The 144,179-nt window shown below is 37.0% G+C and overlaps 2 protein-coding genes and 1 long non-coding RNA gene across 3 annotated transcripts in view; 2 read left to right on the top strand and 1 right to left on the bottom strand.

Annotated features, from left to right (window-relative positions):
- The first annotated feature begins 38,119 nt into the window (after positions 1-38,119).
- LOC140140858 (runt-related transcription factor 1-like) lies at positions 38,120-80,380 on the top strand. The gene is made up of 4 exons (XM_072162603.1): positions 38,120-38,983; positions 43,613-43,717; positions 52,133-52,330; positions 75,393-80,380. Exons 1-4 carry the CDS (start codon positions 38,533-38,535, stop codon positions 76,271-76,273), a joined length of 1,635 nt encoding a protein of 544 aa, XP_072018704.1. The 5' UTR covers positions 38,120-38,532; the 3' UTR covers positions 76,274-80,380.
- Positions 80,381-91,460: 11,080 nt separating this feature from the next.
- LOC140140856 (arginyl-tRNA--protein transferase 1-like) lies at positions 91,461-131,770 on the bottom strand. Its single transcript, XM_072162600.1, is given in 11 exon segments — positions 91,461-99,978; positions 100,843-100,960; positions 105,491-105,590; positions 108,764-108,810; positions 108,812-108,979; positions 120,153-120,281; positions 121,933-122,141; positions 124,168-124,363; positions 125,882-126,110; positions 126,918-126,981; positions 131,656-131,770. Coding segments are annotated over 11 exon segments (1,527 nt in total). The 5' UTR covers positions 131,747-131,770; the 3' UTR covers positions 91,461-99,802.
- A 5,166-nt stretch (positions 131,771-136,936) lies between these two features.
- The window catches only part of LOC140140258 (uncharacterized), a 7,845-nt gene continuing 602 nt past the window's right edge, over positions 136,937-144,179 (top strand). The window contains exons 1-3 of the long non-coding RNA XR_011857231.1: positions 136,937-137,037; positions 137,701-137,798; positions 139,314-139,531. This is a non-coding gene — a long non-coding RNA (uncharacterized lncRNA). The remainder of the gene's footprint in view (positions 137,038-137,700; positions 137,799-139,313; positions 139,532-144,179) is intronic.

Here is a 144,179-nt window from a genome sequence, read left to right as displayed (position 1 = left end):
GGATTCGCTTCTTGCAATAAAGTTGTAGAGGTAAAATTTAATGCTGCTTTATTTTCAATTCTTAATAGGTCACTACATGGTTACGATTTCTTAAATGTTTAGGAGAATCTGGCTTTTTCTTAATTCACACTAGCAGTGTGAAAAGTACAACATGGATGCTATTGAACAATCTAAGAAATTCTAAAATATGCTTCAGCTGAACAGGTGTGCAAATCTTAGCTTTCTAAGAACCTCTGGCCCATACAAGGGGAATGTAGCATTGACCTTAAAAGCTGTTTATTACATGTATGTAATGACATTCTTTTAAGTGTTGCAAGGTGTCATCATCTCATTCAAGCCTTGTAATAAGCAGGTGCAGGGAGCAAATTTGCTCTTGTAAAGCCACCAATTGCTCCTGGTCCTTGTAAATTCAAAGGAACCAGGAGCACTTTTCTAAAACAAATTGCTCCTGGTTCCAGTTTTGAATTTGATGCAGTAGTGCTGGTATGCTGTATTGTATATGCAGTATAAGGATTTACTATTTGAAAATTGCCATTGTTTCTTCAGAAATTACTCCTGGTTCTTGTAAAATCCAAGCCTAACCAGGAGTAATGTTCAAAGGCAAATATTGCTCCTGGTTCGAGTCCACTTATTTCAATGCACGAATTCTCATTATATCATTAATGAATTCAAATGACACTTTCAAAATGTCTTATTTGAATGAGAAAAATATTCAATTAGGATAGAAATTGTCACAAAGATTCTCAGTATCACAATATGAAATGAATAGCAGCAATACCCATTGCTACACAAGTGTTAGAAACGCTTGGAAGCGACATCTCACATTTCCTGGAAAGCCTTACCTGGCATAAACACACAAATTGCTCTATATTTAGAATGGTATTTTGCATTGATGAGAAGTAGCATTTCATCTTATTCATGTCCTACTTTGAACTTTCATTAAATGGGATGTGCATGATCACTACTGATTTTGGCAGAACTTTGCAAGTTAAATCAGGGAGTGCATTACTATAGATCTGTAAGTGGTTAAAGTCATTGCCCTTTAGCTTGGTCAAGAATTACAAGTGCCTGACACAGTCTTCCTTTATTGTGCACAAAATTTAAGTTAATCGGGCTGACAAGTGCAGACTGCAGATCCAGGTGACCAGTGCCCACCCCACCCAAAAAAAGGGGTGGAAGACAAGAGTAATTGCTTTGGTAAAATGGGCATTTTGTTATTTTTCTGACTCCAATAAGGCCTCTTTCAAAAACCTGGATCGGCACCTGTCTGCCGACAAGGGGGCATTAGCGGAGGAGGGATATTTTTACCCAAATACCTCCTATACCTGTGCCACATCCACTTTGGTCTTCTTTGTGTCAATAACCATGATTTGAAGTAGTATTGCCCCAATTGTTAATCATTTATTGTTTTTACTCTTGTACGCAAATGCATTGCACATACAAATAGTACAGCCATGTTCCATGGTCGTTGGGCATGTACACATGTCTTTCAACAATTAGTCAGTGGTTGCGCATAATATGCCTATGTGCTCCACCATGAATGTCTGCAACAAAATCAACCAAAATCAAAATCTAAATTACTTTAGACCAACACCAATATCCAGAATCAAGTTCATTGAGTAACAACATTTGAAAGTGTTGTTTCAAGTGCCACCAAGCAAGACAACTATGGAATTCAGCCTGATACACTCTGCTTGTATATGTTCAACCATAAATACATGAACTTGGTGCAAGTTGGACATTCTTTGTAATTGAGTGTTGCCTTTGGTATTTCAAAAACTTTCTCCCTTGTTTATTGGCATTAATTAACAATTACAAACTTCGCAATGTATTTGAGGGGGGGGGGGGCTTAGATTATGAATGTAATTTTACAAACATAAAGTCTAAGGCCAGGGTAACACATGATTTTCCTCATCATCTGTGAAGTAAATCATGAATACATTTATATTAAGAGTACTACACCCTGGCCAATTTTGTGCCTATTTTTGCATTTTTCTCAAAAATTATAGCGCATTGGTGACAAGTAAGATATGTATATTATAGTACAAGGACTACAACTACTGCACAGGAAATTTTATTTCAGCACAGACAACAGTTGTGGAGTTACAGTCAAAAATGAGGGAAAACCAGTATTTGATCAATAAATCAATAACTACTTACCTTGAGTTGCTGAATTTTCAGTGCAGTAGTTGTAGTCCTTGCCCCTATAATATACATATCTTACTTGTCATCAATGCGCAATGGTTTGTGAGAAAAATGCAAAAATAGGCACAAAATTGGCCAGGGGTGTAGTACCCCCTTAAGGTATCAATTAATGTAATGTTTAGTTTAATTAAGAGTCAAGTTTACACAATAATTATAATGATATCTAACTGGGGGAAGTACTAACAATAATTTTGGTGGGGCTCCCAAGTACCCCAGTAATTTATAATTTTAAGGTAAAATTCACACTTTTATGGTAGAATTCATAATTTACAGGTACAATTTATGTAAAATGCATGCATTCCAAAAGCTTCTGCGCTTATTGCAGACACCCCCTCCTGCACCCACACCCCTCAGCATTTCACGCCTCGTCGGAGGTCTCACATTGATGCCCCCCCCCCCATATTCAAAATCTTCTGGAGATCATGAGAATCACCAAACATTCCTCCATGTGGCAATATAAATGTGACAAAAATACTGTGTGACCACAGCCTAAGTGAGTGAATGGAATTCCATGTATGAAATCAGTGAAAGTCCACACAGTCATTTATAAAGATATCACAGGAAGTTCACAACATTCTTCACGAGTATCCTGCACACTAGAGCATGAAACTTGAACAAATACCTTAAATTCAACTGTAACAATGTGCGCAATGAACATGAAAAATGTCTTTCATGTTCATTCACAAAAAATATTGTCATGTCTTGCATATCCTGTGCACATGAAACAAAAACAAAATTAATTCAGCTATAATGATTTTTTTGCTGCATTTTATTAGTCAGGCTAGCAGTTAAGATTTACATTCATGACACATCTAAGGAAAATGCTTGAACAGTATTTTGCGAATAAATAACTAACAAGAGCAAACTGGAAAGTTCAGTTGCAGAAAAGTTATGAACAAACTTTTTGCAAACTCGTTCGCTATCAGCCCTCGAATTAACCCACTGCACCCATGGCATTTTGCTGTGGGTGCCCAACCCCACTGCCGCAATGCCCTCAAAATATGACCTTTACCCAAGGCAGTCACTTGCCGTGCCCTCTTATGAAGTTGCCGTCGGTGCCCCAGCCCTGCCCTTCATTATAAAATCATCTATCTATGTTTGTGTGTGTTTTCTTCACTTTTGAGAAATTGCCTTGGTGCCCTTCTCAAATTTTCAACAGTTGCCATGATGCCCTCTTGAAATATTACAACCTGCTGTGCTGCCTTGCCTTTTCAGTGAAAATCCAAGGCAATTATCAACTTGCCCTAAAAAAGTTGCCGTGCCCCTTCAGATCCTTAATTCGAGGGCTGCTCGCTATGTTGCATCAACTGACCCACTGGATTGGTCATGTGAGTTGGAGTACACTATGAGATTTAATTCTCCTATTCATAAGAAAAGTTGCATTCACAACCTCCAAACTTAAGGGGGTACTACACCCCTGTCCAATTGTGTGCCTATTTTTGCATTTTTCTCAAAAATTATACAGCATTGATGACAAGTAAGATATGTATATTATAGGGGCAAGGACTACAACTACTGCACTGGAAATTTTATTTCAGCACAGACAACAGTTGTGGAGTTACAGTAAAAAATGAGGGAAAACCAATATTTGATCAATAAATCAATAACTACTTGCCCTGAGTTGCTGAATTTTCAGTGCAGTAGTTGTAGTCCTTGCCCCTATAATATACATATCTTACTTGTCTCCAATGGGCTATAATTTTTGAGAAAAATGCAAAAATAGGCACAAAATTGGACAAGGGTGTAGTAACCCCTTAACTAAAGTTTTACTAAAAAGCCACCCTTAAATTTTCCATCCAATAGAAAGAAAGGAAAAAAGAAACTGATATGAAAAAAATACAAAACATGACAATGACATATCCCTCAGATACTAGTCTGAAGGAGCTCAGATAGTGGACTTTCGCAGTTTGTGGGCTTTGTAGAACAGTGGTCTTTACTTCTAAATCTGCCTTTTGCTTCACAAATTTAGACACTAGATAAAATTTCTGTAACAATTGGAGAGATTTACTACCAACTCCTATAAAATAAACAGGAAATCCCAACATGACTTTTATACAAATTTTCTTCACATCCGCACAAACACAACACAATATTAGGCCGTAAACTGCATGCAAAAAAGTGCACAAAACCTTGAATGAAGTCAAGTAAATAGTTAGGACAATTGCCGTATTATGCATGACTGAAAGACACACATATAACGGTGGGCGTTTATTAATATCATCAAAAATATGACAAATTGAGTAAAATTTATGATAGATTGTGGGTAGCTTGTACTTCCTACAGATAGTGCCACAAAGCCTATTCCTCCTTTTTCATTACTTTGCTTTTTATTATTTCTTTTATTATTATTTTTATTAACGGCATCTTTATAGAGAATTTATTAAGCTTAAAAGACAGGAAATCAAATAATGAATAAGTTTGATGCATTTTTTTTTCAGTTCAATTACACCCATTGATGGCATGTTAACACTCTACAATCAACAACTCTACTCCTCCCAGTATTGTCACAGGCTTCGGAACCAGGGGGGCTTGGGGGCTCAGCCCCCTCAATAATTTTGGTGCGGGGGCTGGAATACTTTTCAGCCCCCCCACCCCAATAATCCTAGGTGAAGTTAACAAAATAATTGTGATAAAATAAGAGGGGAATTGGGTGTTTGTGACCTATGTTTTGCAAAATTTTCTGACTCCGCCCCCTCTGGCACCCCCATGATGACCCACCAAAATTTTTCAGCCCCCCAATGTTGAAAATCTTTCTAAGCCAATGATTGTCATCAAATTATCTTTTCACCGTTACTTTTGGCTTCAGCAAAAACTTTTAACTCACACAATTTCTCAAACATTTGGTATAGTGCAGTCAGTGCGTATTTCATTGATCGCAGCTTCGAAGGCGAAGGTTCACTATAACTGAGCACTGGCGTACACACACACACATTTTACGAAGCTGCATACATGCCTGTGCATAACAGCTGAGCCTCAACGCATTGACGTCACTAACTGTCCCTATTCTTTGGTTGTGACAATGCTTTTTCGCAATTGCGCTGTAAGCGTGTCAACAAACCTCACGTATATATGTGGGGGTGTGTGTGTACATAAGCTCCGCGCAATTAACTTTACGCACATGATTCGATACGGCGACCAGCAGAAATACGCACCTACAACATCAATACCAAATGTGACATGATCAAGGGGAATGAGTCACATGTCGGCCCTGGTCGAAAATGAGTTTTACACATGTTTTTAAAGAGGACATTTAGAGCTTTCAGAAACTGAAAACCCCATGTTGATACGACTTTTCTTTCTGAAGTTACGCCAATTTATCAATCGCTGAAAACAATATAAAACAAAAGAATTTTAACACTTTCTTTGCCAATATCTCAAAATCAATATTAGGCAAAAAAAAAAAAATTGTTGTGTTGCCCTCAACCGTCCGGTCCTAAATCCTGAAAAATCAGGGTTACAATTTTTTTTTTTTTTTTTTTTTTTTTTTTGAATGATGATTTTTACAGATTTGTTCAAAAAATCAATGTTTTTCACTTAAAATTAATATTATATTGAAAGACTAGTCTTTAATTGATGTCTAACAGGTATCCAGAAGTCAAAATTGACAAATGTCCCTAATTGAAGAAGCATTATTTAATATTTGAGGGGATTTTTTAAAATCTGAAGGTTAAAAAAAAAAAAAAAAGAAAAAGAAATCCGACCGCCCGACCCAACTTTCCCATTTTTCCACTTGAGGGCAACACAACAATATTTTTTTTGGCCTTAGCGACATCCGACTCATTTCCCTTGATCGTGTCACAAATGTGAGGTGAACCAAAGAATAGGCTGAAAGTACCAAAGGTACCAGGTACTGTAAAAGTGAACATTTTTGTCATTTTGTGTGATTAATTTTTCACCCTTTGACAATTTTGAACAATTTTCCTTGTTTTTAAATTTGTGTCTCTTAGTTTCCTTAATACATTGACCTAAACACAAAATGGATATATTCGCAAATTGTTATTTTTGCACTAGCAGCTTGGAACGTGAAAAGCGCGCAAATAAATGTAGCGCAAAAATTTCCACTTTTACAGTGCATGTATGATGATGCATAGCTTCATACAAGCCTAAATGCTTGTATACCAACAATGACAGATGAAACTGATGACAAATGTTGCCATGTTAGGCTGCCAAATTTTGCTACTTGAAGATCCCTTGACAAAGCGTTTTTGCCTCAACTTGCCTAAAAACTGTCGGGCCATGACACAATTTTGATGTATTCTCCCGTCATCTGTATCTGGCGAATTGTAAGAGTTTTGAGTTACTGAACTGACGTTCCGAGACTGTTGAAATTGAAAAATCATTCGTACATTTTGTTTACCTTTCACAATTTACTTTCTACTGAAAACAGTAAAACACAATTTAATTTTAGAAGGGTTAAAAAAGGAGCATTTTCAGTGAAAACAAAATTTGTTTTGCTAAGTCCAGTATTTGAACTGTAAATGAACCCAACCACACTCAAATTGACACTTGCTAGTATTCCCCATTTATTTATTTAAACAATATCTGCATTACTGACTCACTGATTCCTAAATTACACTCACAAGTTTTACTACAAGAAGTAAGCAACACTACCACTACAGTCACATTTTTACACAATGAGTCAAGTACTCTGACCCTTCCAATAGACTACAAAACAAGCCATTCATAAAATCATCAAAAAATACAGTCACTGGATGCAAAACAAAATAGTATTTTTACCCTTAAGGCAAGTCGGAAGACAGGAGCCATATTTGTCCACTTTCAGCCATTCAGCTAAACAAGAATAGGCTTTAAAAAGACAATTGTCGCTAAGGCAGTTGTAATCATGGTAATGTGAAGTGGAGTGGGTAGTCATGAATGTCGTCATAAGTTTGACAAGAATGAATCAATGGAGAATGAAAAACTGCAGTACACTTCTAATATCAGTCAATGCATTAATTGATAGAAAATGAGTCAAGGAAAGCTAATAATCGCATAGGTATTGCTGTTCTTGAGATGAAGTCATTAACATTACTGGGATATTTGGGGGCATTTCCCCCTTCAAAAAAATCATGCACATGGGGTGGAAATGACAACCCTTACACATCAAGCCTTTGAGACAGGACTGTCTTTTGAATATGAGGTTAAGAGCAGTTCTGGTCTCTTCAAGAAAAGCTTTAGAAGAGCTGTTTGCACCTGTGGCCATTAAAGCATGAACAATTTATCGAGTCATCAGAGGAGATATATATGTAATGTAGTCGAGATATCTTAAGAACCCATTCCTTAGGTGTATCAGCTAGTTATCTGTCTCAATATTTGAGTGCAAACACCACTTTCACTCCCAACCCACCTTAATGATTAGGACTAATGAGACAAAAAGCAGAACCACAAATATCTGGGGATAATTCCTTGGTTCATATGTATATGTCTAGTATGGGCAATAGGCCTATTAATCAATCAATCGACCAAAACAACCACTTTTCCTTCAATGCAGATACAATAAATATGCTATTGTGTCAGGAAGCCATTGATCTTTGATATTGCTAATAGTGTTTTTAACATCTTAGGGACGCACTTTCATTAGATTCTCAGGGGGCATGGGAGTTTGGGTCAGGCAGATAATTTTTTTTTTTTTCGCACCAAGGCAGCGGAATTTTTTTTTTTTTCACCTCCAAGGGCACCAAATTTTTTTTTTTTCGCCGCCTTCGGCGGCAAACTTATTTTTTTTCAATTTTAATGTACATTTTTATACAAAGTTGGGTGGGGGAAATTTTTTTTTTTACTCATCAGTGAGGCAAAATTTTTTTTTTTTTTCACTAGTGGGCAAAGTTTTTTTTTTCTCACTAGTGGGCAAAGTTTTTTTTTTCAAAAACTCCCATGCCCCCCCTGGAAATCTAATGGTGCGCCCCTTACTCATGCTTTACACACTTTGATTTTTTTTTCATTTTTAAATATTACTATTATGTAAACAAACCATGAATACACCTTATTTCTAGATCTGAAAGGAAATAACAAGCAAGCCCCCATGTTTTCATTTTTATTATGACGTTTCAATCTTCTTAGTCAGGCCTCATATATCTATTTTTGATTCATAAATATTTTTTTGTTTTTTATTTCATCTTCGCATGATTAGTTACAATATGTATTGGAGCACGCTATTTACAGCCCGCCTCCATACAAATCAACCACAAATCTATACAGATTACCAATTATCATGTACACTGGATTTCAGATTAGATAATATTGTGATTCATGAATCAATAAGGGTCAAATTGTGGGCAAATCTAAATAACCTGGTGATTAACACCTGAAAAATTGTCAAAATAAAATACTTGCAATTCCATGTTTTTCACAATTTGAATAATTTGACTACAATATCACCGAAAACAATGCCAGGTGTGACAATACAATCTTGCTGCCTCTTCAAGTTCAACTTGCAACTTACTCATTAAAGTGACAATATTAATCATTTTAAAGTGACAATATTATTATAATTCATATTTTGATCATATTTGCATTAACAAAGCAAGAGCAGTTCCAGTTCAAATATAGGTCATTATACTGAAAATGTAAGCTTTATACAGGAAAACATGCGATCATTGCTTTTTGTTGTTTGTTTGTTATCTGTTATCAGTGGTATATCCAGGGGGTAGTTGCCCCCCCCCCTTCAAGATGCTGGCTACACTGACATTTAAGATTTGTAGGGATTTATGTACTTTTTAGCCCAGTTTTGAGCATTTTCTTTAAACTTTTCCCCTTGAAACTTTTTATTGATAAGTTTTTGCAAACTTCATGAAAATTGCATGTATGGATGCACAATCTATGATTGCAAAATATGTGAATACATAACATGATGTCATAGGCAAGTGGAAAGGTTTGACCTCTCACCTCTGCTTGACCCTACATTAGGAAGGGTACCTAAATTGATTTTTAACTACAGGGTAATATAATGGAAAAGTTAACTTGCTTGTTTCCTGAAAATGTGTGAGGGAGAAACTCAGAATCAAGTGTGCAAGTGTGCAAGTGTGCAAGGCAGTGGCGTAGGGGAGGGGGCAGGGGAACTTTAAAGGGGGGAAACTTTCATGAAAATGGTCAATAATGGGCTAAAAAGTACAAAAAAGGCCTAAAATCTTAAATATCAGGGTGGCCAGCATCCCAAGGGGGGGCAAGACTTCTCACAGGGGGCAGCTTCCCCCTCCCCTCCTTGTCTATGCCACTGACTCAGGGCCTTACAGCTAAGGGACGCACCATTAGATTCTCAGGGGGAGCATGGGAGTTTGGGTAAGGCAGATTTCTTTTTTCAGAAGTTTTTTTTCAATTTTAATGTACCGTATTCATTCCAATAAGCGCCCAGGGCACTTAACAAAGTCATTTTGGGTGGGCGCCTATTTTATACCTGGTTTACCTAATTTTTTCGTAAGGGGCGTTTATTAGAGACAAATGTATGTATGTTATAAAAGGGCCCGGAGATGTTATAGTAGCTTTTCTGATGCAGAAAATGTGTTGAAAGTTTACACAGGACTTGTAGTCATCCAGCTATTTTCCAGTATCGATGTCTATCCGTCACTTCAACATTAATGGTACCCTTTGCCTTTAGTAAATTGAAAATACCCTTGGTGGGCGCTTATTGGGGCATGGGCACTTTTTGGAATGAATACGGTATACCTTTAGAAATACAGAGTTGGGTGGGGGAAAATTTTTTTTTTTACTCATCAGTGAGGCAAATTTTTTTGTCTCACTTGTGGGCAAAGTTTTTTTTTTAGCTCCCATCCCCCCTTGGAAATCAAATGGTGTGCCCCTAATAGCTATGCTATTTAAATTGCCAATAGGATGACCTGCATCTCCTGCAATTTGGGTGCATATTGCCAACACAGGGTGAAGATAAGTTCACCTTGAGATTTACATGACAGTGTGGAAATTGATGCCAATTTATATCAGCTTCTATTATTATCTGATAATCTATATCAGTGTCAATATCAACCAGGTGAGATGGTATCTGGATGTCACCAACGCATCATTTTTGATCATTTATTACAGGTATGGAGCGCCCCTTCCATCTGCTTCATTTTACTTGAAATATCTAAAACCTGCTTTTACAAGCCGTCATAATAAATTTTGTGAATTTCCAAGTCAAGCAAGATTCTGTTCCAATGGACTTTTCTAGTTGAAATCCCCAACAAATGTAATTGGTCAGAGTTAATCATTTTGAAACGCATACTCCCCCTGTATAATGGCTTTACCTTTATCTTCCACAACTGGAATGAGTAGTTACCTACAATTCAAAACTTATACTCCATCTGTGGAAAACTTTAGCTAAATGTTTCACAGGGGTAGTGTGGATTTCAACTGGAATAGCCCAATCTGTGTTCAAATGCATCCAAATGAATCGCTGTATGTTTCTTGTTTGTTTGATCAAGTGGTTTCATGGTGGATCTAGAACCGTCTCAGTTCCTTCTGATCTTGATGTCCCAATTAGTTGCGAAGTGCGATAGGTCACAGCAGCTAAAGGGAGTATCCCATCATGCATTGCAGTCGATCTGCTTGCTCCATAACAAATGTATACAAAATATAAACAAGAGCCGCTTAGATATTGAGAGCTATGGATAGTTTCACAATACTTTAGAGATCATATTTATTCAAGCAAAAGTCTAAGCTCCCCTGATATAAACAAATAATTGAAAGTTGAAGTGAGGGATTTTGTGTACACTTTCTATGGCATGTGCAGTTCTACTATGGTACTGCAGAGCATGATGGGATACACCTATCAGCTGCTGTGGCGATAGGTTGAGTTGAGCTGGAGTGTCATATGGCATTGGTAACATACTGGGCACGAGGTTAGTGCTAGGTGGGTCTTGAAAATTAAGTGTCACCCATCAATGGACTAGTAGCCGAAAAGAAACATGTAAACTGACATTGGACTTACGTTGTTTTGACATAAATTGCTAAAAAGTTACCTTTTTCAGAGTTCAAAAAAATTACAGCATAATAAAATTGGGATTAAAAAAAGTTGCATATAATCCTGTTTTAGTCAAATAAAACAGCTCATCAATGCTAATCCTATTCCTATAGTTGGAACATGAACATGATGAAGAATGGTTGGAAAATGGAACTAACTGGTGATAAAAGCAACATTTAATATTGATTAGATTGGGCTATGTTTCAAAGCAAAACAAGGTAAACCTTTTCTTTTATTTTGAATCTCAAAAATATTGTCGCTGTATTTTTCTGGGATCCGGAGTAGAACATACAAATGGGTGGAGGGAGGATCAACAACAAATCACTAATTCCTCTGGATTTACTCCAATCATGCAACCCCTCTCCATCCAATTTACTTGGATTAACCAAGGATTAACCATGATCTACACAAGCAGATGGATTAATTAGGCATTACCCAACATTTACAATAACCAGTGATGTTAAGCAATGTTAATCTGTAATCTAAGATGGCACTTGAAATCTGACAGATGCGACGTATGCACAGGTGGTTTGTATCATACGAGCTGTGAGGTAAACGCCTGTTAACAGAACCAATAAGAGACACGTCCAGTCCTATTTAATAATGTTGGAGTGCAACTAATGAAGTAATTACACAGGGGGAAGCACATCATTAGGCTACTTTGCTTGCTTGCTTCATCGTATATCCTCTTTATCTATTTGTGAGATCCTTTCAGAAAAGGTGAAATAGGGTATCACTGAGTGCAGATATATGTTAATCTCTTGTTTGTTTTATGACAAACAGCTTCAGTCTGAAATGAAAATTATGGAGTAAACCAACAGATCGATATTAAAAGCCTTTTGAACAAATGTGTTGTCTTTAGGGGGAGGTAAGCTGCTGCAGTGGTGAAAAAAACATTAACCAATGAATGACATCCATTTTTTTTACATAGAGTGGTAAGAATGGAACATTATGCAGTGTCCACTTTCTTCTGTAAATATTTAGCTCTTTTATGAAGGAAAAAAATCACAAATGGTCCACATTTTTCAGAAAAAACATTGAAATTAGCCCTTTAGAAGGAATTCACAAAAGGTCTAATTTTACCCTCCCCCCTCACAATAAATTCTGGCTATGGGCCTGCGTATGTCATTGTCAAGACCCATGCAAGTACAATCCAAGTAGCTTCCTGAATCTGTCTCACATGTCCAGGTTTCATGTGCTGGACTGGTCTCAGATATCATCAATAGTACCATACTTGGTGATTTTACAGCCTAGTACCACTCCTGGAGAGTGGAGTCAAAACCCATGTACCACTCCCATGTCCCACTCCAGACATAACTAGTCACATGGGAGATTACTTGTCCCACCCTCTAGTATATACTTCAAAAAGTAAACAGACCCACCCAAAGAGATGACCTGCTCCAGACATAACACATGACATGGTAGACTACTTGTACCATCCTCATAACAGGTGTGCCAGAGAGTGGTCCTTTTTTTCAATTAAAATTTTCCAGACAACATTATGTAACCTCACAACAAGGGTTCCATGTCAGTGTATACTTTTAGGACATAACCATGACCTCAGCATGTTTGTAAACATAGATTGTCAACATACAGCATTTTGTGTAATAAATAACATGTGTTGGCCAGACAGTGGTCTCTTTTGCCATGTATCACTCTGGGCTGGTACAAGTTACTTATTCCACTTGTGGCCTGAAGGCCACTCGTGGAATAACTATTACTAGTACAGGATCTGTGCTGGACTCTGAGACCCTGCAATGATGATATAAGCATGCTAAGATAGTGCAACAATGTGCTGGACTCTGAAACTCGCTATTTGATGGGTGGTCAGATTTGCCCCAGTCTCACGGAAAGGCCCCCTTTTTCGGGACCTTCTCACTGAAATACACCCCTTTTCGGTGTCTGGCTCTCATCGAAATAACCCTAGTTTCGAACTGCTCTCCGCACATCTCTGTCACTTCCAAAGTCGAACCCCCCAGGCTAGTTCTAGGTTTCATCAGAAGGTGAAAAGAACTACAGAGCCCAAATATTTTGGTCTTCACACCTGTAAAACTGCATGTTTTCAATCACACTCATGTTAAAAGTATACTCTCAATACCAGGGTAGTAGGAAATATTATACATCAACCCACAGACCACAAAATAACAACAGTACTAGATACAATGTAATTGTTTATTGTGTCTTCATATCCTGCCTTTAGCTTTGACTGGATGTGGTGCTACTGATTACAAACAAATTCCACGAAAATTATTTAAAGGATTATCAACTATTTCACAGTGACAATTTTTCAATAGTGAACAACTTATAAAATGTGCACCCCAAAAGCAGACCTGTAGGGCCTACTTTCTCACATTAGGGCAGGGCAGTATGATAATATCATACAGGTCTTCTAAGTGAGGAACAACCGTATTTCAGATATAAATGAGATATGATCAACATGCTTTATGTTCTTGCAGAGTTGTTTGCTCACTTTTGTATGGAAATAATACATTAAATAAACCTAGCACTAACTCAGCGCCCTCTAATTATAGTAATACCATCTAGGCTCTTCTAGCCCAATTCAGTGCCACCTCTTGCGGTGGTTGCTAGCGTGGCATGGCTCGCTTCGCTTGCACTATTTAATATGTGTAGCTATAGATCTGCATACTATTAAACAAGGCCCTCACAGCGTAAAACCAGATCCACCCCAAACACCGCCCCTTCCTCATCCTCACTCAATTAACTGCAGTGTCCTGCAATTGCCCACACCAATCCACACAAACCCATAGGTCACTCGGTGGTCATTTTCAAGGCCAGACCAGAACAATAACACTACTTTAAGCTCCTCACACTAAGTAGGTCAGCCACATCTGATGTCACCCTAACCCCAGGGGATCGCCATAGTGTCCAGCCCCTTCACCCTACAGCTATAAACTTCCCCCTAGCTGCCCACATTGGAACACCTGTCGTTAATTAGCTCATGATTAGCTTGCTGCATGAAGAATAATGGGTCAGGCAATTATGTCTGAAGCTTTTGGTCATGGACTTGACCAAATCAATGCATTGGCTGTTATCAATTTAACATTGCTGGCATCAATTTTCGTTTTTCAATTTTCATTTGGACTTACAAATGCACCAGCCACATTCCAGCAACTTATGGAGCGCTACATGCCACTTGGACTCACAAATGCGCCAGCCACCTTCCAGTGACTTAAGCGTTATGCCATTTGGACTCACAAATGCGCCAGCCACCTTCCAGCGACTTATTGCTACATGCCATTTGGACTCACAAATGCAGGCACAAATGCGCCAGCCACCTTCCAGCAACTTATGTAGCGCTACATACATGCCATTTGGGCTCACAAATGCGCCAGCCACCTTCTAGCAACTTATGGAGCGATACATGCCATTTGGACTCACAAATGCGCCAGCCACGTTCCAGCGACTTATGGAGCACTATGTACACATGCCATTTGGACTCACAAATGCACCAGCCATATTCCAGCGCTACATTCCATTTGGACTCACAAATGTGCCAGCCACCTTCCAGCGACTTCAATGGAGCTCAATTTCAGTCTTTTTTTCCTGATTTTTAATATCGGCAACTCAGTTTTCTTCAGAAAGTGATATTGGTACTATTGCATATTCGTTTTATTGATTATTATTGATATATTGAGGGTCCTTATTAAGAGGACAAACTGTCGGGGAGCTAAGTATCACCAGTATAATAGTCAAGTCATTTTAGGGTCTATTGGAATTAGGCCCGTATGCAGGATTTTTTTGGGGTGGTGCTGATTTTGAAAAAGTGGACTTTTTTCAAGAGGGGGGGTGATTTTGTGAAAAGTGGACAAATTTGGACCTTTTCTGACCAAAAAAGTGTAAAAAGGCTGATTTTTTTGCTCGTTACGCTCGCAAATTGTGACATTTTGGGACTTTTTTTATACTTTTGCAAATTTGGATTTTGCACCCCCCCCCTCCCTGCCTACAGGCCTGATTGGAAGACAGAGAAAGTGGAGAAATGTCTGCTCGTCATGGACTACTGATGTCTAGGTCACTATTGGCACTTCCCTGCTCACACTGCATGCATTGTAGACTACCACCATCTGTGTTCACAAACATACTGCAAGGTACTACTCATCCCCCATGGGCAGTCCAAGATATTTTTACCTGCCTACTTACTTGGAAATTGATGGAATTTGATCCCAAAACTCTCAACACTTCCTACATAATACAGTCACTTCAGATCAATGTCTAAATACTGAATTGATTGATGGGTGGATGAATGAATGGGGTAGAAACTAAACTTAAACTTGATAACTAGTAATTGGTTGTAGGTTACACTTGTAAAAAGTGACCTAATTCATAATTGGAAATACAGATATTTCATTTATTACCCAATTTTATTATTATGATTATTGGTTGCATGACCTTAGGTGACCTGATTCTGAATATTTAGGAAATTGATGTTGAAGATCTAGGTAAACTAAATTACCTTTTCAAATTGGAATAGTACTGATACCGGAGAATAGAGTTGACTTATTTTGCCAAAGGTAATTTGAAGTCATTCACAAAATCACTTGCCGGGAGTGATCAGAAAAAACTTAACTGTATTGAATTGCATTTGAAATAATGATGATAAATACATGCCCCAAACAAATTACTTGCCCTTTCATGCTCAAATTACAAACTTCCATTTTACTAATTTTGGGTATTAAATCCTGAATATTTCACCCTGTTGAACAAACAAACAAACAAATCAACAGACAACAAAGTGAATAAAAAAAGATAGCCCTAAATGTGAGGTGATCAGGGTGTTGTATCATCCAAATTTTCTATGAGAATTCTGCCAGGCTCAATAAGCATGATGTGGTTGCAAAGGCTACATGTAGATGGGATATACATGTAGTACATGTTGAAGCACTAATACTGGACACTCTTTCTTTCCAGAATCTATGTTGTAAGGGATGGCTCCAAAACCAGACTGCCAGTTGACACCAGTATCCTAGCAGTACTGCCGTTTTAACCACATTAGGGATGGGTTTATTCCGTTTATTTTCTCCCATGTTTAATTAATGTGTCGCTTTGGGCTAAAACGGTGATCGATATATCGGTTTGCCACTGGTCACCGCTTGCATTTCTGTGCGACTGCGCAGTCAAGCAAAACTGTCATTAGAGTGGCAAAGCGGCAAGTGGCAGTAAAGTATGAAACCAACATTAGCCTTGCCCCCTACCCATATCTTGCAGTAAAGCTAGCAACATGTAGAATCCCAGTACTCTCAATTGAGTTTATGAGGTCAATGACCTACAGAGCATGAATGCCCAGCCAGAGTGCACCAAGATCCTAAATATTGAAAGGAAGTGATGTGGAATAATACATAGAGTATGCCTAATAAAAGATGACATTCACATCCCAACCATGGAGAATGTTGGCCTGCAACCATGATGTTAACATGATCTTAAGTTATCCATACAGTAGCCAAATATATGGAATATATCTTAAAATGAGAAGGTGAAGACCCTTTTATAATATAGTTGTTTCAACACAGAAAGTTATGTGAGAAGTATCATTGTGGGTTTATAATTTTTTTTTACTCATTTTTTACTTTGATCAGGCTGAAAACTGTCATTTTTTTCTTTGACCAGGCAAATGTTTCTTGTAAATCATCTGTCATTACAAATCAAATTACCCATAACCCAATCATCCGAAATAAGATGATCAGCCCATTGTCACCGACTCTTCCAAAATGACCCAATTGCTGATCCCATCATTTTATCAATTGTTATCACAAAAGACAACATTTTGCTTTGAAGTTGTAATAACTGCCACACACTTTGATATAAGTAATGCACAGAGAAGATATCTTACCCTTCCCAGAATCCTTTGCAACATGACACATCACCTCATTGCAACAAATGACATTCATATATACTTTGTACAGGTTTCCTTTGTTTTCATGTTGAGAATAGACTGGCAAAACATGAGTCGATAGTCAAGAAATAAACATATTTTGAGAGATCTGGATGTGCTCTGTTCATTGAGGTACTTTTTGACACTATGGACCCATGTTGCACTAGATAGCAAATCAGTACAGAAAATTGTTATATGAAAGAAATGCATTATGGGAAGTGTACGTTATCTTCTCTGCTGACCACCTGATCAACTCAGAAAACTTCTACAGCTGATTGAATCAATCATTGAAATAGAGATTATTGGTATTATTGGAAAAAAGTATTGATCCTTAGACGGCATGATTATCAATATATCAAATTAAGAACACTTCCTTTTCTAAACATTATTAGCTGAAAAGAAAGCCATTTCCTCTCCTTTATCTCCTAATTTCTCAACTTTTGTTCAATGAAAGGGCTTTAAAACTTACAAAAAAGATGACACAAACTTAACAAGTAACTGTCCAATATGAAACTTAATGATGTGGATTATGATGTTAATAACTATGAGTAATCATTTTAAATATTTAATGTGACCCATGTTACAGAATGAGGACAATGTCCACTGCTGAACTTTTCAGGGAGTTAGACCTTTAGGTCCTTTTTTAAGCACAAAACCAGTTAGACCAGGTCAAACAGACCTTTACACTTTTTAAACATAACATAACAACAGCAAAATACATTAGAAAATATATGTTTTAAACCCCATTCAGACTCCACATTACAAAAATGTGTGATACTTTTTTACACGAAGCATCGCACTATATAATTTATTTGAGCTGCAATGGTATATTGTGATATCGCGGCTGCGTTGCGGAGTCTTCAGCTCCTTTTATGGTCATTCTGCTGACCTTGATTTTCCAGCAGCCAATCAGAAGCTTACATAGCCACAATGTTACAAGAGAGAGCTAAGAAAGTTGAACAAAGTTAACTCTCATCGCTGATAAAAATTCCAATGTGCGATGAGAATTTCCACCGAAAAAACCGGGCTCAGATTTCATTGTGGCCGCGATGTGAAGTCTGTATCGGACTTCAAAATGAATGCAGGTAAAGCCTTTGGTGCCCATCCATTTTCTTTCCAAAACTGGTCAATTTTTGCTTTGAATTGGTTTGTTGTTATCACATTTACTTCATTTTCAAGAAGGTTGTTCAAAACATCTACCTGCCACTTGCTGGGAGAGAAGAACTTGGATTTGATGTAAATTACAGTCAAGGTTCACCTAATGGCGCTATGTGCTACTTTAAAAAGTAAAATTCCCAACAGCAAATAAGGGTATGGAATTAAATGGTACCTTAATTCTTGTTAGGTTTTCAGAGGAGGGAGCTCTCTATTTAAACATGAAATTTACCCCAAGGCAAATGAGCTAATGTATGCCATTAGGCTTAATCTTTACAGAATTTGTTTTAATATCCACCATGCATCTTAAAAGAAAGAATTTTACTGGACAATTACTCCCTTGGCATATGCACTTGGGCATCAATTCTGGAGGGACGGGGGATGTGTTTGATTCCCCCCCCCCAACATTTCAAGACGGATTCTTCTTCCTATATACGTGCATACCTCAATTTGAGTATTGTCGCACTGGCTTTACGTGAACAGTTTTTTTACCTAGGCTGTGCACGATCCTGGAACCTAGGATTGATTGCAGATATCAGAATCGGGGATGGTCCCCCTTCTCTTTTCGAATAGCTCTGACACTTAACATGCACAGGGTTTGACTCTTCCTGTACACGGGACCAACGGCTTTACGTGACTTCCGAATCACGGACGAAGCACATACACTACCTATATCTGCATGTGATAAGCAGTGTATGGGGGCGAGAAGAAATTCTTCAATTAAATTCTGAAATAACTGAACTGAATTGAAGGATTCCTGACCATATAGGGAGGGAAGAGAATTTTCACCTAAGGCAAGCCCAAGGCTCAAACCCTCGTCGATCACATCTCCCACCTGGCAGTTGAACGATAACATTAGTACCGTATTTAAAACCATTTTCGACATTGAAGCATTATACATCTCAAACTTGCCACCACACTCAAAACATACACTTAAGGTAAACATTGTGATGTATTGATTTTTTAAATCAATAGTATCCAGAATTACAGTAATCAATTACAAATCACAATCCTATACAATACCTGCGCAGCAAATATCACATTTCATCCATTCTCGGTCAATGACCTCCCTCTCAAATACTCCACACATGCCAGCTCTGCACACACAAAGTCCCTGAATGATGTAATTCCACATAACTGGGCAACTATGTCATTCCAATAAACATTATTCTAACATCAGAAACAAAACGGCATAGCTAAGAATACCCCCAATAGCGCCATTATTAACAAAACATAAATCCCAGCTTTTAGGCTTTTTGGCTTATTTTCAAACACAATAGGTAGACTGGGATTGTTTCCCATTCTATGAATACACTGCTGGAAGTGAAATAACTTGTGCTGGTCTCTCCGGGAACCTTGGGTACATAATACATGTAGTAACATTATTTTACTTTCTCTATTTCCAAGACAATGGAGAACTATCCAAATATTGGTTCAGATTTTAAGAGAGTAATCATGTGTATTATCGATGCTGACATATTTGTCAAAAAATGAAAACAATTCATGCATCTTGCTGACATTATTCATTTACATCCCATTTTCTAGTCTTTAATTATAAAATGGACGGTTGTTCTATCTTCATCGATTTAGGATAGCTCATCTCCGAGTTCATCTAGGTATTTAAACAGTTTATAAGTTCAGTATACCTCATACCCAATGCAGGAGTCAATTAAAACTGGGACCATGTGTCACTTCTTGAGGTTTGCCACTAAATAAGAGGCTAATTTGGGGGTTTCCTCCTTCAAGGTCATCTTCAACATTTAAACTGGAGGTGAGGAGCATCTGATAAAGGGGTGTGGCTTTGAGGTCATTGACCTCTCTGACATTGGGGATGATGAACAGCTCTATAAAATCTTTGTTCTAATTTTACCCAGTTTCCTGAATTCTAGGAAGTTAAAAACAATAGGCAGCAAAGATTTATGAATCCAAATTCCTCACCATGCTAAAAATCAAACAAACAATTTAAATCTGTTTTTGTTTAGTTTTCATGGAGTGATATTGGATAATGTATGCCATATGATATATTTTAAGATATTGGATTATTATATGAAAACTTCTTTCAGTAAATATATGATTTTCAAGTCTCCATTATTCTACATATTAGTTATTGCTCTAACAACAACAACTTGAGTTTGCTTCTTGAATGCTTAATAATGCTCTGCATGCTAGCCATAGGCTTCAACATAAAAGGTCCAAGTTTTGAGATATTTTTTTCAAAATATTAACTCACAAACGCAAAATCGCAATCAACTGAAATTTTGGGAATAAGCTTTTTTTGTGGATATCTACTGAAAAATGTTATAAAAAGATGCTAGGATCACGAAATACTCCTTTAATCCATTTTCCATGCTACTTCCAAATATGGTCATGAAAATTTGCAATTCTGAATTTTTTTGAATTAAAAAAAATGAAACTTTTTGTCAGCAGTCAATTCGCTAAAAAATATGATCATTGCTAGGTTTTTGTTACGAACCACTGATCGAAATGATCACAACACAAGCCTATGGCATATCATAATTTGGAGCAGGTTTATGCGCAAATTTCTGTGTTTTTTGCGCATCACACATTTTCACTCCTCTTAGTGTTAGGATTAGGCTTAGGCAACATAAAATTATAACAACTTACATCATGCTCTGAATCTCAACGATGAAGTTGACCCTTGTCGCTGACTTGATGGGGGCGCTCGCTTGTTGGCTTCCTCCAGTAGATACATCAGGACTAGCAGTGGCTGGGGTACCCTGAAAAACAAGTATTGTAATTGTATGAAATTTATTATGGTGACACTCCAAATATGAAAATTAGCTCATTAGCATAATATATAAATTAGACACCCCAAATGGAACCCCAGATCAACTTGTTGGCCTTGGTGCCCTTTTTGTTTTTCCCCAGTGGCCTTGAAAATGGGTGCCCCAAACAATTTGAGGCCTGGACCCCACCCAAAGTGGACACCAGTGTTTCTGACCATGGCCCACCTATCCTGAAAACCTGAAGGCAATCCGCCTATCCATTCACAAGACACAGCATCCAGAGGTACGTATGATAGTACGGTGGACTGGCGGAGGCATAAAAAATCAATAACCATTGCTTTACCACAGTTGAAGTTTATACCATATTACATTTCGACAAGTTCAGCCATCTAAAGTGTCCTTCGAAAAAATGATGAAAATGCTGCAAAACTTTTCTCATGCCTGACAGGCTGTCACACATAACTGTGGAAACGTGTGTGGATTGTGGAAAGGCCTGTCCATGCACTGTTCTGAATTTATGTGTACATGTACTGTTTCTATGAACTAGGTGAGCTCCAGAGGTATTCATGGCCGGGATTGGCCGCAATTGCATTTTTTGTGTGCAATTGCATTCTTTTAGTTGCAGTATTTCTCCAGTTTCTAACCTTGAATAACAAGTAACTTCTTTTTTTTTTTTTTCTTTAAAAAAACACATTTGTGGACAACTGGGTCACCCGGGTTTGCAGGAAATTGCAGCCCAGGTTTGTACTCACACCCCATTCAGTCTGATTTCCACTCTCCGCACGGAAGACCGAGGCGCAGGGTTCACAGTTTGTCGCGTTTTCGCATCCAGGACACTGATAGAACTCACTGGACCCGGAAAAAGTAAGATTATGTAACCTGAATGGGTCCAGCAGGCTGTGCTTGGACCCGGAAAAAATCCCATCCAAGAAATAGAAAATATCATCATAGATCGTCATTGTGCGATAACCCAGCTCAATCGGCTCACAGCACATTTTTAACAACTTTTCATTCATAAATTATATACAGTTACAAAAATCGCTGCAACATAATATACACCCCATCGCTATTTCATGCACATATATTTGATCAGCGATACGAGGGGAACTATGGAAGAGGTTGACTTGCGATATTTTTTTGGATCATGCAAATATTATGTTATAATAATAATGTCAACAAAACACGGTCAATTCCTGGTGACATCCCGAAAACATGTTTTCACGGTAGTTGTATTTTCAACCGAGCAAATATAACAAAATAACCAAATAATTAGATGACTAAAGTAGTGCATGTTATTAGGTAGTAACTGTACTTCTTTATGAGAAAGTCGGCCAATCGTCGCAAGTCGTCTTTTATCCAGTAATTTGACTCGACTTTGGTAAGTTTTGGGTGCCAAATTTGGCATACTTCAATATTTATCGTTTGCTACCTTACTGGAAATACATTTCCGGGTGTTTCGGAAGTTTTGTACATATAAGTGCAATTTCGGACCCACAAAAATCAATTTGGGTCCCGCAAATTTCAACTAAATGGGATCTGAATGGGTCCAGCATAAAACAAATGGACCCGGTTATTTGAGAGCAAACTGTGAACCCTGAGGCGTGCAGCATGGATTAGTTCCAGTACAGTAACTGAAACTCAGTGATATGGCAGATAACCCAAGTTCCCATACCTTTAAGCCCTCTAATATGCAATACTCCTGGCTGATGTCAAACATTCAAACAGTAGCGGTCCCAGCATCGTACCCTGAGGGACGCCTGAGAGTACTAAATTAAGAGAGGTGCTACAACGATTGCTCAAGTGAGGAGTGAGGACAGCGTGAGCTCGATACCTGTATAAGAGTCTGTTCGTCACGCCACAAATCCTGAAAGGTGATTATGAATATGTAATGATATGAATGAGCTAAATGTGGCGTAGCTACTGAAAAGGCGATGTTATTGGATGAATGTGGTTCATTTTCCTATGAGTTATTGTTGTTGTTGTTTTAAATGGGTTTTTTTTGTCTTTTATATGAGCGCACCGCCAATTAAGGCGTGTGCCACTGATTTAAAAGCGTCCGTTCAAATAAATAAATAAATAAAATTAAATAAAATATGCCCATATTGTTGTTGTTGGGCAGACTTCACGCTCTGCGAACAGTACAAAAAGGTGACTAACAGATATATATTATTTTACGGCTCCTGGCAGCAGACAGATTGCGCTGTTCTCTGACCCTGAGTGTTTGTCACGTAGACATACCGTGACCTGGGAAACATATACAAAGCAGGGGATGCGACTGTGCCACAGGTTTTGTCTTCGGAATCGGTATAGGCAATTTGTACAGAGTGCCGCTAGCCTGGGGAGACGCCAGAAAGAATGTTTGACCAGGCCGATTTTTCGGGCGCTGACAACAACTTTCTGGGTATGATGAAATAAAGCTACTGATCCAGGCTATTGTTGTATTTCTTGTGCAGTATGTAATTTGGAAATGTGGGACGACGTCAAAGGCTTTGGAGAAATCCATCAGGGCAATTCCACGGTAACTCCTAAATTCCACATTATCAACTCGCAAAGACTGCTACAAATATTCATATACCGTACCAAAGTCAATAACTGACTGTAATTCATTACGGTACCAGAAAAAAAATACGACAATCGTCACATGTCGAAACTCGTAATGAGATTTAAAAATGCTGAAAAAAGTCAATATATAAGCTTCAAATCATGCAGATATGAGTTACGATTGCCGACTTCCAGTGTAAACATACTTCCTTACAAGTTTAAGTTTGTTCTACTTCCAGGTCGGGTCAACTTCGGAAGGTAATTTTCAACTTTCCGACGAATACATGATCGTACGGTAAGCTTTTATGGACAAATTAGCATGGAAATTCATTTTTTTTCATTTTTTATGTGTCGTAAAGTCAGTGTCGCAAAAGGACAATTTATTTTGACATGTCAGATTTGGGGTCATATCGACGATAATACGACACATACGACAGTCGATAACAGGCCTACTATGCTACATTGTACGGAAAAACAAGAAATAAAGCAAGCAAGCAAGCAAGCAAGACCTATAGAGCAAAACTACATGCGCAAACACTACACTGAACGTTTGACACCAGCCAGGAGTGTTGGCAACAACAAAAAAACAGCAAAAACTACCAAGGACCGTATCAAGGTTTGCCTCTTGTACCTATAATATAGCATGTTTAATCTCCGGGTTTAGTCATAGTACTACCGTATAATTTCAGATCTAGTATTTCGAGCTAGCTAAATACAATCAGACAATGAATCAAAGCTCAGTTCAGTCCATTTTTAAAAGTTTCTTCTTCTTCTTCCTATATACGTGCATACCTCAAATTGAGTATTGTCGCTTTGGGGCTTAACGTGCACAGTTTTTTACCTATGCACGATCCTGGAACCTAGGATTGATTGCAGATATCAGAACTGGGGATGGTCCGACACTTAACGTGCACAGGGTTTGACTCTTCCTGTACACGGGACCAACGGCTTTACGTGACTTCCGAATCACGAACGAAGCACATACACTACCTATATCTGCACGTGATAAGCAGTGTATGGGGGCGAGAAGAAATTCTTCAATTAAATTCTTCAATTAAATTTCTGAACTGAATTGAAGGATTCCTGACCATATAGGAACTTTTTGGGAGGGAAGAGAATTTTCACCTAAGGCAAGCCCAAGGCTCGAACCCTCATCGATCGTATCTCCCGGCCGGCAGCGCAACGCCTTAACCACTCGGCCATCTTGCCCTCTTTTCACTGATAACTTGAACCTGTGCACGTAACGCAGTAATACTCAGCACAAATATGGGAATAAGTAGTTTCTCTAGCCTTCTCCACTCCGTACGAAGGCTAGATACATTGAAAAATCAGGGGTTTTACCAGTCTATGAAAGTCATACTGGTACCCTACTCATCTTGATTGAGATAATTACTGTGTGGATAGAAGATAGAGTGTGGAACTAGGTAACTACTTCAGTCATTCAATTGTTGCCAATTTTCAAACGCAGGGGCGGCGCCAGGGTTTTTTGATAGGGGAGGCAATCAGGCAATACAATTTTTTAACAGGTTTTAAGATAGCTCCTGCATGTTCTATTCTCATATCCATCATCGGTGAGGATAGCAGGGTCAGATTTTCAGCAAGAATCCAAGAAACGATTCTTGCAAGATTCTTGTGAACAGTCCATGTCCAACAGATTTGCGTAATTGAATCAAAGTTCAGTGTTCGATTTTCATCTATTTTTTTGAGTAGCAAAAATTGCTACTCACTTACATGTACAACTTTGAGTAGCAATTCCAAAATTGTTAGTAGCAGTTTGTTTTCACCATATTTTGTGGATGTTTTTGTATATACCTTTTACCATCGCTGGTAGTCTGAGGTAGTATGTGTTTATGGTAAAATGAAGTTGTGGTGTACAATATGCATCCTTCATGTTTTTCAGACAACAAAATCGTGTTATATCCTGAAAATAAATTTTGTCATTTATGTTACATGAATGGAACTGTCATGCTATGTGAAATTGTTATTTCTTCATATTCTATTGTGCATAATGAGATGATGTTATATTTCTCATGTTATATTGTCAATCTCCTATCATACAGTTTGACAATCAAATACACACTGTATATTTGATAGTACCCTTCTTCATAGGATATGTAATCTATTATATTTAAATAAAATTGTTTACTGAAATTGGTAAAGTTGAAATACTCTGGTGGTATCAGGTGTGATTAAAAATGGTGGTTGTTTTGATGAATGTGACACATGAAAGGGGTAAATAGCCCATACATCCATAAAAGCTCAAATTGTCACTGGTAATCTGAAGTAGAAAGTTTATATTATTACTGATATGTGATGTGTGCAATGCATTCATAATATTTGGATATAATACTTGTTATATTTTGATGGTTGAAACTGAAAGTTAAATTACCCTGAATGATTGAAAGTATTATTGAAATCTTCATTCATTTGATAATCGGTTATACATGTGACATGTAATGATGGTCTTGGATATGAAATGATGTATTTCCATTCTCTTGTATATATTTTTGTCATTATTGATATAATATGATATTATATGCTGGTCAGTGGTCATGATCCCAAGTTTAACTTTTTATATATTTCCACTTAACATGGTGCTTGTCAAACAGACACACATTATGAGTGATGTTACAATTATGATTCTTATGAAAAATATAATATGGGCCTATATGACGCATGATGTATGATTGTGTAAAATATATTGCCATTATTAATATTTGCTGTTTGTTGGTCATGTTGACACGTGTATATGATGCAAAATTTCTTGGTATTACTCTAGATCATAACCTCACATGGAGGTCGCATATAAATAGTATTTGTAAAACATGCTGTAAGAATATTGGTGTACTAAACAAACTCAAACATTTCTTACCAAAACCCAACATGTACCAGTTGTTCTGTACCCTTATCTTACCATTCTTAACTTATGGTATAATATTGTGGGGCAATGCCAATAAAAATATTTTGGATAGAATTGTAAAGCTTCAAAAAAGAGCTGTAAGGGTCATCTCTAACAGCTCCTATTTGTGTCATACAAAGCCATTGTTTGAAAAATTTAATATTCTTGATGTGTATCAACTTTATAATAAGGAATTGGGTCTATTTATGTACAAATACCACATGTGTCTATTACCAAGATCTTTTGATAATACTTTCATCAATATGAAGTCTATCCACAATTATGATACAAGAGGTAAAAATGATTATCGGGCCGAAGTCCATCGACTTAATAATGTTTTGTCACTTGGCCCTAGGCTGTGGAATAGCTTACCAAAGGAAGTCAAAGAAGCAAATTGCATCTCCAAATTCAAAACTGGTATTATTAGAATCGTTAAAGGTGATCACTAACTCTTGATTATCGCATTCATGTAATAATTCTGTTTTTACTCTATTGTACAAGTTACTGAAGTTGTTACATATAAACACTTTTTAAAAAAAATTGCATTAATTTGCCTGGTTAATGTATATAAGTGATATTCAAGATGGGTTCCTTGCTGTCTCTTTTTTTTTCTGTTTTTTATACTGATTTTTTTTCTTTCTTGTGTAAATATCTTAACTTATATATTATATAATGTAAAGGTGATGCATTGTCTTTCAGGCCTTTGGCTTTGTAATGCATCTACCTCATCACATCATTATTTTCAACATTGTTTATATCTGTTATGCTGATTATGTATGTATTGATGATGATGAAAAAAATAAAATGAATGAATGAATGAATGAATGAATCGCATTCCTATAACTGTATCTATCGTCTTTTTTCTCCCTTCTTGCAAGTTTGTAGATAAAGGCAGTGGCCAGTGATCGGTTTTCGTATATTTTTTTCTACTCACTTTCAGATTTGAGTAACAATTCCAAAATTGTGAGTAGCATTTTGCTATGCTCTAGCTAAAATAATAGTTTCTCGGTCATGAGAGTATGAATGTTCTTCGTGCACTGCGTAATGTCGCAAGTTTAGTGGAATGACACGATAGCGCAATCGATTGTGCACGCACACAGGAAATGCAGCGCTACCCAAAGCGTGTGTCGTAGGCGTTGTACCGGTACGCCGACGCAATTGTCATTGCGTGCCTACTGAGCTCTCATGATCGAGAACCTATTATTTCAGCTATAATCCAGGTAAATCAAACACACAGTCAAATTGATTCTCGCAAACTTTTGTAGTGTACACTACACAGAAGTTGATTTGCAAGAATCAAATGATTCCCACAAATTTATTCTGCAAGAATCAAGATTGATTCTCTGACCCTGACTCTGGATAGACTTTTCGATCAATACTTATCATTCATGCATGTGCTTCTCTGCTCAATACAGTCATCAATATTCATTCATTCATAGTAGACATAGACTCATACTAGTACTAGTCATACTCGCGCTCGTACTCTGTCTCAGACTCAGACTCAGACTAGTCCGAATAATCAGACCCAGAACAAAATATTAATTTCTGACATGATGCGTGTACTGGGTCTGAACTGTTTACAATCCATATGAAATCGTGATGGCAAATTGGACAATAGAAGCACATGGTTCTACGTGACAGCTTTTTAATCCCTATTCAGGTTACGTGAATCACGCTATTGTGGACCATCCTTCTGATACTTGAGTGTTTGGACAAGCTGAATGGTTTTTTGTCTACCTCTCTGTTTGTAAACAAACCAGGAGGTCGAAATCGTCCTCCTCGCCGAATACGAAAGTCAGCGTAATAGTACGGCACTGGACTCAGACGTGTATGTATAGAAAACATTAAAGTGCTGTAGTGTGGGCTCAAAAAAACCGCATGTATATACTCTCAGACCTAATAAATTTTCCAATATATTGTAGAATGTCAGTCTGAGCAATCTCGGACTAGGGAAGAAGAAGATCATAATTTTTAAAGAATGAATGAAACAGGGACAAGGTTTCCAAATTCTGCACCACCCACGCAAAACTGATAATAAACAACTTTTAAAAATCAGTATTTCGGTACAAAAATGACACTCACCTTCATATCTGTTGAAGAACCTGGAGCTGAAGAGTCCTTAGATTTATCAGCTTTCTTCGGTTTCACTTTAGGTTTCGTCATTTTTTTATAAGTCGATAAAAATTCCCTTCGAATCTGTCGTAAAATCTGTCTACAAGGCCGAAAGGAGCACTGAGCATGCGCGCATAAAAAAATTATTCAGAATCTTTAATCGCCTCTCCATCCAGCTCCAGTGCGAATGCACAGTGATTCGTAATAACGTTTGGTGTATGAACTTTGGCTATAAAATGAGCGTATTGGTTGACAGTGGCGCCGCAATGCATCACCAAAAAATCACCCATGATTTTGTGAACAAAATTCCGGACAAAATTAAAGTTTTATTTAGAACCCAAACACAGATATCAAGGTTTTTTGGTTTTTTTTGGGGTTTTTTCGTGCCCCTTTGAAAATCGGCCCATTCAGTGATTTGCTCATCCGGACGATCGTAAAAATCATCAAAATTCTTTTTGATTTTGGTACCTTTGTCATTGTCATAGATGTGCTAACATACCCTGCTAGTCAGTCATGGTACATGTAGTACAGCCGAAAGCCGTGTATGAGAGACAAAATAAGACATTTTACATGAATCTGTAATTTATATACTGACAGTAGGCCTATATCCAATGCTCTTATTTAATATTCCCCACTTTGATTATGGCAGCATGGTCTGGTCAAATTTTAGTGTAGAGTACCATAATAGGCTTCAGGTACTTCATAATAATTTAGCTAGAATAATTCTCTCAGCAGATATAAGGACACCAACTAATGATTTAATGAATACTTTGCAGTGGGTTAAACTTGATCAAAGATGGCATAATACTCTATTAATGACTGTTTTCAAATGTTTAAAGAATGAATATCCATCATACTTATCTTCTCAATTTGATTTTGTTCATGATAACCATAATCATATAACTAGAAATCATACTTCTAATACATTGATTGTTCCAAAATTTAAATCAAATTCAGGTCAACGTACTTTTCACGTCAGGGCAGCCTATGCATGGAATTCTTTGCCACCGACAGTAAGAGCGCAGATGGAAAATATGACTTAAGGCCAATTTCAGTCAAAAATTAAAGAAATTTAGGCCTGTCTTTATCTACATTTTGTTCATTTGCTTGCTTATATTTTGTATAAATATAATTATTGTATTTCTGTATTTTGAATCATGGTATTTATAATTTTCTTGTATTTGATGATACCATTATACTTATTTGTAATACTAGTATATTATGTATGCTATTTTTGTAAATATTGTGTATCGTAATATATTTTGTTGCTATAACATGTATACAATGAGGGCCTGCTTGAAAAGCAGTGCTTGTCACTGAAGCAGTATTACCCTCAATAAAGAAAGAATAAATAAATAAATAAATAAATATAAATTTATAGCTAGGCTACGTGTATTTCAATGGGGTTTCAACATTGTCAATATGACAATTTTAATGACTTATAATACACAATTTTAATTTGTTTATACATGTAATTTCGCTGGGATCACTGAATGGGACTTTAAAAGTTGCCTTGTCCTGCCCCTCTGATAGCCCTGTTTTTATTTTGAATCCAAAAGAATCTAAATCATGTACAACCTCTCTCCTGAGAAAGAAATAAATAAATAAATAAATAAATAAATAAAGAAAGAAAGAAAGAAAGAAAGAAAGAAAGAAAGAAAGAAAGAAAGAAAGAAAGAAAGAAAGAAAGCAAGAAAGAAAGAAAGAAAGAAAGAAAGAAAGAAAGAAAGAAAGAAAGAACGAAAGAAAGAAAGAAAAAACGAACGAACGAACGAAAGAACGAAAGAAAGAAAGAAAGAAAGAAAGAAAGAAAGAACGAACGAACGAACGAAAGAAAGAAAAGAAAAGAAAAGAAAAGAAAAGAAAAGAAAAGAAAAGAAAAGAAAAGAAAAGAAAAGAAAAGAAAAGAAAAGAAAGGAAAGGAAAGGAAAGGAAAGGAAAGGAAAGAAAGGAAAGGAAGAAAGAAGGGCTTGTGTGACTTTGTGTATTTGTTATAAATATGCAGTGCGACGAACACCATTTGAACCTTTTATACCTAATTGATTACCTATAGCTTTACTGTGGCTATTGGAAGGAAGGAAGGAAGGAAGAAAGGAAGGAGGAGGAAGGATGAAAGGAAAGAAAGAAGGAAGGAAGAAAGGAAGGAAGGAAGGAAGGAAGGAAGGAAGCCTAGGCATAGATCGGGGGGATGGGGGATAAATCCCCCCAATATTTTGTCAGGGGGTGGTCCATACAATCATCCCCCCTCCCCATGTTCACGCCGCGCCTGTATGTGGATTTCTGACCAAATTAACCTCATATTTGGCCATTTTAGCCCCAAAAGTGCAAAATTATTCCGCTTTTGCACCATATTTCATCAGTTTAGCTTCAATATGGCTATTTTTTTCGAGCACTTCACGCGCATTTGTACCATAAACTTATTTTGTCGCCAAAAGGTGCTGGCTTCACTATACTTCAATATTTTTTACAACCCCCCCCATGTCAAAAAAGAAATCTATGCTACTGGAAGGAATAAAGGAAGGAAGGAAATAAAGAAGGAAAGAAAGGAAGAAAGAATTAATGAAAGAGAGCAGTCGGTAATTCTGGGGAGTCGGACAAATTCATTTTCGAATAAATGATGTCAATTTTTATACCGTAAAGATTCGATAATAAGCATGTGCCTATTAACGAGTTGCTCGGACAAGAACAAAATTAATGTTTAGGGAAGTTTGTCTAACTTTCTCATTATTTAATTTTTAATTTCAAATATCTGTGTTATACTTATTTGTAAATTAAAAGAAAATAAACTGAAAAAGTTTAACGAGCTACCCTAAAAATTCGTTCTATGGTCGGAGCAACTCGTTACTAATACTAGGCACATTGCTTATTATCGATTTTTACGGTTTTTATTATTAGTGAAAGAATCATCATTAGTAATTGTCATAATTTCATCATTATTCTCTTTTTCTGTTACGTATACGTGGGTGTGAATAAAGGGTTACGATAAATCTAGGTTATAGACATTGAACTTGGGCCTTACTAACCTATTCAATTCCAAGTTCATTTGCCGTGCAAGCCTCAGTAGGAAACTTGTGCGTCGCAATGGGCGAGACATCCACCGCCATATCCTGGGGTCTGTCATCAGATCACTTCTAACCCCAAGAGTCGGCTATTTTAAGCATTTTATGATGATATTTTCTCGGATTTATGAATTTGTAGGGGATCTTTTTAATTTGAGTGATATGGGACATGGACGCCAGTGTAATAAATATGTAATGGTAAATAATTGTTGAAATCTTGGGAGATATGCCATGAATTTTTAAAAATAGAAACAAAGTACAGGGTATTTAAATATAATATTAGTCTGGATACCTGTGATGACAATATTGCATTGGACTGTTTTAATGACATCATAATCAGGTAAAATCGCTCATCTAACTGGGAGGTATATTTTTTGATCGCCAACAATATGACACGAATAAACATGTTATGAGAGTAAATGTCATATTTTGTCTGACAAAGACATTTGTTTGTCGTTAAAAAGTTGTTAATTCTATTTTTAAAATGATATTTAATCCATTATAACTTCACATCGTATCAATACATTCTGTTTGGTCACGCAATACATGATTCAGTAATTAAACACTTTCTTATATTTTTCGATACTAACATAAAGGGTAGACTAGGTATTGTTGGTCGAAGCAGCCGAAAAAAATAATATACTTTAAAAACTTGCTTGATTTATTGTTGCTAATGCTTTATGTACGTTTTACAAAAGTGTTGTTTTTACAGCCCTCTTACAACATAACTCAAGAACCACAGGACCTACAAAAGTAATATCTGTGAACTGCATGAATTCTACACACTCGCTATGAAATGATCAATGAATTTTTTGCCAAAGCTCATTTTCTTTCGCAAGATGCTGAGAACTACCAAATCGCAACAGTTTAAATTAGTTATTAACCTTAACAGTTAGGGCCTATGTCAACTGTTAAGGGTTTGATGGCGAATGTTTATTTCTAACATATAGTGTTGTGTTAAGGAATTCAACACATAGCTATTAAGTTTCAGACATAATGTTTACAAAATAATACCAAAATGTAGCCTATAGGCCTATGAAGGTGTTTTTAAATAGGCCTACTGGTTTCATACTGCATACATTGTGATCATAGTTCTGCTCCAGTGCTCTGTTTTAATATTCACCAGGCCTCATCTGTGCAGTGTGCAGACACATACTATTTTCTTGCTAAACCAGATATTTACCAAATTAGTACATGCATTAAAACACCAATATAATAATTAATGTGTATCAAGTTTAAATATTAGTAATAATCATATTGTAGCATAGGCTTAGGAACCGGGCGCTTGGGGGGGGGGGGTGTGCTCAGCCGGCATCAATAATTTTGGTGCGGGGTCTGAAATACCTTTCAGCCCTCCCCCCTAATCCTAGGTGAAGTTAAAAAATTGTGATAAAATAGAGGGAAAATGGGTGTTATTTTGCAAAACTTTCTGACTCGTGACTCCGAGGGGGAACCCCCCCCCTGGCACCCCAGCATGGCCCACCAAAATGTTTCAACTTTCAGCCCCCTCCCCCCTTCCATGTTGGAAATCTTCCTAAGCCAACAACATTTTCAGGCCGAGACTATAGACTGTTTTTCAAACTCAGGATTTGGGCGAGTGTCCTTATCAAACCTTTATACTGCACTATTTCCCTGTACTATAGTAATGTACTGGCAAATACCAAATAATTATTTATAACCAACTTGTTAACACTCTTTATTCAATCAAATTATATATCCATCAAAACTTGTAGAATCATTTACTTCATAAACACGAAGGGTAAACCAGGGACAACTGATCCACGTGTTGCGGTATACCAAGAATTGTCCATCACACTACACCCACTGATCCATGTATCGACTTATTTGAACTCAATATCAATTCTGATATTTGTATTTATTCGAGGTAAATATTCCTAAATAACAACAAAATATATTCAGTTTAATTTATTAGATTTTCTACAAACAGCTTTCCATTCCAGCAACCATTGCCAATCAAGTGACTTGCGCCCTGTAATTATCAGTAATCGTTCGCAAATAAACAGATAAACAGTAAACACTGTGCGTAGCAATATGGAACAGCTGATTGATTTTATGAATGAACTGACGCCCCGCCCACGATATTAATATTAATGAGAAAATGCACTACGTAATTTCCGCTTAATGCCAATTCCATTTAATGTGTGCTGTTCGTTGTATCGTATTTGTACAGTGATTTTAAAGCGGAATTACGATAAACAGTCTGATTATTTATATCACATTTAATTCTCTTATATAATTAACTAATTGATTCACCATTTATCATGTTTATTATGACCAGATATTATGCCTTTGATTATTAATTTTATCTTGTTGGCCAATTGGTGGGCAGATATTGGTGTTTTCAAAGCTTCATTTTCACCGTGACATTTGAATGAACGTTAATGATTTTTTTTAAATTGCAATTTGCATAAATTACGAGTTTGATAGCTAAATTTTTTCATTGCTATACTTTCATTATAGTCGACTAATATGATATATTTAAATCTAACTGAATAATAATATTTTGAAAAATTGTATACCTGTACCTGCAGGACGATGACTTCAATTAGTCCATCAGTTGAATATTTTATTAAATGGATCATTATTTAGTAAGCAAATTAAAATAAATCGGTCATCATAATGAGGCTCCTAATCTGTCAAATTCTGAGAATAGGCCAAAAGTGAAATTTTAAGTAGCTCAAGTACAAAGGTAACATTAACATGATTAACATGAATTTTCAATATACCACGCATAATTCGGTGAAAATTTTACTCTCTTTTTGCATCGCGTGACGCGACGCGACTGGCCGGTAATATATTTCCGGTAAATAAAAGTTATTATTCAGACTGACTGGTATAAATTAATGACACGATCTGTCCATTATTTTGTGACGTGAATCATTATGAGTTTAGTGTGCCACGGTGACTTAATGTCAATGACCCAGGCTGGCTAAATTACGTGCAACATGCCATATGTGTCCATCTGGAACATTTTTTAATGTAAAAAAATATATATAATCAGGACCTTCGAGTTCCACACCAGTCCAAAAGATCCCAAAATCAATCTATACTAAAAATGGCACCGATGATCACCTGTCCGTTACCATGGTCATGCATAGATTGGAACTATGGACCAGTTGCTATTGGTGTACTTTCCCGTCAACATTTTCATTGGCCAAGATATTTAAAAAAAAAAAATATGAATGTGCGACCATGATACGCATTTTAGTGAGAATATAGGGCCTAAACATTCGAGGCTCTGTTTTTCAACTTAGCCTACACAAGATAGAGTCATATGTACACTACTCTTAGAAAAAATGATTCTCAAGTAGAAAAAAAAGGTTCTTGGGCTGTCATATATGAAATAACTGAAAAGTTCTGAATACGGAAGGCTATAAAGAACCGTTACAAAAAAATTATAAGACCTTAAAAAGATTCTGAAACTAAAGGTTATAACATGATGTTCGTTGGTCTTTCAGTTTCAAGAACCCTTTTTCTTTTGAGGTTCTACAACACAACCAAGTGTGAACTTACGCGATGATATGATGATTTGGAGTTGACCATGGGCACGTGCCAAAAATCGAGTTAAATCGAAATAGCTCCATGAGCGATGCGTTTTTTGTATAGTGCTCATGGTGCATGCATGGTTCAATTTCCAATAGAAATAGCAAAACTATACGGTAATTAATGATAAAAAAAAGCTGCATCTCATAAAAGTATAAAACTCTATGATGATAATGATATATATATAGGTAAATTATTACGTATTTTTCTGCTTAAGGGGGTACTACACCCCTGCCCAATTTTGTGCCTATTTTTGCATTTTTCTCAAAAATTATAGCGCATTGGTGACAAGTAGGCCTAAGATATGTATATTATAGGGGCAAGGACTACAACTACTGCACTGGAAATTTTATTTCAGCACAGACAACAGATGTGGAGTTACAGTCAAAAATGAGGGAAAACCAATATTTGATCAATAAATCAATAACTAGGCACAAAATTGGCCATGGGTGTTACAGTAGTACCCCCTTAAGTGTAACTGATGGATATACAAAGAGATGTTTCACTACAAACACACGCACAAACACATTGCTAAAGCTATAGTGGGAGGGGTAAAGGAAGCCTGAAGAATATTATGTTTCCCTTAATAACTGGACTATTAAGCCTAATGCGTCATATATTTTGGTTTGGGGGAACGTGAAACACATTTGCACACAAGCAACACATGTCTTTTGACGTAAAGTATGACTTAAAGGTGCGAGTGTACGCAAAGACGGACTTTTATTTGTAACGAATTGAATAACAACTTATTATCTTTAACCACCAGATCTGATCACATGTGTATCGGTTAATTTTATTAAGTCCTGTTTATTTCAATAAAAAGTATGGCACAGAACTAGATTTTTTTGACGTATATCAACTCGGGATTCGGAACACAGACTTTAAATCGCCTATAGGTCATGCGTCATTTCAAAACCAGTTGTAGTATTTTTGTTATTGTAAATAAATATGATAATGGGAAAAACAAATTAGTCGATATTTGTTCAATTTAGATTTGATCAACGATGATAATATTGAATTATGTTTTGGTGGAGCGCGCGTATGTTCATGAGCTGATTATCTGATGCCCAAAGTCCGAGATTTGTTTATAGGCGCCAAATACAAACTATTTTTGTTTATTACTTATTTTATATACCGGTACGCACGAATTCAGAAGCGCATGGAGTAAGCAGTACATTATTCCACGGGCAAAAATATTATCATATGTATGTTAATAAAAGTTCTTTTGTAAAACATGATGATAAAAATTTAACAAAAAGAACTAAAAGTTTACAGAACTGCGATTTCCGGGAGGTGCTGGAGGGCACATACAGCAGTCAAAGGAGGTGTCAATGTCTTCCCATGTGGCATTGCGCTAATTTATTCTGTAACTGAAGCTGAAGAAACTTACTCTTTCAAACGTACTTTTTCAAATCAAATTAACTTAACTCAGTCAAAAGTCAGTACAAACAAAAACGAAAGAAAACAAAATGAAAGCAAGAAAAACAAAATAAAATAAAACCAATCAAAGCAAAGCTAAGTGGCAAAGCAAACTTAAACGAAATAAAGCAAAGTAAAGCAAAAAAGCAAAGCAAGGTAAAGCAAAGTAATACGAAATAAAGCAAAGCAAAGCAAAGCAAAGCAAAGCAAAGCAAAGCAAAACAAAACAATAACAATAACAACAACAACAAGCAGCAATAAAAAACAAACGACACATGGGCAAACCCGGGGGCAAACAAAACAAATTTAGCTTGTATCCAATTTTCGAAAGGAATTATGGGAGAAAAACATCTTACTCCACACAGGTCTTGCCGGTTAATAATAATTGTTGCATAGATAAACTAATTTCTTTATTTTAGTGATCATATAAGCGGAACGTAATAGCGTCCTGAATTTGGTCAGCTTTCGCGTGCGAGTAAATCGGCGCCAAACAATTCAAGGGTTTTAATTGTGCAATTCGCGACACCCTAAAGGCCAAGTTTAAAAACCACACATACAGGGTGCTTGAAGCCGTCAAGTTCAAAGTTAAATAGAAAAGCTTGTAAGGATTAAAATTCATTATTACACCAGTTTTTAATGAATGGATTAAAACAATGGCCAACACGCGCGTGGATGCACTGAAGCATGCAGTATAACTCAAATCTCCATCTAAGTACCCTATAATACTTTTAACATGCAGACTCGACTTTAGCAAATCATAACAGTATAAGGCACAAGAAAAATGTATAGACATCTTGGAGTCACACAAACGCACATACAAACACACAAACAAACGGGTTCACTAATAAAATGGGAAATGTTTCGACACAAAAATCAAACCTTCAGGAACGCCAAATTTGGCAACGGGGGTTTTTGGTGCTGCTTCATTTTCCCTGTGCATGTGGTTCTGGATTTTTTCATGATCATTTTTGTTTCCCTTTTCATAAAATATTTGGGAAACCCCGAAATAAAACACAATCTGCAATACTGACATAACAAATACATTTGTATGCAAAAGTTTTAGTAGTAGGCCTAGGCTATCATGATAATAATTTTATATGCTATTGCAGCTTTTTGCATTTATGTGGATATCAGCTTGCAATTTCTTCTGGTCTTTATTTTTCAATTTATTATTATTATTATTATCATTATTATACATTTTGATTCTAGAATATAACACATTTGCAATTCCCTGCCACAATTTGCCATATAACGGTATACCGTTAAAATATTATGATCACTCTTCTTTATTTCTAAGTATGAACTGCCTCAGGACTTGTATTACGTACCGGAAGCTTATTAGGATATTCATGAGTAGGCGTGACAGTGTATTATGACGGACGGCAATGGGGGCGGTACAAGCTCCTAATCGGTGGTCGAGTTTGTGTACATTGCGTATTGCTGATACACGGTTACAATTACCTACGTGTAGTCATATAGCTTGAGCGCGAGAAGGACGGGTACCATTATTTGTATCAAAGGGTTGCCGAGTTCAATGACACGTGAGTCACCATTCATTCCAAAAGAGATGCGTGGCGGTGTATTTGCTTCATTTTAAAGCAAGCTTTCACTGAAGAAGCAGTGGTATATAACTACTAGATGCTCTTAGTTAAATACATAACTTCATTTATAAAACCACAGACCAGTCACGGTTTGTCGCATTTTTTAGATATATGAGTGAATTATCGAAAAACATTTTGTGATCGCACATGCATTGGACTTGGTGATACTACGCTACTACGAGATCGTATACAGTACATTATCATAACACACTGCCGAATTCCACGCGGGTGTGTTTCATGTGGTTTAGAGTAAGTGGTTTTGATACTAGATCCAAGACTGACATAGTTTCCGGACAGCATTTAGAGGTTTTATGTGAATGATCTGGGCCGCAGCCGAATTATTTTGACGACCTCAGCCGAGCGAGTGAGTTACTCGTTGTGTCGACTGAAATGCATATCACGCAAGAAGAACCGCGCCACCATCATCATCATCACATCCCCGCTCTGGGTAACCCTTTAGTCGCTAAGGAAAATCATCATCAGCTACACAGAAACAACCACAAAATGTCCGAGACGGGCGAAAACCGTCTGGGGTGTTCAAAGGGGATTCGTGGGGAGCGATCCCTGGTGGAAGCATTGGCCGAATACCCTGGTGAACTTGTCCGGACGGAATCCCCAAACTTTGTGTGCTCAGTTTTACCATCTCATTGGCGGTGTAATAAAAGTCTGCCTGTTGCGTTCAAAGTTGTGGCTCTTGGAGATGTCAAAGATGGAACTTTAGTGACAATTGCAGCGGGAAATGATGAGAATTATTGTGCTGAATTGAGAAATCAAACGGCTGTAATGAAGAATCAAGTTGCACGATTTAATGATTTGAGATTCGTTGGTAGATCTGGCAGAGGTGAGTAAAAACCAGGGTGACTTTTTGGGTACTTTGTATCTACTGGCGGGAATTGCTAGAATTGTTTGTAATTGTATATTTGATTGTTTTACATGTTCTTTTCTTTCAGGTCAAGTTTTAATGTGATCTTGTGTTCTTTGGATTGTACTTTTATAACATTTCAACTGGTATTATGGTATTTATACAGTTTAATATTCCGAAGTGCAGAGTTTCAAATTGCCATTGAAGTTCATGGCAATTTGAAACTCTGAACTTCAATTTGAACTAGTATTTATCCAAAAATGAAGTGTTCGACTTATATACATGTATTTATTTAAATAAAATAAAAGATCACTGTAATTTGTTTATTTATTGGTCTTCATATCAATAATATTATAAATATACACAGTGTGATTTGTGGTTGGTGTGGTTGCCTTTTATCATGTTTATAGCGGCATGTGTGGTCAGCCACTTAGTGGTTTGAATTGACTGGTCATTTATATATAGTGGTCACTTTATTATTTCATATTCACACTGAACTGTTGAAAATGCAAAGGAACTAAACTTGTATACATTTGCTTTGGAGCTCTTTGGTTTGGTACACATTGTACTTGAACTAGATGTATCCAGACTTAGCTATAAAGAATTATCATAAAAGTTCCATATTGAGAAACGCACGTGTGGCGCTGCACCAATATATTCATTGGTGTCCACAGGAACTGCCGTGTCTTTCTCATGTGTGTAAATATTTGCGACCCAATATATTATTGCTCCTTTTGTTACACTTTTAAAAATCGCTTTGGAATGTGGGCTTGTAATATAATATTTTATCGCTGGCTCACGCCGCTCATACTCTTACTACTACTAGTTTTGAAAAGGAATAAACAGAGGAAAATCAAATGCTCTATCAACATACAGTCATCACTCAGTCATTTGTGCCTGTGTTGTAATCAGTCTTTCGTGGAATGCGTAACGCGAGCAAGGTCGAGGGAGGTCCCATTGATAGATTACTAGCCGTACAGTGTATGCACACATGTGTGGGTGAACTCGCTGAACTTGAGCGGAATCCCATGCCTGTTTGTACCCGTTGCGTTTGGCTAATCATTTTGGTGGCAGGAGTGGGATGTAGTATTAAGATTATGTAATGTTTGGATAAGAAGCAACAGATAGCGATTGATTTATCAGAAAAGGGGAGTCAATTATTGATAATAATAATAATAGAATCCGGAAACATTGGCCTACTTAAAAATTCTATGCCGTGCATTTGCATGATCATAAACTGATGAACATGCACGTATTTCACGCTCATCATTTTCATGGAAATGTTGGTAGATGGATTATCTTTCTAACGTAAATTCCGGTTGTTTCTTGCCATGCTTACGTAAAACTGGGGCGTACGAAGTGTCAAATGCTAATGAAATTGTCAGAAATATTAAGACAATCCATTACTCATTTTCTAAGTGATGATGTGGCAGTGAAACGCAGGCCTAAAATATATAAATATGTAGTATAAATGTCTAGCAGATAGTTACAAACATACAAGAATCTGTAAAGATAAGTTTTCAAGTTAACAAACACAATGTATAATAACACCAGGAAATACAATTTGATTTCTCAATTATAATCAACCCGTTTAAAACAGTTTCAAATGATTAGAAAGTAAAATAAGATAAACCCACCCAATTCCTTGAAAGAAGTCAAAATCCTCAAATTCAATCAACTTTTATTTCCTATGTACAAGAAGTATTTGATTGGCCTTAAAACATGTGCAGCACATTTTCTTGACGAATTGCCAAGATAAAGGCAAGAACCGCTTTGGAACAGATCTATAGGGCAAAATTTGTCTTTGATCGGGAGGGCACTGACCCAAGTCTGTTGTACATGAGGATTTGAGCTTATGTGCTATTGGATAATGATCAGTAATCATTGTATTGATTAGGAAGTTGCTGATCAAACATTGGGAGTTGTAATTGTGTGTTATAATGTAAATGGTATGTTAAGAATGATAAATATTGATGAAGAAGTTATTTCATGGAAAGGTGCTTTTGTAATGAGTTTGCCAATAATCAAAAGTAGAATAAAGTCTTGAAAGCTATTTAGTAAGAACTAAGATGCTTAGTAGAATTAGAAATTTAAGGATAATGTAGTTTATGTATTCATAACATTCTATTTGAAATTCCATTTTTATAAATGTGTAAAGGATTAGTATCAAGAATATGGAAATACATGTACAGAAATATGAAAAATGTGTTGGCAAATTCATCTTCAGTAGATAACTGTGTGACTTCTTTTTCATCAAATTTGAAAAATATGCGGTTGTGATATTTTAAAGATGATCCCTAAATGATTCAGATTCATGAGCAAAATGTAAGAATGATTTGATGTGATCCCTGCATCAATTTTCTCATCCCACCTCTGACACTTGACAGGGTAGTTAAGTTAGCTTGCCTCAACCTACCCTAGATGGCTAAACCACAAACCACAAACCATGTTTGGTGAAGCTAAAACTGTTATCCTGACCAAGTCAAGATGTAAACCTTAGGTTGAATTTACTCAGCCAAAGCAAAGATATTTGAATGTATTCTTCATTCATTGCTGCGACTTTGGCATGGTTTATTATGTAATGTGTTAGTTACTAAGGTGTCATCTGTGTCTCGCCGTCTCTGTCTTCACTTTGCCTGTCCGTCTCTTTTTCTTTCTCTCTCAGTCTTTCTCTTTTCATTAATTTCATTGTTTCCTTCTTTTACTCTCCTGTCTGTCACAGTTCTCCCTTCATAAGCATTATCTTGATTCACAAATTTTAAGGTTCGGTTTTAGGGTTTATTTAGGGTTAGGGTTAGGGATAGACATTTTGTGATACTTATGTGCAGTAAAACCTGTCTCTGCTCTCTGTCTGTCTCTCTTTTTTTCATCTTATTTGTCTGTCTCATGTCTGTCTCTCCGTCACTTTCTGTACGACAGCAGATATACATACCCGGTAATTCAAAGTGCATGGAAGGTTGTTATCAAAGGTCTTTTGTTTTAAATGCCAGCTCATTTCTTGTATTATACTCCGGCTACTCCCACAAAGTCCATAAAGGTTTGATGATTTTCTATCATCATATTTCCAGACTGTGACGTAGGCTAATAATGTCTGGAATTGATTTTTCCACAAACCACCTGTAGATAAAAATAATGTTGCACTTTGCTAAGAAAAACTGATACATTTTGTGTCTGGAAATAGAGTTTAGACGTCACTCAACCAGAACTGCCAACAGACCTCTTATTATAAAAGATAATTTTTGTGGATTTTGTGATAATATTTTCATTGGAAAGGCTCAAGATATTATGAACAATTTCTAATTATGGAAGTTTGGATAAATACATTCTAGACAGTGGGAGTAAATTGCCTCAGCAGGCTGAAGAAACAGAAAAATATGAAACTTGAGAGTTATTTCATTTTACGAACTTCTGATGTGAAAAAGTAGCGATAAAATGAAACTTGAGAGGAAATGATGTAACTTTAGGTAAAATATTAAACTTCATCAAGGGAAAAGAGACATCCAATTTTCGGGATTGTCAAATTTAATTATTCAATAATATTGTGAATTAATGGTCTTTATAGAAAGCCTCATTTGAAAATTTTTACGATGTACAAATTTAAACAATTTTATAGACCCTATATCAATTTTTATGAATATATTTACTTTTTCCTATAATAGTCAATTAGTCATGTATATTTGCCAAAGTCACACTTGAATTTTTGCCACCTAATTGAGTAATTGGGCTCCTTCTGGCACTTTTTTGCCACTTTTGGGCTCCTTTAAATAATGATTTTTACCATCCCTTTAAAAATGATATGTACAGTAGCTAAAATAGGTTCTGCTGCTCAATAAGTTTGTTCCTGACAATTTGTCAGATACGGTATTAAAGAAGTTCATTAAAATTCATAACATTCAAGTTTCATCTTTCCCTGTTTGGCTGTTTTGAAGGGGAAACAATGAAAGAAGGGTCATTTAAATCGGAAGTAAATTTATAAGACTGTGGGAGTCAAGTGGTATTTAATTCATGTTCTTGTCAACTAGAAAGTGTTGGAAACAAATATTGAAAACTCTCATGACATTTATATGAGTGAGTGAGTGGGAAGACGATTACTGTCAAATACAGTTTTGTTATTTTACAATTTTGTTAATTTATCTTTTTTTATTATTATTATTTGTGTTTGTGTCTGGGGGTGGGGGTGATATTGTGTGTGTGTGGATGCGCATTTTGTTTGCGAAAATTCAAGGTATTGATATTATATGTTTATTTCAAAGATATTACAAGATCATTGAAAACACTTTGATACAATTACCGAATAGGGTGCAACTTGCTAGACTTGAGTCCAGTCCTCGTTTACGGAGTTCAGGGTTAGAGTTTAGGTTTGGGTAGGCAGTCTGAGACTTGTAATAAGTCTAGTAGAGTTGTACCCTATCCAGCAATCGCTCCAAAACTTTACATGTATGTTAGAAAAATGTAAATTTCATGGTCTTGAAATACTTCATTATGCTGTTTTGCATTTCAATAAATACCGGTAGGGGCCTACCTAATATTATATATTATATTATATAACTAGTTATTGCACAATTAATAATAGTAATATTAATTTGTTTGATTCTTTTGTTTTTCCAGGCAAAAGTTTGACATTATCCATCATCGTAGCAACCAGTCCTCCTCAGGTAGCCACCTACAACCGTGCAATCAAAGTAACCGTAGATGGACCCAGAGAGCCAAGAAGTAAGTCACGTTTTTACCTTGCTATTTTATTTTAAAATAACTCTTCCAAGGCTGTGTTCTAGGGGAATAGACCATGGGTCCAACCTTGTTGGCTCTGAAAGTGATGTCATTGCACATTTCATTGGGCGCAGCTTCAAACCACGAAGCGCTGGCGTACACACACGTTTACATACACCATACATGTGTAGATGTGTGAGCTATTGAGCGAAACGGCGGTCTCTGCGCATTGACGCCACTGCCACATAGACAGTACAACTGTACTAATATTATTAGACCCCTTTCAAACAGGGAACACTCACAAATCTGTGAAAGTCATTACTGGTTTTAATAAATTTATACCACAAAAATTGTAGGCCATAGGGCCTAAAAATGCTGTAATGTTTGAGATGATAGTTCAGTCATAAGGCAATGCATATTACACACATCAATGGATAAAATGACAAATTCAAATTGCTTCCTTCCCTTTTCTATCTGGCAAATGTCCAATAGTTTTGTTTCAATGTTGTCTTTGTTCCTATATCTGTGTTCTTTGTTTGAAACAGAGTTGCCAAACCCACAATTTGGTAGCCCAATTGGGCAACTTTAAAAGGCATTCCAGCATCTTTAATCATTTTGTGTCCCATAGAAAGCAATGGTTAAAAAAACAATTGGGCGACTTTCAAACTTTGAGTATATTGGTTTCCGCGATGTCCGGTAGTTTCCTGCCCCATAGAAACCGACAGTTACGAGTAAAATCTGTGACTTTTCGATTATTTGACTAGCGATTGAGCTGACAATTTCTGGCAACACTGGGTTGAAACACCCTCCAAAGTAAAGATGCAGTTAACAAATGTTATAGATATTGCCTTTCTGCTTGGGAAGTTGACTCTTTTGGTCTACTCCTATAGCAAAACACAGTTTCTATTGGTTATCCTCAAATCAGATACAGCACTCTTACTTGAGTGAGGACAGATCAGCATTCTTATTTTCTTTCTGTAAATGGAGAACCCCAAACAAATCTAAGGGAGGAATTAAGCAGTTGGTGCTATTCAAATCCAGTTGGACTGGAAAGAGAAAGAGTTTCACTTTCATTTTTGGATACCCCCAGCCTGACTCATCCCCAGCTGGGTGATACTGAGTGGAGAATCCTTTCTTTTTTTGCTGCCAAATTCTTCTTTCTATTCTATTTCCGTCTTTTCCTGCATGCATGCACTGCAGTGCACTCCTTAATTTATAAAGTTCTAAATATGTACATCATACCCGGGTATATTGATGAATTTGGTTGTTTTGTAATTAATTATAAACAACATTGAAGACTTCTTCACCTTTTTACGCACTGTCATCAAGAAGTCAACCGGTTTCTATCTCCAATTCAGATTAATTGAAAACAATGCCACGTATGAAAATATCGTCCGTTCAGTTGTACACAACCTGTCTCAGTCATTTATGTTATTAGATCTATTATTTCCATCTTCTAAAAATAGATTGTCTTCACCACGTGAAAAATAACCTGAAATACCATTCATAAAAAGAATGAAACCAGGTCATTCAATTATGAATGATTATGGAACATATCATGAATGGATGGTAGACACCCATGTTATTCCGTTGGAATTCAAAACGTTTGGGGCATTCCCTCCCCATGCACTTTTCAAACACTAGTCTACTATCAAGTCTTAACCTGAACATACTATCTTCATAAGATATCATTGAACGCAGGATTAAGACTTGATTCGAAGACTAGGTGCGTTTTCCTTGAAATTCTGCCCCATATAAAGCATTCTTTGACCAATGTGGTCAACCACAGAAGACACTGCCTGGATGTAATGTAGGTTAGCTTGAGGAGTAAGCGGTCACTGCCCCACTGCATGATCTGCTTTATAACTACATATAGCAGCAACAAATTTTGGGGAAAATAGTGTTTGAAGAAAAAGAGCCTAAAATGGTCAGATAAGTACATAAAAAAATATTTAATTTCTTGTCCGTAAATTGATCAAGTGGGTAACTTGCAATTTTAATCATGATTTTCAGACAAACATTGACAGCCCACTAAATTACATGCATTTACAATTTACATAAAAATTCATATTTTCATATTTCCTGTCCAATCTAGTATTATTATTAGATCTCTCAAGATTGAATTGGAAAAATATGAAAATCATCAACAGGACTTGGTTTTGATTAACCCAATAATATCACTTCTGTGGTCACTCCCTATCAAACAAACAATAATGAATTTGCACTTTCGGCTTTGCAAATAGTTACAATGTTGCTATCTTCAGCTGATAGCAGATTGTTACAAAATTATTATTTATGATGTATAATGAACTAGTGCATAACAAGTGCATACATTTTGAAAAGGGAATTCCTCTTTAGGTATGACTCATGTCTGCCCTGATAAATACTTCACCAAATGAGGTCATTCCTTTTCTCTCTACATTTGTAGCCCAGTGCCTTTCTTTCAACCTGAAGTGCCTTAAAACAAGATTTTATGAAGGAGTGAAAATGATCATTTCAAGTTAATTTTCATAGCATGTACTCAAAAGTGCTCCTTGAAAATGGCTCAAATTGTGTGAATCATTCTAATTTGACTAAATTGTAGTTCAAGACTTTTTAGGTTCCCTTCATTTTGCAAAATAGCTGTTTTGCTTTGTGGTGAGCAAAGGTTGACCTGAGGGTATTGATTAGTAATACATAATGACATCATGATATTGATCAGTGATCAATGTATTGATTACTGTAGTACTCAGTATTGGTCATTATTGGATCAATATGATGATAAGTCATTGATAATTTGTGTGTCTAATGTGTGTGTGGCTTGAGGATTTATTCATTGTATTTATTACAGGTGGGCTTGACAATCCTGAAGTGGAAGTTATAAAAAATGCTTTTACAGTATCATACCAGAAATATCAATTCATTTTATGACAAAGGACAATTTTTTTTGCAGTACTAGTTCCGTCTATAACAAATATCAATACAGTAACATGATGACTAAGGAAGACTTCATAATCATACATAAATATGCACATTCACAGGGTGTACAGACATACACATAAACCTGCATAAGGTCTAAAAAAATTGTTTGATTGGCGTAACCCGACCGACCCTAAAAGTAGGCCCGACCCCGAATTTTTTCTTCTTTTTTTTCTTGGGAAAAAAAAGATAAGATCCCGAGCAACCTACATTAATTTATTTTTTATGTTACTCTAATCAAACAATTTTTTTAGGCCTAAACAAACACACATATGCATGCACACATATATTTAACAACATATTGGTGTGAATGTTTATACATTGTAGGCCTAAAATCCAATCCCAATACAGCTAGGCTTATTACTCAATACTGGTACCAATTATGTCACTTTATATCAGCTGCTTGGCTTGTCCTTAAATGGGTAGCAATTGCCAAGTCCATGGTCAGGGCCGTACAATGAATCAGCTAGCTGTTATCAATCTGCTAAGACTGCTATACACCAGTGATCACATCATTTCATCATATGACATCATGCTGTAGTAACCCAATGAGAAAATATTTTCACCCAGAATAAAATTCACAGGGTTGTAATTTCCGTCAGGTTGCCCATAGACAAAAAGAAGAAAAGGAATGACATCAATCAGCTGGCTATAAATGACACATACTTAACATTCCCCAAAAAATTGGAATTCAAGTTATTTTATTGAATAGGAGTGCGATTTTATGTTTTCTATAATCCAATTGATACTTTGTCCATTGAGTGCATCAGGTGAATAGACCAACAATTTTCTTTTTTATATCAACCCCAAGTTTAGATATGGTATTGGTATGATGGTATCATAGATTAGAGTAAACATTTTAATGCATAAAAAATCCAACTTCAAGAAGTGAAAACTCAAATTAGTAAATTGATGATGCCCAGTTCATCATCAAAATCTAATCTAGGAGATATGAGCATTGGATGATTGAAATAATAGACGATTAAAACAAGTAAAAGTGATTCATAATTGGCTGCACCATCTTCACTGCACAGGTGCATAAAGAATCAGTACACCTTTGCTAATTACTCATCAAATCATGTACACAAGTAGTTTGATTTCCATGGGCATAGTTCAGTGTGCTCCATTCAAACAATCATAATTCAAACGTGAACCTTAAGTTGTGGGGATGAGGTTGTGTATACATTTAGATCGAGGTCTTTTTATAGGTGTACAAGTATATAAATTGAAGAACTTTGTCATGAGAGTTGATGTTGTTTGAGATCCTGGTATGTTGATGACACATTTGTCTTTTGGAACACACCTACCTCTCTTTGTTTTGACATTGTTATTATTCAATTGTGCATGGCGAGATAGGAGGTTCCATTCTGTTGGTCATTTGACATTACATACATTAGTACCTGCTTTAATAATATTTTTGGTATGTTGAAAAATTTCAAAAATTTAGGAGTAAATGCTGTTATTCCATTCCAAAATATCATTCATGCATGACATTAACAAGTATGTGAATTCCTTTGATAATAATTAGTGCAATAAATGATTTCATAAACATGTTTACAATATAGGCCTTATTTTTAACAGGTTTTGAAATGTAATGTTCATGTACACACCTGGAACCTTCTTTGTTTTAAAACAACACAGATCCTATTTTATTAAAGTAATACTTTTATTAATTGCAGTATCATTTGAAATGAGTTAATTTAGGTCCAAACTAATGAGTTAAGCTTGAATTGAAAGACATAATTAAAATTCAATCAAAATGCCATGATTTTGTTTTGTTGATATTTTTCATGGTTAAGACAGGAAATGTTCTGCATAAAAGATATTTAGATAGAAAAAAAAGTATAATGAACTATTTTTTGTCAATGAATTGGTAGTTTACCATCTGCCTGATTCAGAGAAAATGTAGATGGGAAAGTCCATGTGTCATCAACATGTAATTTTACTCTCAAATTTTCTTCCTTCTTTTTTGTGAATATTTTTAAACCGGATATTCGCTGACATTTCACGATTCTCTGACATTTGACGTAGCCACTACGCAATAGAGAATTATTTTGATTGAAAAAGTACTAAAATTTGAAGTTGACTTCAGGGATGTTTTTGTAAGGGTCAAATATGATATCACCTTCAAATATTGATAATGAAAAAGTACTTTCACTTTACCCCTTGATGAACTTCCAAAATGGGGGAAGTTTAAAAGTTCAGATGTTGAAAATGACGGAACTTGTATGTATCCTGGGGATGTATTTTATGAAAATCACTTTTTTTTTTGGCCCGGTGGGGGAACTTAACTCATCCAAAGTAGCACACTTCCTGTCTTGTGAGTGAATGTAATTCAATTATTCAAGCCAGTTTTGGATTAAAATGTTGTAAAAATAGAATTCATGTTATTTGATGAAATATGTAGTAAGCTTCTCATTAAAAATTACTGCGTACAAAATGCTGAAAAACACGAATGCATGATCAATTACGTTGTTCAAAATTAAGTTAAGACGTATTAGCTTTATTATCTTCTTTAAGTTTGACAAACAATTTTGTACTCTAGAAATTGGCTAGTTAAATTGCATCTGAACAACATTATTAAAAGATCGCTATAAACCTATACAAATTCAGACCCGTAGCCAGGATTTATTTGGGGGGGGCTGATTTTGATTAAGTGGACCTTTTTTTTCAAAATTTGGACCTTTTTGGACTAGGGGGCGGATTTTAAAATATTGGACTTTTTTTTCCAAAATTTGTAACTTTTTTGACCAAAAAGGCATAAAAAACACCTATTTTTTCACACTCGCTATGCTCACAAATTGGACTTTTTGGGCATTTGTAGTTACAGGCCTGTACAAATTTGACAATTTTGCATATTTTTCTTGGACATACATTGTATATATAAGAAGTTTCTTTTTGTCTGTTTTCCCAATTCAATTTCTTTGCTATAATAGCCTATAACTTCACTTATAAATATCCTTAAAAAGGCAACATTTCACCATATAATGACCACAACTATGCCCTCTTTTCATTAGGGGTTGATTTCAACTAATCTTGTGACCCTATTTTAACTACCAGTGTGGGGGGAATTTGATGCCTTAAGGGGGAAGGAAGGGGGCAATGGACAGATTACAATCAACTCCTCCTTTCTTCATGTTTAAAATCGTTGGAATTTACTTTTATGAACTGAAAATTATTTTTTGTTTGAATGATTATCATAATTGGTGTTATTCACCCACTTTTTGGCTTTGATATATTTCGGCACATAAAAGGAGTTTTTCGTTTGAGAGATTGACTCGCTCAAAATGGAGGAGGGGTGAGTAAAAGGGTCAGTAACACAGATGTGTGCCTTTGTTATGTTAGTCATAATTTGAGATTCTGGATTTGAAATGTGCACAAAGGATATCGATCAGCATTGGGCTATTCCATTGAATACATTACAATGATTACATACACCCCCTCTGGAAGACAGAGCTTTACTTTCCACACACATAGAAAAAAGAGTGTGAATTTCAAAGAGGGTAACCTGAATGGGTGATTACATTTGAAATCAACATCCCCTTTGTGGAAGATTAAGGTCATGTCTAATAAGGGGTGTAAGGATTCCAAAAGGAATAGCCCTTTACCAATAATTGATAAAAAAAGCCTTGTGCTAGATAAAATTGGCAATATCTTTATTAATTTTAAATTTGGTTGGGTGAAACTGATTTTAAAATGCATGAAATCATCTGTACAGAACTAAAAGTTGATAAAATTATGGCCTAAATTGATACAAAATTGAAATAAAATATCAGATTGAGTGCACTGGAACAAACAAGTGCATATCAATTACATGAGTGTGCAGACAGACATAGACAGCAACATTAAAAGTCACATGAGTGGTTTCACACGTAGGCTACATCTCACGGCTCTTTCCAGGTAGAACAGGTTATACAGAACCGTGCTCGTAGGCAGCATTTTATTTGCTAAAAAATAATAACTTCCTCCGTGCACCTCCCTGATTTTGTTTGAATGTAAATCCTGACATGTTTAATTACATTAATGAGGTTATTTAATTCAGTTTATCGAATATTGAAACAGTTAAATGAAAGCATCCAGCGTCATACTATTAAATGCAGGTCTATCTCATCTCCCACAGACTTAGTATTGTTTATAATGTAGGAACCTACATTGAACTTTGTACTAGGGGTGTCAAACATCATAGACACACAAGTCAACTCAAAGTACACTAAACTACTCAAGGTCAATGAACTTTGACTGTTGCCAAAATCATTTTAAACACTGGCAAATGTACACAGGAACTAAGCTTGACTTGTGTTAAGTTCACAACTTTTTATTTTAAAGCAAGTAAGGTCAGAGCATATTGTTTGACAAAGGTAAAGCAATCGGAAACCATCCTTTATATGGTCAATGGCGCTTGAAGTATAGCGTATAGACAAGTTCTATTGATAATCGGCTGAATGGAACCGACATGTTGGAGACTGTCCAGAAAGGTGTTAACAAAAATTTCTTTTAACAAGTTCTGCATTTCCTGAATGAGATACACTGGTGCTGTGTTGTGTGATATTTTGTTTTGATCTTAGTTTAAATGACCAAATTACATGTATTCTAATATTTTTAAAACGTAATTTGTGCATACCCTGAAAGAGCTCATAGATCATTAAATAAGATTTCATAAGTTACCCAGTGTGTCTTTAAAAATATTTCAAAATTTCAAAAATTAATGTTTCTTAGTAGAAAATAGTAATTTATACCCCCAAATATTGTATACCTGGTAAAGGTGATTATTTACTCCCAAGGCGTGTATTTTATACCATCTGCAGCAACTTATTTTGATGTTGACATATTTTGATCGCTTTCTTGGAAACCTAAGTTCAAAAAGGGTAACATAAAATCATCATTCATCATGTGGATTTGAATGGTCTTGTCATTGTCAATGTTATATTTATCAAAAACCCCATTATAGCATTATGGTGACTGACAAAAATAGTTTAAGTGATATACGCCATGTTTTTACAAAGTACTTGGCACCAACACCAAGGGATATAAATCTTCCAGAATTTCTGGAAATTGTGGCATAAAAAATCTGTAAATGTACAAATAAATGTATATTTTATACATGCCTAGAATTGGATGATGGTATTACAAATAAAAGAGCAACCCCTTTAACCCCTACAGTAGCCCCCCCTGACAAACCTCCATAATTGTTCAATGCCACACTACCACATGCAAGCTCCTGGCAAACTAGCCAAGAGCCAGATAGTGTGTGAAGTATTCATCGCCATCATGCACCAGGATATCCCATCATGCACCAGGATATCCCATCGTGCATCAGGATATCCCATCATGCACCAGGATATCCCATCATGCACCAGGATATCCCATCGTGCATCAGGATATCCCATCGTGCATCAGGATACAAACATTTGTAGAACTAACTCTCAATATTTTCTTTCTACTGTTTTCTCTGCATTTTAGGACATAGACCAAAGCTTGAAGACCCAAGAGGCATCGCTCCCCCTCTGGGCAGTTCGGGAATGTTTCACCAGAGACTCCCCCTCAATGACTTTCATACCAATTTCATGCCCAAACCCCTGCACCAAGTATCGTCGTGTGCAATGAGGACAGATCGCAACAATATGGCGTGTACGACAGCAAGCTACATGCCACCACATGGTAAGATTTGTGTTTGTTTGTCATAAATATCTGTATGTTTGTTTGTCATGTTTAATGTCAGCCTACTTGTTTGTTATATTTTTTGTTATGAATGTCCAGCAGGATGTTTTTTGTTGTTTGTGTGGACAAGGTTGTCTAAAAACACCTGTGTAACCACAGATCCTGGAAAGAACCAGGGGTCCATTTCACTAAACTTTCCGTAGCTTCGTAAGCCTCAAAATCATTCGTAACTTACGACTAGTCGTAAGTTTCATTTCACTAAACATACTTACGAATGGTACCCTTAAGTAAGTAATAGGGATTTACTACAGGGACCCTTCAGTAAAGTTACGTCTAGTGTTGGGTATTCGTAACTTTACGAACGGTTACTTGAGTTACGAAGGGTTAAAAGTTTAGTGAAATGGACCCCTGGTGATTCTGTATCAACTCATACTATAATATTGCAGAAGATAGAAGGCCCCCCCCCCCCTCCCTGTACGATGCTACATCAAAAACTTCGTTCATATTTGTACTTTTAGGCAGCGTTTTATTTGCAGAAAAATTTGAATTGGACAAATATGTTTGGTACATGCATGTTTATAAATATCTGTCAATCATTCAATATGGGTTCAACCAAATGACTGGGGGTTTCTTACACCTATTCAACCTGCAGCCCCCTCATCACTGGACAAGCCACACGATGGTCGCAATACTTGGAACACTTGTCCCAGAAGACTTATCCCACCCTTATCTACACCCCTTTCTTCACCTGATGCCTTTTATCAGAGAACAGAGCTTACCTCTTGCAAGAAACGATTCCCTTCTGGTTAATATGACTCCCCCTCACCATTTCCTAACTTTTTAGTGCACATACATGTACTACTTAAAATTTATGTCACAATGTTATAAAATTCATGGATTTTCAAGGAATTAAACCATGTGGGATCTTTACTATCTACAGTAGTACAACGTGATATTTTTCACCATCTTATCCCAAACATCTATAGGTTTATCAACTCGGGTTTTTGCTTTTCAGGTAATCCGAGAGGTTTTCAGCCCCCTCAAAAACACTGAATGATCGATTAGAGTCAATATTTTATACAAGCAGAAGTGGGGAATAATAATGAGGGTGTTTGATTAGTTGTTAACTCTGTGGAACAATCATGAGATTGAATCTTACTGCCATGCGGATCTCAAACCTATTGCTTTATTCAGGAGCTATGGTGTAATCATATTAGGCTATTTAACTTTCCCTTTTTTGCTGCTCTATCTATGAAATCAACAAAATCAAATCAGGTCAAGTCAAAGTGATTCAAGGTATAATTAAGGCCTGTAGTAGGGCTAGCAGTGGAGCATCTTTTGAATAATGGTCACCACATCATCCTCAGTCATAACCATAATCTACTAACCCTAAAGACAACCTTAAACCCTAATCTACTAACCCTAAAGACAACCATAAACCCTAATCGTACTAGATTCTCTTCTCATAATCTTTTTCAAGCAGGTCATTCAACTATTAAACATCCCTCTCATTTTGAAAACAATACTAAAATACTATTTAATATCTTCCCTCTTGGCTTGAAAATGATACTTTAAAGAGTCTCCAACTGATGTTTTCATCTCCGATCTGGTTTAATACTTGAATGATTAATTATTTCAAAACCCACTTCTTTCACCCACACACGTTTTGCTAGAAAAAAAACTGGGTTCTAGGTGTGGGTTGATAAATGGGAATTGGGTATCAGGTGAACAGAGGAACTGTTTGCTACATAAATATTCATGTATAACTTGGCTTAAACTTTTACAATAGCAGAAAAACAAGATACATAGAAAAACATCCAAATTGAAACTTTGTCGTTTAAAATGAAATTCTTTTTTATTTACTTAAACAACAAGCAAACAAATTTCATCAACAATTATTTGAAGAGTGAATTTATTCCTACAAAAATCATCACTTCGAAAAGGTACCTAATTCTCAACAAGGATGTTTATTGTAAGACAACCAAGGAAAACACTCATTGGATATTAACCTTTGATGAAGCTCTTTACTTAATGCTCTGCGTGCTAGCCATAGGCTTCAACATAAAAAGTCTGAATTTAGAGATATTTTCTCAAAATATCAAGAACTATCTTAAGAACCACTGAACCAATACTAGGCTTGTTTGTACTCATTTTAATGCATTTTTCATGCTGATTCCAAATATGGTCATCCCAATTAACAATTCTGAAATTTTTTAATTTTAAAAATAAAATATGCACCTGCATAGAGAGAGTTAACCTTTGATGAAGCTCTTTACTTAAATGTTAATCTATTCTGTCGTAACACATCTTGTGAGTGAAATGTAACTAAAAACGATATAAATACACCTACTTGTTCATTTCCGATTCACTCGTCGCCCACTAGTAAGACTTGACCCAAGGGATAAGGCGATAAATGGTAAATCAGTGCCAAATAATAAGATTAGTTTTTTAGCAGTATTTTGTTACACAATGATCTAACAAGTCTGAATAGGCCCAGTCTTCGGTTATCAGTCCTTGTGATCCACCTGACTTGGAAGGTGAAACGTTAACCTCCTGAGCACTACCTGCCGATCTAACAGTGCCTCTGATTGGTCAATTACATGATATCTTCATTTTAATCACCAATCAGAATGGAGCTTTGCTAAATAATTCACCCCAATTTTTTTTGTGTGGTGAAATTATTCTAACAATGTTACTGATTGGTCCATTTGATAATGAAACTTCTTTTTGGCCAATCGGCAAGTAGTTCTCATGGGGTTAACAATGCTATAATGTTACATTATGTATCATGTATTGCAAGTGAGAAAACTAATATCCATTGTAATTGGGTTTTGTGATTTTCCTTGCAAATATAATACAAATTAAGTCTCAATATCAGTTTTTTTCTTAAACTCCCATGCAGCCATCTTTATTAATCTCTCACCCACATATTCACTCTGAAATAAAAAAATTAAAAAAAGATTTGAATAATTTTCCCCAGGTGCGTCTATCCAATTCAGTTGTGGTCGTCATGCCCACCACATGACAGCAGTAACATTAATATTCCTGATATTATCTATCACACATTGTGCCCAAGCCAATTAATCTTGATTTGAGACTCCATCTCCTTAGAATATATCATTGGCAGAATAAATAAAAATCCCTTTAAAAAGGGATGTGCTAAATAAATTGATCTAATCAGTGGGGTAATTGCCACACAAAATGACAACAGAAAAAAATCAACAGATTTTGCAAGACGATATTCAACAAAACTTAACAACCTTCGTATCTAGGATAAAACTTAACTTGCAGTGAAAATTCAACAGTCTATTAAACACTTTGCACTCAAAATTTGAAATTGTGCAAAATTCAACAGCCTTTGCAATACAAATTTAGCCATTGAAATTTATATGTTCATTCCTTGTGTTTTTTATTTAAATAAAGATTGAATAAATAACAAAGTGCTACCAACTTTTCAAGACAAACAATATTATATTAAAACAATATAAAACTTCAAATTAGAAGGTTACACTTGTTCACATTAATTTTCACATTTATAATGATGATAATTATTGAAATATATCTGGGTATTTGACCGCTTGTACAATGTCAAATCCATCAGGCAAACGACCGACCAATACCAACCGACAGACAAACTGTAATTATTGTAACAATCAGAGTGTCTGATTGGAGTAGCGATCTTTTGTTGCCCTGTTGCTTTGTTGTTTTGTTGATAATTGATCAGTTTTTGAAATCACGGTTTTGCCATCATACATCATGGCATAATGACCTTTCTATCATCTTGTCTAAAGATGTTGCATTCCCTGAGCCCATATTATTCTACTTACAGTACACAGAGTATACTGTTGTATGTTCACGTTTGCATGACATTTGACTGTGTTTGTGGTTTGAGGAAGTCTGGGACCCGGGATCAATAGCCAAATTTGGGGACACAGAAGTAGGTTTTTAACCCCTTGATGGTCGGCCATTATTATATAGGCTAAGAGTCAATGACCGCGCTGAAGCAGTGCATGCAGACTGAATGGGATGATACCTGCCCACACCATGTGTAGGCTGGGCATCATCAGACTATCAGCAGGATGGTTGGGATAAGTTCATGATGATGAAGTAAGAAAAAAATACCACAAAATTGAACATTTATTGCCAATTTATATTTATTTGTAGAGAATTGCAGATATTTATTTGATTTGAATATTAAGAATATTTGATCCACTAGTCTAGGAACTAAGAATAGTGATCTGCAAAAGTTTGGAACCCCTGTTTAGAACTCCCAAGTTTCCTTTGAAATTTGAAAAGTGGGATCTTAAGATAATTTTTCTCATCTTCTCTAGGGATATATTCACCCATACTGTATCACATCTATTCCTACACAAACAGTACACATGTGTGAGGGATGAGTAAATTTATCCAGGAATTGGGTTTGAAATTGCTTGGGTACAGGGAAATTGGAGGAAGCGGTGCCACATTCATTCATAATTTTTTCACCTCTCTGGAATTTCAACGCCAAGTCACCCATAAGTCATTACACTCTGATGAACTCTGCATCGTCCCCCCACTAACAATGCAGCTAGATGTGTACATTGAGCTAAAATAGTCTCATTCACAATGTCTAAATCCATTAACATTCATTTAACAATCAATAGTTAAAAATTTGTGGAGTATGAGTTTTTGTACCCAGCACATTCAAAGGTCAGTTCATATGTACAAATGGATTGGAAGTTGTGAACTGTGCCTTGATAAATGAGAATGTTATAGCCTAGTGATATAATGAAATATAGGGTGGGTTTAATGTGAATGAATGTCTTTGAAATTTTGTGTTAATGATGTGGAAATAGTTCAATGCTCAGAAATTTGATAAATGATTTTGGGCTTCATAAAAAAGTACAGAAAATCATCTTACAAAGAGAAAATAACCAAATATAGTATTGAAATTGCTGGTTTTTAATAGAGTGTATTTTAATTGAATTAGTCTTGATTCAGTCACTTTTGAAATCAAAAGAATCAAATGCTGCAAATAAAGTAAGGAACTTGTGAATCCATGAAGCGGTATATAGTTTGCTTTTAATGATTATCCCAAATTTGATGAAGATGCAGCACATTCATGTTTGTTTAGAATGCCTGCAATTTACTTGATTGGCCATCATAAGTTCAGTGCCTTGAACTCAAAATTAAAATATATGTCACTGGCTCAAGGATATGCACCTACCTGGAAGGAAATGGTTGAAATATTGGGAAAATGTGAAGGAAAACAACAAAAGAGAGACGACCAGGAAGGAACTGTTATAAAACACATCCATGTGTAGTGTGCACGTGTCATGGTCATCTTCATTTTTAGGAGACAAAGTTCATCACAGATTGAAGTATAAGATTGAACACTTCAGATCATCAAATGGTGTATTCTCGATGGAAAATTTGCAATTTTATTAAATGAAATAGAATATAGTTACTGTCTTACATATTGAAAAAAGAACATATGTTCAAGAAAATATTGACAATTTGAAATCAACTTTAACATTTTTGGTGTCCATCGTACTACATGTATGCCAAATTTGAAACGTTTTTGTGCAAAATTTGAATTTCCTAATTCTCCTGTAAAAAGTGTAAATATAGGTCAGTCCCTTCAAAATGTGTTCAGTGTTTCTTGGTAGAAGACAAACAATTTGTTTTGAAAATTGTGGTTTAGGGAGAGATGTTTGTCAGCTGCTCTTTTGTTTTTAAAGCAGACATGATTTCAGTCATTTCTTTAGTGTATTTTTGATTATTAAATGGTTGGGAAATATTCATTTCATGTTTGATTCATGTTCACCTGGTACATTGTATGTCATGACATAATTATGTGGGTTTTGAAATGGGTATTTGTTCTCGCATTCACACAATTTACAATTCACACAGCTTTCAAGCCTCCAAGGCGCACACACCCACCCCACACACCCCCACCCCAACACCACGCAACACAGCTGAACACACACTCGCATAAACACAACCTCTTCGAATTAAGTCAAAATAAACCATACCAAAACCTATTTTATGACGTCCATATTAGACTACGATCGGAAATAATACAAGGATATAAAGCAGTGATTAGGGAAAAGCAGAGGAAAACGGAAAGCATTGGTGTCCACAGGACGTCCTGTCATCATAGCCAAGTCCTTATTTAAAAGCAGTGCATGTGTAGCAATGGGTTTTTACATATTCATTGGAATATCTTGTATATTTCTCTAGTTTTGTACATATCATTACATCATCATGTATTTCATCAATTTGGTGTATTTTTGTAAATGGCACTTATTGCCGATAACTTTCAGGAAATTGCAAAAGTATGAAGGGTAGTAGCTTACACAGATTTGTTGTAATACCAGTTGGGAGATTAAAGCTTGTTGGAACGTACCGGTATATCAGTGACTTGATTGTCAATAATTTTGAATTGAAAGGCAAGCTCAGATGTTGATCAAGTCTTGTTTATTTGCTCAAAGATTAAATTTGTGCTGTCTACTGAAGATAGCACAAATTGCAATCATAGCCCCACCCCTACCTCTATTTATCTCTCCTCTTCCCTTCTTTTACCCCTTTCCTTCCTTCCCTCTGTATTATGTACTTTATCCTTCCGAATCCCTACCCCCTCCTCTCCTCTTCCCCTCTTCTTTCCCTCCTCCCTAGCATGATCAAATGCATGAAATGGATACCAAATTTAAGTTCCAGAATGACCGGTGTTTTCAATACTTGATCTCAAGAACCGCAACTCAAATTTTGATTAGCTTACCTGCCAAAACAAGTTAAATGCAAACATGAAAATTAATTTTGTGCAACAAAAAATTAAACGACTCGTATTACTCATTCCGTTACGATATATCCGCACATGAATCGTTATATCCATACATGACACGTGTGGGTATTTTATAGGTCATCACATGATCCTCTTCCACATCCTGTATTCGTGGAGGAGTGGAAGTCTTAGTTCCGAACGTACTATAACAATTGTTTCCTTGTCACCATTAAGCTTCCTATAACTATTATTATTCCCCAGTTTTTGAAAACTTCATTTCCATTTCCCCCGTACAACTTCCTCCCGGTCTAAATAGTGAATAGCTATCAAAGCAGAGGTTTTATTTTGATAAGGTTTTGTGACTTTGTATTATAGCTATGGGCCTCAAAACAACACCTTTTGTACCTTAAAACTTTAATCCTTTTAGTAATTATCCAAATCAGGGTGTTTGTTGATAATCCCTTGTGTTCTATTCAATCTGCTGTTTGTTTTAGTCGTGTATGGAGAAATGAGATGCAAATGGGGATATGTTTATGCAGACTGGTGATGTTTGTGGAGTGTCTTTTGTTGTATTTTGTTTTTTAATTTGACATCCCTTGTGTTGATTTTGATCAAATATATTCCGATTAGAATTCTGTGAGTGCCTTGGATTGTTTACTCAGAAATACTTATTAAGGTTAAAAAGACAATTTGAGCTGGTTGTCAACTTGTCATCAGACATTTTGGATAGTTCAGTTTAAATTGGTCAATTTATTTGAACATAGCGCTCAGAAATACATGTAGATTTGGTAGAAAATGCATCTTGGTGTTTAGGGGTGAGTGAAATTACCATTAAACACAGAGCATTGTAGCATATCTGGTAAATAAATATGGTTGACCAAAAATATTCTCCTTTGGTTTTGAGGTTTACATTCTGGGTTTTTTCATTTGCTACTGTACCTGGCAGTACCATTTAGCGTTGATGCGGTTAGCTTCCTCACCTGGAGGTATATATATCACAAGATATTTCAATTTTAGTTTATCAATGTAAATAGGCCTTTATGACAATTGTATGAAAATGGAATTTTAAGAAAATAAAAAGCCATGAAAATCAGAATTTTAAGAAGAAAAAGCCAGGGCCTCTGTGAGGAAGTCATACAATATGGCTATAAAATGATATACATGTATGTATTATATTCATGTTAAACCAGGCTAATTATGTGGCTGCACCTTACCCTGGGGAGGTTTGCACAACTCATCCTGTTTATTGATGAGCTAGACAGACATGTGATCAAAAAATACAGATAACAAGAGAAATCAAACTTGTCTGTTACCATGACAACCAAGATCTACTTTTTGTGCAAAACAAACTGTCAATCATCTAATACAGGTGGTGTTTGCGTTACAAAAATTAGGACAATTGCCGAAACAAGGATGCGCTTTGTCAAATGGCGGAGACCTACCAATTTAGATAAGCACACAATGGCTTGGCTAGGCAGTGATTTCAAGAACTATTATTAACGCAAACATGTTTATTGTTCAAAATGTTTGTCATATAAAAATAAATGTTTTTTAAGTTGCTGGCAAGGTATATCAAAACCACTAGACCAGTTTTAGGTGTGTGGTAGTTATACTGAATAGGTTGTACTTTAAACATGCTGAAAGTACAATGTTAAGGTTCATAAACAATGTAACATTTGTGTAAACAAAACAAATATTTGTAAAAAATACAAAATGCAGCTGTAGTCTGCTGCTTTCCATGCAAGAAATGGTTAAAAATTTCAGATTTTTTAATCATATTTTGGCCAAACAGTTTGTGTTTAACCAGTGACAGTAAAAATAACAGCGACAACGATACAATGAGCTACATCTTGTCTTAACGTAATTAACAGTGATTTTTTGTGTGTGCACTTTGTGCTCGCGTTTTTTTTGTTCCGTCATACCCCAGGTACAAATTTTGTGGTTTTCCGATGAAAAAAAAATGTGGTGCCTGGCTCGTGCCTGCATTACAGCGTCACTAATAGTATTGATTGGTTTGACAAAGTGCTGAGGTGCTTATTGGTCAGCAATTGTATCAACAAAAATATCATAAGCTTCAAGGACAACAGATTTTTTTTTGCTTCTCATAGTTTTCAATTTGAGCCAGATTGGACAAAATGGGCCGACATGATGACCGGTCAGTTTGGACGCATTGGGTGTGAGCTTGACCGATTGGCTTTATCCATTCATGCATAAATGTACAAAATGTAAACAGCAGAGGATAGAATCTTGAATATTTTTTTGTGAAAAATTTCATTTTTGTTATTTTGCATTCATGAAAATTGGAAGTCAAGATTTAAACAAGCATAAAAATGATTCAAATATGTTTCGTCGGCTCGTAAGTGGTTCATAGAACACTCAAAGAGCGAGACTTGTGCAGTTGATATTGATGGCTACTTCAGACTTGGGGTAATTCATGCGTTATGTGGATGATCACTGGTAGCGTTTCAAGTAGATTTGTGGTTTCTTTTCTCATTCAGAAGTGTGTGGGAAAAAAATTGGTATCATCATAATATTTGGTGTTATCGATAAATTGATGGGGCTCGAGTACTGTGATTGACATAGTGTGCGTTTCCTACTCGAGACAATAAAATGGAGAGCATCGATTGAGTGAAAATCTTGTTTGAAATATTGTTGAACAAATTATCTTTGTTAAAATGAACAAAGCAAATGTCAAGATGATACAAAGGAAGTAAATGTTGACAAATATGTATGAATAAGCACAAAACAAGAAATGTCTTTAAAAAGACAATGCCATGGATGAAGATCATGTTTCATAATTTTGCATTGCAAGTACTTGGAATGCTAGTAAATTTGAATGTTTGGCACAACTAAATCAGTTTAAGTAAAATCTATGAATATTTCATTTTGACTGCAAAAATTTAACCCATGTTTTAGTTTTAAATTTTAAACTTAAAACAGCAAGAAAAAGAGCAATGTAACTTGTTGCTATGGAGAAGGAAAGGAGAAAGCTGACAACTTTTCTTGCTGTTCTCCTTTCCTTCTTCTGCAGATGGGGAGCAGATGATGGACGATAGTGATGACGATCTACGTGAGACGCCACCTGGCTGTAGCTACTACGACGGCGACGACCGAGATTCACGTTACGGGAGGGGCCACATAAACGATACGCCGCCCGACTCGGTTTTGCTTATTGATGGTGACAAGGAGACTCCATATGTTATGAAGTTGAAGACCGAATCAAATGTTCCGAGGCGACTTGATATTGCGGAAATGGGTGAGCATAGTGGGACTACCCACAATGCTTTGGGTACCCATAATGCAAATGGATCGGTAGACATTAGAGATATCAAGCACAGTCAACAAAATGGTGAGAATGCTGTAACTTTTACAATAAATCATCCGCCTGAAGGTTCGGAACGAAGTCCAGTTCCATCCCCAAGACCACCAGATCCGGCTCTGCAGCCAGTCATGTCCACTCAGTGTTGGTCAAGTGGGTACTCTACTGGTCACCATAGCGATGGTCACCGTAGTGACTCCTCTATAGTCATGATGGACTTTGAGAATCATAGAATTAAATTGGAATCGGAGCGACTACAGATCGAAAAGGAGAGACTACAAGAGGAGAAAGATAGGAATTTGACGGAAAGAGAGCGGAATATGACGGAGCGTGAGCGATGCCAGGTTGAGCGCGAGAGATGCACTATTGAGAAGGAACGCTGTCAGATTGAGAAAGAACGACTGGAAATTGAAAGGCGCCGATTATTTTTGGAGGAATCGAAAAATGGCTCAAAAGAAACAACGGAAGAAAAGATGTAACTTTGCTCAAATTTTAAGAAAGATTTTATGTAATAATCAGTAATACTGAAGCAAAGAATTGATACTGAACTTGGAGTTTTTGAAATACGGTGTATAACAGACAGGGAACAATGTACAAAATGATGACAGTTAACTTGACAAATTTTGATAATTAATATGCAGCTGATATAAGCATATATATTGAAGTTCTTGTAAATAGTACTGTAGTGTAGGACACATTGGCGATATCTTCTCAGTTTTTGAATAAAACTTACTTTTTTCTATATACAATGTTCATATATTTACCCAATTTATTAGGCCCAGGGATGTACATAAACACAAGGTTGACAGTCAATGCCAGGCAATGGCTGATATAGGTCTAAAAAAGATTTGTATTGCCCTTTTTGACCGAACCTAAAATCAAAAAAATTAGGGTCATGGTTTTTTTTCATATTAGAATTTTCATATTTTAAGTACAAAATTTACAAAATGTTATTTCTGGGTTTTTTGGCAAAATAATAAAAAATTACCGACAGACCTGTATTGGAGCTTTATGGTCAATACAAACTTTTCTTTTTTTAAGCCTAACTTTGCTGTTGGGCTGGTGAAATTGATATGATAGGATAGGCCTATGCCCGTCAGACCTCTTCAGTGAAGACTTTTGTAAATAAATATTTTTGTAAGTTTTTCTGCAAAATTTCCATGTTATTATTAGCATGATTAGGCTTCCTTTTGTAAGACAACTCAAGAGATTTTACCCAATATTTGTTTTGTAAATGTATCAAACTTTGAAAAAAAATATACGAGTTAAATATTTAAGCTACCATTCTTTTAAAGTGCCTTGACAACAATTCCTGTTGGTAGTACATTCTAAACATAATTTGTGTACATAAGAGATGTGTATTTTTCTTCATTTATGTATAATTTGTTGTTTTTTGTTGTTGAAGATTTTAGACATATGTCATGATCGGAACAGGGTTATTCCCAATTTGGCGGCAGTGGCCAGTACATATCAAACATTTAGAAATTGTTGCAAAAATCTTGCAGTAACTAAAGAAATGTAAAATGTATCTAAGAGAAAGCACGTCTGTAACCAGGTGGTTTTTTTTTGGGGGGGGAGGGGGCTGATTTTGAAAAAGTGGACCTTTTCTCCAAAATTTTGACCTTTTTGACCAAAAAGGCATAAAAAAACCTTAATTTTTTCGCTCGCTACGCTCAAAAATTGGATATATTTGTACTTTCATGATAGAAAATTATTACATCCAGTAGCAAAAATGTTTTATTATAAAAAGTAAATAAGTAATTTTATTCTCAATGCAAGCATGTGATTTGTCTTAAATTTTCTAGTTTCAAATACGATTGATATCTAATTTGTAATGAGTAGTGAACTTGAAATTATTGTGAAAAATCAAAAACAAATTTCTGCTTCATTATTTCGGGATAACAAACATGACAAATTAATTGCATTAATTAAATGTAATTGAAGACAGATGTACTGAAGTTCACTTGTATGATTCAATAAAAATGTTCTTGACAAATTTTGAGTCATTATTGGTTATTGATTATTAATTAGCAGTGTTCGTTGGTGGAGCTGTAGTTAACGCCCTTGCTTTCTCAATTAAGCTCCTCTGATTTTATATGTTTCTTAGGTGTGTCGAGAAGCTGTGTCATGTTACAAATCTTACTCCAATAAGTAGAATTTCATATGAGACAGCAAAAGATCCAAATGTGTGATCACTTCATAACATTAAAGTCTCTTCAATAAAAAGTGCATTCTCAACCCCATATTGGATTACATCATGCTAGCATTCTTGACCGATTCATGTTCAGGATCTTTCACCCGGACTCACATTTCCTTCCGATTCACGATCACAATCACGGACATAGTCACAGATCTCAAATGTTATCACCAGCTTTTAATTAGTTCCAATGTCAATATGAATGAAACAACAGATTTGACTCATTAATTATTCATAAACTTGGCTCGCCTTGAGCAGACGACACAGATAGCCGACATTGGAAAATGATTTCTAGCTGACTGATGATTGACCCCTATGTGCAATGCACTTTCCAAGAAAAAAGGGTGATAAGCTTAAACACACCCCCAGGTATAGAGCAAAAAAATGGCGAAATTTTTTGATTCTTAAGAATTTTTTTAACAAATATGTATCACGTTTGTATTCATTTTAATGTATTTGCCATGAATATTGCCAGTATCACAGAAATTGTCAAAATTGGCTAGAATTGAAACATTTTAAACAAAATTGCCAAGGAAAAATTTCAGACCATTCATTGTCAGCGCCCCATATATTAGCATATTATGGGTTAATTAAGCTTGGATTATGAGGTTCCGTAATTATAAACCTTGATTACATGAAAGGGCGGGAGTATTGTAAAATTGATCACAATCTGCGGTGATGTGATCATATTTTGTCCATTCATGCGTTATAAGATAGGAAAGATGATAAAATATTGAACAGATTCATGAAAATTAAAAATATGATGATGAATTGTTTTGGGGATTGCCTCTGACAATGCTGAAAGAAATAGATGGCCATTCGTGTCCCATTTTCTTGACAAGGTGTTGCTCAATCAAGCTACTGGATCAAGACATTTTAAAAGCCTTTTAATAATTTAATACGGTAGGTTTTTTTTTCAAAATAAGGGCAAAATGCAGAGATGACAACCCTCCTTATTTTATAGGGAGGCTCCCTATTTTTGGAAACATTTTTGTCATAAGTGCCATTTAAGTTGTATGTAATTTTGAAAACCTCCCTATTTTTTGTTTGAATCCTCCCTATTTTCTGGATGTTAATGTTGGCATCTCTGAAAATGGGAGATGACTTCATCGCTCATTTGAATCATTCTGTCAGCAGCAGCACTAATTTACCTAAATCACAGATTCTCTAATCTGCCTAAATGAAGATTTCCAACACAGCCAGTTTACACGCATACACCACTGTCTGGTTGCATATTGGGCGATTCAAAACAAATATTGCCTTATTTGTTGTAATAAGATCTAGATAATTTGTCAATTGGTGGTTTTGTGGTGTACTTACAATGTAATGCAGATATTAAAACTGAGCTTAATCAACACATCTAGCTTCCATATTTACCACAATTTAATCTAGAAAGGGCACTTTTTTCATAACTTAACTCAACCTACCATATGCATGGTCCACCACAGTGGTGTATCCAAGGGGGGAAAGGGCCTCCCTATGAGAACTCTTGCCCCATCCCCCCCCCCCCCCCCGGATCTCCCCTTGTGGGATGATGGCTGCTAACTGGGGTGGTGATGGGCTGAGCTTTGAGCTCTAGAAAAGCACTCTTTCAGCCACAGCTCATTTAAAATACCAATGTTTTGTCTCTGATGGAGACTCTGGTTTCTTAAAAAGCCCTTGAAAAACCAATATAGTCTTAAGATTGCATACTACTACATAATGTGGCATGTTAACTTCTGAATTGATTGTAATAGATGTAAGTGACCAATTTACACCTAATAGAAGTGCCTGTGGTCTACCAAATTCAGTGGTTTTCAGTTTTGACTTAGTTGACACATTATTCAAACCAAAAGACAAAAGCAAGACAATTAAGGGAAACAAGGCTTCAATAGTCCAAGTTCAATTTTGTCCAAATTAGACAAAAAAATTACCCTCTTTATATCGAGCTAATTAATTTTGAACAACCATTGTTGTGCTTTGTTCAACTGTTTTTTTGATACTTCCAAATTATAAATGACGAGGTAGCCAAATTATGCAGACTATCCATTCAGCCATTAGGAGCCAAACCAAAACAAATGTCCATCTGGTTTTCTAATTAGATTTTATTCTTGCCATTTTTATGCGAAAATATCGGCGAGGAAGGAACATTACACACCTGAATGGACGCTGTCCGGTCGGGACACGCCGACGCATCAACGAACGTATAAATAAATCTTAAGCTCACCATTGTCTTGTAATTTAGCACGCGGCTATAAGTTTCGACAACATAAATTAATAGATTGCGAGGTATGGCCTTCACTATCAATTAATACAGAACATATGAACTTAATTGCTAGACATGTTTGTATGTGAACGCAATAATAATCAAGTTAATTCCAAGTTGAAAATTTATGATTTTTTGTTATTGCTAATTTCATGTTGTCTGCTTTTATAAGCCGCCTGAATCCTCATATACTATAAAGCACTACTGATGGTGCCAAGTAATTAAAGCTCTTTATTCCGCTCCCGTACTCCGGAATAAAATGGTCTTCCATCGTTCCGCAACATTGATCCCAGCGACAGGAAATACAAATCATCCACTGACAGCTACATGATGTTTTACACTGTTTTTGTTTCGCCTCTGTTTTTGTTTCGCCTCGACTGAGCGGATACGAAAATTGTATATATATATGTATATATATCTTTTTGTAACAAATGAGGTCAAAAATTGTTGGATTTAAATTGTTTCCTTTTTTATCGATTAGTAGGAAACAAGCTGGATAAAGTTGTTGTCTTGAGTTGACTAGGGATCGGACATTTACAGAGGACACGACCTCACCTGAGGCGCTCAAATAGCAATTATTTAGATTGTTATCATCTGAATAGACTAAATGGTCTCTATATAAATGATAAAGGATTGTTGTAGAGTATATGCAGGGTTGCTGTGTTTCTGGAGTTGTGACTCCATATTTTTCAGAAATCTATCCATCTTTAATGCAGTCGCCTGATGTAAAAAATAAAGTTTGAACAAAATTTAGTATTTTGTTTGTGTAGCATTTGAATTCTATCAAGCATCATAATTGTGGTTCTTGTAATTAAAAGATACAGACTTATTGTGAGGAAAGATTTGATTTTATACCAAACATGACTAGAAAAGGACAAAAAATTAACAATTATACAAGAAAGTGAAGGATATTTGTTTTTTGAAGCATTGTAAAATATGAACTGGTACTTTCAAGTAGTGTCCTCCACTATGACCAAAGGCAAAAACAAATAAACTTGTGCTGACCCTGCCACACGACGATGACCCCCTTCCTCGTTTCTCAATCATAATTATTGTCCCTTCACTCAAACGAGAAAATGAAATACTTAACTGTTATAGCCATGGCTATAGTACTAGACATAGCCGGCGGCTAATAAAGTTAAGTTACAAACAAAATGCTCCATGAATGAACTAGTAAATATCATGTGGATGACTTCATGAATGGAAATGATTGCCTCAACTGAATATTGCGCTGGTGATTTTACTATGTGTGACACATTCTGATCCAGTCAGACCAAATTAAAATGAAATTAAGATATATATATATATATATATATATATATCTAAGAGAGAGAGAGATATCAGGGATTTTTGCATTTTTTGCAGTTGAAGCTTAGGTACTGAGCAAGTTGGGAACATGGTAATAGTAACTAAATGTCTCACTTTGGTCTGAGTAGATCAGATCATATCCCATATACAGGAGATGTTGGGCAAGTACAAATGTTATCAGAGAGTTTTAAGTTGTGTTCTGCACAATTTCTGCTTCCCTTACAGAATATTTCATCTCAAAACTTTACTACAATTTCTCAAACACATGATAAAACTGTATCAAAGAAAATTTATTTGTTTTTTCGTAAAGGTTACAACTGTTAATTACAGAAGCTTTTTGACATCGCAATTAGTGATTTGTTTCTAGTAATATTACAAATTGACCATAAATTATATTTCTTAATTGGCGCTAATGTACACATCCAGATTCTCATTCACGGTTTACCCCGCTGCAGATTACCTTCACAGCTACACCTGGTGTAGCCCTGAAGCTACACCTTAATAGAGCTACTCTGAAGCTACTCCGAAGTAGCTACACCTTAGCAAACCCCATAGTGGATACACCATATCAGAGCTACTTCGCTGCTACTCCATCCATGGTCTGTCTAGAAGCCAACTCCGGTGCTACTCTAGTGCCAACTTCTGGATACGCCATATCGGAGCTACTCCAAAGGTACTCTTAAGAAGCTACTCTGAAGTACATCTGATAGCTGTCAGCCACGAGCCAACCCTGGAGTAACACTGAAGTCAGCTCCGGTGTACAACCGCAGCCAAACGGGTCATTGACCGGCAGCGGTAAACAACTTCGCCGAACAGCGTAATCGGCCGCGTACTAGTGCGCGTACCTAGCTATTTTTAGCAAAGCGAACGTTTGTCAGTGTTTGTTGTTTTGATTAATTGATTGACCATGTTTGCACGTTTGCATAGGGCGTCATGAATCGCTTTCAGCCGGCACACGGAGACACGGACTATCATTTTGTTTCTTTTTAGTGGTTTTGTTTCCTTTGTAGAAACTTGTTCTTTTGTTTAACGACAGTACGACTTCGTCTCAATTTGTTTTTAAAATCATTTTCAATCATTATTTAATTTTGTGTTTCTTGTTATGTTTTTAGTTTTGCTAAACTTGAGATGCTTGCATGATGTTGTCGTTCTGTATTTTAAAGAAAGTGTGCATGCTGCGGTTCGCGGTTCTACTTTCCCATGTTGTTTGTTTAATACAGGAGTTTATTATTGGACCCACAGTTAAAATTTATTCATAATTTATACTTATTGAATTTCTTGTTTTCATGCTGTTTTCCTAACATTTTGCACCACATTACTTTACTGTTGCAAGTCGCAGCCTAGGCCTAGGCCTATATTAATATACTTGCAATACAGTTTTTGATATTTTACATGTTTTGGCTAGGCCCTACTAGTCTTTTAACTTTCATTGATGTTACTCGCAGTTTTCATATTTTCTCGGTTGTAATATTCATCTTTTACTTTGACTTACCTGTTTGATATGTGTTTTTTCGTTTGTTTGAGTAGGCCTGCATTTGTTTGTTTTTTAAACATTTTTCTTTGCTTATTATTATACTTGAATGATTGGTCACTTATTTATTAAAAAGTAAATATTTAAATAAGTTACTAAACAATTAAAAAGTAAATAAGTATAATATAATACACGTAAATAAATAATAAATATAAAACTAATAATAAATTTAATAAAAGCGTAAAAAATAAATGAATAAAAGTGGGGTCCTAAAATAAATGACCAATCATTCAAGTATAATATGCAAAGAAAAATGCTTAAAAACATACAAATGCAGGCCTACTCAAACAAATGAAAAAACATGTAAGCAAACAGGTAATCAAATTAAAAGCTAAATAACAACCAAGCTAATGATAATTATTATCATTCTAATATTGATTATTTTATATAGGCCTAGGCCTACGAGTACTATTCTTTTTTAGGCCTAATAGGCCTACACATGTTTACTTATTTACTTTCTTATTTGTGTAGTTTTTACTTGTTAATTTAATTAGGCCTACTTATTATTTTATTTACTTGTTTATTCATTGATAAATTTATTTAGTCAGTTATTTACTTCATTAATTTTACTTGCTTATTTCTGAACTTGTTTATAGGCCTATTTACTTGTTTACTATTTTCTATTATTATACTATTAACATATATTTGAAAAAAAAGAAAAAAAGAAAGAAAGAACAAAAATCCCTAATATATCCTAATAAAAGCATACAATAAAGCTAAATTGAGAAAATAGCATTCAATCTGGCAACAGATCATCACATTATTTTTTTTTACGGAGTACCTCTAGAGGTACTCCGCTATAGGCTGTCTCTACGGGAGGTACACCGTGGAAAACCGGATAGGAGTAGTCCACGGATTTTTGACTCGCGTTGGGGTGCACCGCTACAGAGTAGCCCTGGGGGTAATCCGGAGTAGCTCCAGAGTACATCCAGTGAGAAATTGGATGTGTAATCAATCACTTACCAATCACTGGCTGTGTCAAACCTATAACCACAGAAAATGTACAGGCCTTTTGTTTGTCATACAGTGGTCATCTGTATGCTTCAATTGTCTTTATAATAACAATTAAAGTTAAATATCTTGATGAAAATTACAAATTTAATTGCAATCAAGTATCTTCCAACCTCTCTCTAGAATGTATAAAGAAATATTACATAATCATCTGTTTTCGCCCCTTGTTTCATCAAAAGGTTACAAACTCGATATGTCAAAGGCTTAAATGATATATTGTTATTATTTTTTCTTGGGGGAACCATTTTTTCTTCGTATACATGGTTTCTTTTTTTCCAATTTTTACAAAGTACACAAGACTAATTTCTTTAAATACCTTAAATGCTTAATCAAATAAAAATAATCATAACAATAATTAAATTATCAATCTAACAAATTATGCAAAATAACAGTACATGTTTATAAAAAAAAGTAAAAATTATAAGAACAAAGGCATTTATTGATGAAGCAGGCAGGTGTTGGACGGTAAGCTGTGCACTTAATTTAAGTGCCAATAATTAAGCTTTTTTCTCCTCAGTTATAGCTGCTAGGGTAAGACCAGTAGCTGGCTAGTTGTCACCTCGCAGTCGGTCACTGCAAATGGTCAATGCTATGGACGCATTAATCGCTCCAGTGACTCTGTATAATGCAGCCTGGTGGGCAGTTGATATAGCGTGTACCCTTGATTCCAATAACACTACCGATCTAGGAGTTTTCTTACAAGATTAATAATCCCCTGAGGGCGCTGATTTGCTAGATTGTATGTACCTTCCGTTTTTTAAGAGTCAAAAGAAGGAGAAATTATTAAAATCTCTTTGTGCGTTTGTTTTGGAAATCGCTACAAGGGGAGCTTAATCAGCACGCCGAGCTTAAACAAGCAACTTTTATTATCTGTGGAGTGATTTTGCGATTGCTCGGAAGCGATATCAGCGCCATTCATTCTTAAATCTTATTTTGATTTTCTATTTTTAGGTTATTTTGATAAATACAGTTATTGTTCACTAAATAAGTTTTCTGGCTATGTTTTATAAGGTAACTCTGAAAAATAAATACACTTACAAATAGTTTTGGACAATATCAGTATGCTTTCTGGCGATTTACAAAATTATATTTACTCTGAATTTGGAAATATTCGAGACAGACAGAACTACCTGTTTTAAAATGCCTCGTTGTGGTGTAGATTTATATGAGAAAATGACTGGTAGGATTTACTGGGGGGAAAAACAAGGAACATTTTTGCAGTAAATTCCACGGATTGATACCGACGATTTTGAGGTCAACATTTAAACTCTTTGTAGGGTGTGCATATTATAACATTTTAGGGCAAATATTTTGCAACTTGTCACCAAAAAGTCCCTATATCAGAAAGGAGATGATGAGGGAGAATTTTGAGGAAGGATATATGTGTTTTGTTTTCTATAGATATTTTTTTTACAAACCACAGGAAATATTTTTGGAAAGAACAGGATGTTAGAAAGCAACCTGTGTTTTGATTTTCATTTTTTGGAAGTTTTATTTTCATTGTTGTCATAACATAAATTGGAATTAAACAATTTTGGGGAAATTTATAATTCAGCATTGTATGGCTTTGAGATCAGAGATGCGATGGAAAAAGTTGAAAATTTGTGTCGTTTTATATATTTTGTTACATATTTCTTGAAATGTTGTTTGACTGGAAATACCATTTTTAGTCATCATACAGAAGCATTATTATCTTTTCAACACTTATGAAGTAAAATGAATTTGATATTATACCCCATATACCATTACGATGGTTACTTCAACAGTGACAAGGTTCATTTAACATCCGCCTGATAATATGAATAGAAATTTGAATACAATATCCCTGAAAATAGAATAAATTTAATGAAAATAAAGGTGATAATAAAACAGGTTAAAATGATTTGAAATAATTTACTTAAGTACAAAGAGACTGAAACTTGACTATTACGTAGGAGGAATTTGTTGACACTAATTTCAGATTATATGCAAAGTAATTCGATTGTACACAGGCAGACATCTTTGTATGTGCATAGGGCACACATCCTTAAAACCTATGTTTTGTGGCGAAAGTGGTGACTTCTTAAAAATAACAATAATATTGGTATAATGTATTACATTAAAATGGGAAAATATTCTTAATATGATTGGAATGAGGTTATCAAAACTATTTTAGGTGACAAATTTGTTATTGCATTAGCAATGTTTTGGTGTAGTGTTCGTTTGAACTTTCTTTAAACCCATTGTGTTTTTATTGAGGTGTCAGAATTATTTATTTTCCAATCATTGATGTTGCTGTAGTTTCTGCCTGAACTTTATATAACCTTGTTTACTATTTGGATTGGGATGTCAACAATTATGTAATCATGTACTTTCAACTTCCTGTATAACCTTATTTGTTCTTGTGTTGTAAATATTTGTGTAATTTGTGCACCTGAGTGAGATGTGTAGGAGTACAAAAAGCTGTAATTTTGACAGCAAATTAGCTTTCATTTAACTTAATCATTATGAATAGATTGGCATGAATAAATTGTAGAAAAATTGACTATATTCTTTGTGGTGGACACTTATTGTGATGATGTAATCAGCAAGGCTATTCAGTGGTTTGTGGCAGGATAAGTTGGGCTTACTAAATACTGATTACTGGTGATTAGAATTATATTAATGGGACCAAGGAAATTTTGTGTGCCTATTTTTAGGTTTTTAGATAAGGATACTGACAGAAGTAAACAACTCTGTAAAAGTGAAAACAGTATGTGTGCACACCCACCCCCACATGCCAAGTGCACCAACCCCACCCCCACCCCCACCATAGATCCTGCCCTACCCCCCCCCCACACACACATCCTCAAACATAAACTGTACCCCCCAAAAAAAATTTATTTACCCCATCTCCATTTTGAACCAATTTTAGAACCTCCTCAATTTCAGCCAAGATGGTGGCCGGTCTTGACAACCATTATCCCTAGCAACCGTCAAACTTCCGACTCCACTGACATTGTAGCACTGGAGCTGGTGCCTACCAAAACTATTGAAAGACTCATGACCCAATGGTATTCAAGACTTGTTTGTCCTTAGATTATTTGCTCATTTAGAATTTCGAAGAAATTTGCATGACTCATAGGAAGTGTTCACAACCTCACAAGTAACACAGTGAATGGTGTTACTGTGATCTGACTTGCTGATTCATTTCAAAAACTCTTGCAACCATTGTCTCACCCCTGACTACCATTGCTACCACGTGGAGGCTGTCATATTGGATTAATATCCCATGATGCATTGCAATTTATTGAGGATTTTGCCGAGATAAAATATATAAATATATTGAAGTTGTTGCCAACATTATGATTTCTGCATTGAATATGTAGAAAAGTCAGACAAAATTGATTGGATGAATGTTATATAAATTTTGACATCAACATTTATGTTGCGGGGGAATCCTGGGAAATGTAAGAATAGCAGGAATGCATTTTGACAAGTTTTTCATCAAACTGCATTATGGGATTGGTCTTAGTTATTTTAAGTAACTGGAGGGCATCAAACTTTGGTATAGATAAAATTGTGAAATAATAAGTCATATGCAGGTCTATTTCTGTGACTTTAAAACCCATTGTCCGGGATAGTCCAATCAATGCATTCTTTATGGAAGGAAAAGGGCAAAAGTTAAGGGCTGATTAATTTGAGAAATTTGGTAACATTTTTTAGGGGTCAAGCTTGGCAAATCCTGTTCAAAAAATTGAAAGATTTTGACAAGATTAAATAGTTTTAGCTCCATTTGCAGAGTGTTATATTTGATATTTTAGTTACTGTCCCAACAAGTCTTAAACCCCTTTTAGTTGTCTGTCTGAGTGTCTGTCTGTTTGTTGTCTGTCTGTGTCTCTGTGTATTTGTCATGTTTTATCTTTGCTGTAAAATGTTTTCAGAGTGTGGATGAAATTGTATTCACTGTCAAGTTCAAATATTTTAAGATAATTTAGAAAGTATTTCTGGTTGGAGTTGTTCATCTTTTATAAAATGAAAATGAAGTTCAGGGTAAGGGGAAACGAGGGTAATAGTTCAAAAACAGGTTACTTTCAGTCAAAAAAAAGCCTCAAAATGCTGGCACTGGGCCTAATCATTATCAAATCAAAGTGATTCTTGGCTAGGATTATCAATTCAATGCATTAACCAGTAAAATAACCACCATCAGAGCCCAACATTTGTCATAGTAAGTCAGGTGTAATAATACAAAATTGAAATGGACCAATCACATTTCAGTAGTTGTGATAGTAATCATCAATCACCCAATCAGATTCAGAGTTCACCCATATTGGAGAGAAACCAAGCAGATAATTGAATCAACCAATCAGTGGTCAGCATTTTATCATTAATCATCAATTAACCAATCAAAAGTTATGCATGCATCATCAATTAGCCAATCAATTCCATCATATAATATACACTTGATCACAGGATTGAGAATCAAGCAATCGGTATTTTTGATTTAATAACAAATGATGGATGATGCATGTTACTGTCACTGATACCACCATTGTTACCACAACTCAGCCAGCTGGATAACTATACTTCATTTACAATAACTTATCCCTACCCTCATGTCAAAAGAACTATGGCATATTTTCTTCACTACATTGCTTCATGTGAATGCACTAAAATAATCTTATCATATTTAATAACTTTATTTATTTATTTTTTCTTCTCTCTTATAGATAACAGTCATCAGATACAAAACACAAGACCGCCTACAACATATGTGGACCGATTGTACCCAAGCTATCCTCCAACAGGTTTCATCACATCTAACCCTACAATGCAGACACCACCTCCCCCACCAGTACCAATGGTACACCACCAGTCAACAGTGGACATGCCAACAGTACCCGTACCTGTGAAATTAGAGGCCGCGGAGCAATCAAATCAGCTGGTACCGTTGACGACGGTAACAACAGCCGACAATTCCATGATGGAGAGCAACCAAATATTTTCGCGCGTCGGTGGGCACTACCCAAATCAGTCTACCGACCCGAGGTTTGTTTACCCCTCAAACACCACAACATCTGCCATATCCTTTCCAGCAACGACTTCTTTATCTATGAGTGCGGTGTTATCGCCAACTATTGATAGCAGCCGGTATCTGCCGGTTACGCCGGGACCATTCCCTCTGCCGTCTCCTGATCTCTTCGGAACACAAACGTCCGCTCCTGTTACATTAACTTCGCCAACATACGGCCTCCCCAGTTCGCCTCCATACCAATTGTACCCCCATCTGTATATGTCCTCACCATCATCCCAACAAGCTTACTTTGATTCAGCTTCATCGTCATTACCTATGTTACCGTCAACGAGTCGCCATGACGACAAATCCATGAAGGACAATCAGCAGAAACCAAATGATATCCCAACCGATACGATATCCCACATGTCCCACGTGCAACAGCAACAACCACACGGTCTCATGCCATACAGTACCCAACCTGATCCAACCAGGACTCTGGATTTGCCCATGACATTGGGGCATATGGGTACAAATGGCAGCCCCAAGCACCCCACCCACAGCAACATGATGGTTGACCATCATGGTATCGCTTGACATCGATGGCGCCCACGTTATGCCAGTGGATGATGATGTCAGGAAAGAGGATGTGTGGCGGCCATATTGAACTGGAAAGTGAAACTTGTGCTTTTTCAAAAACTTTCAGAGCTGTGGTAACTTCCGCCATCTTTCATGGTGGGGTAATTCCCTTTTGAAGTTTAAGGGGAATTCCTACATTGGTGCAATCCACTGTACTGCCAAATCTGACTGATACTGACTGGAAGACCATTGTGTAATGCACAGTGTTTAAGGTTGTTGTGAATTCTACATTTATAAAGGATATTTTCATTTAGCATACAATGACTGTACATATACATTATGTGTACTTACCTTGCTATTTTGTGTGGAAAGAATTTTATATAAAAATTTCATTTATAAACATTCAAACTTGGATAAAGCACAATATTCACTTTATATCATTTTGATGTAAGTAAAATTATGGGCATATACAGTTTTGTATTGACATAACCTCATAGATAATTTAAAAATGGATGTCAAGTTCAGTCTCTTACACAAACCCCGTTGTCATCACTATGATATTTTTAACTATCAATTATGGCAGATATGGTTTAAGATCACCTATTTTTAGTGGGTGGTAGCAGAACCTGATTGGAATAGATCATGTGATCAGAGATCATGTGACCAGAAAACCTATTATCCTTGAATGCAGGATCTATTTATTGATCACATTTATCAGGATAAGGCCATGGTTTGGAAATAGCTTGTTTGTGGTTAAAAGTTGTTTCTGATGATGTCACAAAACAATGGTCAATATCACATGTTTTATCGATCATAAGGATGTTAAACTAGACAATTTGACCTTACACTGACCCCTTTCACTTTGGATAAGTCAGTCGATAAATTGAAAACCAAAGTTACCAATTGAGTCATTAATGAAAATGTAATATTCATCTTTATGGATTTGATGTTGTTGTACAGAGAATTGTCAAATTCAGTTGCTAAATTATTTTTGTGTTGAAATCAATGTTAGGGTCAAAGGTCAGGGTTCAAATATATACAGATAGTGCCTTGATTTGATTGACCAGATGATAGTGTGGTCTCTCATTGGAAGATGAACCTGGATGTAACAGAGAAGATGTTATAAGGATCTTCTCTGGTTGTTTAAGGATCTTCAACTCACAGAAGTTAGAGTCTTTAATCTAATACTGGGTTTACACTTGGCAAAAGTCTTAATTGGTTTCATTCAAATCACAATCAATTAAATATGTATTGTAAGTGGAAACAGATAGGTCCTAATCAATCATAATTCAAAAAGTCATAATTCCAATGATGACCTGGGTCATCATTCATTTGAAGTTGAATTTGTGCTTACTTAAGGCACCTGCCTGTCATACTTATGGCTGTTACACAAAATCAACCTTGATAAGTGCGAATTCGTAATTGAATTTAATGTAAACACCCACTACGCAAATACATTTATGCAAATTTATCCTCGGATATTATTCAAAATACCACTTTAAGTCAATAAAACTTTTGCCCAGTTAGTGAACATGGTATTAATCTAGTTTAAGATTGTTTTTGTTAATGGTCCAAGACAAATTTCACTTTTAAAAAGTATTAATATATTTCCAAAACCTGCAACCGATGATAATCAATCAATGCGACCTGAAATTTTAAATATTTGTATTTTTTTAAAAATTTACTATTTTATTTGTTTCACTTTGATAAGTGATGACACTTTGTTGGTTCCCGATTTTATTTTTTAGTTGCACACTTTCCATCAACAGATGCTAGTGTTGGAGCTGTTTAACATTGGGCATTTTGGGCTTAGTTAATAAGAAAATTATTAACATAAGGATTAGTGCAATGTAATTAAAGTAAGTCCTTTAAGTAGATCGGCCATGAGCCAAATAGAACAATTTTTTAAAGTTTGTTTTCCAAACAAGAATATATATAGTGCTTTCTTTGTATAATTGTAAGCCAAATTGTAACAGTTTTTTATATAAGAATATTAAAAAGGGTATTCAGCATTGGCATAAAAGAAATATTGGTACATGAAGTTTGGAAGAGGAAACCTAAATGCTTTAATGTATTGGAAGTCATTAGGGCTATTTATACTCCGTCACTTCTAGCTGCGACAAAGCAGCATTTTAGCTGTTGCACATTGCATCTTTCTGTTTAATGCCGTGATATTCTACTCCATATGTCTTTATATGCCACTGTGTTTGATGCAGTAGCATATTGTAGGAGTATAAATGGTCACACTTCATAATTCTGAAGGACGGTTATTTGGAAGGTTTGTTATTCCGAAGGATCAATACTATCTGAATTTAGAACAAGATTTGGAGTATTGACCCTTCAGAATGAACCTTCGGAATAATGACCCTTTGGAATAAGGGTCCTTCAGAATAAAGATCTCTTCCAGTATAAATAGCCTATTAATGAAGGCAACAGAGTTGGGAATAAATAGCTGCCGTTAGGTAATTATATCATGTCCAATCATGGCAAGAATGTGAACAGTGGCTCTTGATGTTAAGAACCATTGACCCACATGCATGGTAATGTTTGGATTTGGGATATTTACGCTGACATAAAGCAGCTATTAATTTGTTGTACTCTCATGACAAAGTAGGGGTTAGATCGATGTTGGCTCACCCTTTCTTTCCGAGACTGGGGACCCCTGATGATGAGACTATTATGTAGCATATCTGCGCTGTTTGCTGACCCTATTCTTGCCCATTTGGAGATAAAATGGCTGAAGACTTGATCAAGATGGAAGAGAAAGCAACCAACTTTCTTATGAGTTGCACATCTGTAACAGATGGACAGGAAAAGATGTGTAATTAAAGTCCATATTTGAAATGAGAAAAGTGAAGATGATATTCTGTAATATATTTGATTTAAAATCCCTGGTAAATGGATAAAGATTAAAGAAGACTCGAATTGTGATAAAAAATGACAGAAATATATATTTTGCATGTTAAGCGCAGCTGTTTATGAAAATGTACCAATTGTTAATGTTTTGTTCAATTTTCATACACGAGCTGTGGTGTTTTTATACTGAAAGAAAAGTTACAAATCCGCTTCGTGGTAGTCGGTTATTTTTTACTATGTATAAAGTGTGGAATACTAATTATGTCTTGGTATTCATGTATGTTAATATTGTATTGTTAATAGTTAATACAAACAAGGCCAGAATGGCTGCCAGTGTTGCGATATTATGTAAAGTGTTCTATTTGTAAACATACTAGAAATGCTTTAAAAGTGTGCAAGTATGGGGAATTTGGATTAGTTTGGCATTATGATCATATAGCTTGGCAATGAACTTTGTGTGATTATATAATGTTGCCAATTTATGTGAATATGATGCCAATATTTTTGATAAATAATGCATTGGAGTATCACGCTAAAGTATTCCACAAAAGCGAAGTATTTTGAACAAATAATACTGGCATGTGTTGCATAAAGATTTCATTCGATACTGAACATTCCAAATTTTATGTGGACACCTGACATAACAGTAAATTTATAATCATTTTTAATGCTGTAAAGATATGTAAAGAAGAATCAACCACACACACACTTGTTTACATCCTTCTATGGAGCTGATTATACTTTGTTTTGTGGTATAAGTTTAAATAGTATTTATTGATTCAATAGTATTGAAGCTCCTACTATTGCTGTGAAGATTGCCAGATTTTGCCATGTATTATTAATTTATTCTGGGACTCACTGAAAATATTTTTCCAAATTTTGGTCAAACAAGTGTGATGTGAATTACAAACTTATTCAAGTTAATTGCTTTAAGTTTCCCTAAAGTTATTATGATTTATTTAAGTGTAATACTACTACTCAAGTACATTCTCTAATGTATCAAGTTGATGTTGTGACATCTGACCTTTTGAACTTTGAAGATCAAATGTCACTGACTTTTGACCTTTGATTTAAAAGGTCATGTTTCAAAGTTGAATGTACTCTTTCAATACGCTATGCTAAGCATGGTCTTTTTTATTTAAAAGTTGTAGTTTTCTAGTCCGTTATTGTAGTAGGTAGAGTTGCTGTTATTATTTTCACCATATTATAGAAGTAAAATGATCATGGAGATAATATATTAAATGATGACACATTCATTTTGATATCCAAGCTATTTGTGTGATTTACTGTGCCTTTGTTTTGTCTGTTGGTTATTCAGCAATTACACCTACCCAATGGTATATACCCTGTAGTTATTAGGAATAACAGGGGTGGGTCCATTATTTAGGAGCAAATGGGCTATTCCAGTTGAAATCCATTCACCCCTTGTGAAAGATATGACCTTAACCTTCCACAAAGGGAGTGTGAATTTCAAATGAGGGTTACCTGAATGGGAGACTCATGTCTTCCATAGTGGGTGTCTAGATTTCAACTGGAATAACCCAATTTAGACTCCTTTGCATTCCCATTTTGATAAACAATTCATACCGTTTCATGCATAAAGCACAACACATCCGACTAGCCTGCCCAGAGAAACTAACGGTTGGATCAGAACCGGATTGGTGGATTTTCCATGGTTAGAGGGATAAATTAAAATGGTCTACTACAGAAGACTAAACCCAATGTAGCATACACCCTAAAATTTCCAAAAAGAAGAAAAGGGAAGGAGAAAGAGAAAAAGAACAATAAAATAAATAAGACAAGGACAAGAATTCCAGAGCTCCACCCAACCACTACCCCCACCTGCAACTCTATGTGGGCTCCCTGGGGCGGGATCTCGCCTTATGCCCCCTTCATATCCTGAATTCACCCTTGAAATGGGTTTGTACATATCGTTATGAACACAGCAGAGTGCCGAATACGCAAAATTGCTGTTCTGAGTAAACGGCATTTGAAAATCTTGGTACCATTCCATTGGTCCTTCTAAAATTTAGAACATTCGTGAGCACTCATTTGAAATGTATATTATAGAAGTGAATGTACACGAATTATTGGCAATACTGGCATGTTCTGAAATAATCGATATATCCCTCAAAACGAGTTTTAACAGCTATTCGGCTTTATGCTGTATCCAAAATGTCTGTACCACTGCGCAGAGAGAGGTCGAATATGCATTCAACTACGTGTAAACCAAAGCACGCATTTTTTGATTTGGGGCATTTGTGTAGAAATTACTGGTTGTCCTAAGGCTATGTAGACTTAACTTGCTATAAAAGTTATAAATAGTCATCCCTGTAATATTTAGCAAAACTGGATGATTTTAAAGCAAAAATAACAATATTGGTTTATATTTTGCGTATGATTTTCCGGGATTTTTCCGATTTCACGGGCGCGTACTCACATTATTATACCACAGCAATATTATGTGGGGAATGTTTGTACTTATTTTGGTATCCTTGGATAGAAGATACCTACAGCTATACGTTTGTATAAAATTTATTAGTATAGGACATGTAATATAGAAAATTCATGGTTTTCCGCTATACAATACTATAGATCAACATGATTTGTACAGCTAAGTATACGATTCGCTCTCTGTCGAATTCATTTATCGCATTTAAGCGCCGATTCGTCCAAATCAAAATTTCAATAACCATGTCGGTGAGTAAGATTTACCATTAATTTTTGATGGAAATAAAAGATAACCTGAAACATAATCATAAGCATACAAAAACTCAATTTGCTCAAAATTCTCGATTCGTCACTCTGCCGAATTCATAACGATATCAAGTTCTGAAGACGGCCAAATCCGTATTTGTCTTTTGGTAAATTCATGTTACGCATTAATTATTTTTGAATTGGTGAACAAGGAATCAACGCTTTAGCTCTAGCGGACAGTGAAAATTACCAATTTTTATAAAGGTGATCAGGGTGATAAGCATATAAGCCAAAGAGGGCTAGACGGTTAGATAACGGTGCAGTACAGTATGTTCGACAATGACCACCATTGATAATTTAGTAATATCTTGTTCACTAATTCAAAAATAATTTGTGTGAACATGAATTGAACAAAAGAGGAATATGGATTTGGCTATCTGTTGAACTCATAATGATATAAAGTATCTTTAAAATTCCTACAAACATAGCAAAGCAGAAATATAAAATGGGGTGGGATCCAAGTATTGAAGTCTGCATAGACATGGGAAATACATACAAATGAACCCTAATTAGACAGGTTTTGTTTGAGACTACTTCCCCAATAAACTTTTCATTTATATCAGACATTACTTGTCACTTGGTTTGTTCTTAAAATAAATATTGAAACACTTATTGAAACACTTGTACTACCCAACACAGACAACTACCACTACCAGTCATGACAGATAATGTTATTATTGATTAACCTTGATTACTACTCTTGATATTAGTAATTTTCCAAATGACGAACAGTTATCAAATGCAATTCAATCAGCAAGATTTTTGTTTGGGGATGCAGATTTTGAAAAAGTGTACTTTTTTCCAAGGGGGGGGGTGGTGGATTTAGTTAAAAGTGGACCTTCCAAAATTTAGACCTGATAGTTTTGCTTACTACACTCGCAAATTGGGATTTTTGGGGGATTTGTTTTATACTTTTGCAAATTTGGGGGCTAAAATTGTTACACTGTATTGGGTCAAAATCTTGAAAAAAATCACAGGAAAAATGGTATGCAATCTCAGGAAAACATTGTGTGAACAGCCCTAGCTTCAAAGGCTTAAACCACTCTTGTAGCATTTGCATATGAAACAGAATCTTATTTCTTTTCCACAAAATTTAGACCTGATAGTTTTGCTTACTACACTCGCAAATTGGGATTTTTGGGGACTTTTTTAATACTTTTTGCAAATTTGGGGCTAAAATTGTTACACTGTATTGGGTCAAAATCTTGAAAAAATCACAGGAAAAATGGTATGCAATCTCAGGAAAACATTGTGTGAACAGCCCTAGCTTCAAAGGCTTAAACCACTCTTGTAGCATTTGCATATGAAACAGAATCTTATTTCTTTTCCACAAAATGTTAGTTTCAGTGTCAGAAATGCCCCCTTAAAGCCATAATGTATGATCTTATAATATAAACTTGGTTAATTTTTTTCAAACCTGATTTTTTTGCATATTTGTAATGTTTACACACGTCCCAACTTGCACCTTTAAATGGAATCGGCCAAATTTGTTGTCTTTGTAGGTCAACAGAGTAAAGTTCGACATATTATCATAATTTAAAAATTATGATAATATGTCCTCCCATAGAACTGTGTGTTAAATGGCCAAAATAACCAGTGGGGTTTCTTTCACTTTACCTTGTTATTTCAACCTAAAATGGACAACAACTCTTCTTGTCAGTTATTACTAATATTATTTTAACATTTTGAATATTTTGAATAAAGAATAACAAAATCAAAATTTGACGGAAATCGTACATTAAAGCCATATTATAACATTTTCAAACAAAATAGATTAGCATTTCTTTGCCTTAAAATGTTAGATTTTACTGTCAGATATATCCCCTTTTATTTTTGAGCCGAACAACTACGCCAAAGCAAAGAAAATTGGAATTACCAGCGCACATGTCGCCAATACGTAGCACTTGTTCGGTCATGTTGTGGTACGACCCTTTGTTGTGTATATCACCGCAAGACGCCATGTAATGCGTACTGTGTGTTATGAACATCGTATGCTGCGTTAAACTAATAATTCCATCGTAATAATAAAGCGCCGAATCCGGCGCTTTTATTCAAAATCTCGGATTTTGACAAAACTACAGCACCTAGAGTCTTGATTTTTGCAGGGTATATTGGTTTAATAAAGTACAATTTAATTGTGTAAAAAAAGGAATTTCAAAAATTCAGTGAGGGCGTCTTCCTCAGCAAATGTTATAATATGGCTTTAAGGCTTTAAATTTTGATCCAAAAGGATGAACCAAAACAAAGAAAATTTTTATTTAATTCCAGTGCCTATGTCCCAATGCGTGTCACTCTGTTGATTGTGAACGAGGTTAATCCTTGTTCTATATCCCTGTCCAATGTTGGAATGCACTATGCTCATCCGGGATGGTGAAGAAGGGGAGGATGGAAATGGAACATAGAGGCAATACTATTATAATTCTTAGTTTCAAGTGACTCAATTAATATAATGTATTCAGTGTGGGGTTAAAACATGCAAATTGAGGGCATGTCAGGGGGCATGTGTTCAAAATTTTTTTGCTAATGCATAAATAGTTACATCGCAAAAAGTTCATTCTATAATTCATAGGCTATATCTGGAATTGCAATAGGTAAGACATTTTCAAAGATATTAATTTGAGTTTAGTCAGCATAGCCATATTATCAATCTTAGTTGAGGTAAGGCACAAGAGCATGCAACAATTCTGAAGATTGTTCTGCTCCCAAGTTAGTGTTTTGCATCAACTTTATATTAAAACCCCAGCCCTAAAAAATCCCGGGGAGGGGGCACTCACATGTTAAGGTGGTACGGGTATGTGCGGCGCTCAAGGGTCCCTTTTTCAGGCTCTCCGGCAGTTCCTTAAGCCCCACATTTGGATCTGCTCCAGTTCTTTGAGCCTCAAACTCTGACAATTGTAGCTCTTTAAGCTCAAATTTGGAAATAATTTAGAAATTTTTAGCTCAACAGCCTATAATTTGGCCTAATTTCAGTTCTTCAAGCCCCTATTTTGCCTGAAAATCAGTTCTTAGTTCCCAAAGTTCGGCGCTCCGCGCCACACACCCCTACCAAAATTTAAGTTGAGTGCCCCCCGGGAGAAAATCCCACTGGGCACAAATCTCACACCATTGGTGCCTGTAATATTCTTCTGGCTTTTTATTTACTTTATATCCTGGTTTGAATTAGTTAGACATAGACCATTTAAACATGCAAGCAAACAAATAAACAGCAAAAGACTGAAGAAACTCAAGTCAAGTCAAGCTACCAGTTTCTGGAAAGTGTTTAAAGAACCAAACTGTGCATCAACAACAGAGGGCGCTATTACACTCAGAACAGTAGGGCTGGGTAGTAGGGCAATAATTCAGGCACCAAAGACCAGTTAGAGAATAAGCGATAGGAATTTTTATTTTGCCTATCCTCTACAGTGTGATAGGCGACAGGCAGGTCCAATATTTTGAGTAGTGGATGCGGCGCAGCCGGTATCCACTACGATAAAAATATTGGACCTGCCTGTCGCCTATCATAGGTAGAGGATAGGCAAAAAAAAAATTCCTATCGTTTATTCTCATTCTTAGTCAGTTAAATATTATTTTAATAACTGTAAACAATTTTTTTAAAGCAAAAACTAAGTTACCGTCATAAAAACTCCCCTCATTATAAAATGAACGAAACTTGTTTACAACTTCACGTATTTTGTTGCGCGTACTGCTAGCGCGTCGCGTATTCCGCACTAGTCTACGCATACATCGCGATACATACGCGCACCTCTACAAGCGTTTAAAGGCATTATCAAGAAGCATGATGACGTGGGGTCGCTCTACGGCCTGATAAACGGCACCAATTCTTGCGATTGTCCAATCAAAAATGTGTATACGAACTAGACCACTCCCACTGACTAAGAATACTCTTTGATTCTAATAGTACCATACAAAATACTATACAATAAAAAAACCAAATAAAAATAAATAAATAAATAGAAATTAAAATACCATACAATAGTGTATTAAAGGTATTTTATGATCCATAGCCTCATTCCCAGTTTTCTAAACAAAATTGAGATTTTTAAACACCGGAAACTTAGGGATACATAATGTTTGTGTGCAAATTATTTCTTGCAGATTCATTTGCTTAGCAAAATATATCATCAGATTTGTATGTTCAGTTAAAGCCATATTATAACATTTCTGTAAAAATAGATTAGTATTTATTTTCCATAAAATGTTAGGTTTTACTGTCAGATATGTCTCCTTTTAATTTTGAGCCGAACAAGTGAGGTAACGCATAGAAAATTGGAATCATATTACTAGCGCCCATGCATGTTACTCCCGCGATCCTCGGGGTGTGTGTGTATGTGTATCCCGCACGCCGTGTACGTACTGTGCATACGTGTTCGACTAATATTTCCACCGTAATAATAAAATGCCGGTTCCATCGTTTTATTCAAAATCTCGGATATGTAAGCGTTTTCGTACTGTTTTCTAAACCTTTTTATAGCGTTTTATTTGAAAGGTGCCCCATATGTGCCAAAAATTACTTGTTCCCCCTCTCCATTAGCCAAAAATTGCTTCCACCCTCCCTTTCGATCGGCCAAAAAATTCTTACCCTCAATTTTACCTTCCTCCCAATGGAATGCTCACAATTTGTCCCTTAGGTCCCTAAGGTAGCATACCTTGGAAACAGAGTATAATCACAGACTCACAGTAACTTAATAGGCTTGTGTTTTAAAGAGGCAAACGATGCAATATAACATTCAAAATATGACGTCACTACCAAACTTCAGGTGTCAAACAAAGGGGTGTTGGATCTGGCTGTAGGCCTATGCAGTATTATTCCGGGGGGGGGGTCACTCACACGGCGGGTATGTGTGGTGGTCTGGTCAAGTGTCCCTTTTTCAGGTTCTCCGGCAGTTCCTTAAGACCCGCATTTGCATCATGCTCCAGTTCATTATTGAGCCTAACACTTGAACACTCTGAAAATTGTATAGCTCTTTAGATCAAATTTGGAAACATTTTGAATTTGTTAGCTCAAAGCCTATAATTTGGCCCAATTTTAGTTCACAGACCTCCACAAAAATGTTGAAATTTCAGTTCATCAAGCCCATATTTTGCCCCCAAGTCAGTTTTTAGTTCCGAAAGTTCGGCGGCGCACACCCAAAATTTAATTTCAGTGCACCAGGGTATTATTAATCATGTACATTCTAGACTTGCACTAACAAAGCAGTCATGTCAAAATAAACGGTTATGATTAAATTCCATTTAACCAATTCAAGATATAACTGAAAGCAATCTTGCTTTTTGGTTGTACTTTTATTTGCATGCAAAATTGCTTAAATTAATCATGTGATGTGATCATTGATCAAGCATAAGAAGAAGTTTACAATTAACGACAATAAAAGACCTAAAAAGACCCTATTTTGCCGGACTCGAGGAGGACTCAAAGCCGAGTCCCCGAGTCCTTGGGGTCCGAGTCCGAGTCATTAGCTTCCGAGTCCAAGTCTGAGTCCGAGTCCTTGAAAAAGTCCGGACTCGAGTCCGAGTCCTCCAACACTGTGGCTAATATAGTTACATGGTCTGTAGTAGTTCCAGTAACTGTAACTCTGTATCTTTATTTAACATTATGACATTATGTAAATGTCAGTATGTTGAAGGATAGGACCGAAGACATGCAGGCAGGTCTAGGTCTGTAGCACATAGACTTCTCCTCCACTTTGATCCACCCCCCTTTGATCCACCCCCGGGATCCACCCAGGCTGGGGGATTGTCCCTTGACATATTCTATCTTGTCAGTGGCCTCAGGTGCCCAACCAGTCTGGTTGAGTGAAGGGAAATGCCAAATTTAACAAAAAAATGTAATCTCTTTGTGTTCCTATTTTAGTGAAAATCTCACCTTCAAGGCATATGAAGGACACAACTTCACACAAGTTTGGTTTTGGTAGGGATATGCCTCAGAGAATCTCAAGTGGACCCATTTTCATTAATTTTATAAGACAATTTGACCAGTACTTATACCTTAGGCCCCCATTATTGGCAAAATTTAACACAACTTCGTAAATATTTTACAAATTTTCAATTCTTTTATTACAGTAAATTTGGGCTCAAGTAGGTGAAATGACCCATTTTAATACCAAATTTGCCCTATTGGCCATTATCATCATTTGTGTACCCTGGACTGAGGGACCTGGGGCGCAATGACCCCCCAGCCCCAAACAGGCTGATTTTGCATCAAAACACCTGGAGTGCGCATGCACCCTCCTCACCCCCGGATACACCTCTGATTATACCAAAAGACCAGAAAATGAGACCCATATTTGCAGCTCATTCCCGTATGGTCATTTCCCCAAACTCTGGGACATGGAAAAAGTTGTAATGAAATGCTACTTGATTCATTCAGTCATTAGTTCCTGTCCAGTGAAGTATGTGCCAGGCTAGTTACTGCTCACTGAAGCAAAAATATATTACCAGTATCATCACCAGGTTTAAGGAAGCTGTACCTAATTTACCGGTAGGATTTCAACACCATTAATTTTCTGCAAAATTAGTTAAAGAATAGGGTTGTTAAATTGAAAATGGTGTAACAAAAGTTTTTGTTCTTGTTATTGTACTAGTAGTTAATGACAAGCTGTAAGGGGGTAATGTCCTGTATATGTGTACTGTAGTGGATAGGGCTTGATTGGTTTACTGAACTTATTGGCATAACATGTCACAAAACGCTATGTAATTACTAGTACACAGGAATAGAGCTGAGCCAAAAAGCGTCTTTTTAAAATAAATTTAATGGCTAATTTTAATTAGCATAATTACGGGAAACTCTTTTAATAAGAGTATGGTACTTAGTACTTTGTTGTGATACAGGCTCAGGGATTCTTGAATATGAAAAACACTGATCCTCTTCTGTTTTGCCAAAATGGGACCACTATATATTTTTCACCTCAAGTTTGGAAGTGCATATTTATGTCAATGTTTTTTTGTGGTTGCGCCACAAGCATGCCTACAAACCGCCCTTGTACATGGGCATGTACGCTCTGTGCGATTAACTGTACATGCAGTCAAAGAATTGGTAACAAATGAGTTACCTAAAACAGGCATGTGAAGGACATTTCTTTGTAAAAAAGTGCCAAAATGCATCCAAAAGAAATTGTGGCACATGACCGTATACCTTGAAACAGGTTATAGTCGCAACCCAACAAACACAAACACGCTTTGGTTTTGGTCAAAACGTTTAAATTGTTGACAGTTACATTTTGACATATCTCGCACCCATTGACCTTTCTATTGATTTATCACCTTTCAAATTTCTCAAAGACTTTTGATCAATTCGGTGAAAGGAATGGAAGGATGGGAATTTTTTTATAAATGTTTCCACCAGGAGTGCAAGCCAGGATTTATTGGTGGTGGAAAGGCTGATTTTGAAAAAGTGAACTTTTTCCCAAAATCGTGTGACTTTTTTGACCAAAAAAGCATAAAGAACCTATTGTTTTTGCTCGCTACACTAATAATGGGCAAATTTGGACCTTTTTTGACCAAGCATAAAAATCTGGTTTTTTTTCTCACTCGCTCTGCTGGCAAAGTGGATCCTTTTGGCCTGTGGTGATGTTTTTTTTTTTTGGGGAGGATTCCACATCTTTATTTTGAAGGCACTCTATCTAACCTTATAGACATTTTATGTTAGACTACTTGGGACGGAGAGGACAGGGGGCCGTAGTGGTCAGTGACAACCTGTAAAGTGTGCTGAAGCTGGTGGATCAGCATTGTGCCTGTGCGTAGCGCACTATAAATCACTTTCCCCCCCTTTTTTTTGAAACACTAGCTAAAATGGGAAGTTATTTGGATACACTTAGTTACAGATTTCTTAATAGATTTGATATATATGTAGTTAAGCTTAATTTATAAGGAAAAACATAATTTGTACTAATCATACACTGTTATATATATCACATTCTTAATTGTATTATGTAAACATTGAAAACAAACTTAGATATGATGTGGTTAATGATTTAATGTATTTTAATTCAATTAATCTTATTAATCAGGAAATGTAATTGGTAAATATAACACACTACTCCCTGTATTGGGCTGTTCCAGTTGAAATCCATACACCCCCTGTGGAAGACATTACCTTGATTTTTCACACAGGGAGTATGTACTTCAAATGGGTTTACCTGAATGGGTGACTCCATTTGAAATCTACACCCACTGTGTGGGATATTAAGGTCCTGTCTTCCATAGGGGGTGTGTGTATTTCAACTGGAATAGCCAATTAATCTTCTATTGCTATGTTGCTCTTATCGTAGGAACTTTTGGATTAGAGTGTTTAATCTCGGGGAATTATGAAGACGCCAAGCAGGTTGTCACTTTTGCCAATTTATGTGTTGCTTTAAAATATTTCTCAGTATTTCCCCATAAAGGCGCTGGAACTGACAACAGCCATAGTATCAAAGAATAGCAACACTGCTGCTATATGCAGTTATCAATGTTAGGCTTTGAAATTAAAGCAATTATGAATTCAACTTTGCAATTATGCCATTTTCAAGTTGTCAGTAATGTTTAATGTTTAATAGCGCAATTATGAAGTCTACTATGCTATTATGCAATTACTGACTACATTTTGAAATTAGCGTAATTAAGAATTCTACTTCACAATTCTACTATTTTCAAATGGTCAGCAATGTTCATGTTAGCACAATGATGAAGTCTATTTTGCTATTAGGCAAAAAAAAAAAAGAGGTTTGTCTTAAAGCTTGCACACATTTGTAAAATCGCGCAATTTGAAGAAAAAGAAATGCGAAAAAAAATCAGATTTGTTTTCTCAAAATACCATAAAAATATCAAGTCGGGAATTTAAAAAAAAAAAAAATCGCATTTCACATTTGTTTTCGTGAGCTTTGACTGAGACAAACCTTTTTTTTGGCCTTATGCAGTTATCAACATTTTGAAATTAGTGCAATTATGGAGTCTATGTGGCAATTATGCAACTTTCAAAATGCTCAATAATAATAGTGTAATCATGAAACACCATTTTGAAATTAGCGCAATTATGAAGCCTATTTTGCTATTATCAACTACATTTTGAAATTAATGCAATTATGAAGTCAATGTTGCAATTGTACAACTTTCAAAAGGCTCAATGATAGTAACATGATTATGCAATTATGAAATCACCTGTTGAAATTAGTGCTATTATGAAGCCTACTTTGCTATTATGCAATTGTCAACCACATTTTGCAATTAGTGCAATTATGAAGTCAATGTTACAATTATGCAACTTTCAAAATGCTCAATGAATTATCATGTAAACCCCATTTGAAATCCTTTGTGTATGTCTTCCAATCCAATGGATGTCAACTGGAATATCCTAATTTAGGCATAGGATGAAGGCTTGAATAATGTGCATTATTCATCTACCATTATTTATCTCGCTAGCATTTATCAAAATAGCATGGCTAGAATTTTGGCGAGAATTTGTGAATCAATTCTCACACAGATTCTCATAGAACAAGTTCCAATGATTCTTGGAAACAAATATTGCAAGAACTGAGTTTGGTTTTCGCACTTTGCAACAAAATTCTACTCCTGCCTTGGTATTTATGTAATATTTGGTACCATTTTTAAAACATCCCATCATACAATAATAATAGAGAATGTGGAAGAATTCATATCACACATGACAACTATTTACTTTTTTCCCATTTTTTATTCAGTTATTACAGTAATATTGTAGCATAATCTAAATACCAGTTAACAATATGTGATTGTCCAGCACAGGGAACTTTGAAGAGATTAGATCCAAAGAGTACCAATTCAGATTTGCCCTGCAGTAATTTTACCTGGCGTATGCATAGATGTAAGCACTGGCATACACACTTGTAACCTCTCATATATCCACCTACAGTCTGTCCACTTTGAAGTACAAACCAAATCGGTGGCATCGGGGGTCGATGCTTTGCGTCATACACATTGCGTGTTAAAAAAAACGCGATGCGTAAAGAGCGTTGTGCGCTCGGTAAGTACAAATCACGCAGCACTTGGCGCGCCAAAGAAGCATAACACACGCATTGCACTGTAATAATTATTCTCATACCTCCAGTTTTCGAGGTCTATTTACTTTGTACTTCTAGGTGGACAGACTGTAGACCTCAGCTGTATCGTTTTAAAGATCAGTCAAAATTTTCTACCTATTGACTACTTCATTTGGCAATTTAGGTTTAGTGCCTTTTAGATATTGCTTTTGTTTTAAGTGCACTGATACTTTTTGTGCAGACACTTTTTGTTAGCCGTATACAATCTATTTCCATCTGGAAAAAGGAGAGGATTTTGACCAACATGCAAGTTCCACTTGATATAACTGAGTCATATTTATAGTCTGTATATCTACATCGAGTCACCGGCACTAGCTTTGAAGTTCAGTGTGTTCTGCGTTAGCTTAGCGTTACTTGGTGCATGTACATACTTTTACGTGCACTATCAACATGCCGCGTATGTACACGCAAGAATCTACGCCAAGCCAATGCAGCACATGCTGAACTTCAAAGCTAGTGCCGGTGACTCGAGGTAGATAAATAGACTATAGTGGGAAATCATTAAATCTATACTATATCATCATAGATAGCATACAACCAGTAGAAAACAAACTATTGTACATAAATTGCACCAATATTCCTGAAACAATATATATCTAATATACACATTCACACTAAATCATATTATTACAATACAATAGTCCATTTCACTAAACTTTACAAAGCTTTGTAAGTCTTGAAATCGTTTTTAACTTACGACGAGTCCTAAGTTCCATTTCACTAAACCTACTTACGAATGGTAGAAAACTGTAAGTAATAAGAATTTACTACAGGGACACTTCGTAAAGTTATGTTTAATACTGTGTATTTCGTAACAGTTTCTTGAGTAATGAAGAGTTAAAAGTTTAGTGAAATGGACCCCTGCAATACTTACACATGTATGTAACACAATTTCTATCCACTCAGGGCAATGGCACACATTTTGGGTGTAATCTTTTTAGGCTAAACTCAGTATGGAGATATATTTGCTGGTGCTGCTCATTTGTTTAACTCGCTACCTGCATGCTTGTACTTCTAGAAAGTTACTGCCCTGACTACAAATAGTGGGCTATATATTCGAATTTATCACCCGGATTGAAAATTGTTAATGGGCAGGAACTTACCAAATTGACCCTGCCCCCCCCCCCCCTTGACCTCAAATATACTTATGTATATCCATTGGTAGATTTGACAACAAAATCATTTACAATATTTGGAGCGATTACCGAATAGGGTGCAACTCTACTAGTCTTATTACAAGATTGCCCTACCCCAACCCTAACCCTACACTCTGTAAATGAGGACTGGATTAAAGTCTAGCAAGTTGTACCCACAGAGCAGAGAGAAAACAGAGAGCGTACCACCAGTCAAAGTCCCAGTGTATTGTATACGGTGAGTTCTCGCATATTCATGAGGTCCGATTGTTTGATCGTGCTGTGTCAACACGCCAGCGCTGCGTGCCTCGCGATAGAGCATTGCGTGCTTTCCCGATTACGTGATAGACCATGAAAATATGTGGTAATTGCGTAGCAGTCACGCCTGTCGCATTTCATGGAACAATCTGCCCTCATTATCGGATGATGCGGAGACTTTGACTGGTGGTACGGGCTGTTTTCTCTCTCCTGTGGTTGTACCCTATTCGGTTATTGTACCCAATATTTCAAGTAAAATACAAAACATAATAGAAAGAACAGTCTGTGTAACAAAATAATTGTTATCATCTGTGTATTAATATAAATCTATAAATGTAACTAAGAGAGTCAATGACTCAGATAAGATGTGGATAATAAGAATAAAAAAGTCTAGATAAAATCATGGCAAAAATTAAGCAATCTGAAGAAAATATTTCTTTATTGGAAGTTAAGATCTGTGTACCATATTTCCTTGAATAAACGCCCCCGGGGGTGTTGTATTTTCAAAATGGGGGGCATTTATTAGGTCATTTTTAAACGATAATTCCTAATAAAAACAATAGGTAAGCTGAAATGACGAACTATGAACTAGAAACACTGACTTCTGGTTCACTTCCGGGTTTCTGATCAGATTTTTGCACATTATCAACGCTCTTATCGACCATTTGAGCAAATTGGTACGATTACTACACAAGATAGCATGGATATATCCCCAGTTTTGAAACATCTTGGTTGAAAAAAGTGGTGGTGTGGCATTTATTTGAGGGGAACAACTATTCAAGGAAATATGGTAATTAATAATAGTGTGAACCTCTACTTCAATATCAAATAAAATTTACTATGATTTCAATAACATTAATGTGCATCATGAAAGTCAACTTCAAAAAGAATGTGGCAAGTTGCAGGAAATTATAGATGGCAAAAGCTGTAATTACACCTTATTTGATAGCAATGAAAATAGGTTTATATATTGGCATATGAAGAGCTTATTTCCAAACCGTTAAGTCCACAACCACATGTTTCTCATTTACTTGTGTGATACAATCACAATTACTTTGACAAGTTTGACATTAGCAGCAATGACTTGTACCATCAACAAGCCATTATTTACAACAATGCTGGTTAACAATATGCAGACTATTGTTTTCATTTGGGAATCAAAAGCCCCACACAGTATTGTTACTGTGCATCCATCCAATGTTTGCTTGTGTAATGGGGCATCCAACTGAAATTATAATACCTATAGCATCACAACCCATTGCAGTATCGCACAGGTAAATCAGAAACATGTGTTTGTGGACTTAACAGTTTGGAAATAAGCTCTTCATGACGCATCATATATTATAGATTACATTTTTCTGTTTTGGCCGTTTACACTTGATCCTGATGTTTTCCGTTGCTCGATTTGCGTTTGTAATTCACACCCATGTTTGAATTCATTACTGTGACTTTTCACAAACAAACACTTGTGCCTCAAGACTGCATTTAATTGCGCATTTTGACAGATAATAAAACTAGTGAATAATAAAAAGTTCACCTGTGTATTTTCTAAAAATATAAGAATCTCAGAATCAAATGTGAAGGACCTTAAAGAGAAAAAAAAAGCTTCATAATATTTGCATTCTCACAATTTTCCTTAAAAATGTATAAAGTACAAGTTTATCAAACCATATCTGGCAAAAAATTCAGCATTTCAAAATTAATGTTTGTTTTGAGCTCACCCTGTATACCGGGCCTATACATTAGCAGACTATAACATCTGAATGGGATTGAGTGGTAAATGTAAAATGATATGATACAATCAGAACAAAGCTGGTAATAATAGGCAGAAATAAGGAGTGAAAAAAACAAAAAAAACAATAAAAAACATTAAAAAAATGTACATATAAAAATCTGTAAATTTTGCAAACAAGTATGCCAAAGCTTTAAAGTTTTCAGCAGCAGAAAGCGTAGGTACTGAGCAAGTTGACTTGTCAGTGTCAGAAGTGGGCAAGTGCAATAGCAGCCCTGTAAATATTTGGCAATTTACACACAGTATATTGTACTCATCTACACATGGCAGCTATTGCACTTACCTATTTCTGGACCTGAGCATTCAAAGTAAGTGATGGTAATAATTTTCAAATTTCCGACTTTGGCCTGAGAAACAGATGGTGTCACAAATATTACATTTTGGACATTTCAAGTCTTACACTTACACATATGCGATCAAGCAAAATCAGTCGGAACTCAGAAATATTATTGTGAGATATAGCCATACAAAGGAAATATTTCCTTTTGTTTCTTTTGATTTTGGAAACACTTTAACTGCTCATATCTTTTGAACTGGTTGTCCAAATTCAATGGGATTTTCTGCAAAATGTAGCTTTGCAAATGCTGTTTACAATCTTTTAAAGAAACTGAAAATTAAATATGTCAGACTTCAAACTGATTTTGCTTGATCACACCACATATCGAGGGTTGACAATCAGAAAGCTTTAACTCATAAAGGATTCCTTTGTGAGTTACGGCTTTCTGATTGTCAACCCTCGATATATGCTTAAATGGGATTCTATCAAACCCCTTTTAGGCAAACATTGGCCATCAAATTGTAGATAATTTTTGACCACCCTAGACATTAGAGACCTAAGTAATTATACAAAATGGATTTAAAATGACCCAATAAATAGTATTTCTGACTGGTCAGCCTGGTCACATGTTGGACATTGACGTCATACTATGACAAGATCTGACCTTGTTCATATCTGGCACCTACAATGAAACCTTATGACAAATCATGTGCCTTGACCACACATCAAGATCACTGATAAAGACCTGCAGTACAAAAATTGGCAGGGTTGCCAAGAATGTTTTCAAACTCATCGAAAATTTACCAAATTTTTCTCTTAAACCATTGATTTCTACGGGACAGGAATAAGAAATCTTTAAACTTGCCCAATTTGGGTTCATTTTGGCAAAATTCCAGCTTGGATCAGAAGGCATTTTGCCGAGCTGCACATATAACTTTACTACCGTAAACGTTTGCCTAATAGCACTATGGCTCCCTGGACATAACTGGGCCTATTTTAAGCTACAGTGTTTCTTAAATTCCCTAAAATAATTTTTAAAAAAACAAAAATGATTTTTTCCCTTCAAAAATCAGTACCTATCAGGGCACCGATAGTGCTATATAAGCAAAATAATTGCGGAAACAAAGTCTGAATTTAATTGTTGGCATCATCAGACTGTACTGAACCAGTGCTGGCCTAACATATTGAATCAAATAATAAATTGGTCTTGTACAATATAATTTTTCCAAGAAATTTATCCTCATCAATTCTCATCAATAATGATTTCATATTATAAGCACATTATCGGAATATGTAAGTACTTAGCCATTTTGTCCTCATGAATTTGTTTCAGAATTCATTCCTTATTAATGATCATTTCACATTATAAGCACATTATCCCAATGTATAAGTACTTAGCCATTTTTGTCATGAATTTGTTTAAAAAAATTTATTCATAATAATTTCACATTATAAGTAAATTATCCCAATATATATATAAGTAGTTAACCATTTTGTCCTCATGAATTTGTTTTTTAAAATATCATTCCTAATGATAATTCACATTATAACTAAATTACCCCAATATACAAATTCATTCTTCATAAATGATAATTTGACATTATAAGTACCTAATCCCCATATATAAATACTTATCCATAGGGTCAATGACCAGCAACACAGATTACCAGCATACTACAACCAGACACTCAAGTACTTACATGATTGCAACATAAGTAAGACAATTAATTAAACTAATTATATGGATTATCTTAACATGCTTAATTGACGTAAATCTACCGCCTAATGACAGATCCCTGACATACATTGGCAGTGACTCGTAAGCTTAATGGCTTGTACTCATGCTGGTTTACTGTCAAATTTATGCATGTGTTGGATACGGATGTGGAGCTAAAAGAACACAGGGAACAAGTCACTTAAAAAGTTTGTTTAATATATGGGCCATTCCACAAAATAATGACCAAAACCCAGAAAAACAAATTAACATCCAATGTTGCATATATGCAAGTTTTGCATATCTCAGAGATGCCACTCAGTTTCACTCAAAAAACCTGAAACTGGTGAGAAAAACCTGAAAAAGCATGTGAATGCAGACTAAAAAGCCCCAAATGGGCTGAAAATAAATTAAAATGTGGGAATTTGGACTCACAAAAAACCTGAATTCAGGCTAAAACCTGAAAAGTGGCAACTCTGATATATGCAAATTTTGGCTAGATTGAGGCAAAATTTTGCTATTTTCCAAAAAGTCAAGTTGATAAAATTTTGACAAAAAAGAACCCATCCATATAGCAAAATTGGCCTAGAAAAAGGGGTCATTGATATACCAAAAGGCCAAAAATGCTACCCATGTTTGCGCCACGTCCCTGTATGATCATTTGTACTGAGTACCCCCAAGATTAAAGAAATATGGTATTTAGATAAAGTTTAAAGATCAAGTGTGAAATGGCCCATACATTGTATACCAAAGATGAAAAAGCTAGAAAACAAAAGAAAAAACATAGTAGTTGTTTTGTTTCCTGTTTTACAAACAAATTCCAAGAGAACTTGTTCCTGATACATAAATATACATGACCAGCTGCATGTCACGTTTTATTCAAGCATAACAAAACAATTTGCAAACTCATCGTTCATTGCAAACTCATCGTTCATATATGGTAAGTACATCATGATGGTTAGATCATAGAATTTTTCCACAGGATGGAATGTTTTGAACATTAAGCTCTATTGTCACATTTTCATTTATTTTGTTTACCAAAAAATGTTAATTTTTGCTGTCAGTATATCCCTTTTAATTTTGAGTTGAACATATTAGGTAAAAATGCCTTGCTCAGTCCTTTTATTGTAAATTTTAGATTTTGGCACAAATACAAACATATCACCTTGAGTTTAAAAAACAAAAAAAAAACTACCCAGAAACCTCATTCCGCATTGGATTTTAAAATCTTTGCCAGCTTTGAGAGATTCCATTCTCTTTGGCCTTAAAGTATATTACAAAATTTTAATAAGTATAACTAAACTGAAATGCCATTACCATTTACCAATAAAATTGTTGACACTGGTAATACACCATTATAATGAAAATGAGATAATAATACTTGCCCTATGATTTTGTTCAATTATTAATGATACAAACATCATGCATAGCTTCTACTTTTGCAGAAAATATGCATAAAGCATGCCAAGCTTTGTAGGTCACTTACCATAACATGTGCAGAGAAACTTATATCAAAGCTGAAACTTGATTGTTTGTTTAAGCAACAAAAACCTAATCTTTTTGATTGGTTTGAGGGTACTTGTAATGCGCTCGATATTTCCATTTTCAGAATAGGATTGTAGGAATATGGCGAGGCTGGAAAATCTAATATGGCTCAAATATTGCAAATGTTTTGAAATCCAATGAGTGGAATGTGTTCCTTCTCCATTTTTGCCCCCAACTCAAGTCAAATTAAGTTTGAGTTGCTTGAAACTTTTAATGTTTATATACAATTCTTCCAACAAAATGCTTTTAATTTTATTTTAATAGATATTTTTGTAAAAACAAAACTGGGAAAAATGTAATAAATTGGCCAATTTCTGCAAGTCAAAGGGGTGTCCACCACAAAACTTATACATAGGGTAGCTCTGAGACATCTTTTTGCCTTAAATGACCATAAAGTAATAAAGATGTAGGAGTGAATTAACCTTCCAAAAGCAAGTAGTTTTCTATGAAACAACTTGCAGACAGAGGGCAGCATGATACAGTAAAACCTTGCTTTTCTGGCAATAATGAGACCAAGAATAAGTGAATAAAAATTTCTTTAAAATAATAGGGTGAGCAAATGAGAAAATATCCAGAGAAATGTATGAATGGGAAATTGGGACAACATTTTAAGGTAATAACACTCAACAGATGGTACTGACTCTTGTTTCATTTTTGTGAGCAAGCAAAATGGCAGAAATAAGTAGTGAGACCCAGACCTTATATATGATATTTGGCATGAAATAAGTGAATTGTGTCGGAAAATCAAATTGCATGAATCCAACTTGAAATAAAATTGTGTAGGGAAATGCAAATTTTGTGTAGTGCCACAAGAATCGTTGGACAGTGCTGATGGCTCAAACTGATTCAATCCGCCCATTAGGAACCTACTACCAGATTAAAAACCCCATGAGAACTACCTGCAGATTGGCCAAAAAGAATATTATGTCCAATTTTGAACCAATCAAGGAGGGTATTAATAAGATCATTTGCAAATTGTAAGTAGTTTAAAGCCAAGTCATAATTGGCAATTGAAATGAGCATTTCAAGTTATCAACCAATCAGAAATGCTGTTAGATGACCAGTATTGTCCAGGGGGTTAATATACTCACATAATACATCTGTGAAAGAGATGGTAATAATAACTTAAAATTATAAAAATAATTCAAACACAAATCAGTGGTTCAGTTCCTATACAGTAGCATCCTCTCTGCGCAGGTTTTCCCTACCATTCCGGCATATTCTTTAACTTGGTCATCATCCGCGCTAGAGTTGAATCTCTTGTATTGTACGTAAGGCATAGCAGTGTGCTTATAGAGGACTAATACCCTGTCCAGGCTGTCAATGGCCTCAGGATCAGCTGGAAGAAATACAAATATAAAGGATATATGTGAATATTAATGCATGTGGCTCACTGGGAGAGTGTGACAAAGTGTGTAGAGTTATCGCTTCTGGTGCATGGGGTCCCTGGTTCACAATGTCCCTGGTTCAATCCGAGGTAGCTGAAAACTTGCTGAGTGTATTGATCTGGTCAGGGACAGATTTACCTTTATGGGACCCCTGGGCCGGGCCAAAAAATGGAGGCGCCAAACTCACCGTGAGGAAGGCATGTGCTCTCAAGTGGCCAAGTTTTGGTTTAGGTAAAAGAACAATAGTGGTGGTGGGAGTATTACAATTTAGGCTTAGGCAAGCATAAATTTTACTTTAAAAGTCTATTCTACCTTGAATCACCGGCACTAGCTTTGAAGTTCAGCGTGTTCTACCATACTTGGTGCGTATACATCCTTATGCGCGCGATCAAAGTGGCGGATATGTACACGCAAGAAACAACGCTAAGCCAATGCAGCACACGCTGAACTTCAAAGCTAGTGCCGGTGACTCGAGGTAGATACATAGACTATAGGACATCTGTACGCGAAGCGTGCAAAAATTGTTTAAATTTCAGTCTATTTTAGCTGAAGGTGAGTTTTGATACATAAGCCTTCCGTCGCCATATGACTGTTCGCATGATGATGCAATGGCATCACATGGGATACCTGCTTGTGCCTACTCTTTCTGAATTGATGTTTGGTACGGTGAGGGTTAATGTAAACATATAGGAGGAAAATTAAGGTGTTATTAGCCCTAACGCCCCAGTTGCTTTTTGGCGAGGGGGAAGGATTTCCATTGCTTTTCACAATTTAATTTTTACAAAAAAACAACAACAAAAACAAAACCCACTTACGTGCATCGGTTTCATCTAGTCTAGAGTACTTGTTTGCATCCAGCTTGGGTCTACATTTTTCTATAGGTTGCCATGAGAATGCTTCCGTACACACAAGGTATGATGGGTAATAGTTGCCCTGGAAACAGATAGCAAAGAGAGTAAAGGATTTGTAATTCTTAGTCAGTGGCTATGGTTTAGCTTGTAACACTCAGTTTCATTGGTTTCTGCATGTCGTCTATCACCCAGGTCTATCATACGGTAGCAGCTGCGTCATTGCGGAACACCCTTATCGAGAGTGTAATACGCAAACAAGATCACAGTACGCATAAACTAAGTTTCTCTCATTTCAGAAAAAGGTGATTTTTAAGACGGTAACTTAGTTTTTGCTAAATAAAATAAGTGTTTAGTTATTAAAATAATATTTAACTAAGAATGAGAATTAAGGATATAAATTTTTGTTTTTCTATCCTATACCATCTGATAGACTACAGACAGGTCAAATATAGTAAAAACAAAAATCATATTGTTTATTCTCTAATTAAAATGCATGCAGTTTATTATTAATTGAAACTGTCTAGTTTATGGCCATATCATTGGTGACTGCTGGCAAAGTTTGTCAACAAAAAGAATCAATTATAACACTTTTAATTGTTAGTTTATGGCCATATCATTGGTGAATGAAACCGTCTCGTTTATGGACATGCTGACAAAGTTTGTCAACAAAAAGGGATCAATTTCAATACTTTTAATTGGCAATTACAACTTGTATTTCAAGCATGATGCATCACTATCAGTTTTATAATCCATTCAAAAAAATAATATGATGTCAGCAAAAAGAAACGATAACAATGAAACAAAACATGAAAGAAATACTACAATGATAACAATGGGCTATTCCAGTTGAAATCAATACACCCCCTATGGAAGACACAATCTTAATCGTAATCTTAATAATTTCAAATGGGGCCACCCATTCAGTGTCGTCTGCTCCAAAATGGGCTATTCCAGTTGAAATCCATACACCCCCCTATGGAAGACACAATCTTAATCGTTCACACAGGGAGTGTGAATTTCAAATGGGGCCACCCATTCAGTGTCGTCTGCTCCAAAATGGGCAACTCCATTTGAAATCTACCTCTTTGTGTGGGAGATTAAGGTCATGTCTTCTATATGGGGTGTATGAATTTCAACCAGAATAGCCAATTTTTTCAGGAAGTGAAATATATTTTCATTTACTGCGTTGGTGGACAGCACATATGTGTACATCCTGGTACTCGCTGGGGCAATTCCCTTTTTAAGGGGATTTCCCTTTCTTGAATTTCTCGGAAAAGTTACAAAACTCAAAGCACTACACAAAGATTATTGGCATGGTATCAAGGTGCAGGCCATCTAGAGTATCTATGCAAGGGTGTCAAATAGATCCATGCTGCATATTTTGTAAAATAAATAAATAATGGGAGTTAGGCTAGTGACCTACTTCATAAATTCCATAATAAATAGGTGGTTCACTTTTACCCATGGCATTATTTTGTGACCCTATACAGAAAAATTGTTTTGAATCTGAATTCAAATTGTTTTTCCACCTACTGATTTGAATGGTTCAATTTGCTTTGCAAATACATGTATTGACTAACAGAGAACAATGGTTCATTTTATGCTACACATAAATGTAATAACGAACAAGAAATAATACCAGAAACAAGATATTTCAGGGGAAAAACAAAACAAAACAAAAACAAGTGGACAATACAGGTCTGTTGAAAGTTGACATTTGTTTATGTAACATGTTTCTGTTCCTATATTTGGTGCTAGACTATCGGGTAAATAAAGGTCAATCTTTTGTAGTTCATTGTTTCCATTGAACATGTTGAGGCATGAATATCACCGATACCATTAGAAATACAGGTACTTTCCCAAATCATTTCCCTAATTAAAAGTAAGGCAGATACAGAGGTCAAGTTGTAGGTTGTAATGTTTAACTCTCTCCACGAGGGTGTTGACAGCAGACGACAGTCAGGGCCGTTCCTAGGGATTTTGCCGCCCTAGGCAAAGCCTCTCACTACCGCCCCATCAAAGTATACCAAAAAAACGTTAAGGGGGTTACCCCTTGAAAACTCATCAGTTTTGACCTATTTGTATACTGCCCACCACCGTTTTCCTCAGTAGCGTAGATTTCTTTTTGATATATGGGGATGGGGTTGGAAAAATAGTGAACTCAGCACATTTGGCGACATAATAAGTTTATGGTACCGTAAAATGGGGTAACTTTGGGCACTTTTCAGAGTTTTTAAACCACTGCTTCCAAACAAAACCAATTATATTTATAATGAACTATTTTTATGACATTAGGGTTCCCCACTACACTTTGAAGTTGAAAATTTTTTTAAAATAATTTAATAGGGGTTAAAAATAGCATGACCAAAGTTTTTGGGGCAACTTTGGTCAGAATATTACATTCCAGAAAAATTGATCTTCGCTGTATATGGGCAAGTTTTTGTTGTTGTTATATTTGACACCTTGTAAAATTAATCAAGCACACATCCTGGCTCACAAATATAGATTTTTATCTTTTTCTGAAAAAAAATGTAAAAAATGCTCATTTTTGGTCAAAAAAAATTGCACTTTTAGGACTAAAATGGCCAATTATGATGTTAATTAGTACGAAACCCACATACAGGCGTCAACATGGGGGGTGACCATCCCCGGGCAAAATATTGGGGATTTATTCCCCATCCACCGGGATCTACGCCTATGGTTTTCCTTCTTTTCTGTATTTTTTATCACACTTTTTGTTCTTCTTCGGCACTTAGTGTTTTCTGTTACTTGTCTCCTCTCTTCTATTTTTTTTCGCCCGTTTCTTCTTTCTTTTTCTCCGCCCTGTGTCTTCTTTTCTTTTCTCTGCCCCGTTTCTTTTCTTTTTCTCTGGTCCCCCTTTTCCTTTCCGCCCTGTTTTCTGTTTCTCTTTTTAATTTTTCCTCCCCATTTTTTTTCTTTTTATCCGCCCTCATTATTTCTCCCCTTTTCTGTGTCCATTCCCGGATCCCGTTCATTCGTTTTACGCCTTTTTTGCGCCCCCTCTGCGTTTGCCGCCCTAGGCGACCTGGCCTAATGGTCGGAACGGCCCTGACGACAGTTAAATTTTTTTTATAAAAAATTAAAAAATTCAGAATTGTAAATTATCATGAGCATATTTGGAATCAGCATGAAAAATGTATTACAATGAGTACAAACAAGCCTAGTATTGGTTCAGTGGTTCTTGAGATTCTCTTGGTTGGGCTGACGTCACAAAGGGGAAATAGCCTTGTAAAACCAGTGTACGCATGTGCAGTTCCCCTTTCTCGAGCTGGTTGCTATGCGCGCGCTTGTGCAAAGGGGACAATGTTCCCGGATGTCCGACAGAGTGAATAGCTCTTGATATTTTGAGAAAATATTTTGGGCATTTTATGTTGAAGCCTATGGCCAGCATGCAGAGCATTAACGACTAGAATATAATGTCATATTTCTGTGTTTTTCCACTGTGACAGACCATGAAAGGACATAATGTTGCATCATTTTGAGTTATCCACAATTCTTTTCCATTCACCACTACTATTTTGTGTTCATAGTAAAGAGATCACTATTCCTCCCACACAGTCTGCTTGACCCTCCCAGCAATATGTTGATAGCCCTTCAAATACTTAGGTTAAGGGCTCTGGTATGAACGTTTGGGCAGTATTTTTTGTGGGACATGAGAGCACATCAGACATATTGAATAACATTCTGAATCATTTTGATTTTTTGAAATTCGCGATATATAATACAAATTTTATGACAAATTCTAAAATTTGATACTTTTAAAATATTTGATATTTAACAGTCCTCGAAGTTAACTTTCCAAATCTAATGATATGTACTTAAAGTGTATGTAGCTGGGATAAACAGACGACGATCAATTGAAAATGTTGACTTTTCATATGGATTTTTTTTCCCAAAACACAAATACAAATTTAGGTATTTGGGGGTAAAAATGTATCTTACTATATGAATACCTGAATGAAAGAAGGGCCCAACTCCAATTTTTTACAAAAATTAGGTAGACCCACCATTTTATTGCCAGCAGACTGTTCTTCCTTGTGTGTGAAAGATGAGGCAAAATCCACTCTCTAAATAGTTTTTCACGTACACTTTTATGGCTTTCATGGAAAAAAGGCCCAACTCCATGGAGTTGGGCCCTTCTTCCAAAAATATTGGGTTAAAGAGGAATTTTGTTCATCCATGAAATCTGCTTTTCACAACAATACACTTTCTTGCTAACATATTTTCATGCTTCTACTTGTGCAATTAATGGACAAATGTCAAATTTCTATAGCTATTTATAACAAATCTGCTTACAGAACTGGCACTTGCAGTATATTAGTGGAAGAAGGGCCCAACTCCAGCTCATATTAAAACCTGTACTGTTGCCATGGAAACATCATATATGATTTCGAATGTATGTAATACTGTATGTCCACGTATTAAAGGTCCCCTGAAGATAAAAACATTCTGTCTATAAAACTTTTCCAAATATTAAGTTTTTGTTAATATCTCAAAAACAGTTTTGATGGATTTGGGCCCTTCTTCCACTCAGGTATTCATATTTATTCATCAGTTTGATGCTACATAAAAGGGTTATTGCATCTCTTACCTTATATTTCATTTTCTGGCAAGAATGTATATAATATCCCATGTAGTAATATTCTATCGATGGGGTAACATTGTGTAAGAGTCTGGTGAAGGCTGCTTCCCTGCAGAACAATGAAAATAGTATCAAGAAATTAATTTCTAAAAATGTTATTCAGGTTTTTATTTATTTATTTATTTATTTATTTATTAAGGTATAAAACAATCCAGAAAGCAGGTCACAGACCTGATACGCCTGGGTAACAATTAAAACCATGTATAAAAACAACATACAAAGCAACAACAAAGTGCATACAATAGCATAACATTCAAAGGCAAAAATCACAGATTATTAAGACGCTGAACAACTTGAGGAATGGTAGATTGCATGTACCTGGTTCGCTTACAGCGAGGAGGATCAATCTGCAGGGCATACCTAAGATTCCTACCGTGCCAATCACCTTTGGATTTAGGCAGCATTTGAGAATGTTTAGCAGACGCTTGCAAACCTTGGCCAAATCGCACCAACAGCTGATCTCTCCTCTCACATAAGGAAACCAAACCTAGTTTCTCCAAAGCAGCCCGATAAGATGTGTAGCTCTGCCCCAGGAGGATGATACGACACGCCCGCTTCTGGATGAGCTCCATCTGCTCAGACTGTGCCCTGGAGATACTAGTATGCCATAAAGGGCTGGCATATTCCATGATAGGCCGAATGTACATTTGATAAACAGAAGATAAATCACCCCACGAAGCATTGAAGCGTCTCAAAACATAAAGCATATACATTCGTCTTGAGGCGCGAGATATCATTGAATTGACTTGAGTAGTCCAACTAAGATCACTTTCTAAGGTGATACCAAGAAGTTTCATATTCTGATTGACATCTAAAACAGATCCATTGAGAGTCAAAGGATTGAAGGAATGCTCCCTTTTCAAAAAACTGATGTGCATAATATGACATTTGGAAGGTTTTGGTAGCATGTCATTTTTGTTGCGCCACTCACCTAAACCATCAAGATCTTTTTGCAGTTGTGAACAACCAGCTGTCTTAACATTTACAACTTCACCAAACGTCAGGTCATCAACATATTTCCATTTCAGGGGGGCTTCAGAAGCAGCATCATTGACCATGGCGGAAAAAATAATCGGACCAAATTTAGTGCCCTGGGGCACTCCCCCCGAAATAGATTGACAATTGACATGCTGATGACCTGCCTTTGATTCTAACAGATTGGGTGCGATTACACAAAAAGCTACTAATGACAGGAATAATACTTGGGCGAATACCTATATCAATTAACTTCTGAACAGCAATATTGTGATTAATCCTGTCAAAGGCTTTAGTAAAGTCAACAGCACATAAGGTTGCATAATGGCCAGCCTCATCAATACCTTTAAGGACAGTGTCTACAACATCCACTAGATAGTGAGTAGTTGAGCTGTCCTTCACATTACCGTACTGCTGTTTATCAATGTGAGGGTAAAAGTCGACCATAGTCCACTCAGCCAGAAAGCTCTCAAAGATCTTACCGTTGAGGCGGGTAAGGCTGATAGGCCTTAGTTGATCAAGGCTTTTTGCATTAGGTGTTTTAGGTATCGGAGTTATTGACGAGGTTTTCCATACTGCTGGGAACACCCCTTGGTTTAAACAACAATTAGGCCAAAAAAAAAAATTGTTGTGTTGCCCTCAACCGTCCGGTCCTAAATCCTGAAAAATCAGGGTCGCAATTTTTTTTTTTTTTTTTTTTTTGGAATGATGATTTTTACAGATTTGTTCAAAAAATCAATGTTTTTCACTTAAAATTAATATTATATTGAAAGACTAGTCTTTAATTGATGTCTAACAGGTATCCAGAAGTCAAAATTGACAAATGTCCCTAATTGAAGAAGCATTATTTAATATTTGAGGATTTTTAAAATCTGAAGGTTAAAAAAAAAAAAAAAGAAAAAAAAAAAAAAGAAATCCGACCGCCCGACCCAACTTTCCCATTTTTCCACTTGAGGGCAACACAACAATATTTTTTTTTTTTGGCCTTAAATATGTGAGTTAATGGCTCAGTTAGTTCAAAGGCAAACTCCTTTGTGACTCATGGTGGAATGTCAGCGGATGCGTGGACTTGTTAGACTTAATGTTACGTAATTTTTGTTAACTTCACCATGTGATATGCTTGCGGCGGAGGTAGAGTAGGGCAATAAGCGGACAGGTTCCTAAGATCAAGCGGGGGTAACTGGTTACAAATATCAGCAAAATGCCTGTTGATTGCTTCAGCGATAATAGGAGGATCCTTTGAGATTCCATCGATCTCTATGGTCTTTGCAGTGGATTTTCCTCCAGCTATGTTTTTAACATATTTGTGCCATTTACCTGGTTGGTTACAACGTAACCCATCGATGTTCTTATTGTAAAAGTTGGTTTTTGCGTTGACTATCTCGCGTTGCACTTTATTACGTAACTGTTTATAGGTGTCCATATTCCCACACATATAGGCTTTCTGACGCTGGTTTATTAACCGCTTTATGGATTCAGTCAGCCAGGGTTTGTCATCCTCCCTGTGTTTGACACATTTCTCAGGAAAATGAGTATGGAATTTTTCCAACAAGAGTTCTTCCAAAACAGATGCTTTCTCATCAGCGCTTTCAACAGCGTAAATCGCTTCCCATTTTTCAAGAGTTATCCACTGCCCAAAGCTGCGAATTGAAGAGTCAGTTAAAGGGCCTTTACTGAACGATCAGCTTTAGGTTTGCGAACTTGTTTGTTTGGGTGTAAAGCAATACAACAATAATCGCTCTTACCAATGGCAGGAAGTTTAACTGGGTCTTGATAAAACGAATGGATATCAGTGACAATTTTATCAAGGGTGGCATCTTTCCTTGTTGGGAAGGTAACAAGCTGGCTCATGTTGGCATGACATTCCACAAGAGATGTATCAAATTCATTAAAATCACCCAAAATAATGATTTTCTGTATCATCTGGTTGGAGAGGGGAATCATTTTTTAATGGTTGTCATTTCAATCCGCAAACAATGCTAGACAGGCGGTATAGGACATGTGATGTACAAGGCTGATAAAACTACAAGACTGACAGCCCATTCAAAATTAATGGTTAGCAGTTACAAATTGAAAAACAACATATTTAAATTTGGGCCTTTGTCATGCCCCAAGGGTTTTAGAATTACATATTAAGAATTATTTGTGAAGCTTTCATGTTAATCCAATGTTGAAGTAAAAATGGCGATATCACACCTGACCCCAATTATGTAAGAAAGTAAGCAAACAAACAACTATAAAACTTACCTGAGAGCAGAATATGTGCCAAGGTTTAGAAATTGATAGTCTGGATCAGTAAAATAAATAAACCGATGACACACAATGGGGCAGAAGGTCAATCACACCGACGGCAATGAGTTTACCATCTAACCAGTATTGCTGATGAAAGGAGCCATAACCACACTCGGGAGCATCTTCTGTATCATCTGGTTGGAGAGGGGAATCAACCAGGAACCTTGTGAACTGTAGAGACAAAGAAATGTTGCATGGTTGAAAATCAATCAAATCTTTAATGAAATCGTAATTGATAATGGAATACTTAGTACTTGTGGCTACATGTTATGATCACTAATTATTATTCTCCCATGAGATTGGCCAAGAACCTCAATTAGAATTAAAATCCAAGACCTTTTGAGACTCTTTTTATGTCAAGACATACCAAGGCATTAACAGCTTCATCATAATGGTAAAGCTGACAAATTTGCACCTTGGTACTATCTATAGGCAAAATAACTAATTCTGGATCATGAGAGGATGTACCTTCTGCGTCAGCATACTTTTCAAACAATAACAAGATCACGCGACCTACATGACCAAACATTGACCTTGCCTAGCAACGACCTTGTGATTGGTCAATTCTCAAAAGCTGTCTTTGCACCATAAGCACCGGTCTTTGCGAGTACGCTCGACGCAAATACCTGTTTGTACCAAGTAGGCTCTCATGATCGAGCATTAGATATTTTGCCTATAGGTGCAAACTTGTCAGCTAACATAGTTGTTAACACCTTTTTTCAAACTGGCCCTTTCACAATTCCTGTGATGTTAGGCAGGAGTACATTTCATGTACGGGCTGTAGATAGAATGAAGGACCGTTTATGACTAACAAGATTAGATAATCTACAAATTACATAGATCTTATGTTGCATTTTGATGTGGTACTCAAAATCACTAGAAACTAATGGACACAAATCATTCTGATACAGGTTGTATATAGCTCTATGTTGTGTACACATTCTACCGTTATGACAATACAGAGCAAACTTGGTCACAGCAACAACACATCTGAAGAAGGACAAAAACCCTTGCAAGCTAATGATCATTGGAATAGAAATCCCAGAGAACTGACTAGGGACTATTCCGTTTAAAATCCACACACCTTTTGTGCAAGATCTCCATTTCAGCCGGAACAATTTGCTACTTTTGTGTGAAATTCCAGTTAAAACTTGTTGAAATTTATAAAAACAAGTATAATTTTGCACAATTTGGCCAAAATTAATCAATTCCAAAAACTTCCACATCTATTCCACTTTTTAGGGATGAAAATTGATCTGAACTAAGGCCCCCAAAAAAGTTTGTTTGTCCATAGAGGATACAGATATTGCACTTGAAACTGACAATTTGAAAACTGGTAAATAAGTCAAAACACACAGCACTATACTGGTTTAACTCTTGAGATGGTTCTGCATGTTATACTGTTCATTTTATTTACATTTTCTTTCTTTAAATTTATACTAACCACTGTTTTACTAGCACATTCAACGCAAATTAAAAAAAAAAAAAAAGGACACGGTCGGGACCAGGTCGGACGTGGACAAACAAACAATTATTTTTTTGGCCTAATTGTTTGTGGTTGCAATTCCAAAGTCTTGCTCAGTGGAGTGTGAATTTCAAATGTAATAGCCCAATCATAGTGTATAACCAAAATTGCAGCAGAAAACTCAAAATAGTCCCAAACAAAAATGTTTGGTAGACTCATAACCGGTGCGATCTTACCTTTCCGATGTTGATTAAGATACTTCTTGCATCGATCCCGAGATGCGGAAAAAACCAATAGTCATTTTGTCCCACATAAATGAATAAATAACAAAAACCCCCCGATCCCCCGGTGGACTCACCCAAAAGGTGACGTCACACCATATGATCGTCCTCTTATTCGACTTGGGATCCCCTACTCGGACCAAACTTGTAGGGGGTGGTCGGGTCGGGATAATCAACATCGGAAAGGTAAGATCGCACCGGTTATGAGTCTACCAAACATTTTTGTTTGGGACTAGACTCAGTACACCGGTCGATCTTACCGCTTCCGATGTTGATTAAGATACTTCTTGCATCAACATCTGAAAGATCGATCTAGCAAGTAACCGACGGATGGAGGTACAAGATTGGTCAGCATCTGATCAGGGATCGGGGCGGTAACGATGGTTTTCGCGAGGTCAGAAAATATTTTCCCCAACGGTCGGGAAACAAAAAAGACCACGCGATCACAGACATAAACCTCCTTACTTAATAAGTTTGGTGGTTAAGAATAGCGACACTGGTTCTTACCATGCTGAGTATTCTGTATAGTCTGAAAACCTGGTACCCGTACACCACCGTATTATGATCGCCGAACAATGTCCCGGTAAACCTCCGCCCGTCTCTGATTACTAACGTAAACGGAAGTATCGTAGAGAAGGGCGAAGGTGGTTTCCGGGACACCGCCTGCTAGATCTCCTCAAGGGACAACCGAACGGTATACCCAAGATGATGAGATAGCTCGTGTCGAGTGGGTCGTGGGACGCGCAACCTTCGCGCTCCCCCGGACCCCACCAACACCTGGACCAGCCATTGCGCCAGCGGCTGGACCGAAAGGCTCTGTAAGGGTGATGAATGCGGTCGTGAGTCCCTCGCAAGGCTTGTGTTCGGAAGAAATAGTGCTGCAGCGCCTTATCGGACACCCCAGCCTATCTTTGGCTTCAGCCGAACCTTGCCCAACCCTGGGGATTGGAGAGGGACGAATGTCGGTATGCACCGCGCCCGTTCAGTAGTCACGCGAGAACAGAGCGCCCGAAACAGTGTCGCTCCAGTGTTTGTGAACACGGAAGCTAACCTCGAGACCGTGTGCAACTCAGCACCGCCGTCCCGAAGCCAACGCCAAACGGAAAGCCATCTTGAGAGTTACGTATTTAAGCGCCGCTTTTGACGGAAGGTCAAAAGGGTGACCCTTAAGGTAATCTAAGACTGTGTTGGGATCCCTTAGGAGGATCACTTTCCTTTTGGTAGACACTGCGTTGAACATACCGTCGAGGCGTAGACTAATAAGGTAACCATCGGCTATGATAGTCGACCCGTCTCGAAACCTCGGTGAATGGAGAGGACAGCTGACTTATAGCTGGCCCCAGTGGCCCGCTGAAGTCTTGCTTGGAACTTTTCTGTCAGAAACTCCGGAACTAGCAGCACAGAGGCTCTAGCGGAGAGCTATTTGTCTCATTGCACCAAGCGTAGTATGGAGCCAGACTCTGGCTATACGTGCACGGAGGGTAGACTTCCGTCTAGCCCGGCGATGAGAAAAACAGCTTCTGATGAAAAGTATCCCTCCGCTGCGTGTTCCCTGGTAAGGGCCATGCAGCTAACTGCAGGTGCTCTAGTGATAGACTGGGTACCTCCGCTCCGGGCATCCGGAGTAGATCTGGTATCTCGGGGAGTGCCAGCGGCCTTGCCGCTAGCAGAATGACAATGCAGTCTTCCCACCCGATCTTGGCCACCACCCTCATGAGTAGTGAGATCGGAGGGACTGCATAAGCTGTCATCCCTCCCCAGTCTATGGACAGAGCGTCCACGGTGAATGCTTGGGGGTCCGCGACCCTTGAGCAGTACACCGGCAGTGGATGATTGCGATGAGATGCGAACAGATCTTTCGAGGGGTGGTACATCCCTTGAAGATCGTCTGAGCGGCCTGCGGAGCAAGGGACCATTCTGCTGGTCCCGACACCCTTCCTCGTGACAGATTGTGCGCGAGGATGCTGGTGACGCCCGCGATGTGTATCGCTCTCATCGTAATCTGCCTGAACTTGCACCACCCTATCAGGTGTCGTGCATGCAGGCTCAATCGTGGTGGCCCGGAGTCCCCTTGTCTGTTGGGGTAGGCTACCACGGTTGTGCTATCCGTCAGGACAACGGTATGTGATTCCACGATCACCTCCTCGTAAGCGAGGGAGGTTGATGTGAAACTCTGTCTCTATGGCCCCCATAGGCCCGAGACGGAGTCTCCGTGGAGGTGGACCCCCCGTGGATGTGGACCCCCCCAGTCCCGTTTTGACGCTACGGTTGTCACTACGCGACATACCGGGGTGCAGGAAACCTGACACCCTGGGTCAAATTGGGCTGATGGGTCCACCACCAGAGTTCTCTCGCGCGATCTCCGACAACGGAACCGCGAGGGATATTGGTGACGACTGGGCCTGCAAGCAGGCTAGAAGGTGTAGTTGGGTAAGCCTAACGTAGAAACGGCAGTACAGTACGAGGTCTACCATACTGGCCATTAGGCCTACCACCTTCATCCATGCCACAGCGGGTTTTGCCCGAGACTCGGCCAAGAGTCAGGCACACCGCACCATGTTCGCCACCCGCTGGGTGAGAGCACCGCGAACCCCTCCGTGAGGGTGATCCGGGCCCCTACAAATGGTGGTGACTGCGTCGGGACCACGCTGGACTTTTTGAGCTGATCAAAAAAATCCAGGGTCCCGCACCCTACGGACTATCAACCCCATGAGACCCGTAGTCTTCAGTGGAGTGCGTCCGTATATGAGCCAAACGTCCAGGTAGCAACTGATGTTGACACCCCTGTGCTTCAGGTACGCTGCCACCGCTCTGACCAAGAGTGTTAAACACCCTGGGAGAGATGGACAGGCCGGATGGCCGGTATCAAAACTGGTAATTTTGATCCTGTACCTAGAAGCGCAGATGCCTCCGATCTTGAGAGGCGATTGGCATATGCAGATAGGTGTCCGAGAGATCTAGCGATGCTGTTGCCATGCCCCTGATGGGGCAGGCTAGCACCGAGGCGAGAGTCCCCATTCTGAACCTTTTGGGCCTGAAGAACGTGTTCAACAGCCTGCGGTTCCGGATGGGGCTCCGTCGCCGTCTTCCTTGGAGCCAATGGCTCCAAGATCACCCGTAGAACGGGGGGTAGACCGGGACAATCGCCCGCTTCGTGAGAAGCTGTGTGATCCCTGTCAGTAGTGCCCGACGCTGGGGGCCGTCTGACGGTACTACTGTGGACCTCTGAAATGTGCAGACGAATGTGGGGAGACTGGGTTGCCAGTCTGTAACCCCCACTCACCACTGACCATACCCAGGCGCTCAGAGAGATGGTTTCCCACCTCTGGGTGAAAGCCATAAGCGGTCGTCCACTGGGAGATCCCCTGTGGAAAACCGCTGAGCCCCCAGGAATGCTCTGCCTAGCTTCCCTTGGAAGAGCGCTTGCTCTTCTTCGGGCTTGCCAGCTGATCCTGTGCTACCCTTGCGCCTCCCAGAAATGGGTGCTGCAGAGGTAGTGGGCTCGGGTACTGTTGGTGGTGCACGGCCTGCTGAAGTCGGAGCTCCTACCCATGGTAAGGGCAGTTTCCGACCTCTTCAGAGTGCTCCCGTTGGTAGCTTATTTGCACGGTCCTCCACCGTGGCGCAGAAGCATCCAAAGAGAAAAAGGACCCTGCCTTTCCATCGCGTTGAGCGATTGGAGTGGCAGGCCCCTCCCCCCGGAGCTGAGTGGACACCCTATGGGCTAGGCCCATGGAGCTCTCGTTGAGGCTAGCTGTTAGCACCGCTAATAGGCTCACCTCATGGAAGAGCTCAGATGTTGTCTGGCGTGATACGCTTGACGCGACATCTGGGTCCCTCTCGGATCCCCTCAGGTAGGTCCCGTGGTCCTCCCGCGTTACACGCAGAGGAAGCGTGCAAAGCACGCGGCCATAGCTCTACTGAGCTCGACAGCCCTACGATATCTACCCGTGAGGTTTGCCGGGAATGAGAGTGCAGGCGTCCCCAGTGAGGAAGCAGCAGCTGAGCATCCTACTGAAAGGATCCCTGGTCCTCCTCCATGGACTCCCCTTAGGGGGTGTCCGGAGGAAGATCAGTGCTGTTGCTCCCCTCGCGGGGCAGCGGGGAAGGAGACTGTAGGGATGTCACTACCGGACTCAGCTTCCGACTCCTTTCCCTCGCCCACAGTATCCGTGATCATGCTCCGATGATGACGGTAACCGAGGACGGGCATCTGAAAGCGGGTAAGAAGGCATAACCACTGTGTGGCTCGCCGACTACCTGCCAGCAGAAGAGGGAGTACTCCCGCAAGACCCTGAGGTATCCGCCATGGCACCACTGGGTCCGCATGCTCTCGCAGCCGTCGTCCTAGCGCTAGCAGCACGGGCCTACCCTGATCAAGATCTGGGTTAGCTCCATGCCGGCTGGCCTGGTCAACAGCTGATGTTGGTACTGCGTGGCCATCGCTAGGCGACACTTGCCACGGTGCTAGGCCGTGGAAGAAACACCCTGCGGCGGGTACCACGGGGCATACCCAGCCGGCAGCTGACCCTGAAAGGATCCGCCACCAGGGTAACCCCATGGTACTGCAGTACCAGCACCGCCTCCCCTTGTTGCCACAGAGACTGTGGCGACTAAAGCGAGGTGCTGCGGTACCGTGCGGTATCAGCGTGGGTACCGTGAGGGTTCCCAACTGTGGACCGCTGTACCCTCGCCACACTGCGTTCCCTGTTTGGGGATCAAGCTGTGTGCTGGCGTGGTACCGGCGCTGGTACTAGCGTAGGTGCCCGTGAGGGCTCCCGGCTGTGTACCACTGTACCCATGCCTCACTGCGTTCCCCGCAAGGATCAAGCCGTGTGTATGGGTACCCCGCTATACCGGCTGTCCCTTGGCTAGAGGGAGCTTGCCTAGTACCACGGGTAGCTGAGCGCAGCATACCCCGATCAATCACCTCGCCACCTGAATAGGCAGCGTCAATCAATGGAGCTATGCCCTGTTGATTTGACAGTGATCGATCAAGAGAGGGTAATTGACCCATTGACGGTAATGGATCACCCACGCTCCGCTGGCTCTCGAGGACATAAGTGGGTTGTTGATCAGCTAGGCTGTTCAAGCTACTTACTGTACCCTCTAGAGCTTCGCCCAAGGTCGCTGTGTGTGGCGGACCACTCACGGCAGCTATGGGCGGGTGCATAGCGGCTACCACTGAAGTCAAGCCGTAGCTCGCCTTTGTAGCTGCCACCGAATGCACCTGGGTCGCTGTCCCGTGAGAGACTGCGAGCCCAACCCCTGAATAATCGCCAGCCAGTCCCTGTGGACAGCCAGCAGCTATTCTAGGGCCCAGGGTATCACTCGGCGGTCCCGCCATGGAACGCTGCCGTGTGAGAAACCCCAGTTGGTTCTGCTAAGACTACACCCACAGCGTTAGCAGCGTATCGTCTCTGCTGAACCCATGCATGCTATAGGGTTCAACCCAGGCAAGCCCGGGTACCCTTGCATGCTGCCCGTCGCTGGCTACTACTGTGGCTGTTTGAGCCTGTAGATATGCCTGCAACAGACGGGTGTCCTCCTGCTAAAAACCCATGAGGATTTTCGCTAGAGGACTGGTATCCTCCTGCTACAAACCCGCTAGGGTTTTCGCTGGTGGTTACCGCTCTGCTGCCTGCTACTTTGCTCCGACGTATAGTCAGTGCTTTCGCTGGCTGCTGAGCCTTTGGGCGCGCTTAGCAGTCCCGAAGGAACCGCCTGCTTGTCCGGGGACCGGAGCCCCTTAAGCAGACCTGCCATGACCCATAGGGGCTGTCACAGCAGAATCTACCGTGTCGACTGGTATCCTCCTGCTGCAAAACCCGCTAGGGTTTTCGCTGGTGGTTACCGCTCTGCTGCCTGCTACTTTGCTCCGACGTATAGTCAGTGCTTTCGCTGGCTGCTGAGCCTTTGGACGCGCTTAGCAGTCCCGAAGGAACCGCCTGCTTGTCCGGGGACCGGAGCCCCTTAAGCAGACCTGCCATGACCCATAGGGGCTGTCACAGCAGAATCCACCGTGTCGACCTTACCAGTGCCCTTGGTAGATTTCTTCTTCGTCTTATGGCGATGACGGAGCCTATCCAAATCGTCAAGCTGGAACTCGGAGAGTCCTAAGCAAAAGAAAGACATCTAGAAGATCGTGAGCACTCCTGTGGGAGAAACAGAGCGGGTGTGGGTCCCGCTCCGTCACCAGGGAAGGGCAAGCCCGACAGGGCCGAGGCGAAGCGAGGAGAAAAGGGAGGGGGGCACTACCCCCCAACACGCGACTCAAGCCCAGTAAGCAAACCTGAGCACGGAGGCTGGTCGCTAACGTTAGTGGTAAAGTAAGGACTGGCTAACTTTATTACTAAAATGTCAGACGGGTCCCTACCAATCCCCACCGTATGAATATCTGATTAACTCGTCTTTATTGGACGGTAATGAAGACATAACGATAGAGTAATCACCCTAACATAGCAACAATAACCTACCGTACATGAAATACAATGTGTATGTACAAACATCTATTGTAACTTACAGGCTGCAATGGTTGTTTACGTGGGAAACAAAATGCATGGCGTCAACGAGCGGCCATTTTGAATTGCTCGTGTGTCCCGTATACAAACGGAGGCACGATATGTAGCTAAGTTTTGGATCGTTTTTTGTCACTTTTTCGTCAGAAAATGCCGTCAAAACTATCCTCAGCCGAACAATACCGGTTTGGTTTTACCTAAGGTGTGAAACTACAACCGTATATCTCGCCTCGGTCGAGAAATTGATACACAGTGCTATGAACAATCGATAGGCACGCCTGTGTCAGTCGGAGACCAAGGAGGATAAGGGCGATCATATGGTGTGACGTCACCTTTTGGGTGAGTCCACCGGGGATCGGGGTTTTTGTTATTTATTCATTTATGTGGGACAAAATGACTATTGGTTTTTCCGCATCTCGGGATCGATGCAAGAAGTATCTTAATCAACATCGAAACGGTAAGATCGACCGTGTACTGAGTCTCTCACGCTTGTTGCAATGGAAAAATGCATGCAAAATGTGGGACTACCCTTATGTGACCCGTTCTGACAAAACCAGGAACAAATCGCATTTTTGACATTTCACGATTTGAATAAAAATGTAAGCACTCAGACAATAAACTTTAACATGATACCAAAATTGTATAAATAGCACCAATACTTTTCAAGATATGGATAATTTTGTAAACGATACCTTGATATTTTTGCCAAATTGCTATTCAGAGTAATGGCCCAATTAGTTTCCTGCCTTACATAGGATTGAATAGGATTATCATCGTTCAACTTATTTATTGATAAAATAAACCTCTATTTAATAAATACTTTCAACGATTTGAAAGTCCACTTAGTCCCACAGTCAAATATCATGAAACTAAGAATTCCAAAATTTCATTTCTTTATGGAATGTCATCTATAAAGGCCTATAACTAAAAAACATGCCTGGCGACTTGTTCCGGGTTTATTGGAGCTGGTCACAAATGTGGGACTATATACCTGCCAATATTAGAAACTTACACTGAGTGTATCACATTCCTCAGGTGGATCTTTATGAATGGCCATTTGGTATTTGGCAAACAGTGCCTGTGACTCCTTGAATGTTCTCTCAAATTCCTCACTCCTTGGATAACTTCTTACTAATCTAACCTACACTCACAATGTACACACATACACACCCACATAATCACATGCGTTTGAAGAAAAAAGAAAGAAAGGAAACCACACTTGTTAATTTCAATCAAACCAGACAGTGCTTAAAGATTCAGTTTTCCTGTCACGAGAATAGGTATAAGTAGCCAGCCATCTGCAACTGCTGTATTAAATGTGTTCCACAGGGTTCGATGCTGGGTCCAATTTGGGGATTGTATATTTGTCCCTGGATTGTAGCAAGTGTAACCTTGTTGGGATCATGGTGTTGATAATTTATTTCTACTGTTTAGATTATGTATATTTTTGCATGTGAGATTGTGAATGTACAATGGAGTTCATCCGAGACTGCTTGGCAAATCACATTGTGTACTTGTTTAATCATAGAACATTTGGTGTGCAGTTTGATCAATTTGGATGTTTTCTTCCCTAATAATTTGGATAGTGACTGAAGCTGCCTTCTGATCAAATACTAATTTAATACTACTGTTTGCAATCATCATACTTGTCTCTCCCTATTCATAGATACTTGGTCATAAAATCAGACTTTCTATAAGCAGTGCAGTTTGACAACTAATATTGTGATATGGATACCACCACCACATGCTTCATGTGTGAACCTAAATTGTTAACACCGAATGCACCATCAACATTATTTTTAGGAGCATTTTGCCATTTGAAGATTACTACAGTTTGACAATTTGAGCCTTGAACACATCTTATAAAATGCTACATGTGGCAAATGCAGGGTCACACCAATGCAAAACTGTGAACTTTTGTAATGATTAGATCCATTTCTTTCAGCACCAATTTTTAATGAAGACTGCCCCTTGCTTAGATATTGGCTCTGAAATATTGTAGGACAAGAAAGAGATCAAAGTAAACTACCCGTTGTCTAGAGAGGATTCTGAAAAGACTTCTACAACGTACATGGCCTGAAATAAATGGTGGCGCTGAAAAGAGCCATTGATGGCTGCATGTAACTTAAGAATAGAAGCGTCTAGAAAGTTGTTACAAAAAAAGCTTCCTGCTGAAAATGTTATCATCAATAGCTCAGAATGGCAAAGTGTAAATGAGTTGTCAATGAATCCAATAACGCCCCTTGTGATTGAAATGATACAACAAGTTTTCCTTTCTTTTCTTTTTCCTCACACACAGTAAGTTTCACACAACTTACCTTGACTGTACACAGTTCAATTTCCATATAAACTTTTGACCCAAATACCACTTTTTTTGCAACTTCACGATTGCAAATACCCCTATCATTTACCCAACATAGTATCTAAAAAGGGCATGGTGGTTGATGTAGACCCCGTTTGCAAAAGGTTTTGGGTTATACCAGATAGATTATCCCATCCCTCAACCCCACAAAAACACACATTCTGACATAAATTACTTCCACACCTGTTTTTAACAAAGAAATTGATTTTCATTCACATTTTTGTCAAATTAAGCTATAAATACCAACCACAAAACTTGGCCCTGAATTGGCCTTGTGGGAAATCTTACACGGTAGAGGGGGTAGGGTAAAAAAATCTGTAATTAACATCAGTAAATCTAAAACAGACCAAGCTTTTAAACTTTTGAAATCTTTTAAATGACCAGAAGGCGTTCCATCAACTAACATCCCACCCCTATTTGTTTTGCTGAATAGATTTGTGAAATGCTTAAATGCTACATGAATGTTACACACATTCCAACACTAAATTCTAAACAACGACATTCATTAATGGAATCATAGATCTGCATTATTGTTGTTTCCAAAGTGAGAAAAATATGTGTAACAATCATGACCCATTTAAGACAAATTTAATTTGACAATTGCTTGTCTTTTTTAAAAGCAAGTTTTTTTAAAAAGAAAACTGCAATATACACATATGCTCCAAGCAGTCATAATGATCTATCCAGTTCCCTTACACCCCCTGTAATCAGTGTGTACCTGTCTTTCAGTGGGTTTAGTAGGTGGGTCTTTGTGTATAGTAATTTGGTATTTCTTGTAGAGTGCATATTCGGCTGCAAAGGTGTCTTGGAATTCTGGGCTCCGTGGGCTGGATCTGACAAGACGAATCTGGTCAAAGGAAAAATGGAATTGTGTAACACAGATGTTAAATGTGCATTCATAGATTTTGTGAGGTTGGTCAATGGCAATGTTTACAATGTTCTTATCTTGACTTTATGATGTGGTATGTTCATACTTTTCCCATAAACAATTAAATGATATTTGCAACAACATATTTGACAAAACAGCCCATTTTATGAAATTTATCGGATCCAATAATTTCATCAGTTCTTACACACTACAGTATTCAAACATGTAGGTGTGTTGGTCTCTAATGGGTTTTGGGCTATTTCATGTAAACATTGTCTTGAATTGGATTGGAGTCATTCCAGTTGAAATCCATACACATGACCTTAATCTTACTGTTCTTACATACAGGAATTGTGAATTTCAAATGGGGTTACTTGAATAGGTGACTCCATTTGAAATCTTCACTCCTGTGTGGAAGATTAAGATTATAATTTCCATAGGTGTGATGGATTTCAACTGGAATAGCCCAATGGATCCATAAATAATATCAAATAGAATCCCCCAGCAATAAATAAAATAAATATCCAGGAAACGATTCCATTGCATGTGCTCTATATCACTGAATCTGTCTGTGGGGAAAAAAGGGTACGAATTTATATTTTCAGTGTGTTATGTAATATTTTCTAAAATCTACAATCAATTTAATCTGTTTGATGATCATCATGGTACTAAAATATAAAAATGTGACAACACAATTCAATTCTTTATTTACTAATTCACAGACACATCATGTTTATTTGAGAATGTGTGTGCATTACTCAAATGTATGAAGTTTTAAACTATGCACGACTCCTCTAGAAAACCAATCATTCAATGCAATGTTGCTACTAAGCAGTCGGTCTTAACATAACAGCAGCAACATACACCCAAATAAGATATCTTACCCTTCCCAGAATCCTTTACAACATGATGCATCACCTCATTACATCAAATCGTGCTCCTATTACTTTGCTTTCATGTTGAGAATAGACTGGCTAAACATGGGTCGATAGTCAAGATATAAACATGTTTTGAAGATCTGGATGTGCTCTGCTCATGGAGGTACATTTTGTCACTATCGATCCATGTTGCGCTGGATAGCAAATCAGTACTGCATTGTGGGAAGTGTAAGATATCTTCTTTGACATACACCTGTCTGAGAACTAAATAGAGGAACAGTAGCCTGGCTTCTTTGTCACTATACAAAGCGGGCGATGAAGAAGCTTTAAACTGTTTGCAGTCAAAACTACAACCAGAAAAAGTCCTTAGAAATAGAATCTATATAGATGAATCCAATTTCACATGTCCTATGTACACTTCAATGGCAGCAACAGTTGGGTCCCATCCCACCTGCAATGTGAAATGATACATCCTTGGCGGGGGTTGTAAACCACATTTCATCACCCAAGTTACAGGTAGACAACAGAATGATGATAGTTTACAACACAACACAATAAGATTGATTTTTTATGCGGCATTGATCCACTTAATTGGGTAGTTTGGTGCGGAGGGGACTCAGTAATGGCCAAAAGAATTCTGACTGTCATCACTTGGCTAATTGGATTTGTCTATAGGCATTTACTATAGACTGCTCTGGGCCAGCTCTAACTGCATTGCCAAGATTTGCCTTTCTAGAAGTACACAATCTCACCTCTAGTTTATGTTTAGGCTCTTGTCCTGGTAGTGAATCTACTATGAGTTCTTCTATACACTTAGGTGCACTGGTTTCCCTTTTCGTTGCTTTTGAAGTCTCTGTGGCATTGGTGGTCTCTTGTCGTTGGGCAAGCCTCTGTTGTTTCCTTTCTAATCGTAGCTGTTTGGCTTTCTTGCAAGCTGGCTTGCTTGGATCTGGGCCTAGACCTAAAATAATAATAATATTTAGAATGGTGTAGTGTTAGAAATGTGCTTCAAAATGTTTGGTTGCTGCAGTATTTGAATTGTAAGCAAAAATACAACCAACGTTTTGAGCAAAAACTGCCCTTCCTCTGGAAAAAACAAACACATAATAGCAAATTATTTAAGTTAGGTAGCAAGCACCAAAAATATGTTACAGCAAATAATTTAACCTACATGAAACTAGTTTAAAGTCTGAGATTACCAATTTGCACTCGACAATTTAGGCACCTAGGAATTTTGAATATAGGGTGTTGAGAGACCGATGTTTTTATTTGTTTTAGAGTCACTATGAGTTTGTTTTAAATAAAACCATGTGATTTGTGCTTGATAATTATTTTTCTTACATAATAAGGCATAATGTTGTGATTGCCAGAGACTTACTTTAAGTCTATGTTCACTGGAAGGGCATGCAAACTGGCACTACAGCTGTGTTATATTGACTTTTCAAAACAACAATGTTAATTACAATTGGCCAGCGAAGTGTTACATGTAATCTGATTATCAGTATGCCAACTGGATCACACTTTTGAGTTCTGCACCACGATCAGAATGATGGCAACACAAAGTCTATGGCATGTACTACAAATGTCAAATGGTGTGTGAACCAGTTGCCAAGGAGTTATGTAACCACTTCGCTGGCGAATATACATCCACATGAGGTGTCACTGGAGATGGAATAGATAATAACCAATCACAGGCTGTGGGGGTTTATCATAAAGACTCAAACTAGTATTTTTATCTCTGGCTCCGATTCTAACAAACCAAGTCCTTTTTCATACCTGGTTTGGGCTGCTTCTTTTCAACATGGAATAGATAATAACCAATCACAGGCTGTGGGGGGGTTATCATAAAGACTCAAACTAGTATTTTTATCTCTGGCTCCGATTCTAACAAACCAAGTCCTTTTTCATACCTGGTTTGGGCTGCTTCTTTTCAACATGGAATAGATAATAACCAATCACAGGCTGTGGGGGGGGGGGTTATCATAAAGACTCAAACTAGTATTTTTATCTCTGGCTCCGATTCTAGCAAACCAAGTCCTTTTTCATACCTGGTTTGGGCTGCTTCTTTTCAACATGGAATAGATAATAACCAATCACAGGCTGTGGGGGGGGGTTATCATAAAGACTCAAACTAGTATTTTTATCTCTGGCTCCGATTCTAACAAACCAAGTCCTTTTTCATACCTGGTTTGGGCTGCTTCTTTTCACCATGGAATAGATAATAACCAATCACAGGCTGGGGGGGGGGGTATCATAAAGACTCAAACTAGTATTTTTATCTCTGGCTCCGATTCTAACAAACCAAGTCCTTTTTCATACCTGGTTTGGGCTGCTTCTTTTCAACATGGAATAGATAATAACCAATCACAGGCTGGGGGGGTATCATAAAAACTCAAACTAGTATTTTTATCTCTGGCTCCGATTCTAGCAAGCCAAGTCCTTTTTCATACCTGGTTTGGGCTGCTTCTTTTCAACATGGAATAGATAATAACCAATCACAGGCTGTGGGGGGGGGTATCATAAAGACTCAAACTAGTATTTTTATCTCTGGCTCCGATTCTAACAAACCAAGTCCTTTTTCATACCTGGTTTGGGCTGCTTCTTTTCAACATGGAATAGATAATAACCAATCACAGGCTGTGGGGGGGGTTATCATAAAGACTCAAACTAGTATTTTTATCTCTGGCTCGATTCTAACAAACCAAGTCCTTTTTCATACCTGGTTTGGGCTGCTTCTTTTCAACATGGAATAGATAATAACCAATCACAGGCTGTGGGGGGGGTTATCATAAAGACTCAAACTAGTATTTTTATCTCTGGCTCCGATTCTAGCCAGCCAAGTCCTTTTTCATACCTGGTTTGGGCTGCTTCTTTTCAACATGGAATAGATAATAACCAATCACAGGCTGTGGGGGGTTATCATAAAGACTCAAACTAGTATTTTTATCTCTGGCTCCGATTCTAGCAAGCCAAGTCCTTTTTCATACCTGGTTTGGGCTGCTTCTTTTCCACATGAACCTTGTCTGGTTGTTGTGTCTTGCTACTTCCCTCTCCCTTTGTCTCTCCTGATTGTGATGTCTCTGTTCTCTTCTCTTTTGTCTTGTCATTGATAATAGCAGAGGCATCTATGGCACTGGAATCTAACCCTTTGACATCACGGTCAGCAAGTTGCCTTTCTGAATTCTGAATAGATTGAAGACATACAACATTTATTAACGTTAATAGAGAAATAGACCATTTACCAACAGGCAAAATCCATGTGCTTTGCATTCTGAGAATTCTTTTATATTCAAGAGGGTCAATCGTCCAATCGTGCGTGTCTACCAAATCAGGTCTGCTCTGTGTGCCTTTGCGCTACACAAGAGGGGGTGTGTGTCTTTGAGTTTATGTGAGAGACCGTAATAATATGTGGTATGTGCACAGCAGTTTTGTATGTCGCACTCTTTGGAGTGATTGGCCCTCATCAATAGATGATGCTGGAACTTTGGCAGTTGGGGAATGGTCTATAGTTAATAAAGGTATTGTTTTTAGCCGCTGGAGTGCATCTATCGTCTCATATAACACGGGCGACATCACTATTTTAAGTAAAACAAAGCAAAGCCGAGTTGTTTTACGCCGAAAATAATGATGCCGCGTGTTATATGAGATGATAGATGCACGACAGCGGCTAAAAACAATACCTTTATTCCCATTCTTAAACACTTCAATTCAAATAAATATATTAATCATAAATATACCAAATTGTAATCAAATTAAATCCTACATTTTACAAGGAATTACCTAGGGCTTAGAATAGATCAGTCCGGTTGTTGTTATGCACCTCCGATTGGTTCAAATAGTGCGTAAGAGTATCGCGTCGACACACACGCGCTAAAGTGTGTGATATTGTGTCATATCAAACGGGTAAGAACCAATAAGATTGCAAAAACATTCTTAAGTGTTTAAGAATTTATGGTTGACTATCAGCATTGTCAAAAAACAAGTCGATTATTAAAATGTAAACATGCATAAAAAACTTTAAATGCCCAACTTTACATTCTTTTGGAGACTTTACACTTGTGTAACTTAAACCATCCAAAACAAATGCCTGTGTCACTGTTATGGGGACACATAGCCCAGGAGTACAGTGGCTAAACAACAATTTATGAGAAATACCAGAAAATATCACAATTGAAGGTTACACCTATCATGGTCAATAGGCATCATCAGAATGATGTTTGTTTATCCTGCCTTAGAGTTGGATGCACATCCCGCCTATAGAGGTGTATTTAAGGAGAGGATCATATACATGTAACTTAGGAAGTGGATCCCCCTTTTAACAGTGGGAATTTTTGGCCCTTCTCTCCATATCTGTCTCCAACATGCTGACCCCATCAAACATCAATTGTATTGCACAAGTATAGGGCTAATCTTTAAGTCCACCCTCCCCTGTGCAAGATTTGGGAAATATCTTCAACAGGGGAGTATGAATTTCAAATGGAATAAGTACATTAACCAACTCTAATTATAACTCTCCCTCTCTGTAAGATTCAGATTGAATAATTTTCAGAGGATGTATGAAATTCAAATGGAGCTGCCTTATGTGCTCATTCCATTTGAAATTCATTACTCCCCCTATGGAAGATATTTCTAAATCTTTCACAAGGGTAGTGTGGATTTTAAATGGAACAGTTCATATTACGTGATCGGTACTGCACGTACCTGTGATGGTGAAGCAACCTCATCTGATATATCTTTGTCATCACTGCACTGTTTCCCCTCAGCTCCACCTCCTGCTCTGGGTTTTTCATCGTACATAAGATACCTAGTGAATCTCTTGAGGATCTTCTTCTGTGATTTGGTAGCTTTAAACCTGAGAGCTTCACATCTGATGGTATAACTAGGGCAACACATCCTGTTCATGGTTGGTTTGTAGACATACTTGCCACTCCTGCATAGGGGGGAAAGGTATAGAGTCAGCAGCATATCGAGCTAGGGGGGAAGGAGGGGGGGGGGGGGGAGTAAACTTGAGAGCTTCACATCTGATGGTATAATTAGGGCAACACATCCTATTCATGGTTGGTTTGTATACATACTTGCTACTCCTGCATAAGGGAAAGGTATATACAGTCAGTAGCATCGACCTAGGGGAAGAGGGAGGGGGTGTGCAAACTTGAGAGCTCCACATCTGATGGTGTCACTTGGCAACATATCTTGTTCATGACTTGTTTGTATACATACTTGCCACTCCTGCATAATAAGTGAAATTCTACACTACAGTTAGCATATATCGACCTAGGAGAAGGGAAGGGGGAGGAGCAGTCGCTTCACATATATGCAATAAAAATTTTGTTTTGCTTTTGCCCCATCTTTTGTTTGTTTGTTTTATTTCTTCTTTAACCTGGGACACTCAATCAGTTGAAAACACAATTAATCATCTGTTCTTCTTCCTTGAGGCCCAGGGAAAAGGATGAATGGGCACTTCTGTATTTGGACTTTAAGCACATTCACTTATCCAGAATGACTTGCTTTTGTCATGTGTAAGTAATTCAAATAGATATTATTATTATCCAGTTGTTATAGTGCTGTGGTTAAGAAATAGAATGACAAAAGGTCATGTTTTGGTAAAAACAGGAGGTATATATACTTTATGATGGGGTAATATTTTGAATAAGCACCACAGCAACACAATTTAATGACAGGGTTGCCCAGGCCTTAGTGCTGAGTGGGGGGGACTAGGCAATAGGCATATACATACCTCCTCCATCCTCTATCAATGAGGTCTTGATAATCCTCACATGTCATTGAGTGTGCCCACATGCCTGCAAATGAGAACAGAAAACACTTTGTAAGTGCCATTGCTGCATTGAGTGTATGGGATAATGGACATCGATTGTAACAGGTAAATGAGTATACATTACTGTTGGTGACTTTTTAACTTTGGTACCAAGTAACAAGCGTTGTTTCAGAGGTTGTTTGTGGTCATCTGTGAGTAAGAACTCGCATTAATAAAAAACCGTTATTACAAAGGCTACCGATGTTCATTTTCAGTGGCTGGAACTTGCTATGGACGTTAACACACCATGTTGATATCGGGATAACACTTTTCACCTACCCCTTTCACTTCACTGGCAACTATGTCATCCTTGTAGGCAATGAATACCGGTACGCCTCCACCATACATATCATGGTCTTTACGCTGAACCTTAAATGTATCAGGAACACCTCAGAGCTATTGATTGTACTAGGGAGATGATATTCTGTACCCAACACTATGTCAGGTTGTTCCATGTCAATTAAGGAAGCCAATTCATGCTGTTTCTTCTTTCCCTTCAACCCATCACAATTCACTGTCATGATTTTGAGTTTATGTCTTATTTGTTTACGGGTAGTCTTATTTTCACTTCTGTCACTATACACTACGTGCTGTAGATGCAGGGATGCAAACCTTGCAACTCAAGAAACTGTACTCACAGACCCCAAAAACTGTATTTTGCCATACAAAACTGTATTTTAGGGAGTGAAGTGACCGTAGCATCGCGTCATGCAGCGTCATGGGCCGATTAAGGCCCCCTGGTGGGGTCCAGGGGCAATGGCACGGTGGGGGTCGAGGGAGCGAAGCCCCTGGGCCCCAAAGCTAGAGTGTTTCTACACTGTAAAAACCATTTTAAGCCCCATACAGAAGATAAATTTGATAGTTAAAATGCAATTTTCAAAGAGGCTCCATTTTGGAGTTATAGCACTTTTTAATGTACACTATCCTAACCATGTACAAGGCTTTTTTGAAACTGCTGCACTGGCTTTATTACATGATTTGCATGGCTGGCCTTCATATATGATGCACTATTACAAACTCATAATTCATTGATTCAAGTGGACCATTCAACCAGAAGTCAAACACCCACCTCCCCCCACCCCCACCCGGGGGCAACTGGTGATTACTATTTTTCACAGCAAAGACAAGGTTATGTACCTATCAACAAGAAATTAAAATGTAAAATTCAAAGAGGCTCCATTTTCGAGTTAAAAGCACTTTTTAATGTCCACTTTCCTATACTTAACCATGTACAAGGCATTTTTGAAATTGCTGCACTGGCTTTATTTACATGATTTGCATGGCTGGCCTTCATATATGATGCACTATAACAAACTCATAATTCATTGATTCACGTGGACCATTCCACCAGAAGTCAAACAGTTAGGAAACCATCTTGTAGGCCTTTTCTTTTGCACCAATAAATAGTTGACTAAATACTTTCAGAAGACATTGCATATGTAATAATATTAATGTGCATGAACCATCTGAAAGTCAAGAACAAATTATTTCGGAAACCATGTTGTAGGCCTATTTAAACATGTTTTTAAACAATATTTTTTAATGTGCATGCATCATCCGAAAGTCGGCAGAAAAACGCTGTAGGAATCCAACAACAAATCTCTCAACAAAGACGGGCCGGTTCAAACTCTCAGGAGTCTACGAGTCATTGATTCAAGTGGACCATTCCACCAGAACTCAAACACCCACCTCCCCCCCCCCCACTCCGGGGGGGGGAGGGTCACCTGTGTGGCCTACCTCACATCATAGATACATGCTTGAAACGCTGAAGCATATTTGAAAAAATATTAATGTGTGCCTTTTTTAATGTGCATGCATCATCCGAAAGTCGGCAGTTAGGAAACCATCTTGTAGGCCTTTTCTTTTGCACCAATAAATAGTTGACTAAATACTTTCAGAAGACATTGCATATGTATGTAATAACATTAATGTGCATGAACCATCTGAAAGTCAAGAACAAATTATTTCGGAAACCATATTGTAGGCCTATTTAAACATGTTTTTAAACAATATTTTTTAATGTGCATGCATCATCCGAAAGTCGGCAGAAAAACGCTGTAGGAATCCAACAACAAATCTCTCAACAAAGACGGGCCGGTTCAAACTCTCAGGAGTCTACGAGTCTGTTATCAGGTCAAAGGTCAAAAAGATCACAACCTGATACAGTCACTCACTCGCTGATGAAAGATGGAGTACCATCTGAAAATTGCGAGGTAGGAATTAATTCCTTGTGTTTGGATCAAAAGTTTAAATCAAAATCATGATTTATACCAACACAGATGTAGGTATGCTAGGTGAATTCAAATTTGCCATCAAACTGCATCATTTTATATATCAAATTAAAGCCCTTGAGTAAACAAAGCCAAAACTGAAAACCTTTTTTTATTGCACTTTCCGTAGCAAAGTTACATCTTGTCAAAAATTGACTTTCATCAAAAAGATTCAGCTAGCAAAATTCCCCAAAATGGCATTTCGGGGGTGTTTCTAGATCTTAGTCTCATTATGATAGCAGCTTTTTTTTGGAACTGAGCCTCAAAATCCCTCTAAAATTGTCTTATCACCATAAAAAATCATATATTTGGGTCAAGTGAAGTATAGAAAACTTGTTAAATGTAGGTTTCCTTCTTCGGCCAGTTGTTTTAAATTTCTATGTAAATATACATTGACATTGTCGGTTAATTTGGCTGACTAGCAAATGTGTGAACTAAGGTTTGCCTGGCATACCTAACATATGAACTTTCATGGTTCACGTAAATCCCTGTTGTTTGCATATATTGTAAACTCTTTGTAAAGTTTCCTCTCAAAGGCTCCAGAAGAGCTACATCCCAGGCAAACCTTAGTTAACACATTTGCTAGTCAGCGAAATTCGCTGAAACCAGGGCCCAAACACAATGCATATTTACATAGAAATTAGAATTTTTTTCAAGAATAGGTCGGTGAAGGAAATCTACATAAATATGATTTCTATACTTCACTTGACCCAAATATATGATTTTTTATGGTGATAATCAAGTCGCACATGGAATTTTAGAGGGATTTTGATAGCAGTTCCATTAAAAAAAGCTGCTATCGCCATGAGACTAAGATCTAGAAACACCCCTAAATGCCCTTTTGGGGAATTTTGCTAGCAGAATTTTTGATGAAAGTCAATCTTTGACAAGATTTAACTTTGTTACAGCAAGTGCTATGACCAAAAGGTTTTCAGTTTTGGCTTTCTTTACTCAAGGGCTTTAATTTGATATGTAAAATGATGCAGTTTGATGGCAAATTTGAATTCACCTAGCATACCTACATATTGAAAAATGTTGAGCCCCTGCAAATCAATGCAGGTAATTTTATCAACCTTTTAATCTTTCGTTAAGCGCCTATCATTATTTTACTGGCAAGCGAGTGTAGCCAAGGTATGTCTGGTTCCATACAGCAATACGCAGTATTGCTGTCTGGTTAGCAGGTACGAATAATTCCGCGTGAATTGAGACGTCGGAGCCGGTCAAACAGAGGACCAGCCTACATTGCGTATCCTACTATCACTCAAACAAGCAAATCTCTTCACAAATTCACTCACCTTGCGATTCCTATCATCAGTTGAAACAAACATTTTAGTTTTCAAAAACAACTTTGTCATTCCTCAAAACTACAAGTAACTTCATTAATAAAAAATTGAAATCCTACTATATATTTACTCAAGGTATCAGTTCCAATAATCGAAACTCCCGGCTCCGACCGGGAGTTCCAACAGGTGCTGTGTATGTGTTTGTATGTGTTTAATGTGCATTCACATACACACTTAGCCGTCGGTTCGAAGAAATCATTGCTCCAAAAATGATTGCAAATTACACATTTGTAATCATTTTTCACCACAAAATATGATATGAAAACACAGGTGAGCAATGTATGAATATATGGAGAGGTGAAACAGGTTATTAATTATTGTCAATATTAATATTTTGCGACATTTATAATGAAAATAATTATTACACTCCAGCCACCCTATGGCACCTTCTACAACTTGAAAACAAGTCCTCAAACGTTCGAAATTTGTAGTTACTACAACTGTCAGGGTATAGGCTATAGCCGGTTTGCCTTTTTTTTATACCATTTTTCATTTCTAATTCTGATTCTGATACTGATACTGCCCAACACTCCTTTCGTTGCTCAGCAACTGGTAGAGTAATGCGGACAGGATTGTGAGTGCGCATAAAAAATTTGTTATTCTCTTAGGTGCTTATGTCTTGAAAGATGTTGGTTTCTCTGTAGAGATGATGTCGTATGGCAAATTGTTCCAATCAACCACTGTGCGTGGGAAGAACGAATATTTATAACAATCTTTCCTGGTCTGAATTCTCTGAAATGTAATTTGTCTGTATGCCCTTCAAGCATTCCGGTGTTGAAGGTTTCTGGGCACTCTCTGCTGGTCTAATCTACAATATATCACATTCCATTTGAAATCACTTTTACTTTCACTTTGCGCGGGCGCCGGTCCATAGGACGATATGTATACAAATGTATATCTAGGAGGAAGTGAACAGGATAGAGAACAGAGTTGTCAAATTAGGGTCAGTCGAAAAATCTCGTTCCAGCGATACCCGTATCTTGTCATCACGTCAAAACAAGACCAGTCTAATCTTCACTCAGAACCTTAGCATTTGATTACACTTACCACGAGAGAAATTCGTGTCCTTAGAGCCACAATAACCGCATTTGTAGCCGTCATGGTCAGCGAGATATTCCACTATACTGTAAGCAGACATCTTGGTTTGTTAGTTGATTGATTAGTATTTCCTCCAGTAAGTAATGATGGTTTCATACTACCCTGTCGCTTGTCGCTGAGCGGCGTGGCGCACGCGCATTGCAGACAAACGGACACAATCAAGGCTTGTCATTGGTTGAAACGCCCTGCCGCTTGCCGCTGCGGCAAGCGGCAGGAAAGTATGCTGGGGGCTTAAGTATACGGTGTCAAGGATTCTCGAGTACTAATATACTATAGGATAAGCCACTCGTTTGCGCATGTGAAGTCAGACGACAGTCGGCTGAGTGGCTCATTAATATTAATATCGTTGGGACAGTTGTGCCAAATAAGGTAAATCGGGGGAGGAGTTTGGGTGGAGCTTGTTTTGTTTTGAACACGTTGTTGTCGAGGTTCATCGCTTCCTCGCTTTCCCCGCGAAACGAATTGTGTTGTATTCGATCGAATTTGAAGCCGTGTGATTTTTAAGAAGAAACTTTGACGGAACTGCATGTTATTGCAGTGATTATGTGTTTCGCAGGAGAAGTCAAATGTTATTAGTTTTTTGCAATCATATTATCTGCACATCAAGGCTGTGGCACGATTGATTGAAATGGGAAATTCGGCAATGATTTCATGAATAGAATGAACAGCAAAATCGGTTGATCAGAAGATGTGCCATGCATGCATGGACTGGAGGCAAACAACATGGCGGCGCGTTTGCAGCAATGCAGGTAGATATGCAGTAACGTAACTGTGTCTGTGACACAACCTTTTATATCAATTGCATCAGGTAATGATTATGTGCTATTCTACTTCTAGTCCGAATAATCAGACCCAGAACAAAATATTAATTTCTGACATGATCGTGCTATTCATGCACACACGATCATCCATGCATCAGAAATTAATAATTTGTTCTGGGTCTGATTATTCGGACTAGTTATCAATCATGGTTATTCACTATCAATTAAAGGCTTAAAGCCATATTATAACATTTGCTGAGGAAGACGCCCTCACTGAATTTTTAAAATTCCTTTTTTACACGATTAAATTGTACTTTATTAAACCAATATACCCTGCAAAAATCAAGACTCTAAGTGTTGTAGTTTTGTCAAAATCCGTGATTTTGAATTAAAGGCTGATTCAGCGGCAATCAGCGCTTTACGATCATGACGATGGAATTATTAGTCGAACGCATACACGATGTTCATAACACACAGTACATAACGGCGTGCGGGACGGTGATATACACAACAAAGGGTCGTACCACAACATGACCGAAGGAGTGGTGCGTATTGGCATACATGTGCGCTGGTAGTAAATTCCAATTTTCTTTTGCTTTGCCGTAGTTGTTCGCTCAAAAATAAAAGGGATATATCTGACAGTAAAAGCTAACATTTTATAGCAAAGAAATGCTAATCTATTTTTTTTGAAAATGTTATAATATTGCTTTAATGTACGATTTCCTTCAAATTTTAAATTTGTCATTATATACTCAAAATGCTGAAATAATACTAGTAATAATGATCGGAATGGTTTCTGTCCATTTTGAGCTGAAATAACGAGGTAACGTGAAAGAAACACTGCTTGTTATTTTGGCCGTTTAACACGCAATTCTATGGGGACATAAAGTCATAATTTCTTGAATTATGACTTTTTGTCGAACTTTGCTCTGTTTACCTACATGTACAAACACAACAAATTTGGCTGATTCCATTTAGGTGCAAGTTGTGACATGCGTAAACATTACAAATATGCCAAAAAGTCAGGTTTGAAAAAAATTAACCAAATTCATATTACAAGATCGTACATGTACATTATGACTTTAAGCCGAATTGGTCAAGATGGGGAGATTCAGGACTTGATGATTGAAAGACAGCTTTGGCACTCCATTCGTGCATCGATATATTAATAGAAGGAGAATCCACGAACCCAGTTCCCTTTGTACTATGATCGTTATGAGTCGATACTGAGCAATCAGGTATGAATGGAGCACTATCGATTTGCTAAGCTTCTTATCTATTGAGCTTGGCCGGTTATGAACCACCGTTTTCGCGACTTCTAAGCAGAATGACACCATTTTTACCCACAAAGCATTGTGGCTGTGAGTGACCATAAACAAAGGAAAACAATTTACTCCCGGTAATTTTATAACGCCAATATTTCATATGGCCAAGCTTGGCGGATCGTAGAAACAACATTGCCAGTCTTGGACAATGTGGAAAACCTTTCTAAATCATTTCCACTGGTTTAAAAATCCCGCAGACACCCGCCAGTATTACTAATCACGATCAGAAAAAATACATAAATTCACCGTAACTTTGGAAGGAAAAGAGGGAATTCGATCTGGTTTTCTCTAGTAAATCAACTTGAACTCGGAAACAAAAAAATGACGCAATCGAAGATCATGTGACCGATGCAAAAGGGCACTAATACCATCCATTTCCGGTACGAGTCACCTAGGGGGGTCAGTTTAAATTACATTTTAAAATAGATGATCGATATTGTCGCATAACGATCATATAAAAAAAACATCAAAGGCCGTGTTTGAGGGACTGCACTGATTAAATCCATTCAAGTGATGACTTGCGTTGAATAGCGTAACCGGCTTAACCCTATTGAGTGGATTAGGATTTTTCTGTGGAATCTCCTTCCATTAGTAGCTCGATGATTCGTGGTGGTTGTTGTGGACCAATTTACGATAACTTATTCTGTAGTTCAATTATACCAACAAATGATTTTTTCCCGAATTCTTGGTTCACAAACGCAGGCGAAATTTCATAACGCACATGGGTGACAGGAAATGGGAAATCAAGTTTTAAGGGCCGGGCCTTACATGGTCGAAACAACTGGATGTAATTGAAACAAATCAAAGATTACCTTACATGCTTTTCAATTTTAAGTGTCAAAATGTTTTATTAACATAACATTTCAATCAGGTTTAAACAGTTCCTTTGCAATAAATAATTTTATAAAATTTATTATTTAATATTTCTACAGTCTACTTGCATGCATGCATGCTAGTCCTGCCAGCAAGACTTCAGTCTTTATCATAAACATAATGACATCTACGGACCTAAAGTCTTGCAGCGGTAGGGATGCACTGTACGTTTTAATAAGAAATCCAAACATCAAGAAATATACCTTGTATTTGTCAGTTTTACCTCAGAGATGCTGTAGACCCTCTCTACACAGTGTAGAAACATCACAAGTAGAATGCTGCTCAATATGATAAATCCATATCATGAAAATCCAAGACATTTTGCAGAGCAATATTTTGACCACTTTTGCACGAAGTAAATAACTCCCATGAAGATTGCAGGTTTTGCCAACTCAGGGAATTTTTAACCCACCCAAAAGATGAGATCAATGTAGATCAATTACCTCAACTTTGTGAGTATAGACTAGTACAGTGGGATTAAAATCATCCACGCACGCCCAAACCCTGGTACAATGGGATTCAAATCATCAGTGCATGCCCAAACTGTCCTTGAGAGAGTTCCTCAGCTACATACATCCTAAGTTAGAGCCCAAAATGAGCCCACATATTGTGATGTTTCTTATTTGTGGAATAGATATCAATAGAGTGCACTGTAACTCTAGGTATGATGAGTTAGGCCTACAGTTACTGGAACTAGCATGCATGCTAACAAATACATAAATTAAAATGTTACATCTGACAGTAAAATCTAACATTTTTTTTTGGAAAATAAAAATCTAACATTTTTTTTTTGGAAAATAAATACTAATCTATTTTTACAGAAATGTTATAATATACATTTTGTATATGGCTTTAATTTGTGAGACGGAAGTACAACAAAGTGACGGTATAGATTCAAAGCAAGGGGGACTACATGTAATGTAATGACCCTTTAATACTTGTCTCCAACTGAAATTGAGCTGAATCATTCGGGCTGCTCGCCTCGGGCAGGTCCTTTTTGTGACCTGTTGATGTTGGCAATATGATAATGTACCATACATAAAATACATAAATATTTACTGATTATTTCTATATTTTTGATAAAATTTACATAATTTAATTTTTTATATATTTACATACAATACAATACAAAGTTCAAAATCTCAAGAATTGCACAGAATGTGAAATTGGTTGACAACAGTACATACAGGGATCACAGTACTCTTTCTCATCTCCATTTTGGCCATTTTGTGATAATTGTGTTGTGGATACATACTTTATGTACGAAATGTAACAGGTCTATGCAGGGATTCAATTTTGTCAAACTGGTGCGAATCAAAATATATAATCACAAACTCATCTCAAAGTGCAAGAAACAATAGAATCGACTTGGGAAGTCTGCGTAATAGATGGGATACCGATAGGCATGCATTTCGAAGAATCAATTTTGTGAGAAAAAACAATGTAAGTTTTGGTAAATCATTGAGTGATTAAACCAGCATTTGCGGCCCTGCTATGCCTTGAAGGGTCTGTGGCTTAACAGATTTAAGGGCTAAGCTTTTTTGTTGTCACTGAAAAGCCCATATTCTGATATTTTCACATTTATGCCAAAAATGGAGATGGTGTGTTGTGCTAACTGGATTTGATGAAATCTTTTATACTTCCAAGAATTTTGAAAAGAGTAAATATGTACATAAAATTATTTATAATCTTAATTTCCTGATGTTAGTCATGGTAGGCTACTTTTTTGGAACACAACTTACAACTACCTTTTCAATGCGTAGACCATGTAGCTTTTTTCAAGTTTGTTCAGGTTCATGTAATTGCCGACAAATATGACTCATAACATTGTGTATGATAATAAAAAGCTGTGCACACAGGCAGTTAAGCACAGCACTCGTGCTAGTTGGGTGACTCATGCATGCTTGAATTTAACGTAATTTGGAATTTTTTTTGATCATTTTCACCAATAACAAGCTGAACAAACTTAAGGCTACACTTACATCGGAAAATGTGGGTTGCGCAAAAAACACCGAAACGTGCACATTTTGGGTTTAATAGCGCATTTTACAAATGTAGGTCTTACCGCGAATGTTAAGATTTTCCCAATAATTAAAAAAGCTCTCCTTGAAGGCTCCAGAAGAGCTATTTAATGCTCTCCTTCAAATTCCAAAAGACAGTCACTGAGCATGTAGGCCCTACATGTAAGCTTAATGGTAATTCTACATATTCCATGGTACTTGAAGTCAACTTCCCAAATTTACATAAATTTAAATTGTTCTTTATATTTGACAGAAGGTTCAACAAGTTCTTTGTCAACCTGTTCACCAAAGGCAGCATTTGATGTACACATGCATGTAGAAACTACTAGAAAGGTTCTGACCAGGCACAAGGTATGTATAATTTTGAGCTCAGAGTATAGTCATAATAATGCCGACATACCTGGTACAGTGGTACTGAAATTAATGCTAAATGTCATTATGTACTTGCTGTGGCCATCTGATCTTTTTGGAACACAACTTACAACTACCTTTTCAATGCGTAGACCATGTAGCTTTTTTCAAGTTTGTTCAGGTTCATGTAATTGCCGACAAAAATGACTCATAACATTGTGTATGATAATAAAAAGCTGTGCACACAGGCAGTTAAGCACAACACTCGTGCTAGTTGGGTGACTCATGCATGCTTGAATTTAACGTAATTTGGAATTTTTTTTGATCATTTTCACCAATAACAAGCTGAACAAACTTAAGGCTACACTTACATCGGAAAATGTGGGTTGCGCAAAAAACACTGAAATGTGTGCATTTTGGGTTTAATAGCACATTTTACAAATGTAGGTCTTACCGCGAATGTTAAGATTTTCCCAATAATTAAAAAAGCTCTCCTTGAAGGCTCCAGAAGAGCTATTTAATGCTCTCCTTCAAATTCCAAAAGACAGTCACTGAGCATGTAGGCCCTACATGCAAGCTTAATGGTAATTCTACATATTCCATGGTACTTGAAGTCAACTTCCCAAATTTACATAAATTTAAATTGTTTTTTATATTTGACAGAAGGTTCAACAAGTTCTTTGTCAACCTGTTCACCAAAGGCAGCATTTGATGTACACATGCATGTAGAAACTACTAGAAAGGTTCTGACCAGGCACAAGGTATGTATAATTTTGAGCTCAGAGTATAGTCATAATGCCGACATACCTGGTACAGTGGTACTGAAATTAATGCTAAATGTCATTATGTACTTGCTATGGCCATCTGATCTTTGTGAGTGGACTCAATGCTTGATTTTCTAATGTCATAAATTCAGTACAATGTGGTATAGCAAACTTCTATCGCAACAGGCGAATTTTAAGGTGCAAATTGCACTGCAATAACCAATAGGGCTAATAAAGTTCGAACGCTACAAAAACAAATACTTAAAATTTCAGTGAAATTCCTTGTAGTTAAATGACTTCTTCAGTCACAGAGAAGTTGCACAACCTCAAAGGAAATAATATGGTACAATAGTGCAGTGCAAGCTCTTTCATTTATAAGTCATACATGGACTATATACATTTTGTAACAGTAGGCCTTTAAAAACAATTCTTCCTGAGAGATCTGCTCGATTACACTACACATAAGATCAATTAAGTACCGGTTGTCAAAATATTTTCTACTTTCCAAATTAGAGCAATTTTATACGGTATCGGTATTTGCTGGCGTAGTGCATGTTAGAATATTACCATTGCCAGGTCAACTGGCTCACGCTTTCTTTGTTACACACCATTGATCGAAATAAAAAAGACACAACGCCTATGGCTATGGCATATCATAATTCGGAACAGGTGTATGGGCCCAGCCTTGAACCAGTAACCAGTGGTTACTAACATGCACTACGACAGCAAATTAAAATTGAGTACCGTATTTGAACCTGTATCATAGGCATATACATTGTAGGTAAATTAAATTTCAGTGATCTGGGCTCTTAGCATTAATATAATTGTATGCATGAACCTGTTTCAGCATTTTTGTGCTGTAATTTGTAAAGAAATTTTAAATACAAAATATAATTTAAAAGGGGTATTTTGTGATTTCAGCATCCATCTGTTTTTCAGTATGGATTAGTGTCATCACCCATTGCACAATGCACAGTCCACTGTACTGTTTTGCATTCCCTTTTTGATAAACAAATCACACCTGTCACCAGCTAACTTACTATGTAACTGACCAGTGCAGTGTGAATTCCATTCCTAAAAACACTACACAATACACATCCCCAATGATCGCTCTGCTCAGGCGTCACATTTTTTGATGTGAGCGGTTTCCATTCTAATACGAAAAGGAGAACTGGGACTCGACCGCCATCTTGATACAGGCATGGAGCAAAAATTGGGGGTAATTTTGTTTTACCTCGGAATGCATTCAAGGAATTTGTTGTCATGCAAGCGTTACATCGCATGATGGGCGCATCTGAGAGACACAGTTGATAAGACCTGCACGCGATACCATGATAAGGATGGGATGTTTTTCGTTCGTCTTCACGCACCATCGGCAATAACCCAAATACCCTCAATTTTCTTTCCACAGCGTGGCGGTATAGGAAGTCCCGGTTCTCCTTCTCTAATTCTGTGGTTATGATTGAACTTACGATTGTATAAGTTTCAAATCATGCTACTTTTTTTTTTCAGATTGAAGCTTAGAAATAATTACAAGATTACAACCAACACGAAAGTTCCACATACAATACATTTGTAGATACCATTTGGAATCATAAGTTCAGAAGTCAATGATGCAACCTATAAAAAAGTACAGTGTAGTTGCAGGATTTGAGAGCAGAGCCTCATACATGTATCTCTATATTATCAATGAGTCCATTTCTGTGCGTACAACAGTTTATAATAATTAGGTAAGTACATGTAGGTATTCATATTGATTTTTTTGAAAGCTGAACATGCTAAAGTTTGTGTAATTGTGGAGTATTGATAATGCATTCAATCTTGGTTTCAGCCAATGCATTTTTAACTACCTTATTGTCTGTAGGCCTATTAGTAACCCAAAAAATGCCCTCTAATTGTTTTCATAAAAAGTGATTGAAGTGCAGGAATGTTCATAATAGATCATAATTTCCATCCAGGACCTTGCCAAATTATCATAAAATGATAATGTAAACGACTAGTAATTTATGCACTCCCGATAATGTACTTACAAATTATGCACTCCATATGCAGTCATCATTTTTATTTAATCATAATGCAATCAAAGTGATTTGTATTTTGGAGACTTTTAAAATACAAATTTTGCCACTAATAATAATAGGACCCTTCTTGTGAACAATTGTACATGGTGAATTACAGACAAAATGGTATTAGAAAAACGTATTAAAGATAAAAATTTCCTGTAATGGAAAGCTGCTGGTCTCGATTGAGAAGGTGTCATTTTAAAAGTGAACTTTATAAATTTATGAAATTGACCTGAAACTAATCTTGCTATTAAAATAAAAAGCAGCAGATTTTTTCAAAATGTAAAATTGCGTCAATCTTAAAACCAGTATATGAATGGTTTTAATTGTAAAGGTGTTGCTCATAAAAACTAGTCTGAGGTGAAAAGGAATAAATCATAACAAACCTAGACATAATTGTGTATAATATACACGACCCTCAGCCATACCCAATGAACCATCCACAATTAGTCCAGCTATTTCGCTATAAGTCATAGCCAGCAGTAGCTAGCCGAAAGTTATGACGTCAATGGCTTGCCATGGATGGCAGCAATGGCAATGCAGCATTGCAATTTATTAAACATGAACACAGTGAAAATTGGACATTATACAATGTAGTATATATGGCACAAACTCTGTTAGTTGAATTATTCTGTGTCACATTAGGTGAATTATTAATTGTCATTTAAAGGAAATGTCGGGCAATCACAACATTATGTCTCATATTTAAGTAAAATAATTGTCAAGTATGAATCACATGGTTTTATTTAAAACCGTCATATTAACCATAAAAACAAATAAAAACAGCCATCTCTCAACACGTGACATTCAAAATTCCCGCGCCGAAATTGTCTAGAGCAATGACGTCCTAATAATTCAATGAAGCCTGACGACAAATGGGCACAAATAACCATGACGTCATTGCTCTAGAAAATTTTGGCGTAGGGATTTTGAATATAATCACGTGTTGAGAGATTGCTGTTTTTAATTGTTTTTATGGTTAATATGAGTTTATTTTAAATAAAACCATGTGATTCGTGCTTGATAATTATTTTTCTAAAATATAAGACATGTTGTGATTGCCGGACACTTCCTTTAACTTAACATTTTAATTAAGATTATAAAAGTGTCACTTTAGGTGAATTATTCAGTGTCACATTAGGTGAATTATTAATTGTCATATTTTAATTAAGATATAAAAGTGTCACATTAAATGAATTATTAATTGTCACATTAGGTGAATTATTCAGTGACATTTCATTTTAAACATTTTAATTAAGATTATGAAATTGTCACATTAGGTGAATTATTAATTGTCATTACATTTTAATTAATGTTATAAAACTGTCACATTAGGTGAATTATTCAGTGTCACATTAGGTGAATTATTCAGTGTCACAGGTGAATTATTCAGTGTCACATTAGGTGAATTATTCAGTGTCATATTTTAATTAAGATTATGAAAGTGTCACATTAGGTGAATTATTCAGTGTCATTTCACTTTAAACATTTTAATTAAGATTATGAAATTGTCACATTAGGTGAATTATTAATTGTCATTTAACTTTACATTTTAATTAATGTTATAAAACTGTCACATTAGGTGAATTATTCAGTGTCTGTTTCACATTAGGTGAATTATTCAGTGTCACAGGTGAATTATTCAGTGTCACATTAGGTGAATTATTCAGTGTCATATTTTAATTAAGATTATGAAAGTGTCACATTAGGTGAATTATTAATTGTCACATTAGGTGAATTATTCAGTGTCATTTCACTTTAAACATTTTAATTAAGATTATGAAATTGTCACATTAGGTGAATTATTAATTGTCACATTAGGTGAATTATTATTAATTGGTACCAGTGACCAAGTAAAATCATTTTAAGTATGTAATTGGCAGAAGTAGCAGCATTTTGAATCTATTTGGTTAAACTAGAAGTGCCCCCTAAATGACCTTTCACCCAAATTATAGATTTAAGAACTAGAACTAGCCCCGTTCCACAAACTGCGACGCCTCTCGAATAGGAACGAAGTGAGCACCGAGGGTAGCGATGGAACTAGAATTTCCACTCTTAATTTTATTACCCCTCAGAACAGCAGGATTTACACTTCCCACCAAGCAATTTGTCAATCACTTATCACATACGGTACCCAAAAACAGGAAAGTTTAACCACATGCTCATTTGATGCTATTGAATATGAATGATGCTATTGTGAAACTTCTAGTTCCTTCCCTACACTCGGTGCTCGCTCCGTTCGCTATTCTAGAGGCATCGTGGTTTGTGGAACGGGGCTAGTTCTAATAAGGACTGAAGTTGAAGTTGAAACACTGAAAATGACATATATGGAAAGACATGTTATTGGCCAATGAATGGAAGTGGGTCACTTTTAACCAGAAGTTAATCACCTGATCCTAGTGACCCGCTATGGTCAATATTGCTCAAAGCATAATGGCTATGATGGCTCAATATGAGATGGACAGACATAAAGGACATTACATAAAGACACCCTTATCCATTTTGCAAATGGCTAAGGGAACAATACAGAGATAGAGGTTTGCTGACTTTGCTTCCAAGGGGAAACAATATAATCCATTCATTCCATTCACTGTAAAAGTATTTTCACCAGGGTTCATGATCATCTGTAGATCTAACAAATCACATTGAATTATTAAGTGCCATTTCACATTACATTTTTTTATTAAGATTAGGTGTGACTGTCACATTAGGTTAATTATTAAAGGAGGATTTCGTGATCCTAGCATCCTCTTTTTATGACAATTTTCAGTAGATATCCACGAAAAAAGCTTATTCCCAAAATCTCAGTTGATTGCGATTTTGCGTTTGCTAGTTATGCATGATTGTGTGTATTAGTATTACACTACTCCGTAGGCCACTGTAAGTTGTAATTTCGTTCTGAAAAAAGTGGCCGCGATGAGGCTGTGGATCACGAAATGCCCTTTTAATTGCCATTTAACTTTACATTTTAATTAAGATTATCAAAGTGCCACATAAGGTGAATTATTAATTGTCATTTCACTTAACATTTTTATTTTAAAGATTATAAAAGTGCCACATTAGGTGAATTATTAATTGTCATTTCACTTAACATTTTTATTTTAAAGATTATAAAAGTGTCACATTAGGTGAATTATTAATTGTCATTCCACTTTACATTTGTGTCACATTATGACATTAGGTGAATTATTGTCATTTCACTTTACATTTTTATTAAGATTATAAGAGCGTCACATTAGGTGAATTATTAATTATTAATTGTCATTTCACTTATTAAAGATTATAAAAGTGTCACATTAGGTGATTGTCATTTCACTTTACATTTTTATTAAGATAATAAAAGTGTCACATTAGGTGAATAATTAACTGTCATTTCACTTTACATTTTTATTAAGATTTTAAAAGTGTCACATTAGGTGAATAAGTAATTGTCATTTCACTTTACATTTTAATTAAGATTATAAAAGTGTCACATTTGGTGAATTATTAATTGTCATTTCACTTTACATTTTTATTAAGATTATAAAAGTGTCACATTAGGTGAATAATTAACTGTCATTTCAATTTACATTTTAATTAAGATTATAAAAGTGTCACATTTGGTGAATTATTAATTGTCATTTCACTTTACATTTTTATTAAGATTATAAAAGTGTCACATTAGGTGAATTATTAATTGTCATTTCACTTTACATTTTAATTAAGATTAGGCCTATAAAAGTGTTACATTTGGTGAATTATTAATTGTCATTTCACTTTACATTTTTATTAAGATTATAAAAGTGTCACATTAGGTGAATTATTAATTGTCATTTCACTTTACATTTTATTAAGATTATAAAAGTGTCACATTAGGTGAATAATTAACTGTCATTTCAATTTACATTTTAATTAAGATTATAAAAGTGTCACATTTGGTGAATTATTAATTGTCATTTCACTTTACATTTTTATTAAGATTATAAAAGTGTCACATTAGGTGAATAATTAACTGTCATTTCAATTTACATTTTAATTAAGATTATAAGTGTCACATTTGGTGAATTATTAATTGTCATTTCACTTTACATTTTTATTAAGATTATAAAAGTGTCACATTAGGTGAATTATTAATTGTCATTTCACTTTACATTTTTATTAAGATTATAAAAGTGTCACATTTGGTGAATTTTTAATTGTCATTTCACTTTACATTTTTATTAAGATTATAAAAGTGTCACATTTGGTGAATTTTTAATTGTCATTTCACTTTACATTTTTATTAAGATTATAAAAGTGTCACATTTGGTGAATTATTAATTGTCACATTAGGTGA

The sequence above is a fragment of the Amphiura filiformis genome, chromosome 19 (genome assembly GCF_039555335.1).
Source record: "Amphiura filiformis chromosome 19, Afil_fr2py, whole genome shotgun sequence".
NCBI classification, from domain to species: Eukaryota; Metazoa; Echinodermata; class Ophiuroidea; order Amphilepidida; family Amphiuridae; genus Amphiura; species Amphiura filiformis.
The sequence above is the reverse complement of the archived record's forward strand: the minus strand, read 5'-3'. Positions and strand labels throughout refer to the sequence as shown.

Excerpts from the sequence above, each read along its gene's own strand:
- LOC140140858 (XM_072162603.1), top strand. The coding sequence starts at position 38,533 with ATGCATATCACGCAAGAAGAACCGCGCCACCATCATCATCATCACATC. Across the intron at positions 38,984-43,612 it reads CGTTGGTAGATCTGGCAGAG|GCAAAAGTTTGACATTATCC; the intron begins GTGAGTAAAAAC and ends TTGTTTTTCCAG. Across the intron at positions 52,331-75,392 it reads AAGCTACATGCCACCACATG|ATAACAGTCATCAGATACAA; the intron begins GTAAGATTTGTG and ends TCTCTCTTATAG.